Below are 144,179 nucleotides of genomic sequence, written 5' to 3'. Positions count from 1 at the left end.
GGAGCTCGCTGGAGAATAACGGAAATTCCAACCCACTGTAACTATACAGCAGCAAGCGCTGCACTTTTAAAGCTGTACATTTGTGTCGTATGTTTGTTCAGGAAGTTTAATCGTGACTGATGTATTGAAGAGTATATATCCAGTTTCAGCAGTCTGTTGTGTTGTTATTACATAAGAACATAAGAAATAGGATCAGGAGTAGAACATTCAGCCCCTTGGCTGATCTTCTACATCAACTTCACTTTCCTGCTCTATCCCCATATCCCCTGATTCCCTGAATAACCCTAACCCTAAAAATCTATCAATCGCTATCTTGAATATACTCAAAGACTGAGCCTCCATAGCCCGCTGGGGTAGAGAATTCCAAAGATTCACCACCATCTCAGTGAAGAAGTTTCTCATCATCTCAGCCCTAAATGGCAGACCCCTTATTCTGAGACTGTGACCCCTGGTTCTAGACTCCCCAGTCAGGGGAAACATCCTGTCTGCATCTGCCTTGTCAAGCCCTGTAAGAATTTTGTATCTTTCAATGAGATCCCCTTTCATTCTGCTAAACTCTCGAGAATATAGGCTGAGTCTACTCAATCTCTGGTCATAGGACAATCCCCCATCCCAGGAATCAGTCTGTTGTACCTTCGTTGCACTCCCTCTGTGGCAATTCCTTGCCAACCCTGGTGTTGAAAACAGCGAGGAGGATCAGTTTGTTGCCCGCGGGGACGCAGGACAAGGATCTTTCGAGGTTGGAGTAAAAACCTTTTTTGGCCTCATCTGTTGCGTTGAATATTGGGGCGTATGCACTGATGACTGTGGCGCAATGGTTCCGGGATAGGGTGAGTCGAAGAGTCATGAGGCATTCGTTAGCCCCGCAGGGGGAGTCTTTGAGGCGGTCGAACAGCTCCTTTTTGTTGGCGAAGCTCACTCCTTGGAGACGGCATTCTTTCTCTGGTTTCCCTTTCCAAAAGAAGGTGTAACCTCCACCTTGTTCCTTGAGCTGACCTTCCCCTGCCCGCCGGGTCTCGCTTAGGGCGGCGATGTCAATATCAAAGCATCTAAGTTCCCAGGCAACTAAGTTCCTCCACCAGCCTGCCCTCGCCACACAGCACTACCCCACCACCCCACCCCCTCCAGTCATCAAGATCCAGTGCACAGCCCTGGACAACGTGGACCACTTCCCTTATCTCGGGAGCCTCCTATCAACAAGTGCAGGCATTGACGACGCGATCCAACACCGCCTCCAGTGTACCAGTGCAGCCTTCGGCCACCTGAGGAACAGTGTGTTTGAAGACCAGGCCCTCAAAACTGTCATCAAGCTCATGGTCTACAGATCTGTAGAAATACCTGCCCTCCTGTATGGCTCAGAAACATGGACCATATACAGGAGAAATACCACCAACGATGTCGGCGTAAGATCCTACAAATTCCCTGGGAGGACAGACGCACCAACGCGAGCGTCCTCAACCAGGACAACAGCCCCAGCATTGAAGCACTGACCACACTTGAACAGCTCCGCTGGGCAGGTCACATAGTTCGCATGCCAGACACGAGACTCCCAAAGCAAGCGCTCTACTCGGAACTCCTTCAAGGCAAACGAGCCAAAGGTGGGCAGCGGGTACGTTACAAGGACACTCTCAAAGCCTCCCTGATAAAGTGCAACATTCCCACTGACACCTGGGAATCCCTGGCCAAACGCCGCCATAAGTGGAGGAACAACATCCGGGAGAGCGCTGAGCACCTCGAGTCTCATCGCCGAGAGCATGCAGAAATCAAGCGCAGTCAGCGGAAAACCAGTCCCACCCACCCCTTCCCTCGACGACTATCTGTCACATCTGTGACAGAGACTGTGGTTATCGCATTGGACTGTACTGTCACTTAAGTACTCATGTTAAGAGTGGAAGCAAGTATTCCTCGATTCCGAGGGACTGCCTATGATGATGATGGCAAGTATACCCTCCCATAGGTAAGGAGACCAAAACTACACAATACTCCAGGTCAGGTCTCACCGGGACCCTAAGACACCTTTTGAAAACAAGGGTGAGAATTTTAAAATCGATACATTGCTGAACCGGGAATCCACTTGAAATAAAAGCCAACATACCATTTGCTTTAATCACTTGCTGTACCTGCCTGTTAACTTTCAGTGATTGGTGTACAAGGACACCCAGGTCTCTCTGAACACCAACATTTCCCAATCTCTCCATTTAAAAAATATTCAGCTTTTCTATTTTTCCTAGCAAAGTGGATAACATTTCTCCACATTATATTCCATTTGCCAGGAGTGGAGGAGGTTACAGAGATAGAGAGGGGCGAGGCCATGGAGGGATCTGAATACGAGGATGTGAATTTTAAAACCCTTCCTAAAATGTGCTGCCCACTTTATTGATATACTTTGCCCCAAGCTCCCTTTATTTGCACCAGAGGGTTTGTTACCAGGAGCCCTTTGAGGCCAGAGGCCTGGACTAATAATCCAGAGACCGTGAGTTCGAATCCCTCCGTGTCAGTTTGAGAATCTGAATTGAAATTGATATAAAAAGCTGAGGTCAGTAAAAGTGACCATTTACTGTCGGATTGGGATAAAAACCCAACTGGGTCACTAATGTCCTTTCGGGAAGGAAACCTGCCGTCCTTACCCGGTCTGGGCCTACATGTGACTCCAATCCCACACCAACATGGTTGACTATAATTGCCCCCTGAAGCGGCCCAGCGAGGCCCTCAGTTTGTATCAAACTGCACTGTAACGGTTCAAGAAGGCCCACCACCCCTTCTCAGGGCAACTTGGGACGGGCAATAAATGCCGGCCTTGCCAGCGACGCCCACATCCCGAGAATGGATTTTCTTCACAATGCGGAACTCCGGTGTTTTTGGCGAGTAATAGTGCTTAATTTATTCTCTTTCAGATGTGGAACGATCGGCTTGAGTAAGGATAAAAAAACATTCTCATTTGACTGCAAAGGAAGGGTGGGTCAATATGTGAATATCGTCATCCCAGGAGGAGGACAAATCCTGACCCTTTGTGAGGTTGATGTCCGTGGGTCAAAGGAGAGCGGATCTGGTAAAAATGCTTAAATCTGTACTGTTTGGACAAATTGCTTCCCAGTATTAAAACAGAGACTTGCATTTCTATAGCGCCTTTCACAACCTCAGGACCTCCCAAAGTGCTTCACAGCCAATGATGTACTGTCAAAGGGCTGTCTCTGTTGTAAGGTTTTAAAAAAGGAGGGAGACAGAAAGCAGGAAACTATAGACCAGTTGGCCTAACTTCTGTTGTTGGGAAAATGCTGGAGTCCATCATTAAGGAAGCAGTAGCAGGACATTTGGAAAAGCATGATTCAACCAAGCAGAGTCTGCATGGTTTCATGAAAGGGAAATCACTTTTGACAAATTTGCTGGAGTTCTTTGAGGATGTAACGAATAGCGTGGATAAGGGGGAAGCAGTGGATGTGGTGTATTTGGATTGACAGAAGACATTCGATAAGGTGCCACACAAGAGGTTACTGCACAAGTGAAAATTACACAGGGTTGTGGGTAATATATTAGCATGGATAGAGGATTGGCTAACTAACAGAAAACAGAGAGTCGGGGAAAAGGGGTCATTTTCCGGTTGGCAAACAGTAACTCGTGCCGCAGGGATCAGTACTGGATCCCCAACTATTTACAATCTATATTAATTAACTTGGATGAAGGGACCGAGTGTAATGTCGCCAAGTTTGCTGATGATACAAAGATGGGTGGGAAAGCAAATTGTGAGGAGGACACAAAAAATCTGCAAAGAGAAACAGGCAGGCTAAGTGAGTGGGCAAAAATCTGGCAGATGGAAAATAATGTGGGAGAAAATGTAAGATATCCACTTTGGCAGAAATAATAGAAAAGCAAGTTATAATTTAAATGGAGAAAAATTGCAAAGTGCTGCAGTACTGAGGCACCTGGGGGTCCCTGTGCATGGAACACAAAAAATTATCAAATCATCAGGAAGGCAAATGGAATGTTGGCCTTTATTGCAAGGGGGATAGAGTATAAAGCAGAGAAGTCCTGCTACAACTGTACAGGGTATTGGTGAGGCCACACCTGGAGTACTGCATACAGTTTTGCTCTCCGTATTAAAGGAACATACTTGCGTTGGAGGCTGTTCAGAGAAGGTTCACTAAGTTGATTCCGGAGATGAGGGGTTTGACTTATGACGATAGGTTGTCACCCTCAGTACTGCCCCTCCAACAGTGCAACACTCCCTCAGTACTGACCCTCCGACAATGCAGCACTCCCTCAGTACTGACCCCTCGACAGTGAAGCACTCCCTCAGTACTACTCCTCCGACAGTGAAGCACTCCCTCAGTACTGCCCCTCCGACAGTGCAGCAATCCCTCAGTACTGACCCTCCGACAATGCAGCACTCCCTCAGTACTGACCCCTCGACAGTGAAGCACTCCCTCAGTACTACTCCTCCGACAGTGAAGCACTCCCTCAGTAATGCCCCTCCGACAGTGCAGCGCTCCCTCAGTAATGCCCCTCCGACAGTGCAGCGCTCCCACAGTAATGCCCCTCCGACAGTGCAGCGCTCCCTCAGTAATGCCCCTCCGACAGTGCAGCTCTCCCTCAGTAATGCCCCTCCGACAGTGCAGCACTCCCTCAGTAATGCCCCTCTGACAGTGCAGCACTGCCTCAGTACTGAGCCTCCGACAGTGCAGCGCTCCCTCAGTAATGCCCTTCTGACACAGCAGCACTGCCTCAGTACTGACCCTCGGACAGTGCAATGCTCTGTTAACATTACTCCTCCTCCAGTATTGTTCCTCCGACATTTAGAAAGCAGTGACAGGATCGGTCCAAGTCAGCATGGATTTATGAAAGGGAAATCATGCTTGACAAATCTTCTCGAATTTTTTGAGGATGTAACGAGTAGAGTGGACAAGGGAGAACCAGTGGATGTTGTGTATTTGGACTTTCAAATGTCTTTTGAAAAGATCCCACACAAGAGGTTGGTGTGCAAAATTAAAGCACATGGTATTGGGGGTAATGTATTGACGTGGATAGAGAATTGCTTAGCAGACAGGAAGCAGAGAGTCGGGATAAACGGGTCCTTTTCAGAATGGCAGGCAGTGACTAGTGGAGTGCCGCAGGGCTCAGTGCTTGGACCACAGCTATTTACAGTATACATCAATGATTTAAATGAAGCAATTGAGTGTAATATCTCCAAGTTTGCAGATGACACCAAACTGGGTGACGGTGTGAGCTGAGAGGATGACGCTAAGAGGCTGCAGGGTGACTTGGACAGGTTAGGTGAGTGGGCAAATGCATGGCAGATGCAGTATAATGTGGATAAATGTGAGGTTATCCACTTTGGTGGCAAAAACACAAAGGCAGAATATTATCTGAATGGCGGCAGATTAGGAAAAGGGGAGGTGCAACGAGACCTGGGTGTCATGGTACATCAGTCACTGAAGGTTGGCATGCAAGTGCAGGAGGCGGTGAAGAAGGCAAATGGCATGTTCGCCTTCAAAGCTCGGGGATTTGGGTATAGGAGCAGGGTGGTCTTACTGCAGTTGTTCAGGGCCTTGGTGAGGCCTCACCTGGAATATTGTGTTCCGTTTTGGTCTCCTAATCTGAGGAAGGACGTTCTTGCTATTGAGGGAGTGCAGCGAAAGTTCACCAGACTGATTTCCGGGATGGCAGGACTGACATATGAGGAGAGACTGGGTCGACCGGGCCTGTATTCACTGGAGTTTAGAAGGATGAGAGGGGATCTCATAGAAACATCTAAAATTCTGATGGGACTGGCCAGGTTAGATGCAGGAAGAATGTTCCCGATGTTGGGGAAGTCCAGAACCAGGGGTCACAGTCTAAGTATAAGGGGTAACCCAATTAGGACCGAGATGAGGAGAAACTTCTTCACTCAGAAAGTTGTTAACCTGTGGAATTCTCTACCGCAGAGAGTTGTTGATGTCAGTTTGTTGGATGTATTCAAGACGGAGTTATATATGGCCCTTAAGGCTAAAGGGATCAAGGGATGTGAAGAGAAAGCAGGAAAGGGGTACTGAGGTTAATGGCCAGCCATGATTTTATTGAATAGTGGTGCAGGCTCGAAGGGCCGAATGGCCGACTCCTGCACCTATTTTCTATGTTTCTATGTGTCACTCCCTCAGTACTGCCATCCGACACTGCAGACATCCCTCAGTACTGTCCCTCCGACAGTGCGGCCATCCCTCAGGACTGATCCTCTGACAGTGCTGCGCTCCCTCAGCACTGTTCCTCCATCAGTGCAGCACTCCCTCTGTACTGCCCCTCTGACAGTGCGGCACTCCCTCAGTATTGGTCGTCCGACAGTACAGCGCTCCCGCAGTACTGCCCCTCCGACAGTGCAGCACTCCCTCAGTACTGCCCCTCCGACAGTGCAACATAAGAACATAAGAACATAAGAATTAGGAACAGGAGTAGGCCATCTAGCCCCTTGAGCCTGCTCCGCCATTCAGTAAGATCATGGCTGATCTGGCCGTGGACTCAGCTCTACTGACCCGCCCTCTCCCGGTAATCCTTAATTCCCTTATTCGTTAAAAATCTATCTATCTGTGACTTGAATACATTCAATGAGCTAGCCTCAACTGCTTCCTTGGGCAGAGAATTCCACAGATTCACAACTCGGTTTTAAATTGGCTCCCCCGTATTTTGAGGCTGTGCCCCCTAGTTCTTGCCTCCCCTACCAGTGGAAACAACCTCTCTGCCTCTATCTTGTTTATCCCTTTCATGATTTTAAATGTTTCTGTAAGATCACCCGACATCCTTCTGAACTCCAACGAGTAAAGACATAGTCTACTCAATCTATCATCATAAGGTAACCCCCTCATCTCCGGAATCAGCCTCGTGAATCGTCTCTGTATCCCCTCCAAAGCCAATATTTCCTTCCTTAAGTAAGGTGACCAAAACTGCACGCAGTACTCCAGGTGTGGCCTTACCCATACCCTATACAGTTGCAGCAGGACCGCCCTGCTTTTGTACTCCATCCCTCTCGCAATGAAGGCCAACATTCCATTCGCCTTCCTGATTACCTGCTGCACCTGCAAACTAACTTTTTGGGATTCATGCACAAGGACCCCCAGGTCCCTCTGCATCTCAGCATGTTGTAATTTCTCCCCATTCAAATAATATTCCCTTTTACTGTTTTTTTTCCCAAGGTGGATGACCTCACACTTTCCGACATTGTATTCCATCTGCCAAACCTTAGCCCATTCGCTTAACCTATCCAAATCTCTTTGCAGCCTCTTTGTGTCCTCTACGCAACCCGCTTTCCCACTAATCTTAGTGTCATCTGCAAATTTTGTTACACTACACTCTGTCCCCTCTTCCAGGTCATCTATGTATATTATAAACAGTTGTGGTCCCAGCACCGATCCCTGTGGCACACCACTAACCACCGATTTCCAACCCGAAAAGGACCCATTTATCCCGACTCTCTGGTTTCTGTTCGCCAGCCAATTCTCTATCCATGCTAATACATTATCTCTAACTCCACATACCTCTGTCTTCTGCAGATACCTTTTATGTGGCACCTTATCGAATGCCTTTTGGAAATCTAAATACACCACATCCATCGGTACACCTCTATCCACCATGCTCGTTATATCCTCAAAGAATTCTAGTAAATTAGTTAAACATGATTTCCCCTTCATGAATCCATGCTGCGTCTGCTTGATTGCACTATTCCTATCTAGATGTCCCGCTATTTCTTCCTTAATGATAGTTTCAAGCATTTTCCCCACTACAGATGTTCAACTAACCGGCCTTTAGTTACCTGCCTTTTGTCTGCACCCTTTTTTAAACAGAGGCGTTACATTAGCTGCTTTCCAATCCGCTGGTACCTCCCCAGAGTCCAGAGAATTTTGGTATATTATAACGAATGCATCTGCTATAACTTCCGCCATCTCTTTTAATATCCTGGGAAGCATCTCATCAGGACCAGGGGACTTGTCTACCTTAAGTCCCATTAGCCTGTCCAGCACTACCCACCTAGTGATAGTGATTGTCTCAAGGTCCTCCCTTCCCACATTCCCGTGACCAGCAATTTTTGGCATGGTTTTTGTGTCTTCCACTGTGAAGACCGAAGCAAAATAATTGTTTACAGTCTCAGCCATTTCCACATTTCCCATTATTAAAACCCCCTTCTCTTCTTCTAAGGGACCAACATTTACTTTAGTCACTCTTTTCCGTTTTATATATCTGTAAAAGCTTTTACTATCTGTTTTTATGTTTTGCGCAAGTTTACCTTCAAAATCTATCTTTCCTTTCTTTAATGCTTTTTTAATCATTCTTTGCTGTTGTTTAAAATTTTTCCCAATCCTCTAGTTTCTCACTAAACTTGGCCACCTTATACGCATTGGTCTTTGATTTAGAAACATAGAAACATAGAAAATAGGTGCAGGAGCAGGCCATTCAGCCCTTCTAGCCTGCACCGCCATTCAATGAGTTCATGGCTGAACATGAAACTTCAGTACCCCCTTCCTGCTTTCTCGCCATAACCCTTGATCCCCCGAGTAGTAAGGACTTCATCTAACTCCCTTTTGAATATATTTAGTGAATTGGCCTCAACTACTTTCTGTGGTAGAGAATTCCACAGGTTCACCACTCTCCTCATCTCGGTCCTAAATGGCTTACCCCTTATCCTCAGACTGTGACCCCTGGTTCTGGTCTTCCCCAACATTGGGAACATTCTTTCTGCATCTAACCTGTCTAAACCCGTCAGAATTTTAAACGTTTCTATGAGGTCCCCTCTCATTCTTCTGAACTCCAGTGAATACAAGCCCAGTTGATCCAATCTTTCTTGATAGGTCAGTCCCGCCATCCCGGGAATCAGTCTGGTGAACCTTCGCTGCACTCCCTCAATAGCAAGAATGTCCTTCCTCAAGTTAGGAGACCAAAACTGTACACAATACTCCAGGTGTGGCCTCACCAAGGCCCTGTACAACTGTAGCAACACCTCCCTGCCCCTGTATTCAAATCCCCTCGCTATGAAGGCCAACATGCCATTTGCTTTCTTAACCGCCTGCTGTACCTGCATGCCAACCTTCAATGACTGATGTACCATGACACCCAGGTCTCGTTGCACCTTCCCTTTTCCTAATCTGTCACCATTCAGATAATAGTCTGTCTCTCTGTTTTTACCACCAAAGTGGATAACCTCACATTTATCCACATTATACTTCATCTGCCATGCATTTGCCCACTCACCTAACCTATCCTTTATTTCCTTGGTTATCCACAGCTGGTTATCCCTTCTCTTACCGCCCTTCTTTTTCACTGGAATATATTTTTGTTGCGCACTATGAAAGAGCTCCTTAAAAGTCCTTCACTGTTCCTCAATTGTGCCACTGTTTAGTCTGTGTTCCCAATCTACTTTCGCCAACTCTGCCCTCATCCCACTGTAGACCCCTTTGTTTAAGCATAGTATGCTCATTTCTGACACAACTTCCTCACCCTCAATCTGATTACAAATTCAACCATACTCATGATCACTCATTCCGAGAGGATCTTTTACTTGGAGATCGTTTATTTTTCCTGTCTCATTACACAGGACCAGATCTAAGACAGCTTGCTCCCTCATAGGTTCTGTTACATACTGTTCGAAGAAACAATCCCGTATGCATTCTATGAATTCCTCCTCCAGGCTACCCCGTGCGATTTGAGTTGACCAATCGATATGTAGGTTAAAATCCCCCATGACTACTGCCGTTCCTTTTTCACATGCCTCCATTATTCCCTTGATTATTGCCCGCCCCACCGTGAAGCTATTATTTGGTGGCCTATAAACTACGCGCACCAGTGACTTTTTCCCCTTCTATCTCCAATCTCCACCCACAATGATTCAACATTTTGTTCATTAGAGCCAATATCGTCTCTCACAACTGCCCTGATATCATCCTTTATTAACAGAGCTACCCCACCTCCTTTCCCTTCTTGTCTATCTTTCCGAATCGTCAGATACCCCTGTATGTTTAATTCCCAGTCTTGGCCACCCTGCAACCATGTTTCTGTAGTGGCCACCAAATCATACCCATTTGTAATGATTTACGCCGTCAACTCATTTACTTTATTTCGAATGCTGCGTTCATTTAGGTAGAGTGTTTTAATCCTAGTTTTTAAACCATGATTTTTAGTTTTGACCCCTCCTGCAGCCCCTTTTTATTCAGTGGCCCTTTTTGTTTTTTGCCTTGGGTTTCTCTGCCCTCCACTTTTACTCAATCATCGCCTCCTCAGTATTGGCCCTCCGGCAGTGCGGCACTCCCTCAGTACTGACCCTGCGACAGTGCGCCACTCCCTCAGTACTGCCCCTTATGTTATTATGTTTTTCCACAGAGAACAATGTCGCACTGAAGGGGACTGCGACCCAGTGTGCCACAGCTTACTCGGGAGATGCCTCTCGAGCCATTGACGGCAATGCAAACACAAAATGGGGCGGGAATTCGTGCACGCACACCCCCAGACGGAATAACCCGTGGTGGAGAGTGGATTTAAAGGACACGTACCGTGTGTCTACAGTGACCATCACTAACAGAGCCGACTGCTGCTCGGAACGGCTGTCGGGAGCCGAGATTCGCATCGGGAGCTCGCTGGAGAATAACGGAAATTCCAACCCACTGTAACTATACAGCAGCAAGCGCTGCACTTTTAAAGCTGTACATTTGTGTTGTATGTTTGTTCAGGAAGTTTAATCGTGACTGATGTATTGAAGAGTATATATCCAGTTTCAGCAGTCTGTTGTGTTGTTATTACATAAGAACATAAGAAATAGGATCAGGAGTAGAACATTCAGCCCCTTGGCTGATCTTCTACATCAACTTCACTTTCCTGCTCTATCCCCATATCCCTTGATTCCCTGAATATCCAAAAATCTATCAATCGCTATCTTGAATATACTCAAAGACTGAGCCTCCATAGCCCGCTGGGGTAGAGAATTCCAAAGATTCACCACCATCTCAGTGAAGAAGTTTCTCATCATCTCAGCCCTAAATGGCAGACCTCTTATTCTGAGACTGTGACCCCTGGTTCTAGACTCCCCAGTCAGGGGAAACATCCTGTCTGCATCTGCCTTGTCAAGCCCTGTAAGAATTTTGTATCTTTCAATGAGATCCCCTTTCATTCTGCTAAACTCTCGAGAATATAGGCTGAGTCTACTCAATCTCTGGTCATAGGACAATCCCCCATCCCAGGAATCAGTCTGTTGTACCTTCGTTGCACTCCCTCTGTGGCAATTCCTTGCCAACCCTGGTGTTGAAAACAGCGAGGAGGATCAGTTTGTTGCCCGCGGGGACGCAGGACAAGGATCTTTCGAGGTTGGAGTAAAAACCTTTTTTGGCCTCATCTGTTGCGTTGAATATTGGGGCGTATGCACTGATGACTGTGGCGCAATGGTTCCGGGATAGGGTGAGTCGAAGAGTCATGAGGCATTCGTTAGCCCCGCAGGGGGAGTCTTTGAGGCGGTCGAACAGTTCCTTTTTGTTGGCGAAGCTCACTCCTTGGAGGCGGCATTCTTTCTCTGGTTTCCCTTTCCAAAAGAAGGTGTAACCTCCACCTTGTTCCTTGAGCTGACCTTCCCCTGCCCACCGGGTCTCGCTTAGGGCGGCGATGTCAATACCAAAGCATCTAAGTTCCCAGGCAACTAAGTTCCTCCACCAGCCTGCCCTCGCCACACAGCACTACCCCACCACCCCACCCCCTCCAGTCATCAAGATCCAGTGCACAGCCCTGGACAACGTGGACCACTTCCCTTATCTCGGGAGCCTCCTATCAACAAGTGCAGGCATTGACGACGCGATCCAACACCGCCTCCAGTGTACCAGTGCAGCCTTCGGCCACCTGAGGAACAGTGTGTTTGAAGACCAGGCCCTCAAAACTGTCATCAAGCTCATGGTCTACAGATCTGTAGTAATACCCGCCCTCCTGTATGGCTCAGAAACATGGACCATATACAGGAGAAATACCACCAACGATGTCGGCGTAAGATCCTACAAATTCCCTGGGAGGACAGATGCACCAACGCGAGCGTCCTCGACCAGGACAACATCCCCAGCATTGAAGCACTGACCACACTTGAACAGCTCCGCTGGGCAGGTCACATAGTTCGCATGCCAGACACGAGACTCCCAAAGCAAGCGCTCTACTCGGAACTCCTTCAAGGCAAACGAGCCAAAGGTGGGCAGCGGGAACATTACAAGAACACTCTCAAAGCCTCCCTGATAAAGTGCAACATTCCCACTGACACCTGGGAATCCCTGGCCAAACGCCGCCACAAGTGGAGGAACAGCATCCGGGAGGGTGCTGAGCACCTCGAGTCTCATCGCCGAGAGCATGCAGAAATCAAGCGCAGACAGCGGAAAACCAGTCCCACCCACCCCTTCCCTCGACGACTATCTGTCCCATCTGTGACAGAGGCTGTGGTTATCGCATTGGACTGTACTGTCACTTAAGTACTCATGTTAAGAGTGGAAGCAAGTATTCCTCGATTCCGAGGGACTGCCTATAATGATGATGGCAAGTATACCCTCCCATAGGTAAGGAGACCAAAACTACACAATACTCCAGGTCAGGTCTCACCGGGACCCTAAGACACCTTTTGAAAACAAGGGTGAGAATTTTAAAATCGATACATTGCTGAACCGGGAATCCACTTGAAATAAAAGCCAATATACCATTTGCTTTAATCACTTGCTGTACCTGCCTGTTAACGTTCAGTGATTGGTGTACAAGGACACCCAGGTCTCTCTGAACACCAACATTTCCCAATCTCTCCATTTAAAAAATACTCAGCTTTTCTATTTTTCCTAGCAAAGTGGATAACATTTCTCCACATTATATTCCATTTGCCAGGAGTGGAGGAGGTTACAGAGATAGGGAGGGGCGAGGCCATGGAGGGATCTGAATACGAGGATGTGAATTTTAAAATCCTTCCTAAAATGTGCTGCCCACTTTATTGATATCCTTTGCCCCAAGCTCCCTTTATTTGCACCAGAGGGATTGTTACCAGGAGCCCTTTGAGGCCAGAGGCCTGGACTAATAATCCAGAGACCGTGAGTTCGAATCCCTCCGTGTCAGTTTGAGAATCTGAATTGAAATTGATATAAAAAGCTGAGGTCAGTAAAAGTGACCATTTACTGTCGGATTGGGATAAAAACCCAATTGGGTCACTAATGTCCTTTAGGGAAGGAAACCTGCCGTCCTTACCCGGTCTGGGCCTACATGTGACTCCAATCTCACACCAACATGGTTGACTATAATTGCCTCCTGAAGCGGCCCAGCGAGGCCCTCAGTTTGTATCAAACTGCACTGCAACGGTTCAAGAAGGCCCACCACCCCTTCTCAGGGCAACTCGGGACGGGCAATAAATGCCGGCCTTGCCAGCGACGCCCACATCCCGAGAATGTATTTTCTTCACAATGCGGAACTCCGGTGTTTTTGGCGAGTAATAGTGCTTAATTTATTCTCTTTCAGATGTGGAACGATCGGCTTGAGTAAGGATATAGAAACTTTCTCATTTGACTGCAAAGGAAGGGTGGGTCAATATGTGAATATCGTCATCCCAGGAGGAGGACAAATCCTGACCCTTTGTGAGGTTGATGTCCGTGGGTCAAAGGAGAGCGGATCTGGTAAAAATGCTTAAATCTGTACTGTTTGGACAAATTGCTTCCCAGTATTAAAACAGAGACTTGCATTTCTATAGCGCCTTTCACAACCTCAGGACCTCCCAAAGTGCTTCACAGCCAATGATGTACTGTCAAAGGGCTGTCTCTGTTGTAAGGTTTTAAAAAAGGAGGGAGACAGAAAGCAGGAAACTATAGACCAGTTGGCCTAACTTCTGTTGTTGGGAAAATGCTGGAGTCCATGATTAAGGAAGCAGTAGCAGGACATTTGGAAATGCATGATTCAACCAAGCAGAGTCTGCATGGTTTCATGAAAGGGAAATCACTTTTGACAAATTTGCTGGAGTTCTTTGAGGATGTAACGAATAGCGTGGATAAGGGGGAAGCAGTGGATGTGGTGTATTTGGATTGACAGAAGACATTCGATAAGGTGCCACACAAGAGGTTACTGCACAAGTGAAAATTACACAGGGTTGTGGGTAATATATTAGCATGGATAGAGGATTGGCTAACGAACAGAAAACAGAGAGTCGGGAAAAAGGGGTCATTTTCCGGTTGGCAAACAGTAACTCGTGCCGCAGGGATCAGTACTGGATCCCCAACTATTTACAATCTATATTAATTAACTTGGATGAAGGGACCGAGTGTAATGTCGCCAAGTTTGCTGATGATACAAAGATGGGTGGGAAAGCAAATTGTGAGGAGGACACAAAAAATCTGCAAAGAGAAACAGGCAGGCTAAGTGAGTGGGCAAAAATCTGGCAGATGGAAAATAATGTGGGAGAAAATGTAAGATATCCACTTTGGCAGAAATAATAGAAAAGCAAGTTATAATTTAAATGGAGAAAAATTGCAAAGTGCTGCAGTACTGAGGCACCTGGGGGTCCCTGTGCATGGAACACAAAAAATTATCAAATCATCAGGAAGGCAAATGGAATGTTGGCCTTTATTGCAAGGGGGATAGAGTATAAAGCAGAGAAGTCCTGCTACAACTGTACAGGGTATTGGTGAGGCCACACCTGGAGTACTGCATACAGTTTTGCTCTCCGTATTAAAGGAACATACTTGCGTTGGAGGCTGTTCAGAGAAGGTTCACTAAGTTGATTCCGGAGATGAGGGGTTTGACTTATGACGATAGGTTGTCACCCTCAGTACTGCCCCTCCAACAGTGCAACACTCCCTCAGTACTGACCCTCCGACAATGCAGCACTCCCTCAGTACTGACCCCTCGACAGTGAAGCACTCCCTCAGTACTACTCCTCCGACAGTGAAGCACTCCCTCAGTACTGCCCCTCCGACAGTGCAGCAATCCCTCAGTACTGACCCTCCGACAATGCAGCACTCCCTCAGTACTGACCCCTCGACAGTGAAGCACTCCCTCAGTACTACTCCTCCGACAGTGAAGCACTCCCTCAGTAATGCCCCTCCGACAGTGCAGCGCTCCCTCAGTAATGCCCCTCCGACAGTGCAGCGCTCCCACAGTAATGCCCCTCCGACAGTGCAGCGCTCCCTCAGTAATGCCCCTCCGACAGTGCAGCTCTCCCTCAGTAATGCCCCTCCGACAGTGCAGCACTCCCTCAGTAATGCCCCTCTGACAGTGCAGCACTGCCTCAGTACTGAGCCTCCGACAGTGCAGCGCTCCCTCAGTAATGCCCTTCTGACACAGCAGCACTGCCTCAGTACTGACCCTCGGACAGTGCAATGCTCTGTTAACATTACTCCTCCTCCAGTATTGTTCCTCCGACATTTAGAAAGCAGTGACAGGATCGGTCCAAGTCAGCATGGATTTATGAAAGGGAAATCATGCTTGACAAATCTTCTCGAATTTTTTGAGGATGTAACGAGTAGAGTGGACAAGGGAGAACCAGTGGATGTTGTGTATTTGGACTTTCAAATGTCTTTTGAAAAGATCCCACACAAGAGGTTGGTGTGCAAAATTAAAGCACATGGTATTGGGGGTAATGTATTGACGTGGATAGAGAATTGCTTAGCAGACAGGAAGCAGAGAGTCGGGATAAACGGGTCCTTTTCAGAATGGCAGGCAGTGACTAGTGGAGTGCCGCAGGGCTCAGTGCTTGGACCACAGCTATTTACAGTATACATCAATGATTTAAATGAAGCAATTGAGTGTAATATCTCCAAGTTTGCAGATGACACCAAACTGGGTGACGGTGTGAGCTGAGAGGATGACGCTAAGAGGCTGCAGGGTGACTTGGACAGGTTAGGTGAGTGGGCAAATGCATGGCAGATGCAGTATAATGTGGATAAATGTGAGGTTATCCACTTTGGTGGCAAAAACACAAAGGCAGAATATTATCTGAATGGCGGCAGATTAGGAAAAGGGGAGGTGCAACGAGACCTGGGTGTCATGGTACATCAGTCACTGAAGGTTGGCATGCAAGTGCAGGAGGCGGTGAAGAAGGCAAATGGCATGTTCGCCTTCAAAGCTCGGGGATTTGGGTATAGGAGCAGGGTGGTCTTACTGCAGTTGTTCAGGGCCTTGGTGAGGCCTCACCTGGAATATTGTGTTCCGTTTTGGTCTCCTAATCTGAGGAAGGACGTTCTTGCTATTGAGGGAGTGCAGCGAAAGTTCACCAGACTGATTTCCGGGATGGCAGGACTGACATATGAGGAGAGACTGGGTCGACCGGGCCTGTATTCACTGGAGTTTAGAAGGATGAGAGGGGATCTCATAGAAACATCTAAAATTCTGATGGGACTGGCCAGGTTAGATGCAGGAAGAATGTTCCCGATGTTGGGGAAGTCCAGAACCAGGGGTCACAGTCTAAGTATAAGGGGTAACCCAATTAGGACCGAGATGAGGAGAAACTTCTTCACTCAGAAAGTTGTTAACCTGTGGAATTCTCTACCGCAGAGAGTTGTTGATGTCAGTTTGTTGGATGTATTCAAGACGGAGTTATATATGGCCCTTAAGGCTAAAGGGATCAAGGGATGTGAAGAGAAAGCAGGAAAGGGGTACTGAGGTTAATGGCCAGCCATGATTTTATTGAATAGTGGTGCAGGCTCGAAGGGCCGAATGGCCGACTCCTGCACCTATTTTCTATGTTTCTATGTGTCACTCCCTCAGTACTGCCATCCGACACTGCAGACATCCCTCAGTACTGTCCCTCCGACAGTGCGGCCATCCCTCAGGACTGATCCTCTGACAGTGCTGCGCTCCCTCAGCACTGTTCCTCCATCAGTGCAGCACTCCCTCTGTACTGCCCCTCTGACAGTGCGGCACTCCCTCAGTATTGGTCGTCCGACAGTACAGCGCTCCCGCAGTACTGCCCCTCCGACAGTGCAGCACTCCCTCAGTACTGCCCCTCCGACAGTGCAACATAAGAACATAAGAACATAAGAATTAGGAACAGGAGTAGGCCATCTAGCCCCTTGAGCCTGCTCCGCCATTCAGTAAGATCATGGCTGATCTGGCCGTGGACTCAGCTCTACTGACCCGCCCTCTCCCGGTAATCCTTAATTCCCTTATTCGTTAAAAATCTATCTATCTGTGACTTGAATACATTCAATGAGCTAGCCTCAACTGCTTCCTTGGGCAGAGAATTCCACAGATTCACAACTCGGTTTTAAATTGGCTCCCCCGTATTTTGAGGCTGTGCCCCCTAGTTCTTGCCTCCCCTACCAGTGGAAACAACCTCTCTGCCTCTATCTTGTTTATCCCTTTCATGATTTTAAATGTTTCTGTAAGATCACCCGACATCCTTCTGAACTCCAACGAGTAAAGACATAGTCTACTCAATCTATCATCATAAGGTAACCCCCTCATCTCCGGAATCAGCCTCGTGAATCGTCTCTGTATCCCCTCCAAAGCCAATATTTCCTTCCTTAAGTAAGGTGACCAAAACTGCACGCAGTACTCCAGGTGTGGCCTTACCCATACCCTATACAGTTGCAGCAGGACCGCCCTGCTTTTGTACTCCATCCCTCTCGCAATGAAGGCCAACATTCCATTCGCCTTCCTGATTACCTGCTGCACCTGCAAACTAACTTTTTGGGATTCATGCACAAGGACCCCCAGGTCCCTCTGCATCTCAGCATGTTGTAATTTCTCCCCATTCAAATAATATTCCCTTTTACTGTTTTTTTTCCCAAGGTGGATGACCTCACACTTTCCGACATTGTATTCCATCTGCCAAACCTTAGCCCATTCGCTTAACCTATCCAAATCTCTTTGCAGCCTCTTTGTGTCCTCTACGCAACCCGCTTTCCCACTAATCTTAGTGTCATCTGCAAATTTTGTTACACTACACTCTGTCCCCTCTTCCAGGTCATCTATGTATATTATAAACAGTTGTGGTCCCAGCACCGATCCCTGTGGCACACCACTAACCACCGATTTCCAACCCGAAAAGGACCCATTTATCCCGACTCTCTGGTTTCTGTTCGCCAGCCAATTCTCTATCCATGCTAATACATTATCTCTAACTCCACATACCTCTGTCTTCTGCAGATACCTTTTATGTGGCACCTTATCGAATGCCTTTTGGAAATCTAAATACACCACATCCATCGGTACACCTCTATCCACCATGCTCGTTATATCCTCAAAGAATTCTAGTAAATTAGTTAAACATGATTTCCCCTTCATGAATCCATGCTGCGTCTGCTTGATTGCACTATTCCTATCTAGATGTCCCGCTATTTCTTCCTTAATGATAGTTTCAAGCATTTTCCCCACTACAGATGTTCAACTAACCGGCCAATAGTTACCTGCCTTTTGTCTGCACCCTTTTTTAAACAGAGGCGTTACATTAGCTGCTTTCCAATCCGCTGGTACCTCCCCAGAGTCCAGAGAATTTTGGTATATTATAACGAATGCATCTGCTATAACTTCCGCCATCTCTTTTAATATCCTGGGAAGCATCTCATCAGGACCAGGGGACTTGTCTACCTTAAGTCCCATTAGCCTGTCCAGCACTACCCACCTAGTGATAGTGATTGTCTCAAGGTCCTCCCTTCCCACATTCCCGTGACCAGCAATTTTTGGCATGGTTTTTGTGTCTTCCACTGTGAAGACCGAAGCAAAATAATTGTTTACAGTCTCAGCCATTTCCACATTTCCCATTATTAAAACCCCCTTCTCTTCTTCTAAGGGACCAACATTTACTTTAGTCACTCTTTTCCGTTTTATATATCTGTAAAAGCTTTTACTATCTGTTTTTATGTTTTGCGCAAGTTTACCTTCAAAATCTATCTTTCCTTTCTTTAATGCTTTTTTAATCATTCTTTGCTGTTGTTTAAAATTTTTCCCAATCCTCTAGTTTCTCACTAAACTTGGCCACCTTATACGCATTGGTCTTTGATTTAGAAACATAGAAACATAGAAAATAGGTGCAGGAGCAGGCCATTCAGCCCTTCTAGCCTGCACCGCCATTCAATGAGTTCATGGCTGAACATGAAACTTCAGTACCCCCTTCCTGCTTTCTCGCCATAACCCTTGATCCCCCGAGTAGTAAGGACTTCATCTAACTCCCTTTTGAATATATTTAGTGAATTGGCCTCAACTACTTTCTGTGGTAGAGAATTCCACAGGTTCACCACTCTCCTCATCTCGGTCCTAAATGGCTTACCCCTTATCCTCAGACTGTGACCCCTGGTTCTGGTCTTCCCCAACATTGGGAACATTCTTTCTGCATCTAACCTGTCTAAACCCGTCAGAATTTTAAACGTTTCTATGAGGTCCCCTCTCATTCTTCTGAACTCCAGTGAATACAAGCCCAGTTGATCCAATCTTTCTTGATAGGTCAGTCCCGCCATCCCGGGAATCAGTCTGGTCAACCTTCGCTGCACTCCCTCAATAGCAAGAATGTCCTTCCTCAAGTTAGGAGACCAAAACTGTACACAATACTCCAGGTGTGGCCTCACCAAGGCCCTGTACAACTGTAGCAACACCTCCCTGCCCCTGTATTCAAATCCCCTCGCTATGAAGGCCAACATGCCATTTGCTTTCTTAACCGCCTGCTGTACCTGCATGCCAACCTTCAATGACTGATGTACCATGACACCCAGGTCTCGTTGCACCTTCCCTTTTCCTAATCTGTCACCATTCAGATAATAGTCTGTCTCTCTGTTTTTACCACCAAAGTGGATAACCTCACATTTATCCACATTATACTTCATCTGCCATGCATTTGCCCACTCACCTAACCTATCCTTTATTTCCTTGGTTATCCACAGCTGGTTATCCCTTCTCTTACCGCCCTTCTTTTTCACTGGAATATATTTTTGTTGCGCACTATGAAAGAGCTCCTTAAAAGTCCTTCACTGTTCCTCAATTGTGCCACTGTTTAGTCTGTGTTCCCAATCTACTTTCGCCAACTCTGCCCTCATCCCACTGTAGACCCCTTTGTTTAAGCATAGTATGCTCATTTCTGACACAACTTCCTCACCCTCAATCTGATTACAAATTCAACCATACTCATGATCACTCATTCCGAGAGGATCTTTTACTTGGAGATCGTTTATTTTTCCTGTCTCATTACACAGGACCAGATCTAAGACAGCTTGCTCCCTCATAGGTTCTGTTACATACTGTTCGAAGAAACAATCCCGTATGCATTCTATGAATTCCTCCTCCAGGCTACCCCGTGCGATTTGAGTTGACCAATCGATATGTAGGTTAAAATCCCCCATGACTACTGCCGTTCCTTTTTCACATGCCTCCATTATTCCCTTGATTATTGCCCGCCCCACCGTGAAGCTATTATTTGGTGGCCTATAAACTACGCGCACCAGTGACTTTTTCCCCTTCTATCTCCAATCTCCACCCACAATGATTCAACATTTTGTTCATTAGAGCCAATATCGTCTCTCACAACTGCCCTGATATCATCCTTTATTAACAGAGCTACCCCACCTCCTTTCCCTTCTTGTCTATCTTTCCGAATCGTCAGATACCCCTGTATGTTTAATTCCCAGTCTTGGCCACCCTGCAACCATGTTTCTGTAGTGGCCACCAAATCATACCCATTTGTAATGATTTACGCCGTCAACTCATTTACTTTATTTCGAATGCTGCGTTCATTTAGGTAGAGTGTTTTAATCCTAGTTTTTAAACCATGATTTTTAGTTTTGACCCCTCCTGCAGCCCCTTTTTATTCAGTGGCCCTTTTTGTTTTTTGCCTTGGGTTTCTCTGCCCTCCACTTTTACTCAATCATCGCCTCCTCAGTATTGGCCCTCCGGCAGTGCGGCACTCCCTCAGTACTGACCCTGCGACAGTGCGCCACTCCCTCAGTACTGCCCCTTATGTTATTATGTTTTTCCACAGAGAACAATGTCGCACTGAAGGGGACTGCGACCCAGTGTGCCACAGCTTACTCGGGAGATGCCTCTCGAGCCATTGACGGCAATGCAAACACAAAATGGGGCGGGAATTCGTGCACGCACACCCCCAGACGGAATAACCCGTGGTGGAGAGTGGATTTAAAGGACACGTACCGTGTGTCTACAGTGACCATCACTAACAGAGCCGACTGCTGCTCGGAACGGCTGTCGGGAGCCGAGATTCGCATCGGGAGCTCGCTGGAGAATAACGGAAATTCCAACCCACTGTAACTATACAGCAGCAAGCGCTGCACTTTTAAAGCTGTACATTTGTGTTGTATGTTTGTTCAGGAAGTTTAATCGTGACTGATGTATTGAAGAGTATATATCCAGTTTCAGCAGTCTGTTGTGTTGTTATTACATAAGAACATAAGAAATAGGATCAGGAGTAGAACATTCAGCCCCTTGGCTGATCTTCTACATCAACTTCACTTTCCTGCTCTATCCCCATATCCCTTGATTCCCTGAATATCCAAAAATCTATCAATCGCTATCTTGAATATACTCAAAGACTGAGCCTCCATAGCCCGCTGGGGTAGAGAATTCCAAAGATTCACCACCATCTCAGTGAAGAAGTTTCTCATCATCTCAGCCCTAAATGGCAGACCTCTTATTCTGAGACTGTGACCCCTGGTTCTAGACTCCCCAGTCAGGGGAAACATCCTGTCTGCATCTGCCTTGTCAAGCCCTGTAAGAATTTTGTATCTTTCAATGAGATCCCCTTTCATTCTGCTAAACTCTCGAGAATATAGGCTGAGTCTACTCAATCTCTGGTCATAGGACAATCCCCCATCCCAGGAATCAGTCTGTTGTACCTTCGTTGCACTCCCTCTGTGGCAATTCCTTGCCAACCCTGGTGTTGAAAACAGCGAGGAGGATCAGTTTGTTGCCCGCGGGGACGCAGGACAAGGATCTTTCGAGGTTGGAGTAAAAACCTTTTTTGGCCTCATCTGTTGCGTTGAATATTGGGGCGTATGCACTGATGACTGTGGCGCAATGGTTCCGGGATAGGGTGAGTCGAAGAGTCATGAGGCATTCGTTAGCCCCGCAGGGGGAGTCTTTGAGGCGGTCGAACAGTTCCTTTTTGTTGGCGAAGCTCACTCCTTGGAGGCGGCATTCTTTCTCTGGTTTCCCTTTCCAAAAGAAGGTGTAACCTCCACCTTGTTCCTTGAGCTGACCTTCCCCTGCCCACCGGGTCTCGCTTAGGGCGGCGATGTCAATACCAAAGCATCTAAGTTCCCAGGCAACTAAGTTCCTCCACCAGCCTGCCCTCGCCACACAGCACTACCCCACCACCCCACCCCCTCCAGTCATCAAGATCCAGTGCACAGCCCTGGACAACGTGGACCACTTCCCTTATCTCGGGAGCCTCCTATCAACAAGTGCAGGCATTGACGACGCGATCCAACACCGCCTCCAGTGTACCAGTGCAGCCTTCGGCCACCTGAGGAACAGTGTGTTTGAAGACCAGGCCCTCAAAACTGTCATCAAGCTCATGGTCTACAGATCTGTAGTAATACCCGCCCTCCTGTATGGCTCAGAAACATGGACCATATACAGGAGAAATACCACCAACGATGTCGGTGTAAGATCCTACAAATTCCCTGGGAGGACAGACGCACCAACGCGAGCGTCCTCGACCAGGACAACATCCCCAGCATTGAAGCACTGACCACACTTGAACAGCTCCGCTGGGCAGGTCACATAGTTCGCATGCCAGACACGAGACTCCCAAAGCAAGCGCTCTACTCGGAACTCCTTCAAGGCAAACGAGCCAAAGGTGGGCAGCGGGAACATTACAAGGACACTCTCAAAGCCTCCCTGATAAAGTGCAACATTCCCACTGACACCTGGGAATCCCTGGCCAAACGCCGCCACAAGTGGAGGAACAGCATCCGGGAGGGCGCTGAGCACCTCGAGTCTCATCGCCGAGAGCATGCAGAAATCAAGCGCAGACAGCGGAAAACCAGTCCCACCCACCCCTTCCCTCGACGACTATCTGTCCCATCTGTGACAGAGACTGTGGTTATCGCATTGGACTGTACTGTCACTTAAGTACTCATGTTAAGAGTGGAAGCAAGTATTCCTCGATTCCGAGGGACTGCCTATGATGATGATGGCAAGTATACCCTCCCATAGGTAAGGAGACCAAAACTACACAATACTCCAGGTCAGGTCTCACCGGGACCCTAAGACACCTTTTGAAAACAAGGGTGAGAATTTTAATATCGATGCATTGCTGAACCGGGAATCCACTTGAAATAAAAGCCAACATACCATTTGCTTTAATCACTTGCTGTACGTGCCTGTTAACTTTCAGTGATTGGTGTACAAGGACACCCAGGTCTCTCTGAACACCAACATTTCCCAATCTCTCCATTTAAAAAATATTCTGCTTTTCTATTTTTCCTAGCAAAGTGGATAACATTTCTCCACATTATATTCCATTTGCCAGGAGTGGAGGAGGTTACAGAGATAGGGAGGGGCGAGGCCATGGAGGGATCTGAACACGAGGATGTGAATTTTAAAATCCTTCCTAAAATGTGCTGCCCACTTTATTGATATCCTTTGCCCCAAGCTCCCTTTATTTGCACCAGAGGGTTTGTTACCAGGAGCCCTTTGAGGCCAGAGGCCTGGACTAATAATCCAGAGACCGTGAGTTCGAATCCCTCCGTGTCAGTTTGAGAATCTGAATTGAAATTGATATAAAAAGCTGAGATCAGTAAAAGTGACCATTTACTGTCGGATTGGGATAAAAACCCAACTGGGTCACTAATGTCCTTTAGGGAAGGAAACCTGCCGTCCTTACCCGGTCTGGGCCTACATGTGACTCCAATCTCACACCAACATGGTTGACTATAATTGCCCCCTGAAGCGGCCCAGCGAGGCCCTCAGTTTGTATCAAACTGCACTGCAACGGTTCAAGAAGGCCCACCACCCCTTCACAGGGCAACTTGGGACGGGCAATAAATGCCGGCCTTGCCAGCGACGCCCACATCCCGAGAATGTATTTTCTTCACAATGCGGAATTCCGGTGTTTTTGGCGAGTAATAGTGCTTAATTTATTCTCTTTCAGATGTGGAACGATCGGCTTGAGTAAGGATAAAAAAACATTCTCATTTGACTGCAAAGGAAGGGTGGGTCAATATGTGAATATCGTCATCCCAGGAGGAGGAAAAATCCTGACCCTTTGTGAGGTTGATGTCCGTGGGTCAAAGGAGAGCGGATCTGGTAAAAATGCTTAAATCTGTACCGTTTGGACAAATTGCTTCCCAGTATTAAAACAGAGACTTGCATTTCTATAGCGCCTTTCACAACCTCAGGACCCCCCAAAGTGCTTCACAGCCAATGATGTACTGTCAAAGGGCTGTCTCTGTTGTAAGGTTTTAAAAAAGGAGGGAGACAGAAAGCAGGAAACTATAGACCAGTTGGCCTAACTTCTGTTGTTGGGAAAATGCTGGCGTCCATGATTAAGGAAGCAGCAGCAGGACATTTGGAAACGCATGATTCAACCAAGCAGAGTCTGCATGGTTTCATGAAAGGGAAACCACGTTTGACAAATTTTCTGGAGTTCTTTGAGGATGTAACGAGTAACGTGGATAAGGGGGAAGCAGTGGATGTGGTGTATTTGGATTGACAGAAGGCATTCGATAAGGTGCCACACAAGAGGTTACTGCACAAGTTAAAATTTCACAGGGTTGTGGGTAATATATTAGCATGGATAGAGGATTGGCTAACTAACAGAAAACAGAGAGTCGGGAAAAAGGGGTCATTTTCCAGTTGGCAAACAGTAACTCGTGCCGCAGGGATCAGTACTGGATCCCCAACTATTTACAATCTATATTAATTAACTTGGATGAAGGGACCGAGTGTAATGTCACCAGGTTTGCTGATGATACAAAGATGGGTGGGAAAGCAAATTGTGAGGAGGACACAAAAAATCTGCAAAGAGAAACAGGCAGTCTAAGTGAGTGGACAAAAATCTGGCAGATGGAAAATAATGTGGGAGAAAATGTGAGGTATCCACTTTGGCAGAAATAATAGAAAAGCAAGTTATAATTTAAATGGAGAAAAATTGCAAAGTGCTGCAGTACAGAGGCACCTGGGGATCCTTGTGCATGGAACACAAAAAATTATCAAATCATCAGGAAGGCAAATGGAATGTTGGCTTTTATTGCAAGGGGGATAGAGTATAAAAACAGAGAAGTCCCGCAACAACTGTACAGGGTATTGGTGAGGCCACACCTGGAGTACTGCATACAGTTTTGCTCTCCGTATTAAAGGAAGAACATACTTGCGTTGGAGGCTGTTCAGAGAAGGTTCACGAAGTTGATTCCGGAGATGAGGGGTTTGACTTATGAAGATAGGTTGTCACCCTCAGTACTGCCCCTCCAACAGTGCAACACTCCCTCAGTACTGACCCTCCGACAATGCAGCACTCCCTCAGTACTGACCCCCCGACAGTGAAGCACTCCCTCAGTACTACTCCTCCGACAGTGAAGCACTCCCTCAGTACTACCCCTCTGACAGTGCAGCAATCCCTCAGTAATGCCCCTCCGACAGTGCAGCGCTCCCTCAGTAATGCCCCTCCGACAGTGCAGCGTTCCCTCAGTAATGCCCCTCCGACAGTGCAGCGCTCCCTCAGTAATGCCCCTCCGACAGTGCAGCGCTCCTCAGTAATGCCCCTCCGACAGTGCAGCGCTCCCTCAGTACTGCCCCTCCGACAGTGAAGCACTCCCTCAGTAATGCCCCTCCGACAGTGCAGCGCTCCCTCAGTCATGCCCCTCCGACAGTGCAGCACTCCCTCAGTACTGCCCCTCCGACAGTGCAGCGCTCCCTCAGTAATGCCCCTCCGACAGTGCAGCGCTCCCTCAGTAATGCCCCTCCGACAATGCAGCGCTCCCTCAGTAATGCCCCTCCGACAGTGCAGCGCTCCCTCAGTAATGCCCTTCTGACACAGCAGCACTGCCTCAGTACTACCCCTCCGACAGTGCAGCGCTCCCTCAGTAATGCCCCTCCGACAGTGCAGCGCTCCCTCAGTAATGCCCTTCTGACACAGCAGCACTGCCTCAGTACTGACCCTCCGACAGTGCAGCGCTCCCTCAGTAATGCCCCTCCGACAGTGCAGCGCTCCCTCAGTAATGCCCCTCCGACAGTGCAGCGCTCCCTCAGTACTGACCCTCCGACAGTGCAATGCTCCGTTAACATTGCTCCTCCTCCAGTATTGCTCCTCCTACATTTAGAAAGCAGTGACAGGATCGGTCCAAGTCAGCATTTGATTTATGAAAGGGAAATCATGCTTGACAAATCGTCTCGAACTTTTTGAGGATGTAACAAGTAGAGTGGACAAGAGAGAACCAGTGGATGTTGTGTATTTGGACTTTCAAATGTCTTTTGAAAAGATCCCACACAAGAGATTGGTGTGCAAAATTAAAGCACATGGTCTTGGGGGTAATGTATTGACGTGGATAGAGAATTGCTTAGCAGACAGGAAGCAGAGAGTCGGGATAAACGGGTCCTTTTCAGAATGGCAGGCAGTGACTAGTGGGGTGCCGCAGGGCTCAGTGCTTGGACCACAGCTTTTTACAGTATACATCAATGATTTAAATGAAGCAATTGAGTGTAATATCTCCAGGTTTGCAGATGACACTAAACTGGGTGGCGGTGTGAGCTGAGAGGATGACGCTAAGAGGCTGCAGGGTGACTTGGACAGGTTAGGTTAGTGGGCAAATGCATGGCAGATGCAGTATAATGTGGATAAATGTGAGGTTATCCACTTTGGTGGCAAAAACACAAAGGCAGAATATTATCTGAATGGCGGCAGATTAGGAAAAGGGGAGGTGCAACGAGACCTGGGTGTCATGGTACATCAGTCACTGAAGGTTGGCATGCAGGTACAGGAGGCGGTGAAGAAGGCAAATGGCATGTTCGCCTTCAAAGCTAGGGGATTTGGGTATAGGAGCAGGGAGGTCTTACTGCAGTTGTTCAGGGCCTTGGTGAGGCCTCACCTGGAATATTGTGTTCAGTTTTGGTCTCCTAATCTGAGGAAGGACGTTCTTGCTATTGAGGGAGTGCAGCGAAAGTTCACCAGACTGATTTCCGGGATGGCAGGACTGACATATGAGGAGAGACTGGGTCGACCGGACCTGTATTCAATGGAGTTCAGAAGGATGAGAGGGGATCTCATAGAAACATCTAAAATTCTGATGGGACTGGCCAGGTTAGATGCAGGAAGAATGTTCCCGATGTTGGGGAAGTCCAGAACCAGGGGTCACATTCTAAGTATAAGGGGTAAGCCATTTAGGACTGAGATGAGGAGAAACTTCTTCACTCAGAGAGTTGTTAACCTGTGGAATTCTCTACCGCAGAGAGTTGTTGATGTCAGTTTGTTGGATGTATTCAAGACGGAGTTATATATGGCCCTTCTGGCTAAAGGGATCAAGGGATGTGGAGAGAAAGCAGGAAAGGGGTACTGAGGTTAATGGCCAGCCATGATTTTATTGAATAGTGGTGCAGGCTCGAAGGGCCGAATGGCCGACTCCTGCACCTATTTTCTATGTTTCTATGTGTCACTCCCTCAGTACTGCCATCCGACACTGCAGACATCCCTCAGTACTGTCCCTCTGACAGTGCGGCCATCCTTCAGGAATGATCCTCTGACAGTGCAGCGCTCCCTCAGTACTGCTCCTCCATCAGTGCAGCACTCCTTCAGTACTGCCCCTCTGACAGTGCAGCGCTCCCTCAGTACTGCTCCTCCTACAGTGCAGCGTCCCTCAGTATTGGACCTCCGACAGTGCGGCAGTCCCTCAGTACTGCCCCTACTACAGTGCGGCAGTCCCTCAGTACTGCCCCTCCGAGAGTGCAGCACTCCCTCAGTACTGGTCCTCCAATAGTGCAACGCTCCCTCAGTATTGGCCCTCCGACAGTGCGGCACTCCCGCAGTACTGCCCCTTCGACAATTCAGTGCTCCCGCAGTAATGCCCCTCCGACAGTGCAGCACTCCCTCAGTACTGCCCCTACGACAGTGCGGCAATCCGTCAGCACTGCCCTTCTGATAGTGCACAACTCCTTCAGTGCTGCCCCTATGACAGTGTGGCACTCCCTCAGTACTGCTACTCCGACAGTGCAGCACTGCCTCAGTACTGCTCCTCCTACAGTGCAGCATCCCTCATTATTGGATCACTGACAGTGCAGCACTCCCTCAGTACTGCCCCTCCGACAGTGCAACATAAGAACATAAGAACATAAGAATTAGGAACAGGAGTAGGCCATCTAGCCCCTTGAGCCTGCTCCGCCATTCAGTAAGATCATGGCTGATCTGGCCGTGGACTCAGCGCTACTGACCCTCCCTCTCCCGGTAATCCTTAATTCCCTTATTAGTTAAAAATCTATCTATCTGTGACTTGAATACATTCAATGAGCTAGCCTCAACTGCTTCCTTGGGCAGAGAATTCCACAGATTCATAACTCTCTGGGAGAAGAAATTCCTTCTCAACTCGGTTTTAAATTGGCTCCCCCGTATTTTGAGGCTGTGCCCCCTAGTTCTTGCCTCCCCTACCAGTGGAAACAACCTCTCTGCCTCTATCTTGTCTATCCCTTTCATGATTTTAAATGTTTCTGTAAGATCACCCGACATCCTTCTGAACTCCAACGAGTAAAGACATAGTCTACTCAATCTATCATCATAAGGTAACCCCCTCATCTCCGGAATCAGTCTCGTGAATCGTCTCTGTACCCCCTCCAAAGCCAGTATATCCTTCCTTAAGTAAGGTGACCAAAACTGCACGCAGTACTCCAGGTGTGGCCTTACCCATACCCTATACAGTTGCAGCAGGACCGCCCTGCTTTTGTACTCCATCCCTCTCGCAATGAAGGCCAACATTCCATTCGCCTTCCTGATTACCTGCTGTACTTGCAAACTAACTTTTTGGGATTCATGCACAAGGACCCCCAGGTCCCTCTGCACCTCAGCATGTTGTAATTTCTCCCCATTCAAATAATATTCCCTTTTACTGTTTTTTTTCCCAAGGTGGATGACCTCACACTTTCCGACATTGTATTCCATCTGCCAAACCTTAGCCCATTCGCTTAACCTATCCAAATCTCTTTGCAGCCTCTTTGTGTCCTCTACGCAACCCGCTTTCCCACTAATCTTAGTGTCATCTGCAAATTTTGTTATACTACACTCTGTCCCCTCTTCCAGGTCATCTATGTATATTATAAACAGTTGTGGTCCCAGCACCGATCCCTGTGGCACACCACTAACCACCGATTTCCAACCCGAAAAGGACCCATTTATCCCGACTCTCTGGTTTCTGTTCGCCAGCCAATTCTCTATCCATGCTAATATATTTCCTCTAACTCCACATACCTCTGTCTTCTGCAAATACCTTTTATGTGGCACCTTATCGAATGCCTTTTGGAAATCTAAATACACCACATCCATCGCTACACCTCTATCCACCATGCTCGTTATATCCTCAAAGAATTCTAGTAAATTAGTTAAACATGATTTCCCCTTCATGAATCCATGCTGCGTCTGCTTGATTGCACTATTCTTATCTAGATGTCCCGCTATTTCTTCCTTAATGATAGTTTCAAGCATTTTCCCCACTACAGATGTTCAACTAACCGGCCTATAGTTACCTGCCTTTTGTCTGCACCCTTTTTTAAACAGAGGCGTTACATTAGCTGCTTTCCAATCCGCTGGTACCTCCCCAGAGTCCAGAGAATTTTGGTATATTATAACGAATGCATCTGCTATAACTTCCGCCATCTCTTTTAATATCCTGGAAAGCATTTCATCAGGACCAGGGGACTTGTCTACCTTAAGTCCCATTAGCCTGTCCAGCACTACCCACCTAGTGATAGTGATTGTCTCAAGGTCCTCCCTTCCCACATTCCCGTGACCAGCAATTTTTGGCATGGTTTTTGTGTCTTCCACTGTGAAGACCGAAGCAAAATAATTGTTTACAGTCTCAGCCATTTCCACATTTCCCATTATTAAAACCCCCTTCTCTTCTTCTAAGGGACCAACATTTACTTTAGTCACTCTTTTCCGTTTTATATATCTGTAAAAGCTTTTACTATCTGTTTTTATGTTTTGCGCAAGTTTACCTTCGAAATCTATCTTTCCTTTCTTTAATGCTTTTTTAGTCATTCTTTGCTGTTGTTTAAAATTTTCCCAATCCTCTAGTTTCCCACTAAACTTGGCCACCTTATACGCATTGGTCTTTGATTTGATACTCTCCTTTATTTCCTTGGTTATCCACAGCTGGTTATCCCTTCTCTTACCGCCCTTCTTTTTCACTGGAATATATTTTTGTTGCGCACTATGAAAGAGCTCCTTAAAAGTCCTCCACTGTTCCTCAATTGTGCCACTGTTTAGTCTGTGTTCCCAATCTACTTTCGCCAACTCTGCTCTCATCCCACTGTAGTCCCCTTTGTTTAAGCATAGTATGCTCATTTCTGACACAACTTCCTCACCCTCAATCTGATTAAAAATTCAACCAGACTGTGATCACTCATTCCGAGAGGATCTTTTACTTGGAGATCGTTTATTTTTCCTGTCTCATTACACAGGACCAGATCTAAGACAGCTTGCTCCCTCATAGGTTCTGTTACATACTGTTCGAAGAAACAATCCCGTATGCATTCTATGAATTCCTCCTCCAGGCTACCCCGTGCGATTTGAGTTGACCAATCGATATGTAGGTTAAAATCCCCCATGACTACTGCCGTTCCTTTTTCACATGCCTCCATTATTCCCTTGATTATTGCTCGCCCCACCGTGAAGCTATTATTTGGTGGCCTATAAACTACGCGCACCAGTGACTTTTTCCCCATCTATCTCCAATCTCCACCCACAATGATTCAACATTTTGTTCATTAGAGCCAATATCGTCTCTCACAACTGCCCTGATATTATCCTTTATTAACAGAGCTACCCCACCTCCTTTCCCTTCTTGTCTATCTTTCCGAATCGTCAGATACCTCTGTATGTTTAATTCCCAGTCTTGGCCACCCTGCAACCATGTTTCTGTAGTGGCCACCAAATCATACCCATTTGTAATGCTTTATGCCGTCAACTCATTTACTTTATTTCGAATGCTGCGTTCATTTAGGTCGAGTGTTTTAATCCTAGTTTTTAAACCATGATTTTTAGTTTTGACCCCTCCTGCAGCCACTTTTTATTCAGTGACCCTTTTTGTTTTTTGCCTTGGGTTTCTCTGCCCTCCACTTTTACTCAATCATCGCCTCCTCAGTATTGGCCCTCCGACAGTGCGGCACTCCCTCAGTACTGACCCTGCGACAGTGCGCCACTCCCTCAGTACTGCCCCTTATGTTATTATGTTTTTCCACAGAGAACAATGTCGCACTGAAGGGGACTGCGACCCAGTGTGCCACAGCTTACTCGGGAGATGCCTCTCGAGCCATTGACGGCAATGCAAACACAAAATGGGGCGGGAATTCGTGCACGCACACCCCCGCACAGAAAGACCCGTGGTGGAGAGTGGATTTAAAGGACACGTACCGCGTGTCAACAGTGACCATCACTAACAGAGTCGACTGCTGCTCGGAACGGCTGTCGGGAGCCGAGATTCGCATCGGGAGCTCGCTGGAGAATAACGGAAATTCCAACCCACTGTAACTATACAGCAGCAAGCGCTGCACTTTTAAAGCTGTACATTTGTGTCGTATGTTTGTTCAGGAAGTTTAATCGTGACTGATGTATTGAAGAGTATATATCCAGTTTCAGCAGTCTGTTGTGTTGTTATTACATAAGAACATAAGAAATAGGATCAGGAGTAGAACATTCAGCCCCTTGGCTGATCTTCTACATCAACTTCACTTTCCTGCTCTATCCCCATATCCCTTGATTCCCTGAATATCCAAAAATCTATCAATCGCTATCTTGAATATACTCAAAGACTGAGCCTCCATAGCCCGCTGGGGTAGAGAATTCCAAAGATTCACCACCATCTCAGTGAAGAAGTTTCTCATCATCTCAGCCCTAAAAAATGGCAGACCTCTTATTCTGAGACTGTGACCCCTGGTTCTAGACTCCCCAGTCAGGGGAAACATCCTGTCTGCATCTGTCCTGTCAAGCCCTGTAAGAATTTTGTATCTTTCAATGAGATCCCCTTTCATTCTGCTAAACTCTCGAGAATATAGGCTGAGTCTACTCAATCTCTGGTCATAGGACAATCCCCCATCCCAGGAATCAGTCTGTTGTACCTTCGTTGCACTCCCTCTGTGGCAATTCCTTGCCAACCCTGGTGTTGAAAACAGCGAGGAGGATCAGTTTGTTGCCCGCGGGGACGCAGGACAAGGATCTTTCGAGGTTGGAGTAAAAACCTTTTTTGGCCTCATCTGTTGCATTGAATATTGGGGCGTATGCACTGATGACTGTGGCGCAATGGTTCCGGGATAGGGTGAGTCGAAGAGTCATGAGGCATTCGTTAGCCCCGCAGGGGGAGTCTTTGAGGCGGTCGACCAGCTCCTTTTTGTTGGCGAAGCTCACTCCTTGGAGGCGGCATTCTTTCTCTGGTTTCCCTTTCCAAAAGAAGGTGTAACCTCCACCTTGTTCCTTGAGCTGACCTTCCCCTGCCCACCCGGTCTCGCTTAGGGCGGCGATGTCAATACCAAAGCATCTAAGTTCCCAGGCAACTAAGTTCCTCCACCAGCCTGCCCTCGCCACACAGCACTACCCCACCACCCCACCCCCTCCAGTCATCAAGATCCAGTGCACAGCCCTGGACAACGTGGACCACTTCCCTTATCTCGGGAGCCTCCTATCAACAAGTGCAGGCATTGACGACGCGATCCAACACCGCCTCCAGTGTACCAGTGCAGCCTTCGGCCACCTGAGGAACAGTGTGTTTGAAGACCAGGCCCTCAAAACTGTCATCAAGCTCATGGTCTACAGATCTGTAGTAATACCTGCCCTCCTGTATGGCTCAGAAACATGGACCATATACAGGAGAAATACCACCAACGATGTCGGCGTAAGATCCTACAAATTCCCTGGGAGGACAGATGCACCAACGCGAGCATCCTCGACCAGGACAACATCCCCAGCATTGAAGCACTGACCACACTTGAACAGCTCCGCTGGGCAGGTCACATAGTTCGCATGCCAGACACGAGACTCCCAAAGCAAGCGCTCTACTCGGAACTCTTTCAAGGCAAACGAGCCAAAGGTGGGCAGCGGGAACATTACAAGGACACTCTCAAAGCCTCCCTGATAAAGTGCAACATTCCCACTGACACCTGGGAATCCCTGGCCAAACGCCGCCACAAGTGGAGGAACAGCATCCGGGAGGGCGCTGAGCACCTCGAGTCTCATCGCCGAGAGCATGCAGAAATCAAGCGCAGACAGCGGAAAACCAGTCCCACCCACCCCTTCCCTCGACGACTATCTGTCCCATCTGTGACAGAGACTGTGGTTATCGCATTGGACTGTACTGTCACTTAAGTACTCATGTTAAGAGTGGAAGCAAGTATTCCTCGATTCCGAGGGACTGCCTATGATGATGATGGCAAGTATACCCTCCCATAGGTAAGGAGACCAAAACTACACAATACTCCAGGTCAGGTCTCACCGGGACCCTAAGACACCTTTTGAAAACAAGGGTGAGAATTTTAAAATCGATACATTGCTGAACCGGGAATCCACTTGAAATAAAAGCCAACATACCATTTGCTTTCTTAATCACTTGCTGTACCTGCCTGTTAACTTTCAGTGATTGGTGTACAAGGACACCCAGGTCTCTCTGAACACCAACATTTCCCAATCTCTCCATTTAAAAAATACTCTGCTTTTCTATTTTTCCTAGCAAAGTGGATAACATTTCTCCACATTATATTCCATTTGCCAGGAGTGGAGGAGGTTACAGAGATAGGGAGGGGCGAGGCTATGGAGGGATCTGAACACGAGGATGTGAATTTTAAAATCCTTCCTAAAATGTGCTGCCCACTTTATTGATATCCTTTGCCCCAAGCTCCCTTTATTTGCACCAGAGGGTTTGTTACCAGGAGCCCTTTGAGGACTAATAATCCAGAGACCGTGAGTTCGAATCCCTCCATGTCAGTTTGAGAATCTGAATTAAAATTGATATAAAAAGCTGAGGTCAGTAAAAGTGACCATTTACTGTCGGATTGGGATAAAAACCCAACTGGGTCACTAATGTCCTTTAGGGAAGAAAACCTGCCGTCCTTACCTGGTCTGGGCCTACATGTGACTCCAATCTCACACCAACATGGTTGACTATAATTGCCCCCTGAAGCGGCCCAGCGAGGCCCTCAGTTTGTATCAAACTGCACTGCAACGGTTCAAGAAGGCCCACCACCCCTTCTCAGGGCAACTTGGGACGGGCAATAAATGCCGGCCTTGCCAGCGACGCCCACATCCCGAGAATGGATTTTCTTCACAATGCGGAACTCCGGTGTTTTTGGCGAGTAATAATGCTTAATTTATTCTCTTTCAGATGTGGAACGATCGGCTTGAGTAAGGATATAGAAACTTTCTCATTTGACTGCAAAGGAAGGGTGGGTCAATATGTGAATATCGTCATCCCAGGAGGAGGAAAAATCCTGACCCTTTGTGAGGTTGATGTCCGTGGGTCAAAGGAGAGCGGATCTGGTAAAAATGCTTAAATCTGTACTGTTTGGACAAATTGCTTCCCAGTATTAAAACAGAGACTTGCATTTCTATAGCGCCTTTCACAACCTCAGGACCGCCCAAGGTGCTTCACAGCCAATGATGTACTGTCAAAGGGCTGTCTCTGTTGTAAGGTTTTAAAAAAGGAGGGAGACAGAAAGCAGGAAACTATAGACCAGTTGGCCTAACTTCTGTTGTTGGGAAAATGCTGGAGTCCATCATTAAGGAAGCAGTAGCAGGACATTTGGAAAAGCATGATTCAACCAAGCAGAGTCTGCATGGTTTTATGAAAGGGAAATCACTTTTGACAAATTTGCTGGAGTTCTTTGAGGATGTAACGAATAGCGTGGATAAGGGGGAAGCAGTGGATGTGGTGTATTTGGATTGACAGAAGGCATTCGATAAGGTGCCACACAAGAGGTTCCTGCACAAGTTAAAATTACACAGGGTTGTGGGTAATATATTAGCATGGATAGAGGATTGGCTAACTAACAGAAAACAGAGAGTCGGGAAAAAGGGGTCATTTTCCGGTTGGCAAACAGTAACTCGTGCCGCAGGGATCAGTACTGGATCCCCAACTATTTACAATCTATATTAATTAACTTGGATGAAGGGACCGAGTGTAATGTCGCCAAGTTTGCTGATGATACAAAGATGGGTGGGAAAGCAAATTGTGAGGAGGACACAAAAAATCTGCAAAGAGAAACAGGCAGGCTAAGTGAGTGGGCAAAAATCTGGCAGATGGAAAATAATGTGGGAGAAAATGTAAGATATCCACTTTGGCAGAAATAATAGAAAAGCAAGTTATAATTTAAATGGAGAAAAATTGCAAAGTGCTGCAGTACTGAGGCACCTGGGGGTCCTTGTGCATGAAACACAAAAAATTATCAAATCATCAGGAAGGCAAATGGAATGTTGGCCTTTATTGCAAGGGGGATAGAGTATAAAGCAGAGAAGTCCTGCTACAACTGTACAGGGTATTGGTGAGGCCACACCTGGAGTACTGCATACAGTTTTGCTCTCCGTATTAAAGGAAGAACATACTTGCGTTGGAGGCTGTTCAGAGAAGGTTCACTAAGTTGATTCCGGAGATGAGGGGTTTGACTTATGACGATAGGTTGTCACCCTCAGTACTGCCCCTCCAACAGTGCAACACTCCCTCAGTACTGACCCCTCGACAGTGAAGCACTCCCTCAGTACTACTCCTCCGACAGTGAAGCACTCCCTCAGTACTGACCCCTCGAAAGTGAAGCACTCCCTCAGTACTACTCCTCCGACAGTGAAGCACTCCCTCAGTAATGCCCCTCCGACAGTGCAGCGCTCCCACAGTAATGCCCCTCCGACAGTGCAGCGCTCCCTCAGTAATGCCCCTCCGACAGTGCAGCTCTCCCTCAGTAATGCCCCTCCGACAGTGCAGCACTGCCTCAGTACTGAGCCTCCGACAGTGCAGCGCTCCCTCAGTAATGCCCTTCTGACACAGCAGCACTGCCTCAGTACTGACCCTCGGACAGTGCAATGCTCCGTTAACATTACTCCTCCTCCAGTATTGTTCCTCCGACATTTAGAAAGCAGTGACAGGATCGGTCCAAGTCAGCATGGATTTATGAAAGGGAAATCATGCTTGACAAATCTTCTCGAATTTTTTGAGGATGTAACGAGTAGAGTGGACAACGGAGAACAGTGGATGTTGTGTATTTGGACTTTCAAATGTCTTTTGAAAAGATCCCACACAAGAGGTTGTTGAGCAAAATTAAAGCACATGGTATTGGGGGTAATGTATTGACGTGGATAGAGAATTGCTTAGCAGACAGGAAGCAGAGAGTCGGGATAAACGGGTCCTTTTCAGAATGGCAGGCAGTGACTAGTGGAGTGCCGCAGGGCTCAGTGCTTGGACCACAGCTATTTACAGTATACATCAATGATTTAAATGAAGCAATTGAGTGTAATATCTCCAAGTTTGCAGATGACACTAAACTGGGTGGCGGTGTGAGCTGAGAGGATGACGCTAAGAGGCTGCAGGGTGACTTGGACAGGTTAGGTGAGTGGGCAAATGCATGGCAGATGCAGTATAATGTGGATAAATGTGAGGTTATCCACTTTGGTGGCAAAAACACAAAGGCAGAATATTATCTGAATGGCGGCAGATTAGGAAAAGGGGAGGTGCAACGAGACCTGGGTGTCATGGTACATCAGTCACTGAAGGTTGGCATGCAGGTACAGGAGGCGGTGAAGAAGGCAAATGGCATGTTCGCCTTCAAAGCTAGGGGATTTGGGTATAGGAGCAGGGTGGTCTTACTGCAGTTGTTCAGGGCCTTGGTGAGGCCTCACCTGGAATATTGTGTTCAGTTTTGGTCTCCTAATCTGAGGAATGACGTTCTTGCTATTGAGGGAGTGCAGCGAAAGTTCACCAGACTGATTTCCGGGATGGCAGGACTGACATATGAGGAGAGACTGGGTCGACCGGGCCTGTATTCACTGGAGTTTAGAAGGATGAGAGGGGATCTCATAGAAACATCTAAAATTCTGATGGGACTGGCCAGGTTAGATGCAGGAAGAATGTTCCCGATGTTGGGGAAGTCCAGAACCAGGGGTCACAGTCTAAGTATAAGGGGTAACCCAATTAGGACCGAGATGAGGAGAAACTTCTTCACTCAGAAAGTTGTTAACCTGTGGAATTCCCTACCGCAGAGAGTTGTTGATGTCAGTTTGTTGGATGTATTCAAGACGGAGTTATATATGGCCCTTCTGGCTAAAGGGATCAAGGGATGTGGAGAGAAAGCAGGAAAGGGGTACTGAGGTTAATGGCCAGCCATGATTTTATTGAATAGTGGTGCAGGCTCGAAGGGCCGAATGGCCGACTCCTGCACCTATTTTCTATGTTTCTATGTGTCACTCCCTCAGTACTGCCATCCGACACTGCAGACATCCCTCAGTACTGTCCCTCTGACAGTGCGGCCATCCTTCTGGAATGATCCTCCGACAGTGCAGCACTCCCTCAGTACTGCCCCTCCGACAGTGCAACATAAGAACATAAGAACATAAGAATTAGGAACAGGAGTAGGCCATCTAGCCCCTTGAGCCTGCTCCGCCATTCAGTAAGATTATGGCTGATCTGGCCGTGGACTCAGCTCTACTGACCCGCCCTCTCCCGGTAATCCTTAATTCCCTTATTAGTTAAAAATCTATCTATCTGTGACTTGAATACATTCAATGAGCTAGCCTCAACTGCTTCTTGGGCAGAGAATTCCACAGATTCACAACTCGGTTTTAAATTGGCTCCCCCGTATTTTGAGGCTGTGCCCCCTAGTTCTTGCCTCCCCTACCAGTGGAAACAACCACTCTGCCGCTATCTTGTCTGTCCCTTTCATGATTTTAAATGTTTCTGTAAGATCACCCGACATCCTTCTGAACTCCAACGAGTAAAGACATAGTCTACTCAATCTATCATCATAAGGTAACCCCCTCATCTCCGGAATCAGCCTCGTGAATCGTCTCTGTACCCCCTCCAAAGCCAGTATATCCTTCCTTAAGTAAGGTGACCAAAACTGCACGCAGTACTCCAGGTGTGGCCTTACCCATACCCTATACAGTTGCAGCAGGACCTCCCTGCTTTTGTACTCCATCCCTCTCGCAATGAAGGCCAACATTCCATTCGCCTTCCTGATTACCTGCTGCACCTGCAAACTAACTTTTTGGGATTCATGCACAAGGACCCCCAGGTCCCTCTGCATCTCAGCATGTTGTAATTTCTCCCCATTCAAATAATATTCCCTTTTACTGTTTTTTTTCCCAAGGTGGATGACCTCACACTTTCCGACATTGTATTACATCTGCCAAACCTTAGCCCATTCGATTAACCTATCCAAATCTCTTTGCAGCCTCTTTGTGTCCTCTACACAACCCGCTTTCCCACTAATCTTAGTGTCATCTGCAAATTTTGTTATACTACACTCTGTCCCCTCTTCCAGGTCATCTATGTATATTATAAACAGTTGTGGTCCCAGCACCGATCCCTGTGGCACACCACTAACCACTGATTTCCAACCCGAAAAGGACCCATTTATCCCGACTCTCTGGTTTCTGTTCGCCAACCAATTCTCTATCCATGCTAATATATTTCCTCTAACTCCACATACCTCTGTCTTCTGCAGATACCTTTTATGTGGCACCTTATCGAATGCCTTTTGGAAATCTAAATACACCACATCCATCGGTACACCTCTATCCACCATGCTCGTTATATCCTCAAAGAATTCTAGTAAATTAGTTAAACATGATTTCCCCTTCATGAATCCATGCTGCGTCTGCTTGATTGCACTATTCCTATCTAGATGTCCCGCTATTTCTTCCTTAATGATAGTTTCAAGCATTTTCCCCACTACAGATGTTCAACTAACCGGCCAATAGTTACCTGCCTTTTGTCTGCACCCTTTTTTAAACAGAGGCGTTACATTAGCTGCTTTCCAATCCGCTGGTACCTCCCCAGAGTCCAGAGAATTTTGGTATATTATAACGAATGCATCTGCTATAACTTCCGCCATCTCTTTTAATATCCTGGGAAGCATTTCATCAGGACCGGGGGACTTGTCTACCTTAAGTCCCATTAGCCTGTCCAGCACTACCCACCTAGTGATAGTGATTGTCTCAAGGTCCTCCCTTCCCACATTCCCGTGACCAGCAATTTTTGGCATGGTTTTTGTGTCTTCCACTGTGAAGACCGAAGCAAAATAATTGTTTACAGTCTCAGCCATTTCCACATTTCCCATTATTAAAACCCCCTTCTCTTCTTCTAAGGGACCAACATTTACTTTAGTCACTCTTTTCCGTTTTATATATCTGTAAAAGCTTTTACTATCTGTTTTTATGTTTTGCGCAAGTTTACCTTCGAAATCTATCTTTCCTTTCTTTAATGCTTTTTTAATCATTCTTTGCTGTTGTTTAAAATTTTTCCCAATCCTCTAGTTTCCCACTAAACTTGGCCACCTTATACGCATTGGTCTTTGATTTGATACTCTCCTTTATTTCCTTGGTTATCCACAGCTGGTTATCCCTTCTCTTACCGCCCTTCTTTTTCACTGGAATATATTTTTGTTGCGCACTATGAAAGAGCTCCTTAAAAGTCCTCCACTGTTCCTCAATTGTGCCACTGTTTAGTCTGTGTTCCCAATCTACTTTCGCCAACTCTACCCTCATCCCACTGTAGTCCCCTTTGTTTAAGCATAGTATGCTCATTTCTGACACAACTTCCTCACCCTCAATCTGATTACAAATTCAACCATACTGTGATCACTCATTCCGAGAGGATCTTTTACTTGGAGATCGTTTATTTTTCCTGTCTCATTACACAGGACCAGATCTAAGACAGCTTGCTCCCTCATAGGTTCTGTTACATACTGTTCGAAGAAACAATCCCGTATGCATTCTATGAATTCCTCCTCCAGGCTACCCCGTGCGATTTGAGTTGACCAATCGATATGTAGGTTAAAATCCCCCATGACTACTGCCGTTCCTTTTTCACATGCCTCCATTATTCCCTTGATTATTGCTCGCCCCACCGTGAAGCTATTATTTGGTGGCCTATAAACTGCGCGCACCAGTGACTTTTTCCCCATCTATCTCCAATCTCCACCCACAATGATTCAACATTTTGTTCATTAGAGCCAATATCGTCTCTCACAACTGCCCTGATATCATCCTTTATTAACAGAGCTACCCCACCTCTTTCCCTTCTTGTCTATCTTTCCGAATCGTCAGATACCTCTGTATGTTTAATTCCCAGTCTTGGCCACCCTGCAACCATGTTTCTGTAGTGGCCACCAAATCATACCCATTTGTAATGCTTTATGCCGTCAACTCATTTACTTTATTTCGAATGCTGCGTTCATTTAGGTCGAGTGTTTTAATCCTAGTTTTTAAACCATGATTTTTAGTTTAGACCCCTCCTGCAGCCACTTTTTATTCAGTGACCCTTTTTGTTTTTTGCCTTGGGTTTCTCTGCCCTCCACTTTTACTCAATCATCGCCTCCTCAGTATTGGCCCTCCGACAGTGCGGCACTCCCTCAGTACTGACCCTGCGACAGTGCGCCACTCCCTCAGTACTGCCCCTTATGTTATTATGTTTTTCCACAGAGAACAATGTCGCACTGAAGGGGACTGCGACCCAGTGTGCCACAGCTTACTCGGGAGATGCCTCTCGAGCCATTGACGGCAATGCAAACACAAAATGGGGCGGGAATTCGTGCACGCACACCCCCAAACGGAATAACCCGTGGTGGAGAGTGGATTTAAAGGACACGTACCGCGTGTCTACAGTGACCATCACTAACAGAGTCGACTGCTGCTCGGAACGGCTGTCGGGAGCCGAGATTCGCATCGGGAGCTCGCTGGAGAATAACGGAAATTCCAACCCACTGTAACTATACAGCAGCAAGCGCTGCACTTTTAAAGCTGTACATTTGTGTCGTATGTTTGTTCAGGAAGTTTAATCGTGACTGATGTATTGAAGAGTATATATCCAGTTTCAGCAGTCTGTTGTGTTGTTATTACATAAGAACATAAGAAATAGGATCAGGAGTAGAACATTCAGCCCCTTGGCTGATCTTCTACATCAACTTCACTTTCCTGCTCTATCCCCATATCCCTTGATTCCCTGAATATCCAAAAATCTATCAATCGCTATCTTGAATATACTCAAAGACTGAGCCTCCATAGCCCGCTGGGGTAGAGAATTCCAAAGATTCACCACCATCTCAGTGAAGAAGTTTCTCATCATCTCAGCCCTAAATGGCAGACCTCTTATTCTGAGACTGTGACCCCTGGTTCTAGACTCCCCAGTCAGGGGAAACATCCTGTCTGCATCTGTCCTGTCAAGCCCTGTAAGAATTTTGTATCTTTCAATGAGATCACCTTTCATTCTGCTAAACTCTCGAGAATATAGGCTGAGTCTACTCAATCTCTGGTCATAGGACAATCCCCCATCCCAGGAATCAGTCTGTTGTACCTTCGTTGCACTCCCTCTGTGGCAATTCCTTGCCAACCCTGGTGTTGAAAACAGCGAGGAGGATCAGTTTGTTGCCCGCGGGGACGCAGGACAAGGATCTTTCGAGGTTGGAGTAAAAACCTTTTTTGGCCTCATCTGTTGCGTTGAATATTGGGGCGTATGCACTGATGACTGTGGCGCAATGGTTCCGGGATAGGGTGAGTCGAAGAGTCATGAGGCATTCGTTAGCCCCGCAGGGGGAGTCTTTGAGGCGGTCGAACAGTTCCTTTTTGTTGGCGAAGCTCACTCCTTGGAGGCGGCATTCTTTCTCTGGTTTCCCTTTCCAAAAGAAGGTGTAACCTCCACCTTGTTCCTTGAGCTGACCTTCCCCTGCCCACCGGGTCTCGCTTAGGGCGGCGATGTCAATACCAAAGCATCTAAGTTCCCAGGCAACTAAGTTCCTCCACCAGCCTGCCCTCGCCACACAGCACTACCCCACCACCCCACCCCCTCCAGTCATCAAGATCCAGTGCACAGCCCTGGACAACGTGGACCACTTCCCTTATCTCGGGAGCCTCCTATCAACAAGTGCAGGCATTGACGACGCGATCCAACACCGCCTCCAGTGTACCAGTGCAGCCTTCGGCCACCTGAGGAACAGTGTGTTTGAAGACCAGGCCCTCAAAACTGTCATCAAGCTCATGGTCTACAGATCTGTAGTAATACCCGCCCTCCTGTATGGCTCAGAAACATGGACCATATACAGGAGAAATACCACCAACGATGTCGGCGTAAGATCCTACAAATTCCCTGGGAGGACAGATGCACCAACGCGAGCGTCCTCGACCAGGACAACATCCCCAGCATTGAAGCACTGACCACACTTGAACAGCTCCGCTGGGCAGGTCACATAGTTCGCATGCCAGACACGAGACTCCCAAAGCAAGCGCTCTACTCGGAACTCCTTCAAGGCAAACGAGCCAAAGGTGGGCAGCGGGAACATTACAAGGACACTCTCAAAGCCTCCCTGATAAAGTGCAACATTCCCACTGACACCTGGGAATCCCTGGCCAAACGCCGCCACAAGTGGAGGAACAGCATCCGGGAGGGTGCTGAGCACCTCGAGTCTCATCGCCGAGAGCATGCAGAAATCAAGCGCAGACAGCGGAAAACCAGTCCCACCCACCCCTTCCCTCGACGACTATCTGTCCCATCTGTGACAGAGGCTGTGGTTATCGCATTGGACTGTACTGTCACTTAAGTACTCATGTTAAGAGTGGAAGCAAGTATTCCTCGATTCCGAGGGACTGCCTATAATGATGATGGCAAGTATACCCTCCCATAGGTAAGGAGACCAAAACTACACAATACTCCAGGTCAGGTCTCACCGGGACCCTAAGACACCTTTTGAAAACAAGGGTGAGAATTTTAAAATCGATACATTGCTGAACCGGGAATCCACTTGAAATAAAAGCCAATATACCATTTGCTTTAATCACTTGCTGTACCTGCCTGTTAACGTTCAGTGATTGGTGTACAAGGACACCCAGGTCTCTCTGAACACCAACATTTCCCAATCTCTCCATTTAAAAAATACTCAGCTTTTCTATTTTTCCTAGCAAAGTGGATAACATTTCTCCACATTATATTCCATTTGCCAGGAGTGGAGGAGGTTACAGAGATAGGGAGGGGCGAGGCCATGGAGGGATCTGAATACGAGGATGTGAATTTTAAAATCCTTCCTAAAATGTGCTGCCCACTTTATTGATATCCTTTGCCCCAAGCTCCCTTTATTTGCACCAGAGGGATTGTTACCAGGAGCCCTTTGAGGCCAGAGGCCTGGACTAATAATCCAGAGACCGTGAGTTCGAATCCCTCCGTGTCAGTTTGAGAATCTGAATTGAAATTGATATAAAAAGCTGAGGTCAGTAAAAGTGACCATTTACTGTCGGATTGGGATAAAAACCCAATTGGGTCACTAATGTCCTTTAGGGAAGGAAACCTGCCGTCCTTACCCGGTCTGGGCCTACATGTGACTCCAATCTCACACCAACATGGTTGACTATAATTGCCTCCTGAAGCGGCCCAGCGAGGCCCTCAGTTTGTATCAAACTGCACTGCAACGGTTCAAGAAGGCCCACCACCCCTTCTCAGGGCAACTCGGGACGGGCAATAAATGCCGGCCTTGCCAGCGACGCCCACATCCCGAGAATGTATTTTCTTCACAATGCGGAACTCCGGTGTTTTTGGCGAGTAATAGTGCTTAATTTATTCTCTTTCAGATGTGGAACGATCGGCTTGAGTAAGGATATAGAAACTTTCTCATTTGACTGCAAAGGAAGGGTGGGTCAATATGTGAATATCGTCATCCCAGGAGGAGGACAAATCCTGACCCTTTGTGAGGTTGATGTCCGTGGGTCAAAGGAGAGCGGATCTGGTAAAAATGCTTAAATCTGTACTGTTTGGACAAATTGCTTCCCAGTATTAAAACAGAGACTTGCATTTCTATAGCGCCTTTCACAACCTCAGGACCTCCCAAAGTGCTTCACAGCCAATGATGTACTGTCAAAGGGCTGTCTCTGTTGTAAGGTTTTAAAAAAGGAGGGAGACAGAAAGCAGGAAACTATAGACCAGTTGGCCTAACTTCTGTTGTTGGGAAAATGCTGGAGTCCATCATTAAGGAAGCAGTAGCAGGACATTTGGAAAAGCATGATTCAACCAAGCAGAGTCTGCATGGTTTCATGAAAGGGAAATCACTTTTGACAAATTTGCTGGAGTTCTTTGAGGATGTAACGAATAGCGTGGATAAGGGGGAAGCAGTGGATGTGGTGTATTTGGATTGACAGAAGACATTTGATAAGGTGCCACACAAGAGGTTACTGCACAAGTGAAAATTACACAGGGTTGTGGGTAATATATTAGCATGGATAGAGGATTGGCTAACTAACAGAAAACAGAGAGTCGGGGAAAAGGGGTCATTTTCCGGTTGGCAAACAGTAACTCGTGCCGCAGGGATCAGTACTGGATCCCCAACTATTTACAATCTATATTAATTAACTTGGATGAAGGGACCGAGTGTAATGTCACCAGGTTTGCTGATGATACAAAGATGGGTGGGAAAGCAAATTGTGAGGAGGACACAAAAAATCTGCAAAGAGAAACAGGCAGGCTAAGTGAGTGGGCAAAAATCTGGCAGATGGAAAATAATGTGGGAGAAAATGTAAGATATCCACTTTGGCAGAAATAATAGAAAAGCAAGTTATAATTTAAATGGAGAAAAATTGCAAAGTGCTGCAGTACTGAGGCACCTGGGGGTCCCTGTGCATGGAACACAAAAAATTATCAAATCATCAGGAAGGCAAATGGAATGTTGGCCTTTATTGCAAGGGGGATAGAGTATAAAGCAGAGAAGTCCTGCTACAACTGTACAGGGTATTGGTGAGGCCACACCTGGAGTACTGCATACAGTTTTGCTCTCCGTATTAAAGGAACATACTTGCGTTGGAGGCTGTTCAGAGAAGGTTCACTAAGTTGATTCCGGAGATGAGGGGTTTGACTTATGACGATAGGTTGTCACCCTCAGTACTGCCCCTCCAACAGTGCAACACTCCCTCAGTACTGACCCTCCGACAATGCAGCACTCCCTCAGTACTGACCCCTCGACAGTGAAGCACTCCCTCAGTACTACTCCTCCGACAGTGAAGCACTCCCTCAGTACTGCCCCTCCGACAGTGCAGCAATCCCTCAGTACTGACCCTCCGACAATGCAGCACTCCCTCAGTACTGACCCCTCGACAGTGAAGCACTCCCTCAGTACTACTCCTCCGACAGTGAAGCACTCCCTCAGTAATGCCCCTCCGACAGTGCAGCGCTCCCTCAGTAATGCCCCTCCGACAGTGCAGCGCTCCCACAGTAATGCCCCTCCGACAGTGCAGCGCTCCCTCAGTAATGCCCCTCCGACAGTGCAGCTCTCACTCAGTAATGCCCCTCCGACAGTGCAGCACTCCCTCAGTAATGCCCCTCTGACAGTGCAGCACTGCCTCAGTACTGAGCCTCCGACAGTGCAGCGCTCCCTCAGTAATGCCCTTCTGACACAGCAGCACTGCCTCAGTACTGACCCTCGGACAGTGCAATGCTCTGTTAACATTACTCCTCCTCCAGTATTGTTCCTCCGACATTTAGAAAGCAGTGACAGGATCGGTCCAAGTCAGCATGGATTTATGAAAGGGAAATCATGCTTGACAAATCTTCTCGAATTTTTTGAGGATGTAACGAGTAGAGTGGACAAGGGAGAACCAGTGGATGTTGTGTATTTGGACTTTCAAATGTCTTTTGAAAAGATCCCACACAAGAGGTTGGTGTGCAAAATTAAAGCACATGGTATTGGGGGTAATGTATTGACGTGGATAGAGAATTGCTTAGCAGACAGGAAGCAGAGAGTCGGGATAAACGGGTCCTTTTCAGAATGGCAGGCAGTGACTAGTGGAGTGCCGCAGGGCTCAGTGCTTGGACCACAGCTATTTACAGTATACATCAATGATTTAAATGAAGCAATTGAGTGTAATATCTCCAAGTTTGCAGATGACACCAAACTGGGTGACGGTGTGAGCTGAGAGGATGACGCTAAGAGGCTGCAGGGTGACTTGGACAGGTTAGGTGAGTGGGCAAATGCATGGCAGATGCAGTATAATGTGGATAAATGTGAGGTTATCCACTTTGGTGGCAAAAACACAAAGGCAGAATATTATCTGAATGGCGGCAGATTAGGAAAAGGGGAGGTGCAACGAGACCTGGGTGTCATGGTACATCAGTCACTGAAGGTTGGCATGCAAGTGCAGGAGGCGGTGAAGAAGGCAAATGGCATGTTCGCCTTCAAAGCTCGGGGATTTGGGTATAGGAGCAGGGTGGTCTTACTGCAGTTGTTCAGGGCCTTGGTGAGGCCTCACCTGGAATATTGTGTTCCGTTTTGGTCTCCTAATCTGAGGAAGGACGTTCTTGCTATTGAGGGAGTGCAGCGAAAGTTCACCAGACTGATTTCCGGGATGGCAGGACTGACATATGAGGAGAGACTGGGTCGACCGGGCCTGTATTCACTGGAGTTTAGAAGGATGAGAGGGGATCTCATAGAAACATCTAAAATTCTGATGGGACTGGCCAGGTTAGATGCAGGAAGAATGTTCCCGATGTTGGGGAAGTCCAGAACCAGGGGTCACAGTCTAAGTATAAGGGGTAACCCAATTAGGACCGAGATGAGGAGAAACTTCTTCACTCAGAAAGTTGTTAACCTGCAGAGAGTTGTTGATGTCAGTTTGTTGGATGTATTCAAGACGGAGTTATATATGGCCCTTAAGGCTAAAGGGATCAAGGGATGTGAAGAGAAAGCAGGAAAGGGGTACTGAGGTTAATGGCCAGCCATGATTTTATTGAATAGTGGTGCAGGCTCGAAGGGCCGAATGGCCGACTCCTGCACCTATTTTCTATGTTTCTATGTGTCACTCCCTCAGTACTGCCATCCGACACTGCAGACATCCCTCAGTACTGTCCCTCCGACAGTGCGGCCATCCCTCAGGACTGATCCTCTGACAGTGCTGCGCTCCCTCAGCACTGTTCCTCCATCAGTGCAGCACTCCCTCAGTACTGCCCCTCTGACAGTGCGGCACTCCCTCAGTATTGGTCGTCCGACAGTACAGCGCTCCCGCAGTACTGCCCCTCCGACAGTGCAGCACTCCCTCAGTACTGCCCCTCCGACAGTGCAACATAAGAACATAAGAACATAAGAATTAGGAACAGGAGTAGGCCATCTAGCCCCTTGAGCCTGCTCCGCCATTCAGTAAGATCATGGCTGATCTGGCCGTGGACTCAGCTCTACTGACCCGCCCTCTCCCGGTAATCCTTAATTCCCTTATTCGTTAAAAATCTATCTATCTGTGACTTGAATACATTCAATGAGCTAGCCTCAACTGCTTCCTTGGGCAGAGAATTCCACAGATTCACAACTCGGTTTTAAATTGGCTCCCCCGTATTTTGAGGCTGTGCCCCCTAGTTCTTGCCTCCCCTACCAGTGGAAACAACCTCTCTGCCTCTATCTTGTTTATCCCTTTCATGATTTTAAATGTTTCTGTAAGATCACCCGACATCCTTCTGAACTCCAACGAGTAAAGACATAGTCTACTCAATCTATCATCATAAGGTAACCCCCTCATCTCCGGAATCAGCCTCGTGAATCGTCTCTGTATCCCCTCCAAAGCCAATATTTCCTTCCTTAAGTAAGGTGACCAAAACTGCACGCAGTACTCCAGGTGTGGCCTTACCCATACCCTATACAGTTGCAGCAGGACCGCCCTGCTTTTGTACTCCATCCCTCTCGCAATGAAGGCCAACATTCCATTCGCCTTCCTGATTACCTGCTGCACCTGCAAACTAACTTTTTGGGATTCATGCACAAGGACCCCCAGGTCCCTCTGCATCTCAGCATGTTGTAATTTCTCCCCATTCAAATAATATTCCCTTTTACTGTTTTTTTTCCCAAGGTGGATGACCTCACACTTTCCGACATTGTATTCCATCTGCCAAACCTTAGCCCATTCGCTTAACCTATCCAAATCTCTTTGCAGCCTCTTTGTGTCCTCTACGCAACCCGCTTTCCCACTAATCTTAGTGTCATCTGCAAATTTTGTTACACTACACTCTGTCCCCTCTTCCAGGTCATCTATGTATATTATAAACAGTTGTGGTCCCAGCACCGATCCCTGTGGCACACCACTAACCACCGATTTCCAACCCGAAAAGGACCCATTTATCCCGACTCTCTGGTTTCTGTTCGCCAGCCAATTCTCTATCCATGCTAATACATTATCTCTAACTCCACATACCTCTGTCTTCTGCAGATACCTTTTATGTGGCACCTTATCGAATGCCTTTTGGAAATCTAAATACACCACATCCATCGGTACACCTCTATCCACCATGCTCGTTATATCCTCAAAGAATTCTAGTAAATTAGTTAAACATGATTTCCCCTTCATGAATCCATGCTGCGTCTGCTTGATTGCACTATTCCTATCTAGATGTCCCGCTATTTCTTCCTTAATGATAGTTTCAAGCATTTTCCCCACTACAGATGTTCAACTAACCGGCCTTTAGTTACCTGCCTTTTGTCTGCACCCTTTTTTAAACAGAGGCGTTACATTAGCTGCTTTCCAATCCGCTGGTACCTCCCCAGAGTCCAGAGAATTTTGGTATATTATAACGAATGCATCTGCTATAACTTCCGCCATCTCTTTTAATATCCTGGGAAGCATCTCATCAGGACCAGGGGACTTGTCTACCTTAAGTCCCATTAGCCTGTCCAGCACTACCCACCTAGTGATAGTGATTGTCTCAAGGTCCTCCCTTCCCACATTCCCGTGACCAGCAATTTTTGGCATGGTTTTTGTGTCTTCCACTGTGAAGACCGAAGCAAAATAATTGTTTACAGTCTCAGCCATTTCCACATTTCCCATTATTAAAACCCCCTTCTCTTCTTCTAAGGGACCAACATTTACTTTAGTCACTCTTTTCCGTTTTATATATCTGTAAAAGCTTTTACTATCTGTTTTTATGTTTTGCGCAAGTTTACCTTCAAAATCTATCTTTCCTTTCTTTAATGCTTTTTTAATCATTCTTTGCTGTTGTTTAAAATTTTTCCCAATCCTCTAGTTTCTCACTAAACTTGGCCACCTTATACGCATTGGTCTTTGATTTAGAAACATAGAAACATAGAAAATAGGTGCAGGAGCAGGCCATTCAGCCCTTCTAGCCTGCACCGCCATTCAATGAGTTCATGGCTGAACATGAAACTTCAGTACCCCCTTCCTGCTTTCTCGCCATAACCCTTGATCCCCCGAGTAGTAAGGACTTCATCTAACTCCCTTTTGAATATATTTAGTGAATTGGCCTCAACTACTTTCTGTGGTAGAGAATTCCACAGGTTCACCACTCTCCTCATCTCGGTCCTAAATGGCTTACCCCTTATCCTCAGACTGTGACCCCTGGTTCTGGTCTTCCCCAACATTGGGAACATTCTTTCTGCATCTAACCTGTCTAAACCCGTCAGAATTTTAAACGTTTCTATGAGGTCCCCTCTCATTCTTCTGAACTCCAGTGAATACAAGCCCAGTTGATCCAATCTTTCTTGATAGGTCAGTCCCGCCATCCCGGGAATCAGTCTGGTGAACCTTCGCTGCACTCCCTCAATAGCAAGAATGTCCTTCCTCAAGTTAGGAGACCAAAACTGTACACAATACTCCAGGTGTGGCCTCACCAAGGCCCTGTACAACTGTAGCAACACCTCCCTGCCCCTGTATTCAAATCCCCTCGCTATGAAGGCCAACATGCCATTTGCTTTCTTAACCGCCTGCTGTACCTGCATGCCAACCTTCAATGACTGATGTACCATGACACCCAGGTCTCGTTGCACCTTCCCTTTTCCTAATCTGTCACCATTCAGATAATAGTCTGTCTCTCTGTTTTTACCACCAAAGTGGATAACCTCACATTTATCCACATTATACTTCATCTGCCATGCATTTGCCCACTCACCTAACCTATCCTTTATTTCCTTGGTTATCCACAGCTGGTTATCCCTTCTCTTACCGCCCTTCTTTTTCACTGGAATATATTTTTGTTGCGCACTATGAAAGAGCTCCTTAAAAGTCCTTCACTGTTCCTCAATTGTGCCACTGTTTAGTCTGTGTTCCCAATCTACTTTCGCCAACTCTGCCCTCATCCCACTGTAGACCCCTTTGTTTAAGCATAGTATGCTCATTTCTGACACAACTTCCTCACCCTCAATCTGATTACAAATTCAACCATACTCATGATCACTCATTCCGAGAGGATCTTTTACTTGGAGATCGTTTATTTTTCCTGTCTCATTACACAGGACCAGATCTAAGACAGCTTGCTCCCTCATAGGTTCTGTTACATACTGTTCGAAGAAACAATCCCGTATGCATTCTATGAATTCCTCCTCCAGGCTACCCCGTGCGATTTGAGTTGACCAATCGATATGTAGGTTAAAATCCCCCATGACTACTGCCGTTCCTTTTTCACATGCCTCCATTATTCCCTTGATTATTGCCCGCCCCACCGTGAAGCTATTATTTGGTGGCCTATAAACTACGCGCACCAGTGACTTTTTCCCCATCTATCTCCAATCTCCACCCACAATGATTCAACATTTTGTTCATTAGAGCCAATATCGTCTCTCACAACTGCCCTGATATCATCCTTTATTAACAGAGCTACCCCACCTCCTTTCCCTTCTTGTCTATCTTTCCGAATCGTCAGATACCCCTGTATGTTTAATTCCCAGTCTTGGCCACCCTGCAACCATGTTTCTGTAGTGGCCACCAAATCATACCCATTTGTAATGATTTACGCCGTCAACTCATTTACTTTATTTCGAATGCTGCGTTCATTTAGGTAGAGTGTTTTAATCCTAGTTTTTAAACCATGATTTTTAGTTTTGACCCCTCCTGCAGCCCCTTTTTATTCAGTGGCCCTTTTTGTTTTTTGCCTTGGGTTTCTCTGCCCTCCACTTTTACTCAATCATCGCCTCCTCAGTATTGGCCCTCCGACAGTGCGGCACTCCCTCAGTACTGACCCTGCGACAGTGCGCCACTCCCTCAGTACTGCCCCTTATGTTATTATGTTTTTCCACAGAGAACAATGTCGCACTGAAGGGGACTGCGACCCAGTGTGCCACAGCTTACTCGGGAGATGCCTCTCGAGCCATTGACGGCAATGCAAACACAAAATGGGGCGGGAATTCGTGCACGCACACCCCCAGACGGAATAACCCGTGGTGGAGAGTGGATTTAAAGGACACGTACCGCGTGTCTACAGTGACCATCACTAACAGAGCCGACTGCTGTTCGGAACGGCTGTCGGGAGCCGAGATTCGCATCGGGAGCTTGCTGGAGAATAACGGAAATTCCAACCCACTGTAACTATACAGCAGCAAGCGCTGCACTTTTAAAGCTGTACATTTGTGTTGTATGTTTGTTCAGGAAGTTTAATCGTGACTGATGTATTGAAGAGTATATATCCAGTTTCAGCAGTCTGTTGTGTTGTTATTACATAAGAACATAAGAAATAGGATCAGGAGTAGAACATTCAGCCCCTTGGCTGATCTTCTACATCAACTTCACTTTCCTGCTCTATCCCCATATCCCTTGATTCCCTGAATATCCAAAAATCTATCAATCGCTATCTTGAATATACTCAAAGACTGAGCCTCCATAGCCCGCTGGGGTAGAGAATTCCAAAGATTCACCACCATCTCAGTGAAGAAGTTTCTCATCATCTCAGCCCTAAATGGCAGACCTCTTATTCTGAGACTGTGACCCCTGGTTCTAGACTCCCCAGTCAGGGGAAACATCCTGTCTGCATCTGCCTTGTCAAGCCCTGTAAGAATTTTGTATCTTTCAATGAGATCACCTTTCATTCTGCTAAACTCTCGAGAATATAGGCTGAGTCTACTCAATCTCTGGTCATAGGACAATCCCCCATCCCAGGAATCAGTCTGTTGTACCTTCGTTGCACTCCCTCTGTGGCAATTCCTTGCCAACCCTGGTGTTGAAAACAGCGAGGAGGATCAGTTTGTTGCCCGCGGGGACGCAGGACAAGGATCTTTCGAGGTTGGAGTAAAAACCTTTTTTGGCCTCATCTGTTGCATTGAATATTGGGGCGTATGCACTGATGACTGTGGCGCAATGGTTCCGGGATAGGGTGAGTCGAAGAGTCATGAGGCATTCGTTAGCCCCGCAGGGGGAGTCTTTGAGGCGGTCGAACAGCTCCTTTTTGTTGGCGAAGCTCACTCCTTGGAGGCGGCATTCTTTCTCTGGTTTCCCTTTCCAAAAGAAGGTGTAACCTCCACCTTGTTCCTTGAGCTGACCTTCCCCTGCCCACCGGGTCTCGCTTAGGGCGGCGATGTCAATACCAAAGCATCTAAGTTCCCAGGCAACTAAGTTCCTCCACCAGCCTGCCCTCGCCACACAGCACTACCCCACCACCCCACCCCCTCCAGTCATCAAGATCCAGTGCACAGCCCTGGACAACGTGGACCACTTCCCTTATCTCGGGAGCCTCCTATCAACAAGTGCAGGCATTGACGACGCGATCCAACACCGCCTCCAGTGTACCAGTGCAGCCTTCAGCCACCTGAGGAACAGTGTGTTTGAAGACCAGGCCCTCAAAACTGTCATCAAGCTCATGGTCTACAGATCTGTAGTAATACCCGCCCTCCTGTATGGCTCAGAAACATGGACCATATACAGGATAAATACCACCAACGATGTCGGTGTAAGATCCTACAAATTCCCTGGGAGGACAGACGCACCAACGCGAGCGTCCTCGACCAGGACAACATCCCCAGCATTGAAGCACTGACCACACTTGAACAGCTCCGCTGGGCAGGTCACATAGTTCGCATGCCAGACACGAGACTCCCAAAGCAAGCGCTCTACTCGGAACTCCTTCAAGGCAAACGAGCCAAAGGTGGGCAGCGGGAACATTACAAGGACACTCTCAAAGCCTCCCTGATAAAGTGCAACATTCCCACTGACACCTGGGAATCCCTGGCCAAACGCCGCCACAAGTGGAGGAACAGCATCCGGGAGGGCGCTGAGCACCTCGAGTCTCATCGCCGAGAGCATGCAGAAATCAAGCGCAGACAGCGGAAAACCAGTCCCACCCACCCCTTCCCTCGACGACTATCTGTCCCATCTGTGACAGAGACTGTGGTTATCGCATTGGACTGTACTGTCACTTAAGTACTCATGTTAAGAGTGGAAGCAAGTATTCCTCGATTCCGAGGGACTGCCTATGATGATGATGGCAAGTATACCCTCCCATAGGTAAGGAGACCAAAACTACACAATACTCCAGGTCAGGTCTCACCGGGACCCTAAGACACCTTTTGAAAACAAGGGTGAGAATTTTAATATCGATGCATTGCTGAACCGGGAATCCACTTGAAATAAAAGCCAACATACCATTTGCTTTAATCACTTGCTGTACGTGCCTGTTAACTTTCAGTGATTGGTGTACAAGGACACCCAGGTCTCTCTGAACACCAACATTTCCCAATCTCTCCATTTAAAAAATATTCTGCTTTTCTATTTTTCCTAGCAAAGTGGATAACATTTCTCCACATTATATTCCATTTGCCAGGAGTGGAGGAGGTTACAGAGATAGGGAGGGGCGAGGCCATGGAGGGATCTGAACACGAGGATGTGAATTTTAAAATCCTTCCTAAAATGTGCTGCCCACTTTATTGATATCCTTTGCCCCAAGCTCCCTTTATTTGCACCAGAGGGTTTGTTACCAGGAGCCCTTTGAGGCCAGAGGCCTGGACTAATAATCCAGAGACCGTGAGTTCGAATCCCTCCGTGTCAGTTTGAGAATCTGAATTGAAATTGATATAAAAAGCTGAGATCAGTAAAAGTGACCATTTACTGTCGGATTGGGATAAAAACCCAACTGGGTCACTAATGTCCTTTAGGGAAGGAAACCTGCCGTCCTTACCCGGTCTGGGCCTACATGTGACTCCAATCTCACACCAACATGGTTGACTATAATTGCCCCCTGAAGCGGCCCAGCGAGGCCCTCAGTTTGTATCAAACTGCACTGCAACGGTTCAAGAAGGCCCACCACCCCTTCACAGGGCAACTTGGGACGGGCAATAAATGCCGGCCTTGCCAGCGACGCCCACATCCCGAGAATGTATTTTCTTCACAATGCGGAATTCCGGTGTTTTTGGCGAGTAATAGTGCTTAATTTATTCTCTTTCAGATGTGGAACGATCGGCTTGAGTAAGGATAAAAAAACATTCTCATTTGACTGCAAAGGAAGGGTGGGTCAATATGTGAATATCGTCATCCCAGGAGGAGGAAAAATCCTGACCCTTTGTGAGGTTGATATCCGTGGGTCAAAGGAGAGCGGATCTGGTAAAAATGCTTAAATCTGTACTGTTTGGACAAATTGCTTCCCAGTATTAAAACAGAGACTTGCATTTCTATAGCGCCTTTCACAACCTCAGGACCCCCCAAAGTGCTTCACAGCCAATGATGTACTGTCAAAGGGCTGTCTCTGTTGTAAGGTTTTAAAAAAGGAGGGAGACAGAAAGCAGGAAACTATAGACCAGTTGGCCTAACTTCTGTTGTTGGGAAAATGCTGGCGTCCATGATTAAGGAAGCAGCAGCAGGACATTTGGAAACGCATGATTCAACCAAGCAGAGTCTGCATGGTTTCATGAAAGGGAAACCACGTTTGACAAATTTTCTGGAGTTCTTTGAGGATGTAACGAGTAACGTGGATAAGGGGGAAGCAGTGGATGTGGTGTATTTGGATTGACAGAAGGCATTCGATAAGGTGCCACACAAGAGGTTACTGCACAAGTTAAAATTTCACAGGGTTGTGGGTAATATATTAGCATGGATAGAGGATTGGCTAACTAACAGAAAACAGAGAGTCGGGAAAAAGGGGTCATTTTCCGGTTGGCAAACAGTAACTCGTGCCGCAGGGATCAGTACTGGATCCCCAACTATTTACAATCGATATTAATTAACTTGGATGAAGGGACCGAGTGTATTGTCACCAGGTTTGCTGATGATACAAAGATGGGTGGGAAAGCAAATTGTGAGGAGGACACAAAAAATCTGCAAAGAGAAACAGGCAGTCTAAGTGAGTGGACAAAAATCTGGCAGATGGAAAATAATGTGGGAGAAAATGTGAGGTATCCACTTTGGCAGAAATAATAGAAAAGCAAGTTATAATTTAAATGGAGAAAAATTGCAAAGTGCTGCAGTACAGAGGCACCTGGGGATCCTTGTGCATGGAACACAAAAAATTATCAAATTATCAGGAAGGCAAATGGAATGTTGGCTTTTATTGCAAGGGGGATAGAGTATAAAAACAGAGAAGTCCCGCAACAACTGTACAGGGTATTGGTGAGGCCACACCTGGAGTACTGCATACAGTTTTGCTCTCCGTATTAAAGGAAGAACATACTTGCGTTGGAGGCTGTTCAGAGAAGGTTCACGAAGTTGATTCCGGAGATGAGGGGTTTGACTTATGAAGATAGGTTGTCACCCTCAGTACTGCCCCTCCAACAGTGCAACACTCCCTCAGTACTGACCCTCCGACAATGCAGCACTCTCTCAGTACTGACCCCCCGACAGTGAAGCACTCCCTCAGTACTACTCCTCCGACAGTGAAGCACTCCCTCAGTACTACCCCTCTGACAGTGCAGCAATCCCTCAGTAATGCCCCTCCGACAGTGCAGCGCTCCTCAGTAATGCCCCTCCGACAGTGCAGCGCTCCCTCAGTACTGCCCCTCCGACAGTGAAGCACTCCCTCAGTAATGCCCCTCCGACAGTGCAGCGCTCCCTCAGTCATGCCCCTCCGACAGTGCAGCACTCCCTCAGTACTGCCCCTCCGACAGTGCAGCGCTCCCTCAGTAATGCCGCTCCGACAGTGCAGCGCTCCCTCAGTAATGCCCCTCCGACAATGCAGCGCTCCCTCAGTAATGCCCCTCCGACAGTGCAGCGCTCCCTCAGTAATGCCCTTCTGACACAGCAGCACTGCCTCAGTACTACCCCTCCGACAGTGCAGCGCTCCCTCAGTAATGCCCTTCTGACACAGAAGCACTGCCTCAGTACTGACCCTCCGACAGTGCAGCGCTCCCTCAGTAATGCCCCTCCGACAGTGCAGTGCTCCCTCAGTAATGCCCCTCCGACAGTGCAGTGCTCCCTCAGTAATGCCCCTCCGACAGTGCAGTGCTCCCTCAGTAATGCCCCTCCGACAGTGCAGCGCTCCCTCAGTAATGCCCTTCTGACACAGCAGCACTGCCTCAGTACTGACCCTCCGACAGTGCAGCGCTCCCTCAGTAATGCCCCTCCGACAGTGCAGCGCTCCCTCAGTAATGCCCCTCCGACAGTGCAGCGCTCCCTCAGTACTGACCCTCCGACAGTGCAATGCTCCGTTAACATTGCTCCTCCTCCAGTATTGCTCCTCCTACATTTAGAAAGCAGTGACAGGATCGGTCCAAGTCAGCATTTGATTTATGAAAGGGAAATCATGCTTGACAAATCGTCTCGAACTTTTTGAGGATGTAACAAGTAGAGTGGACAAGAGAGAACCAGTGGATGTTGTGTATTTGGACTTTCAAATGTCTTTTGAAAAGATCCCACACAAGAGATTGGTGTGCAAAATTAAAGCACATGGTCTTGGGGGTAATGTATTGACGTGGATAGAGAATTGCTTAGCAGACAGGAAGCAGAGAGTCGGGATAAACGGGTCCTTTTCAGAATGGCAGGCAGTGACTAGTGGGGTGCCGCAGGGCTCAGTGCTTGGACCACAGCTATTTACAGTATACATCAATGATTTAAATGAAGCAATTGAGTGTAATATCTCCAGGTTTGCAGATGACACTAAACTGGGTGGCGGTGTGAGCTGAGAGGATGACGCTAAGAGGCTGCAGGGTGACTTGGACAGGTTAGGTTAGTGGGCAAATGCATGGCAGATGCAGTATAATGTGGATAAATGTGAGGTTATCCACTTTGGTGGCAAAAACACAAAGGCAGAATATTATCTGAATGGCGGCAGATTAGGAAAAGGGGAGGTGCAACGAGACCTGGGTGTCATGGTACATCAGTCACTGAAGGTTGGCATGCAGGTACAGGAGGCGGTGAAGAAGGCAAATGGCATGTTCGCCTTCAAAGCTAGGGGATTTGGGTATAGGAGCAGGGAGGTCTTACTGCAGTTGTTCAGGGCCTTGGTGAGGCCTCACCTGGAATATTGTGTTCAGTTTTGGTCTCCTAATCTGAGGAAGGACGTTCTTGCTATTGAGGGAGTGCAGCGAAAGTTCACCAGACTGATTTCCGGGATGGCAGGACTGACATATGAGGAGAGACTGGGTCGACCGGACCTGTATTCAATGGAGTTCAGAAGGATGAGAGGGGATCTCATAGAAACATCTAAAATTCTGATGGGACTGGCCAGGTTAGATGCAGGAAGAATGTTCCCGATGTTGGGGAAGTCCAGAACCAGGGGTCACATTCTAAGTATAAGGGGTAAGCCATTTAGGACTGAGATGAGGAGAAACTTCTTCACTCAGAGAGTTGTTAACCTGTGGAATTCTCTACCGCAGAGAGTTGTTGATGTCAGTTTGTTGGATGTATTCAAGACGGAGTTATATATGGCCCTTCTGGCTAAAGGGATCAAGGGATGTGGAGAGAAAGCAGGAAAGGGGTACTGAGGTTAATGGCCAGCCATGATTTTATTGAATAGTGGTGCAGGCTCGAAGGGCCGAATGGCCGACTCCTGCACCTATTTTCTATGTTTCTATGTGTCACTCCCTCAGTACTGCCATCCGACACTGCAGACATCCCTCAGTACTGTCCCTCTGACAGTGCGGCCATCCTTCAGGAATGATCCTCTGACAGTGCAGCGCTCCCTCAGTACTGCTCCTCCATCAGTGCAGCACTCCTTCAGTACTGCCCCTCTGACAGTGCAGCGCTCCCTCAGTACTGCTCCTCCTACAGTGCAGCGTCCCTCAGTATTGGACCTCCGACAGTGCGGCAGTCCCTCAGTACTGCCCCTACTACAGTGCGGCAGTCCCTCAGTACTGCCCCTCCGAGAGTGCAGCACACCCTCAGTACTGGTCCTCCAATAGTGCAACGCTCCCTCAGTATTGGCCCTCCGACAGTGCGGCACTCCCGCAGTACTGCCCCTTCGACAATTCAGTGCTCCCGCAGTAATGCCCCTCCGACAGTGCAGCACTCCCTCAGTACTGCCCCTACGACAGTGCGGCAATCCGTCAGCACTGCCCTTCTGATAGTGCACAACTCCTTCAGTGCTGCCCCTATGACAGTGTGGCACTCCCTCAGTACTGCTACTCCGACAGTGCAGCACTGCCTCAGTACTGCTCCTCCTACAGTGCAGCATCCCTCATTATTGGATCACTGACAGTGCAGCACTCCCTCAGTACTGCCCCTCCGACAGTGCAACATAAGAACATAAGAACATAAGAATTAGGAACAGGAGTAGGCCATCTAGCCCCTTGAGCCTGCTCCGCCATTCAGTAAGATCATGGCTGATCTGGCCGTGGACTCAGCGCTACTGACCCTCCCTCTCCCGGTAATCCTTAATTCCCTTATTAGTTAAAAATCTATCTATCTGTGACTTGAATACATTCAATGAGCTAGCCTCAACTGCTTCCTTGGGCAGAGAATTCCACAGATTCATAACTCTCTGGGAGAAGAAATTCCTTCTCAACTCGGTTTTAAATTGGCTCCCCCGTATTTTGAGGCTGTGCCCCCTAGTTCTTGCCTCCCCTACCAGTGGAAACAACCTCTCTGCCTCTATCTTGTCTATCCCTTTCATGATTTTAAATGTTTCTGTAAGATCACCCGACATCCTTCTGAACTCCAACGAGTAAAGACATAGTCTACTCAATCTATCATCATAAGGTAACCCCCTCATCTCCGGAATCAGCCTCGTGAATCGTCTCTGTACCCCCTCCAAAGCCAGTATATCCTTCCTTAAGTAAGGTGACCAAAACTGCACGCAGTACTCCAGGTGTGGCCTTACCCATACCCTATACAGTTGCAGCAGGACCGCCCTGCTTTTGTACTCCATCCCTCTCGCAATGAAGGCCAACATTCCATTCGCCTTCCTGATTACCTGCTGTACTTGCAAACTAACTTTTTGGGATTCATGCACAAGGACCCCCAGGTCCCTCTGCACCTCAGCATGTTGTAATTTCTCCCCATTCAAATAATATTCCCTTTTACTGTTTTTTTTCCCAAGGTGGATGACCTCACACTTTCCGACATTGTATTCCATCTGCCAAACCTTAGCCCATTCGCTTAACCTATCCAAATCTCTTTGCAGCCTCTTTGTGTCCTCTACGCAACCCGCTTTCCCACTAATCTTAGTGTCATCTGCAAATTTTGTTATACTACACTCTGTCCCCTCTTCCAGGTCATCTATGTATATTATAAACAGTTGTGGTCCCAGCACCGATCCCTGTGGCACACCACTAACCACCGATTTCCAACCCGAAAAGGACCCATTTATCCCGACTCTCTGGTTTCTGTTCGCCAGCCAATTCTCTATCCATGCTAATATATTTCCTCTAACTCCACATACCTCTGTCTTCTGCAAATACCTTTTATGTGGCACCTTATCGAATGCCTTTTGGAAATCTAAATACACCACATCCATCGCTACACCTCTATCCACCATGCTCGTTATATCCTCAAAGAATTCTAGTAAATTAGTTAAACATGATTTCCCCTTCATGAATCCATGCTGCGTCTGCTTGATTGCACTATTCTTATCTAGATGTCCCGCTATTTCTTCCTTAATGATAGTTTCAAGCATTTTCCCCACTACAGATGTTCAACTAACCGGCCTATAGTTACCTGCCTTTTGTCTGCACCCTTTTTTAAACAGAGGCGTTACATTAGCTGCTTTCCAATCCGCTGGTACCTCCCCAGAGTCCAGAGAATTTTGCTATATTATAACGAATGCATCTGCTATAACTTCCGCCATCTCTTTTAATATCCTGGGAAGCATTTCATCAGGACCAGGGGACTTGTCTACCTTAAGTCCCATTAGCCTGTCCAGCACTACCCACCTAGTGATAGTGATTGTCTCAAGGTCCTCCCTTCCCACATTCCCGTGACCAGCAATTTTTGGCATGGTTTTTGTGTCTTCCACTGTGAAGACCGAAGCAAAATAATTGTTTACAGTCTCAGCCATTTCCACATTTCCCATTATTAAAACCCCCTTCTCTTCTTCTAAGGGACCAACATTTACTTTAGTCACTCTTTTCCGTTTTATATATCTGTAAAAGCTTTTACGATCTGTTTTTATGTTTTGCGCAAGTTTACCTTCGAAATCTATCTTTCCTTTCTTTAATGCTTTTTTAGTCATTCTTTGCTGTTGTTTAAAATTTTCCCAATCCTCTAGTTTCCCACTAAACTTGGCCACCTTATACGCATTGGTCTTTGATTTGATACTCTCCTTTATTTCCTTGGTTATCCACAGCTGGTTATCCCTTCTCTTACCGCCCTTCTTTTTCACTGGAATATATTTTTGTTGCGCACTATGAAAGAGCTCCTTAAAAGTCCTCCACTGTTCCTCAATTGTGCCACTGTTTAGTCTGTGTTCCCAATCTACTTTCGCCAACTCTGCTCTCATCCCACTGTAGTCCCCTTTGTTTAAGCATAGTATGCTCATTTCTGACACAACTTCCTCACCCTCAATCTGATTAAAAATTCAACCAGACTGTGATCACTCATTCCGAGAGGATCTTTTACTTGGAGATCGTTTATTTTTCCTGTCTCATTACACAGGACCAGATCTAAGACAGCTTGCTCCCTCATAGGTTCTGTTACATACTGTTCGAAGAAACAATCCCGTATGCATTCTATGAATTCCTCCTCCAGGCTACCCCGTGCGATTTGAGTTGACCAATCGATATGTAGGTTAAAATCCCCCATGACTACTGCCGTTCCTTTTTCACATGCCTCCATTATTCCCTTGATTATTGCTCGCCCCACCGTGAAGCTATTATTTGGTGGCCTATAAACTACGCGCACCAGTGACTTTTTCCCCATCTATCTCCAATCTCCACCCACAATGATTCAACATTTTGTTCATTAGAGCCAATATCGTCTCTCACAACTGCCCTGATATTATCCTTTATTAACAGAGCTACCCCACCTCCTTTCCCTTCTTGTCTATCTTTCCGAATCGTCAGATACCTTTGTATGTTTAATTCCCAGTCTTGGCCACCCTGCAACCATGTTTCTGTAGTGGCCACCAAATCATACCCATTTGTAATGCTTTATGCCGTCAACTCATTTACTTTATTTCGAATGCTGCGTTCATTTAGGTCGAGTGTTTTAATCCTAGTTTTTAAACCATGATTTTTAGTTTTGACCCCTCCTGCAGCCACTTTTTATTCAGTGACCCTTTTTGTTTTTTGCCTTGGGTTTCTCTGCCCTCCACTTTTACTCAATCATCGCCTCCTCAGTATTGGCCCTCCGACAGTGCGGCACTCCCTCAGTACTGACCCTGCGACAGTGCGCCACTCCCTCAGTACTGCCCCTTATGTTATTATGTTTTTCCACAGAGAACAATGTCGCACTGAAGGGGACTGCGACCCAGTGTGCCACAGCTTACTCGGGAGATGCCTCTCGAGCCATTGACGGCAATGCAAACACAAAATGGGGCGGGAATTCGTGCACGCACACCCCCGCACAGAAAGACCCGTGGTGGAGAGTGGATTTAAAGGACACGTACCGCGTGTCTACAGTGACCATCACTAACAGAGTCGACTGCTGCTCGGAACGGCTGTCGGGAGCCGAGATTCGCATCGGGAGCTCGCTGGAGAATAACGGAAATTCCAACCCACTGTAACTATACAGCAGCAAGCGCTGCACTTTTAAAGCTGTACATTTGTGTCGTATGTTTGTTCAGGAAGTTTAATCGTGACTGATGTATTGAAGAGTATATATCCAGTTTCAGCAGTCTGTTGTGTTGTTATTACATAAGAACATAAGAAATAGGATCAGGAGTAGAACATTCAGCCCCTTGGCTGATCTTCTACATCAACTTCACTTTCCTGCTCTATCCCCATATCCCTTGATTCCCTGAATATCCAAAAATCTATCAATCGCTATCTTGAATATACTCAAAGACTGAGCCTCCATAGCCCGCTGGGGTAGAGAATTCCAAAGATTCACCACCATCTCAGTGAAGAAGTTTCTCATCATCTCAGCCCTAAAAAATGGCAGACCTCTTATTCTGAGACTGTGACCCCTGGTTCTAGACTCCCCAGTCAGGGGAAACATCCTGTCTGCATCTGTCCTGTCAAGCCCTGTAAGAATTTTGTATCTTTCAATGAGATCCCCTTTCATTCTGCTAAACTCTCGAGAATATAGGCTGAGTCTACTCAATCTCTGGTCATAGGACAATCCCCCATCCCAGGAATCAGTCTGTTGTACCTTCGTTGCACTCCCTCTGTGGCAATTCCTTGCCAACCCTGGTGTTGAAAACAGCGAGGAGGATCAGTTTGTTGCCCGCGGGGACGCAGGACAAGGATCTTTCGAGGTTGGAGTAAAAACCTTTTTTGGCCTCATCTGTTGCATTGAATATTGGGGCGTATGCACTGATGACTGTGGCGCAATGGTTCCGGGATAGGGTGAGTCGAAGAGTCATGAGGCATTCGTTAGCCCCGCAGGGGGAGTCTTTGAGGCGGTCGACCAGCTCCTTTTTGTTGGCGAAGCTCACTCCTTGGAGGCGGCATTCTTTCTCTGGTTTCCCTTTCCAAAAGAAGGTGTAACCTCCACCTTGTTCCTTGAGCTGACCTTCCCCTGCCCGCCGGGTCTCGCTTAGGGCGGCGATGTCAATACCAAAGCATCTAAGTTCCCAGGCAACTAAGTTCCTCCACCAGCCTGCCCTCGCCACACAGCACTACCCCACCACCCCACCCCCTCCAGTCATCAAGATCCAGTGCACAGCCCTGGACAACGTGGACCACTTCCCTTATCTCGGGAGCCTCCTATCAACAAGCGCAGGCATTGACGACGCGATCCAACACCGCCTCCAGTGTACCAGTGCAGCCTTCGGCCACCTGAGGAACAGTGTGTTTGAAGACCAGGCCCTCAAAACTGTCATCAAGCTCATGGTCTACAGATCTGTAGTAATACCCGCCCTCCTGTATGGCTCAGAAACATGGACCATATACAGGAGAAATACCACCAACGATGTCGGCGTAAGATCCTACAAATTCCCTGGGAGGACAGATGCACCAACGCGAGCGTCCTCGAGCAGGACAACATCCCCAGCATTGAAGCACTGACCACACTTGAACAGCTCCGCTGGGCAGGTCACATAGTTCGCATGCCAGATACGAGACTCCCAACGCAAGCGCTCTATTCGGAACTCCTTCAAGGCAAACGAGCAAAAGGTGGGCAGCGGGAACATTACAAGGACACTCTCAAAGTCTCCCTGATAAAGTGCAACATTCCCACTGACACCTGGGAATCCCTGGCCAAACGCCGCCATAAGTGGAGGAACAACATCCGGGAGAGCGCTGAGCACCTCGAGTCTCATCGTCGAGAGCATGCAGAAATCAAGCGCAGTCAGCGGAAAACTAGTCCCACCCACCCCTTCCCTCGACGACTATCTGTCCCATCTGTGACAGAGACTGTGGTTATCGCATTGGACTGTACTGTCACTTAAGTACTCATGTTAAGAGTGGAAGCAAGTATTCCTCGATTCCGAGGGACTGCCGATGATGATGATGGCAAGTATAACGTACCATAGATAAGGAGACCTAAACTACACAATACTCCAGGTCAGGTCTCACCGGGGCCCTGAGACATCTTTTGAAAACAAGGGTGAGAATTTTAAAATCGATACATTGCTTAACCGGGAATCCACTTGAAATAAAAGCCAACATACCATTTGCTTTAATCACTTGCTGTACCTGCCTGTTAACTTTCAGTGATTGGTGTACAAGGACACCCAGGTCTCTCTGAACACCAACATTTCCCAATCTCTCCATTTAAAAAATACTCTGCTTTTCTATTTTTCCTAGCAAAGTGGATAACATTTCTCCACATTATATTCCATTTGCCAGGAGTGGAGGAGGTTACAGAGATAGGGAGGGGCGAGGCCATGGAGGGATCTGAACACGAGGATGTGAATTTTAAAATCCTTCCTAAAATGTGCTGCCCACTTTATTGATATCCCTTGCCCCAAGCTCCCTTTATTTGCACCAGAGGGTTTGTTACCAGGAGCCCTTTGAGGCCAGAGGCCTGGACTAATAATCCAGAGACCGTGAGTTCGAATCCCTCCGTGTCAGTTTGAGAATCTGAATTGAAATTGATATAAAAAGCTGAGATCAGTAAAAGTGACCATTTACTGTCGGATTGGGATAAAAACCCAACTGGGTCACTAATGTCCTTTCGGGAAGGAAACCTGCCGTCCTTACCCGGTCTGGGCCTACATGTGACTCCAATCTCACACCAACATGGTTGACTATAATTGCCCCCTGAAGCAGCCCAGTGAGGCCCTCAGTTTGTATCAAACTGCACTGTAACTGTTCAAGAAGGCCCACCACCCCTTCTCAGGGCAACTTGGGACGGGCAATAAATGCCGGCCTTGCCAGCGACGCCCACATCCCGAGAATGTATTTTCTTCACAATGCGGAACTCCGGTGTTTTTGGCGAGTAATAGTGCTTAATTTATTCTCTTTCAGATGTGGAACGATCGGCTTGAGTAAGGATAAAAAAACATTCTCATTTGACTGCAAAGGAAGGGTGGGTCAATATGTGAATATCGTCATCCCAGGAGGAGGAAAAATCCTGACCCTTTGTGAGGTTGATATCCGTGGGTCAAAGGAGAGCGGATCTGGTAAAAATGCTTAAATCTGTACTGTTTGGACAAATTGCTTCCCAGTATTAAAACAGAGACTTGCATTTCTATAGCGCCTTTCACAACCTCAGGACCCCCCAAAGTGCTTCACAGCCAATGATGTACTGTCAAAGGGCTGTCTCTGTTGTAAGGTTTTAAAAAAGGAGGGAGACAGAAAGCAGGAAACTATAGACCAGTTGGCCTAACTTCTGTTGTTGGGAAAATGCTGGAGTCCATCATTAAGGAAGCAGTAGCAGGACATTTGGAAACGCATGATTCAACCAAGCAGAGTCTGCATGGTTTCATGAAAGGGAAACCACGTTTGACAAATTTTCTGGAGTTCTTTGAGGATGTAACGAGTAGCGTGGATAAGGGGGAAGCAGTGGATGTGGTGTATTTGGATTGACAGAAGGCATTCGATAAGGTGCCACACAAGAGGTTCCTGCACAAGTTAAAATTTCACAGGGTTGTGGGTAATATATTAGCATGGATAGAGGATTGGCTAACTAACAGAAAACAGAGAGTCGGGAAAAAGGGGTCATTTTCCGGTTGGCAAACAGTAACTAGTGCCGCAGGGATCAGTACTGGATCCCCAACTATTTACAATCTATATTAATTAACTTGGATGAAGGGACCGAGTGTATTGTCGCCAAGTTTGCTGATGATACAAAGATGGGTGGGAAAGCAAATTGTGAGGAGGACACAAAAAATCTGCAAAGAGAAACAGGCAGGCTAAGTGAGTGGACAAAAATCTGGCAGATGGAAAATAATGTGGGAGAAAATGTGAGGTATCCACTTTGGCAGAAATAATAGAAAAGCAAGTTATAATTTAAATGGAGAAAAATTGCAAAGTGCTGCAGTACAGAGGCACCTGGGGATCCCTGTGCATGGAACACAAAAAATTATCAAATCATCAGGAAGGCAAATGGAATGTTGGCCTTTATTGCAAGGGGGATAGAGTATAAAAACAGAGAAGTCCCGCAACAACTGTACAGGGTATTGGTGAGTCCACACCTGGAGTACTGCATACAGTTTTGCTCTCCGTATTAAAGGAAGAACATACTTGCGTTGGAGGCTGTTCAGAGAAGGTTCACGAAGTTGATTCCGGAGATGAGGGGTTTGAGTTATGAAGATAGGTTGTCACCCTCAGTACTGCCCCTCCAACAGTGCAACACTTCCTCAGTACTGACCCTCCGACAATGCAGCACTCCCTCAGTACTGACCCCCCGACAGTGAAGCACTCCCTCAGTACTACTCCTCCGATAGTGAAGCAATCCCTCAGTACTACCCCTCTGACAGTGCAGCAATCCCTCAGTAATGGCCCTCTGACAGTGCAGCGCTCCCTCAGTAATGCCCCTCCGACAGTGCAGCGTTCCCTCAGTAATGCCCCTCCGACAGTGCAGCGCTCCCTCAGTAATGCCCCTCCGACAGTGCAGCGCTCCTCAGTAATGCCCCTCCGACAGTGCAGCGCTCCCTCAGTCATGCCCTTCCGACAATGCAGCGCTCCCTCAGTAATGCCCCTCCGACAGTGCAGCGCTCCCTCAGTAATGCCCTTCTGACACAGCAGCACTGCCTCAGTACTACCCCTCCGACAGTGCAGCGCTCCCTCAGTAATGCCCTTCTGACACAGCTGCACTGCCTCAGTACTGACCCTCCGACAGTGCAGCGCTCCCTCAGTAATGCCCCTCCGACAGTGCAGTGCTCCCTCAGTAATGCCCCTCCGACAGTGCAGTGCTCCCTCAGTAATGCCCCTCCGACAGTGCAGTGCTCCCTCAGTAATGCCCCTCCGACAGTGCAGCGCTCCCTCAGTAATGCCCTTCTGACACAGCAGCACTGCCTCAGTACTGACCCTCTGACAGTGCAGCGCTCCCTCAGTAATGCCCCTCCGACAGTGCAGCGCTCCCTCAGTAATGCCCCTCAGAAAGTGCAGCGCTCCCTCAGTAATGCCCTTCTGACACAGCAGCACTGCCTCAGTACTGACCCTCCGACAGTGCAATGCTCGGTTAACATTACTCCTCCTCCAGTATTGCTCCTCCTACATTTAGAAAGCAGTGACAGGATCGGTCCAAGTCAGCATTTGATTTATGAAAGGGAAATCATGCTTGACAAATCTTCTCGAACTTTTTGAGGATGTAACAAGTAGAGTGGACAAGAGAGAACCAGTGGATGTTGTGTATTTGGACTTTCAAATGTCTTTTGAAAAGATCCCACACAAGAGATTGGTGTGCAAAATTAAAGCACATGGTATTGGGGGTAATGTATTGACGTGGATAGAGAATTACTTGGCAGACAGGAAGCAGAGAGTCGGGATAAACGGGTCCTTTTCAGAATGGCAGGCAGTGACTAGTGGGGTGCCGCAGGGCTCAGTGCTTGGACCACAGCTATTTACAGTATACATCAATGATTTAAATGAAGCAATTGAGTGTAATATCTCCAAGTTTGCAGATGACATCAAACTGGGTGACGGTGTGAGCTGAGAGGATGACGCTAAGAGGCTGCAGGGTGACTTGGACAGGTTAGGTTAGTGGGCAAATGCATGGCAGATGCAGTATAATGTGGATAAATGTGAGGTTATCCACTTTGGTGGCAAAAACACAAAGGCAGAATATTATCTGAATGGCGGCAGATTAGGAAAAGGGGAGGTGCAACGAGACCTGGGTGTCATGGTACATCAGTCACTGAAGGTTGGCATGCAGGTACAGGAGGCGGTGAAGAAGGCAAATGGCATGTTCGCCTTCAAAGCTAGGGGATTTGGGTATAGGAGCAGGGTGGTCTTACTGCAGTTGTTCAGGGCCTTGGTGAGGCCTCACCTGGAATATTGTGTTCAGTTTTGGTCTCCTAATCTGAGGAAGGACGTTCTTGCTATTGAGGGAGTGCAGCGAAAGTTCACCAGACTGATTTCCGGGATGGCAGGACTGACATATGAGGAGAGACTGGGTCGACCGGACCTGTATTCAATGGAGTTCAGAAGGATGAGAGGGGATCTCATAGAAACATCTAAAATTCTGATGCGACTGGCCAGGTTAGATGCAGGAAGAATGTTCCCGATGTTGGGGAAGTCCAGAACCAGGGGTCACATTCTAAGTATAAGGGGTAAGCCATTTAGGACTGAGATGAGGAGAAACTTCTTCACTCAGAGAGTTGTTAACCTGTGGAATTCTCTACCGCAGAGAGTTGTTGATGTCAGTTTGTTGGATGTATTCAAGACGGAGTTATATATGGCCCTTCTGACTAAAGGGATCAAGGGATGTGGAGAGAAAGCACGAAAGGGGTACTGAGGTTAATGGCCAGCCATGATTTTATTGAATAGTGGTGCAGGCTCGAAGGGCCGAATGGCCGACTCCTGCACCTATTTTCTATGTTTCTATGTGTCACTCCCTCAGTACTGCCATCCGACACTGCAGACATCCCTCAGTACTGTCCCTCCGACAGTGCGGCCATCCTTCAGGAATGATCCTCTGACAGTGCAGCGCTCCCTCAGTACTGCTCCTCCATCAGTGCAGCACTCCCTCAGTACTGCTCCTCCTACAGTGCAGCGTCCCTCAGTATTGGACCTCCGACAGTGCGGCAGTCCCTCAGTACTGCCCCTACTACAGTGCGGCGGTCCCTCAGTACTGCCCCTCCGAGAGTGCAGCACTCCCTCAGTACTGGTCCTCCAATAGTGCAACGCTCCCTCAGTATTGGCCCTCACGACAGTGCAACATAAGAACATAAGAACATAAGAATTAGGAACAGGAGTAGGCCATCTAGCCCCTTGAGCCTGCTCCGCCATTCAGTAAGATCATGGCTGATCTGGCCGTGGACTCAGCGCTACTGACCCGCCCTCTCCCGGTAATCCTTAATTCCCTTATTAGTTAAAAATCTATCTATCTGTGACTTGAATACATTCAATGAGCTAGCCTCAACTGCTTCCTTGGGCAGAGAATTCCACAGATTTTTAACTCTCTGGGAGAAGAAATTCCTTCTCAACTCGGTTTTAAATTGGCTCCCCCGTATTTTGAGGCTGTGCCCCCTAATTCTTGCCTCCCCTACCAGTGGAAACAACCTCTCTGCCTCTATCTTGTCTATCCCTTTCATGATTTTAAATGTTTCTGTAAGATCACCCGACATCCTTCTGAACTCCAACGAGTAAAGACATAGTCTACTCAATCTATCATCATAAGGTAACCCCCTCATCTCTGGAATCAGCCTCGTGAATCGTCTCTGTACCCCCTCCAAAGCCAGTATATCCTTCCTTAAGTAAGGTGACCAAAACTGCACGCAGTACTCCAGGTGTGGCCTTACCCATACCCTATACAGTTGCAGCAGGACCGCCCTGCTTTTGTACTCCATCCCTCTCGCAATGAAGGCCAACATTCCATTCGCCTTCCTGATTACCTGCTGCACCTGCAAACTAACTCATGCACAAGGACCCCCAGGTCCCTCTGCATCTCAGCATGTTGTAATTTCTCCCCATTCAAATAATATTCCCTTTTACTGTTTTTTTTCCCAAGGTGGATGACCTCACACTTTCCGACATTGTATTCCATCTGCCAAACCTTAGCCCATTCGCTTAACCTATCCAAATCTCTTTGCAGCCTCTTTGTGTCCTCTACGCAACCCGCTTTCCCACTAATCTTAGTGTCATCTGCAAATTTTGTTACACTACACTCTGTCCCCTCTTCCAGGTCATCTATGTATATTATAAACAGTTGTGATCCCAGCACCGATCCCTGTGGCACACCACTAACCACCGATTTCCAACCCGAAAAGGACCCATTTATCCCGACTCTCTGGTTTCTGTTCGCCAGCCAATTCTCTATCCATGCTAATATATTTCCTCTAACTCCACATACCTCTGTCTTCTGCAAATACCTTTTATGTGGCACCTTATCGAATGCCTTTTGGAAATCTAAATACACCACATCCATCGCTACACCTCTATCCACCATGCTCGTTATATCCTCAAAGAATTCTAGTAAATTAGTTAAACATGATTTCCCCTTCATGAATCCATGCTGCGTCTGCTTGATTGCACTATTCTTATCTAGATGTCCCGCTATTTCTTCCTTAATGATAGTTTCAAGCATTTTCCCCACTACAGATGTTCAACTAACCGGCCTATAGTTACCTGCCTTTTGTCTGCACCCTTTTTTAAACAGAGGCGTTACATTAGCTGCTTTCCAATCCGCTGGTACCTCCCCAGAGTCCAGAGAATTTTGGTATATTATAACGAATGCATCTGCTATAACTTCCGCCATCTATTTTAATATCCTGGGAAGCATTTCATCAGGACCAGGGGACTTGTCTACCTTAAGTCCCATTAGCCTGTCCAGCACTACCCACCTAGTGATAGTGATTGTCTCAAGGTCCTCCCTTCCCACATTCCCGTGACCAGCAATTTTTGGCATGGTTTTTGTGTCTTCCACTGTGAAGACCGAAGCAAAATAATTGTTTACAGTCTCAGCCATTTCCACATTTCCCATTATTAAAACCCCCTTCTCTTCTTCTAAGGGACCAACATTTACTTTAGTCACTCTTTTCCGTTTTATATATCTGTAAAAGCTTTTACTATCTGTTTTTATGTTTTGCGCAAGTTTACCTTCGAAATTTATCTTTCCTTTCTTTAATGCTTTTTTAGTCATTCTTTGCTGTTGTTTAAAATTTTCCCAATCCTCTAGTTTCCCACTAAACTTGGCCACCTTATACGCATTGGTCTTTGATTTGATACTCTCCTTTATTTCCTTGGTTATCCACAGCTGGTTAACCCTTCTCTTACCGCCCTTCTTTTTCACTGGAATATATTTTTGTTGCGCACTATGAAAGAGCTCCTTAAAAGTCCTCCACTGTTCCTCAATTGTGCCACTGTTTAGTCTGTGTTCCCAATCTACTTTCGCCAACTCTGCTCTCATCCCACTGTAGTCCCCTTTGTTTAAGCATAGTATGCTCATTTCTGACACAACTTCCTCACCCTCAATCTGATTACAAATTCAACCAGACTGTGATCACTCATTCCGAGAGGATCTTTTACTTGGAGATCGTTTATTTTTCCTGTCTCATTACACAGGACCAGATCTAAGACAGCTTGCTCCCTCATAGGTTCTGTTACATACTGTTCGAAGAAACAATCCCGTATGCATTCTATGAATTCCTCCTCCAGGCTACCCCGTGCGATTTGAGTTGACCAATCGATATGTAGGTTAAAATCCCCCATGACTACTGCCGTTCCTTTTTCACATGCCTCCATTATTCCCTTGATTATTGCCCGCCCCACCGTGAAGCTATTATTTGGTGGCCTATAAACTACGCGCACCAGTGACTTTTTCCCCATCTATCTCCAATCTCCACCCACAATGATTCAACATTTTGTTCATTAGAGCCAATATCGTCTCTCACAACTGCCCTGATATCATCCTTTATTAACAGAGCTACCCCACCTCCTTTCCCTTCTTGTCTATCTTTCCGAATCGTCAGATACCCCTGTATGTTTAATTCCCAGTCTTGGCCACCCTGCAACCATGTTTCTGTAGTGGCCACCAAATCATACCCATTTGTAATGATTTACGCCGTCAACTCATTTACTTTATTTCGAATGCTGCGTTCATTTAGGTCGAGTGTTTTAATCCTAGTTTTTAAACCATGATTTTTAGTTTTGACCCCTCCTGCAGCCCCTTTTTATTCAGTGGCCCTTTTTGTTTTTTGCCTTGGGTTTCTCTGCCCTCCACATTTACTCAATCATCGCCTCCTCAGTATTGGCCCTCCGACAGTGCGGCACTCCCTCAGTACTGACCCTGCGACTGTGCGCCACTCCCTCAGTACTGCCCCTTATGTTATTATGTTTTTCCACAGAGAACAATGTCGCACTGAAGGGGACTGCGACCCAGTGTGCCACAGCTTACTCGGGAGATGCTTCTCGAGCCATTGACGGCAATGCAAACACAAAATGGGGCGGGAATTCGTGCACGCACACCCCCGCACAGAAAGACCCGTGGTGGAGAGTGGATTTAAAGGACACGTACCGCGTGTCTACAGTGACCATCACTAACAGAGCCGACTGCTGCTCGGAACGGCTGTCGGGAGCCGAGATTCGCATCGGGAGCTCGCTGGAGAATAACGGAAATTCCAACCCACTGTAACTATACAGCAGCAAGCGCTGCACTTTTAAAGCTGTACATTTGTGTCGTATGTTTGTTCAGGAAGTTTAATCGTGACTGATGTATTGAAGAGTATATATCCAGTTTCAGCAGTCTGTTGTGTTGTTATTACATAAGAACATAAGAAATAGGATCAGGAGTAGAACATTCAGCCCCTTGGCTGATCTTCTACATCAACTTCACTTTCCTACTCTATCCCCATATCCCTTGATTCCCTGAATATCCAAAAATCTATCAATCGCTATCTTGAATATACTCAAAGACTGAGCCTCCATAGCCCGCTGGGGTAGAGAATTCCAAAGATTCACCACCATCTCAGTGAAGAAGTTTCTCATCATCTCAGCCCTAAATGGCAGACCTCTTATTCTGAGACTGTGACCCCTGGTTCTAGACTCCCCAGTCAGGGGAAACATCCTGTCTGCATCTGCCCTGTCAAGCCCTGTAAGAATTTTGTATCTTTCAATGAGATCCCCTTTCATTCTGCTAAACTCTCGAGAATATAGGCTGAGTCTACTCAATCTCTGGTCATAGGACAATCCCCCATCCCAGGAATCAGTCTGTTGTACCTTCGTTGCACTCCCTCTGTGGCAATTCCTTGCCAACCCTGGTGTTGAAAACAGCGAGGAGGATCAGTTTGTTGCCCGCGGGGACGCAGGACAAGGATCTTTCGAGGTTGGAGTAAAAACCTTTTTTGGCCTCATCTGTTGCGTTGAATATTGGGGCGTATGCACTGATGACTGTGGCGCAATGGTTCCGGGATAGGGTGAGTCGAAGAGTCATGAGGCATTCGTTAGCCCCGCAGGGGGAGTCTTTGAGGCGGTCGAACAGTTCCTTTTTGTTGGCGAAGCTCACTCCTTGGAGGCGGCATTCTTTCTCTGGTTTCCCTTTCCAAAAGAAGGTGTAACCTCCACCTTGTTCCTTGAGCTGACCTTCCCCTGCCCACCCGGTCTCGCTTAGGGCGACGATGTCAATACCAAAGCATCTAAGTTCCCAGGCAACTAAGTTCCTCCACCAGCCTGCCCTCGCCACACAGCACTACCCCACCACCCCACCCCCTCCAGTCATCAAGATCCAGTGCACAGCCCTGGACAACGTGGACCACTTCCCTTATCTCGGGAGCCTCCTATCAACAAGTGCAGGCATTGACGACGCGATCCAACACCGCCTCCAGTGTACCAGTGCAGCCTTCGGCCACCTGAGGAACAGTGTGTTTGAAGACCAGGCCCTCAAAACTGTCATCAAGCTCATGGTCTACAGATCTGTAGTAATACCCACCCTCCTGTATGGCTCAGAAACATGGACCATATACAGGAGAAATACCACCAACGATGTCGGCGTAAGATCCTACAAATTCCCTGGGAGGACAGACGCACCAACGCGAGCGTCCTCGACCAGGACAACATCCCCAGCATTGAAGCACTGACCACACTTGAACAGCTCCGCTGGGCAGGTCACATACTTCGCATGCCAGACACGAGACTCCCAAAGCAAGCGCTCTACTCGGAACTCCTTCAAGGCAAACGAGCCAAAGGTGGGCAGCGGGAACATTACAAGGACACTCTCAAAGCCTCCCTGAAAAAGTGCAACATTCCCACTGACACCTGGGAATCCCTGGTCAAACGCTGCCACAAGTGGAGGAACAGCATCCGGGAGGGCGCTGAGCACCTCGAGTCTCATCGCCGAGAGCATGCAGAAATCAAGTGCAGACAGCGGAAAACCAGTCCCACCCACCCCTTCCCTCGACGACTATCTGTCCCATCTGTGACAGAGACTGTGGTTATCGCATTGGATTGTACTGTCACTTAAGTGCTCATGTTAAGAGTGGAAGCAAGTATTCCTCAATTCCGAGGGACTGCCTATGATGATGATGGCAAGTATACCCTCCCATAGGTAAGGAGACCAAAACTACACTATACTCCAGGTCAGGTCTCACCGGGACCCTAAGACACCTTTTGAAAACAAGGGTGAGAATTTTAAAATCGATGCATTGCTGAACCGGGAATCCTCCTGCAACAAAGGCCAACATACCATTTGCTTTAATTACTTGCTGTACCTGCCTGTTAACTTTCAGTGATTGGTGTACAAGGACACCCAGGTCTCTCTGAACACCAACATTTCCCAATCTCTCCATTTAAAAAATACTCAGCTTTTCTATTTTTCCTAGCAAAGTGGATAACATTTCTCCACATTATATTCCATTTGCCAGGAGTGGAGGAGGTTACAGAGATAGGGAGGGGTGAGGCCATGGAGGGATCTGAACACGAGGATGTGAATTTTAAAATCCTTCCTAAAATGTGCTGTCCACTTTATTGATATCCTTTGCCCCAAGCTCCCTTTATTTGCACCAGAGGGTTTGTTACCAGGAGCCCTTTGAGGCCAGAGGCCTGGACTAATAATCCAGAGACCGTGAGTTCAAATCCCTCCGTGTCAGTTTGAGAATCTGAATTGAAATTGATATAAAAAGCTGAGGTCAGTAAAAGTGACCATTTACTGTCGGATTGGGATAAAAACCCAACTGGGTCACTAATGTCCTTTAGGGAAGGAAACCTGCCGTCCTTACCCGGTCTGGGCCTACATGTGACTCCAATCTCACACCAACATGGTTGACTATAATTGCCCCCTGAAGCGGCCCAGCGAGGCCCTCAGTTTGTATCAAACTGCACTGCAACGGTTCAAGAAGGCCCACCACCCCTTCTCAGAGCAACTCGGGACGGGCAATAAATGCCGGCCTTGCCAGCGACGCCCACATCCCGAGAATGGATTTTCTTCACAATGCGGAACTCCGGTGTTTTTGGCGAGTAATAGTGCTTAATTTATTCTCTTTCAGATGTGGAACGATCGGCTTGAGTAAGGATATAGAAACTTTCTCATTTGACTGCAGAGGAAGGGTGGGTCAATATGTGAATATCGTCATCCCAGGAGGAGGAAAAATCCTGACCCTTTGTGAGGTTGATGTCCGTGGGTCAAAGGAGAGCGGATCTGGTAAAAATGCTTAAATCTGTACTGTTTGGACAAATTGCTTCCCAGTATTAAAACAGAGACTTGCATTTCTATAGCGCCTTTCACAACCTCAGGACCTCCCAAAGTGCTTCACAGCCAATGATGTACTGTCAAAGGGCTGTCTCTGTTGTAAGGTTTTAAAAAAGGAGGGAGACAGAAAGCAGGAAACTATAAACCAGTTGGCCTAACTTCTGTTGTTGGGAAAATGCTGGAGTCCATCATTAAGGAAGCAGTAGCAGGACATTTGGAAAAGCATGATTCAACCAAGCAGAGTCTGCATGGTTTCATGAAAGGGAAATCACTTTTGACAAATTTGCTGGAGTTCTTTGAGGATGTAACGAATAGCGTGGATAAGGGGGAAGCAGCGGATGTGGTGTATTTGGATTGACAGAAGGCATTCGATAAGGTGCCACACAAGAGGTTACTGCACAAGTTAAAATTACACAGGGTTGTGGGTAATATATTAGCATGGATAGAGGATTGGCTAACTAACAGAAAACAGAGAGTCGGGAAAAAGGGCTCATTTTCCGGTTGGCAAACAGTAACTCGTGCCGCAGGGGTCATTGCTGGGTCCCCAACTATTTACAATCGATATTAATTAACTTGGATGAAGGGACCGAGTGTAATGTCGCCAAGTTTGCTGATGATACAAAGATGGGTGGGAAAGCAAATTGTGAGGAGGACACAAAAAATCTGCAAAGAGAAACAGGCAGGCTAAGTGAGTGGACAAAAATCTGGCAGATGGAAAATAATGTGGGAGAAAATGTAAGATATCCACTTTGGCAGAAATAATAGAAAAGCAAGTTATAATTTAAATGGAGAAAAATTGCAAAGTGCTGCAGTACTGAGGCACCTGGGGGTCCTTGTGCATGAAACACAAAAAATTATCAAATCATCAGGAAGGCAAATGGAATGTTGGCCTTTATTGCAAGGGGGATAGAGTATAAAGCAGAGAAGTCCTGCTACAACTGTACAGGGTATTGGTGAGGCCACACCTAGAGTACTGCATACAGTTTTGCTCTCCGTATTAAAGGAAGAACATACTTGCGTTGGAGGCTGTTCAGAGAAGGTTCACTAAGTTGATTCCGGAGATGAGGGGTTTGACTTATGACGATAGGTTGTCACCCTTAGTACTGCCCTTCCAACAGTGCAACACTCCGTCAGTACTGCCCCTCCGACAATGCAGCACTCCCTCAGTACTGACCCTCGAACAGTGCAGCGCTCCCTCAGTACTGCCCTAACGATAGTGCAGCGCTCCCTCAGTAATGCCCCTCCGACAGTGCAGCACTCCCTCAGTAATGCCCCTCCGACAGTGCAGCGCTCCCTCAGTAATGCCCGTCCGACAGTGCAGTGCTCCCTCAGTAATGCCCCTCCGACAGTGCAGCTCTCCCTCAGTAATGCCCCTCCGACAGTGCAGCGCTCCCTCAGTAATGCCCGTCCGACAGTGCAGTGCTCCCTCAGTAATGCCCCTCCGACAGTGAAGCACTCCCTCAGTAATGCCCTTCTGACACAGCAGCACTGCCTCAGTACTGACCCTCCGACAATGCAGCGCTCCCTCAGTCATGCCCTTCTGACACAGCAGCACTGCCTCAGTACTGACCCTCGGACAGTGCAATGCTCCGTTAACATTACTCCTCCTCCAGTATTGCTCCTCCGACATTTAGAAAGCAGTGACAGGATCGGTCCAAGTCAGCATGGATTTATGAAAGGGAAATCATGCTTGACAAATCTTCTCGAATTTTTTGAGGATGTAACGAGTAGAGTGGATAAGGGAGAACCAGTGGATGTGGTGTATTTGGACTTTCAAATGTCTTTTGAAAAGATCCCACACAAGAGATTAGTGTGCAAAATTAAAGCACATGGTATTGGGGGTAATGTATTGACGTGGATAGAGAATTGCTTAGCAGACTGGAAGCAGAGAGTCGGGATAAACGGGTCCTTTTCAGAATGGCAGTGACTAGTGGAGTGTCGCAGGGCTCAGTGCTTGGACCACAGCTATTTACAGTATACATCAATGATTTAAATGAAGCAATTGAGTGTAATATCTCCAAGTTTGCAGATGACACCAAACTGGGTGACGGTGTGAGCTGAGAGGATGACGCTAAGAGGCTGCAGGGTGACTTGGACAGGTTAGGTTAGTGGGCAAATGCATGGCAGATGCAGTATAATGTGGATAAATGTGAGGTTATCCACTTTGGTGGCAAAAACACGAAGGCAGAATATTATCTGAATGGCGGCAGATTAGGAAAAGGGGAGGTGCAACGAGACCTGGGTGTCATGGTACATCAGTCACTGAAGGTTGGCATGCAGGTACAGCAGGCGGTGAAGAAGGCAAATGGCATGTTGGCCTTCATAGCTAGGCGATTTGAGTATAGGAGCAGGGAGGTCTTACTGCAGTTGTACAGTGCCTTGGTGAGGCTTCACCTGGAATATTGTGTTCAGTTTTGGTCTCGTAATCTGAGGAAGGACGTTCTTGCTAATGAGGGAGTGCAGCGAAGGTTCATCAGACTGATTCCCGGGATGGCAGGACTGACATATAAGGAGAGACTGGGTCGACCGGGCCTGTATTCACTGGAGTTTAGAAGGATGAAAGGGGATCTCATAGAAACATCTAAAATTCTGACGGGCCTGGACAGGTTAGATGGAGAACGAATGTTCCCGATGTTGGGGAAGTCCAGAACCAGGGGTCACAGTCTAAGAATAAGCAGTCAGCCATTTAGGACTGAGATGAGGAGAAACTTCTTCACTCAGAGAGTTGTTAACCTGTGAAATTCTCTACCGCAGAGAGTTGATGCCAGTTCGTTGGATGTATTCAAGACGGAGTTATATATGGCCGTTATGGCTAAAGGGATCAAGGGGTTTGGAGAGAAAGAAAGAAAGGGGTACTGAGGTTAATGGCCAGCCATGATCTTATTGAATGGTGGTGCAGGCTCGAAGGGCCGAATGGCCGACTCCTGCAACTATTTTTTATGTCTCTATGTTTCTAGATGTCACTCCCTCAGTACTGCCCCTCTAACAGTACAGCGCTCCCTTAGTACTGCCCCTCCAACAGTGCGGCATTCCCTCAGTACTGCCACCCGACAGTGTGGACATCCCTCAGTCCCTCCGACAGTGCAATCATCCCTCAGGACTGATCCTCTGACAGTGCAGCACTCCCTCATTACAGCCTATCTGACAGTGCGGCACTCCCTCAGTATTGGCCGTCCGACAGTGCAGCGCTCCCACAGTACTGGCTCTCCGACAATTCAGTGCTCCCTCAGTAATGCACCTCCGATAGTGCTGCACTCTCTCAGTAATGCACCTCCGACAGTGCGGCACACCCTCAATACTGCCCCTCCGACAGTGCATCACTACCTCAGTACTGCCCCTATGAGAGTGTGGCACTCCCTCAGTACTGCCACTCCAACAGTGCAGCACTGCCTCATAGAAACATAGAAACACAGAAAAGACGTGCAGGAGTAGGCCATTCGGCCATTCGAGCCTGCACCGCCATTCAATAAGATCATGGCTTATCATTCCCTCGGTACCCCTTTCCTGCTTTCTCTCCATACCCTTGATCCCATTAGCCGTAAGGGCCATATCTAACTCCCTCTTGAATATATCCAATGAACTGACATCAACAACTCTCTGCGGCAGGGAATTCCATAGGTTAACAACTCTCTGAGTGAAGAAGTTTCTCCTCATCTCAGTCCTAAATGGCCTACCCCTTATCCTAAGTCTATGTCCCCTGGTTCTGGACTTCCCCAACATCGGGAACATTCTAATCGCATCCAACCTGTCCAGTCCCGTCAGAATCTTATACGTTTCTGAGATCCCCTCTCATCCTTCTAAACTCCAGTGAATAAAGGCCCAGTTGATCCAGTCTCTCCTCATCTGACAATCCAGCAATCCTTGGAATCAGTCTGGTGAACCTTCGCTGCACTCCCTAAATAGCAAGAACATCCTTCCTCAGATTAGGAGACCAAAACAGAACACAATATTCTAGGTGAGGCCTCACTAAGGCCCTGTACAACTGCAGTCAGACCTCCCTGCTCCTATATTCAAATCCCCTAGCTATGAAGGCCAACATACTATTTGCCTTCTTCACCGCCTGCTGTACCTGCATGCCAACTTTCAATGAGTGATGTACCATAACACCCAGGTCTCGTTGCACCTCCCCTTTTCCTAATCTGCCGCCATTCAGATAATATTCTGCCTTCATGTTTTTGCCACCAAAATGGATAACCTCACATTTATGCACATTATACTGCATCTGCCATGCATTTGCCCACTCACCTAACCTGTCCAAGTCACCCTGCAGCCTCTTAGCATCCTCCTCACAGCTCACACCGCCACCCAGTTTCGTATCATCTGCAAACTTGGAGATATTACACTCAATTCCCTCATCCAAATCATTGATGTATATTGTAAATAGCTGGGGTCCCAGCACTGAGCCCTGCGGCACTCCACTCGTCACTGCCTGCCATTCTGAAAAGGACCCATTTATCCCGACTTTCTGCTTCCTGTCTGCCAAGCAATTCTCTATCCCCATTAATACATTACCCCCAATACCATGTGCTTTAATTTTGCACACCAATCTCTTCTGTGGGACCTTGTCAAAAGACTTTTGAAAGTCCAAATACACCACATCCACTGGTTCTCCCTTGTCCACTCTACCAGTTACATCCTCAAAAAATTTTAGAAGATTTGTCAGCAGGATTTCCATTTCATAAATCCATGCTGAATTTGACCGATCCCGTCACTGCTTTCCAAATGTGCTGCTATTTCATCTTTAATAATTGATTCCAACATTTTCCCCACTACTGATGATAGCCAAACCGGTCTATAATACCCGTTTTCTCTCTCCCTCCTTTCTTAAAAAGTGGTGTTACAGCAAGTAACCAGGAAGGCAAATGGAATGTTGGTCTTTATTGCAAGAGGGACAGAGTTTAAAAGCAGAAAAGTCCTGCTACAACTGTACAGGGTATTGGGAAGGTCACATCTTACAGTTTTGGTCTCCGTATTAAAGGGAGGATATACTTGCATTGGAGGCTGTTCAGAGAAGGTTCACTAGGTTGATTCCGGAGATGAGGGCATTGACTTATGAAGATAGGTTGAGTAGGTTGGACCTCTTTATATTGGAGTTCAGAAGAATGAGAGGTGATCTTATTGAAACATGTAAGATAATGAGGAGGCTCGACAAGTTGGATGCAGGAAGGATATATCCACTCATCGGGGAAACATCGAAACATAGAAAATAGGTGCAGGAGTAGGCCATTTGGCCCTTTGAGCCTGCACCACCATTCAATATGATCATGGCTGATCATTCACCTCAGTACCCCTTTCCTGCTTTCTCTCCATACCCCTTCAACCCTTTAGCCATAAGGGCCATATCTAACTCCCTCTTGAATATATCCAATGAACTGGCATCAACAATTCTCTGCGGTAGGGAATTCCACAGGTTAACAACCCTCTAAGTGAAGATGTTTCTCCTCATCTCAGTCCTAAATGGCCTACCCCTTATCCTTAGTCTATGTCCCGCCTAATAAGGATTTCCTTCAGTTCCTCCTTCTCACTAGACCCTCGGTCCCTTAGTTTTTCCGGAAGGTTATTTGTGTCTTCCTTCGTGAATACAAAACCAAAGTATTTGTTTAACTGCTCCGCCATTTCTTTGTTCCCCATTATAAATTCACCTGAATGTGACTGCAAGGGACCTACGTCTGTCTTCACTAATCTTTTTCTCTTCACATGTCTATTGAAGCTTTTGCAGTCAGTTTTTATGTTCCCAGCAAACTTCGTCTCATACTCTATTTTCCCGCTCCTAATTAAACCCTCTGTCCTACTCTGCTGCATTATAAAATTTTCCCAGTCCTCAGGTTTGCTGCTTTTTCTGGCCAATTTATATGCCTCTTCCTTGGATTTAACACTATCCTTAATTTCCCTTGTTAGCCACGGTTGAGCCACCTTCCCCGATTTATTTTTACTCCAGACAGGGATGTACAATTGTTAAAGTTCATCCATGTGATCTTTAAATGTTTGCCATTGCTTATCCACCGTCAACCCTTTAAGTATCACTCGCCAGTCTATTCTAGCCAATTCACGTTTCTACCATCGAAGTTACCTTTCCTTCAGTTCAGGACCTTAGTCTCTGAATTAACTGTGTCACTCTCCATCTTCATGAAGAATTCTACCATATTATGGTCACTGTTCTGCAAGGGGCCTCACACAACAAGATTGCTAATTAGTCCTTTCTCATTACACATCACCCAGTCTAGGATGGCCAGCCCTCTAGTTGGCTCCTCAACATATTGGTCTAGAAAATCATCCCTAATACACTCCAGGAAATCCTCCTCCACCGCATTGCTACCAGTTTGGTTCGCCCAATCAATATGTAGATTTACGTCGCCCATGATAACTGCTGTACCTTTATTGCATGCATCCCTAATTTCTTGTTTGATTCTGTCCCCAACCTCACTACTACTGTTTGGTGGTCTGTAGACAATGCCCACTAGCGTTTTCAGCCCTTTGGTATTCCGTAGCTCCACCCATACCGATTCCACATCATCCAGGCTAATGTCCTTCCTTATTATTGCATTAATTTCCTCTTTAACCAGCAACGCCACCCCACCTCCTTTTCCTTTCTGTCTATCCTTCCTAAATGTTGAATACCCCTGGATGTTGAGTTCCCAGCCTTGGTCATCCTGGAGCCATATCTCCGTGATGGCAATTACATCATACCCGTTAACTGCTATCTGCGCAGTAAATTCATCCACCTTATTCCGAATACTCCTCGCATTGAGGCACAGATCCTTTCAGGCTTGTATTTTTAACACACTTTGCCCCTTTAGAATTGTGCTGTAATGTGGCCCTTTACTAAAACAAGGGGATATAGTCTCAGAATAAAACTAAGATGAGGAGGAATTTCTTCTCTCAGAAGGTTGTAAATCTATGCAATTCGCTGCCCCAGAGAGCTGTGGAGGCTGGGTCATTGAATATATTGAAGGCGGAGATAGACAGATTTTTGAGCGATAAGGAAGTAACGGGTTATGGGGAGCCGTCAGGGAAGTGGAGTTGTGTCCATGATCAGATCAGCTATGATTTATTAAATGGCGGAGCAGGCTCAAGGGACCAAATGGCAGACTCCTGCTCCTATTTCTCATGTTCTTATGTTTTATGTAGAAATATGACGGCCCATTTGCACGCGGCAAGATCTCACAAAAAGCAACGTTTCCCCTATGAGCGGAAATATACTCTCTTATATCCACCTGACAGAGCAGGTGCTCAGTACTCAATACTCAGTACTGTCCATCCGACAAAGCTGCACTCCCTCAGTACTGACCCTCCAACATTGCGGCATTCCCTCAGTACTGACCCTCCAACATTGCGGCATTCCCTCAGTACTGCCCCTTATGTTATTATGTTTTTCCACAGAGAACAATGTCGCACTGAAGGGGACTGCGACCCAGTGTGCCACAGCTTACTCGGGAGATGCCTCTCGAGCCATTGACGGCAATGCAAACACAAAATGGGGCGGGAATTCGTGCACGCACACCTTCAGACAGAATAACCCGTGGTGGAGAGTGGATTTAAAGGACACGTACCGCGTGTCTACAGTGACCATCACTAACAGAGCCGACTGCTGCTCAGAACGGCTGTCGGGAGCCGAGATTCGCATCGGGAGCTCGCTGGAGAATAACGGAAATTCCAACCCACTGTAACTATACAGCAGCAAGCGCTGCACTTTTAAAGCTGTACATTTGTGTTGTATGTTTGTTCAGGAAGTTTAATCCTGACTGATGTATTAGAAACATAGAAAATAGGTGCAGGAGTAGGCCATTCAGCCCTTCTAGCCTGCACTGCCATTCAATGAGTTCATGGCTGAACATGAAACTTCAGTACCCCCTTCCTGCTTTCTCGCCATAACCCTTGATCCCCCGAGTAGTAAGGACTTCATCTAACTCCCTTTTGAATATATTTAGTGAATTGGCCTCAACTACTTTCTGTGGTAGAGAATTCCACAGGTTCACCACTCTCTGGGTGAAGAAGTTTCACCTCATCTCGGTCCTAAATGGCTTACCCCTTATCCTCAGACTGTGACCCCTGGTTCTGGACTTCCCCAACATTGGGAACATTCTTCCTGCATCTAACCTGTCTAAACCCGTCAGAATTTTAAACGTTTCCATGAGGTCCCCTCTCATTCTTCTGAACTCCAGTGAATACAAGCCCAGTTGATCCAGTCTTTCTTGATAGGTCAGTCCCGCCATCCCGGGAATCAGTCTGGTGAATCTTCGCTGCACTCCCTCAATAGCAAGAATGTCCTTCCTCAAGTTAGGAGACCAAAACTGTACACAATACTCCAGGTGTGGCCTCACCAAGGCCCTGTACAATTGTAGCAACACCTCCCTGCCCTGTATTCAAATCCCCTCACTATGAAGGCCAACATTCCATTTGCTTTCTTAGCCGCCTGCTGTACCTGCATGCCAACCTTCAATGACTGATGTACCATGACACCCAGGTCTCGTTGCACCTTCCCTTTTCCTAATCTGTCACCATTCAGATAATAGTCTGTCTCTCTGTTTTTACCACCAAAGTGGATAACCTCACATTTATCCACATTATACTTCATCTGCCATGCATTTGCCCACTCACCTAACCTATCCAAGTCACTCTGCAGCCTAATAGCATCCTCCTCGCAGCTCACACTGCCACCCAACTTAGTGTCATCCGCAAATTTGGAGATACTGCATTTAATCCCCTCGTCTAAATCATTAATGTACAATGTAAACAGCTGGGGCCCCAGCACAGAACCTTGCGGCACCCCACTAGTCACTGCCTGCCATTCTAAAAAGTACCCATTTACTCCTACTCTTTGCTTCCTGTCTGACAACCAGTTCTCAATCCACGTCAGCACACTACCCCCAATCCCATGTGCTTTAACTTTGCACATTAATCTCTAATGTGGGACCTTGTCGAAAGCCTTCTGAAAGTCCAAATATACCACATCAACTGGTTCTTCTTTGTCCACTTTACTGGAAACATCCTCAAAAAATTCCAGAAGATTTGTCAAGCATGATTTCCCTTTCACAAATCCATGCTGACTTGGACCTATCATGTCACCATTTTCCAGATGCACTGCTATGACATCCTTAATAATTGATTCCATCATTTTACCCACTACTGAGGTCAGGCTGACCGGTCTATAATTCCCTGTTTTCTCTCTCCCTCCTTTTTTAAAAAGTGGGGTTACATTGGCTGCCCTCCACTCCATAGGAACTGATCCAGAGTCAATGGAATGTTGGAAAATGACTGTCAATGCATCCGCTATTTCCAAGGCCACCTCCTTAAGTACTCTGGGATACAGTCCATCAGGCCCTGGGGATTTATCGGCCTTCAATTCCATCAATTTCCCCAACACAATTTCCTGACTAATAAAGATTTCCCTCAGTTCCCCCTCCTTACTAGACCCTCTGACCCCTTTTATATCCGGAAGGTTGTTTGTGTCCTCCTTAGTGAATACCGAACCAAAGTACTTGTTCAATTGGTCTGCCATTTCTTTGTTCCCCGTTATGACTTCCCCTGATTCTGACTGCAGGGGACCTACGTTTGTCTTTACTAACCTTTTTCTCTTCACATACCTATAGAAACTTTTGCAATCCGCCTTAATGTTCCCTGCAAGCTTCTTCTCATACTCCATTTTCCCTGCCCTAATCAAACCCTTTGTCCTCCTCTGCTGAGTTCTAAATTTCTCCCAGTCCCCCGACCGAGCTCTCCTGCCATGACTGAACCCTTAGATACACTTAAATTGGCAACAACACTGTTAAAAGTTACTGACTAATATAAGAAGAAAAAGAAAAACTACTCACCAATCAGCAGCCAATCACTTACCCCCTAGGCTGTGACGTCACCTTTGTTTCTTTCTTTGCCTTCTCCCTGTAGCTGCACCGGCACGCCTCTCCAGATCCCGGACTCGCGCTGCTCCGAGCTCCCGCCTCCTCGACTGACTGAAGAGTATATATCCAGTTTCAGCAGCCTGTTGTGTTGTTATTATGTAAAAACATAAGAAATAGGATCAGGAGTAGACCATTCAGCCCCTTGGCTGATCTTCTACATCAACTTCACTTTCCTGCACTATCCCCATATCCCTTGATTCCCTTAATATCCAAAAATCTATCAATCACTATCTTGAATATACTCAAGGACTGAGCCTCCATAGCCCGCTGGGGTAGAGAATTCCAAAGATTCACCACCCTCTCAGTGAAGAAGTTTCTCATCATCTCAGCCCTAAATGGCAGACCTCTTATTCTGAGACTGTGACCCCTGGTTCTAGACTCCCCAGTCAGGGGAAACATCCTGTCTGCATCTGCCCTGTCAAGCCCTGTAAAATTTTGTATCTTTCAATGAGATCACCTAAACTCTCGAGAATATAGGCCGAGTCGACTCAATGTCTCCTCAAAGGACAATCCCCCCATCCCAGGAATCAGTCTGGTGAACCTTCGTTGCACTCCCTCTATAGCAAGTAAATGTTTCCTTCGGTAAGTAGACCAAAACTGTGCACAATGCTCCAGGTGTGGTCTCACCAGGGCCCTATATAATTGCATAAGACATCTTTACTCTTATACTCAAATCCTCCTGAAATAAAAACCAACATACCATTTTCTTTCTTAATTGCCTCCTGTACCTGCATGTTAACTTTCAGTGATTCGTGTAAAAGGGCACCCAGGATCCTCTGAACACCAACATTTCCCAATCTCTCCATTTAAAAAATACTCTGCTTTTCAATTTTTCTTAACAATGTGGATAACTTCACATTTCTCCACATTATATTCCATTCTCCATGATCTTGCCCACTCACTGAATCTGTCTATATCCCCTTGAAGCCTCTTTGCATCCTCCTCACAACTTACATTCCCACCTAGCTTTGTAACATCAGCAAACTTGGATATATTACATTCGGTCCCCTCATCCAAATCATTGATATAGATTGTGAATAGCTGGGGCCCCAGTACTGATCCTTGCGGTACCCCACTAGTTACAGTCTGCCAACCTGAAAATGACCCGTTTATTTCTACTCATAGAATCATAAAATCATGGAAGTTTACAGAACGGAAGGAGGCGTTTCGGCCCATTGTGTCCGTGCTGGCCAGCAAGCGGCTATCCAGTCTAATTCCACTTTCCAGCTCTAGGTCCGTAGCCCTGCAGGTTACAGCACTTCAGGTGCACATCCAAGTACTTTTTAAATGTGGTGAGGGTTCCTGCCTCGACCACCCTTTCAGGCAGTGAGTTCCAGACCCCCACCACCCGCGACGTGAAGAAACTTCCCTCAAATCCCTTCTAAACCTTCTACCAATTACTTTAAATTGATGCCCCCTGGTTGTTGATTCCTCTGCTAAGAGAAATAGGCCCTTTCTAACCACTATATCTAGGCCCCTCATAATTTTATACGCCTCAATGAGGTCTCCCCTCAGCCTCCTCTGTTCCAAGGAAAACAAACCCAGCCTATCCAATCTGCCCTCATAGCTAAGATTCTCCACTCCTGGCAACATCCTCGTAAATCTCCTCTGTACCCTCTCCAGTGCAATCACGTCCTTCCTGTAATGCGGTGACCAGAACTGCCGCAGTACTCCAGCTGTGGCCTAACCAGTGTTTTATACAGTTCAAGAATAACCCCCCGCTACTCTTGTATTCTATGCCTTGGCTAATAAAGGCAAGCATTCCGTAAACCTTCTTAACCACCTGATCCACCTGGCCTGTTACCTTCAGGGATCTGTGGACATGCACTCCCAGTTCGCTTTGTTCCTCTACACTTCTCAGTGTCCAACCATTTAATGTGTATTCCCTTTCCCTATTAGCCCTCCCCAAATGCATTACCTCACACTTCTCTGGATTGAATTCCATTTGTCACCTTTCTGCCCACCTGACCAGTTGATTGATATCTTCCTGCAGTCTGCAGCTTTCTTCTTCAATGTCAACCACACAACCGATTATCGTATCATCTGAAAACTTCTTAATCATACTCCCTATATTCAAATCTATATCATTAATGTATACCACAAAAAGCAAGGGACCTAGTACTGAGCCCTGTGGAACTCCAATTGATACAGCCTTCCAGTCGCAAAAATTACCCTTTGCTTCCTGCCTCCGAGCCAATTTTGGATTCAACTTGCCACTTTGCCCTTGGATCCCATGGGCTTTTACTTTTGTGACCAGTCTGCCATGTGGGACCTTGTCAAGAGCTTTGCTAAAATCTGTCATGTTTGTAACCACAATGTAACACCACTGTATTACTGTATACACTCAACCTTGATGCACACCTTGAATACAAGGGGTGAACTTGTGGGAGACAGTCCTTACCAGATCACTCAGGTACATAAAGGGAAATCCCACGCAGGGGCATCACTTCTGGAGTCCTGGAATAAAGAGTAATGTCACAGAGTGACCCTGTCCCCAGAATGTGCCTCATGTGGTTTCATGCCATAGAGTAAGGACTTTATATTGGCGACGAGAAACTGGAATTCACAACCCACGAGAATGGCCACCGGTAGCACAGAGGAACGGTTCTGTGTTGGGGAGGATTTTGTCGAGAGGCTTCAGCAAAGCTTCGTTACCAAAGAATGGCTGGGAGATGCAGCGGCCGACAAGCGAAGGGGTCATCTTTTGACCAGCTGCGGGCGAAAGACTTACACGCTCATGAAGGACTTACTAGCACCCGAAAAGCCATCGGGCAAAACCTTTGAAGAACTTAGCAAATTGATCGGGGAGCACCTCAAACCGGTGAGCAGCATACACATGGCCTGACACAGATTCTACACCCACCGACGTCGTGAAGGACAGAGCATACCGGACTTTGTAGAGGACCTCCGGCGTTTGGCCAGCCTCTGTAAGTTCACAGACGCCTGCAACGGGGAGATGCTAAGGGACTTCTTTATCGAGGGCATCGGTCATGCAGGAATTTTCCGCAAATTAATTGAGACCAAGGATTTGACCTTGGCGTTGTTAGATCAAACTTCCATGGCGGGGGAGGAAGAGACGAAAATAATATACGCGCGCAATTCTGCCTCTAACGCGGTGATGGATCAGGAAGTCAACATCATCAATGCAACTCAGAGCCCCGCAGGCAGGCAGGGGCAGTTCGACATTCCCCAGGCAGCAATAGACCCCAGAGTAGGACCTCAACAGAGACAATGGCAGGCTGAACAGACATTCGGGCCATCGCAGTGGACAATGCGGCCCGGGATGGGGCCATTGACACCCACTAATAGGGTACTTAAGAGCAGTCAAAGGGACAGTCAGCGCGGAAATCCTGGCCATAGTCCCTTTATTCCCAACAATGAAAACTTTAACTCATGCTGGAGGTGTGGGGGAAAACACTCAGCCAGATCTTGCAGATTCCAACAGTTTGTCTGCAGAAACTGCAATCTCAGTGGCCATTTAGCTCGAATGTGCAGAAAGCCTGCAACCAGACTGATAGATGAGGCAGATGGACCAGAAGAGAGTTCTTTGAGGCAGGATGACTTTTGGGGCAAACAGATGGGCGCCGAGGTTCAGTGGGTCCATGTGGTGAATATTCACAGTTCATACACCAAAACGCCACCAATGATGATGAGGGTTTTATTAAACGGTATCCCAGCACGCATGGAGCTGGACACTGGGGCCAGCCAGTCACTCATGGGCGTTCAGCAATTTGAAAAGCTGTGGCCACTCAAAGCTAGTAGACCCAAATTAGCACGTATTGAGACACAATTACGGACTTACACCAAAGAAATCATTCGGTGCTAGGCAGTGCAATGTTGGCTGTCACACACAATGGGTTAATGAATTGGCTGCCGCTCTGGATTGTCCCGGGCAATGATCCCGCACTGTTGGGGAGGAGCTGGTTAGCCGAGATGAACTGGAAATGGGGGAATGTTCATGCAATGTCATCGGTGGAGCGAAGATCGTGCTCACAAGTCCTACAACAATTCGAGTCACTATTTCAACCTGGCGTCGGGACTTTCAAAGGCACTAAAGTAGTGATACACATCACCCTGGACGCCAGGCCAGTGCACCACAAAGCCAGAGCGGTGCCGTATGTGATGCGGGAAAAAATCGAGAGCGAATTGGACCGGCTGTTGAGAGAGGGCATCATCTTGCCTGTTGAATTCAGCGACTCAGCGAGCCCCATCGTTCCCGTTCTAAAAGCGGATGGCTGTGTCAGGATCTGTGGCGACTACAAGGCCACCATCAATCGGGTATCCCTACAAGACCAATACCTGCTCCCAAGAGCGGAGGACCTCTTCGCCACGCTGGCAGGCGGGAAGCTGTTCACCAAGTTGGACCTCACTTCAGCCTATATCACCAATGAACTGACCGACGAATCCAAACTACTGACCACCATCACCACACACGAGGGACTGTTCGCTTATAACAGGTGCCCGTTTGGCATTCGATCAGCGGCCGCAATTTTTCAACGTAACATGGAAAGCTTGCTTAAATCCATTCCTGGAACGATCGTATTCCAGGACGACATCCTCAGCAAGGGTTGAGACACCGAGGAACACCTCCGCAACCTGGAGGAGGTGTTTCGCCGACTGGACCGGGTAGGCCTGCGACTCAAGAAGTTCAAATGTGTGTTTTTAGCTCCTGAGGTTGAGTTTCTGGGCAGGAGAGTTGCTGCAGATGAAATTCGGCCCACCGAATCCAAAACAGAGCACCCAGGCCCTGCAACACATCGGAGTTTCGTTCATTCCTGAGACTGTTGAACTATTTCGAGAACTTTCTGCCGAACTTCAGCACGTTGTTGGAGCCGCTACATGTGCTCCTGCGTAAGGGTTGCGATTGGTTTTGGGGGGACTGTCAGGAACGGGCATTTGATCGGGCGCGAAACCTACTTTGTTCAAACAAGTTGTTGACCCTGTACAACCCCTGTAAAAAATTGGTTCTGACATGTGATGCATCGTCCTATGGGGTTGGGTGCGTGTTGCAGCAGGGCAATGCTGAGGGTCAACTACAACCTGTGGCTTATGCCTCCAGGTCGCTCTCTCAAGCAGAACGGGGATATGGGATGGTCGAGAAGGAAGCGCTCGCATGTGTCTATGGTGTAAAAAAAATACATCGGTACCTCTTTGGTAGGAAGTTTGAATTAGAGATGGACCACAAGCCATTAACATCCCTGTTGTCAGACAGCAAGGCTGTCAATGCCAACGCATCAGCTCACATACAGCGATGGGCTCTCACACTGGCTGCTTATGACTACTCCATCCGGCACCGGCCCGGCACTGAAACTGCACTGACGCGCTCAGCAGGCTCCCACTGGCCACCACTGAGGGGGCAGCTGAGCAAAGCGTTGAGATGGTCATGGCTGTCGATGCCTTTGACAGTGCAGGCTCCCCCATCACAGCCCGCCAGATCAAAATCTGGACAAACAGAGATCCCCTCCTGATTAAGAAATGTGTCCTGACTGGGGATTGGGTGCCCGCACACGGAGCATGCCCTGAGGAGGTCAGACCATTCCACAGACGGATGGATGAGCTCTCCATCCAGGCTAACTGCCTACTATGGGGCAGCCGGGTAGTTATGCCCCAGAAGAGCAGTGAGGCAGTCATCAGGGAACTCCACAGCGAGCACCCAGGCATTGTGCTGATGAAGGCCATTGCGCAGTCACACGTTTGATGGCCTGGAACTGATGCAGACCTGGAACACTGTGTTCGCAGGTGCACAACGTGTGCCCAGCTGGGTAATGCCCTTAGGGAGGCTCTGCTCAGCCCGTGGCCCTGGCCCATCAAGCCATGGTCACGCATTCATGTTGACTTTGCGGGCCCGTTCATGGGAAAGATGTTCCTTACTGTAGTAGATGCGTACAGATATATAAAACGGAAAAGAGTGACGAAAGTAAATGTTAGTCCCTTGGAAGATGAGAAGGGGGATTTAATAATGGGAAATGTGGAAATGGCTGAGACCGTAAACAATTATTTTGCTTCGGTCTTCACAGTGGAAGACACAAAAACCATGCCAAAAATTGCTGGTCACAGGAATGTGGGAAGGGAGGAACTTGAGACAATCACTATCACTAGGCGGGGTAGTGCTGGACAGGCTAATGGGACTCAAGGTAGACAAGTCCCCTGGTCCTGATGAAATGCTTCCCAGGATATTAAAAGAGATGGCGGAAGTTATAGCAGATGCATTCGTTATAATCTACCAAAATTCTCTGGACTCTGGGGAGGTACCAGCGGATTGGAAAGCAGCTAATGTAACGCCTCTGTTTAAAAAAGGGGGCAGACAAAAGGCAGGTAACTATAGGCCGGTTAGTTGAACATCTGTAGTGGGAAAATGCTTGAAACTATCATGAAGGAAGAAATAGCGGGACATCTAGATAGGAATAGTGCAATCAAGCAGACACAACATGGATTCATGAAGGGGAAATCATGTTTAACTAATTTACTGGAATTCTTTGAGGATGTAACGAGCATGGTGGATAGAGGTGTACCGATGGATGTGATGTATTTAGATTTCCAAAAGGCATTCGATAAGGTGCCACACAAAAGGTTACTGCAGAAGATAAAGGTACGCGGAGTCAGAGGAAATGTATTACCATGGATAGAAAATTGGCTGGCTCACAGAAAGCAGAGAGTCGGGATAAATGGGTCCTTTTCGGGTTGGAAATCGGTGGTTAGTGGTGTGCCACAGGGATCGGTGCTGGGACCACAACTGTTTACAATATACATAGATGACCTGGAAGAGGGGACAGAGTGTAATGTAACAAAATTTGCAGATGACACTAAGATTAGTGGGAAAGCGGGATGTGTAGAGGACACAAAGAGGCTGCAAAGAGATTTGGATAGGTTAAGCGAATGGGCTAAGGTTTGGCAGATGGAATACAATGTCGGAAAGTGTGAGGTCATCCACCTTGGGAAAAAAAACAATAAAAGGGAATATTATTTGAATGGGGAGAAATTACAACATGTTGAGGTGCAGAGGGACCTGGGGGTCCTTGTGCATGAATCCCAAAAAGTTAGTTTGCAGGTGCAGCAGGTAATCAGGAAGGCGAATGGAATGTTGGCCTTCATTGCGAGAGGGATGGAGTACAAAAGCAGGGAGGTCCTGCTGCAACTGTACAGGGTATTGGTGAGGTTGCACCTGGAGTACTGCGTGCAGTTTTGGTCACCTTACTTAAGGAAGGATATACTGGCTTTGGAGGGGGTACAGAGACGATTCACTAGGCTGATTCCGGAGATGAGGGGGTTACCTTATGATGATAGATTGAGTAGACTGGGTCTTTACTCGTTGGAGTTCAGAAGGATGAGGGGTGATCTTATAGAAACATTTAAAATCATGAAAGGGATAGACAAGATAGAGGCAGAGAGGTTGTTTCCACTGGTCGGGGAGACTAGAACTAGGGGGCACAGCCTCAAAATACGGGGGAGCCAATTTAAAACCGAGTTGAGAAGGAATTTCTTCTCCCAGAGGGTTGTGAATCTGTGGAATTCTCTGTCCAAGGAAGCAGTTGAGGCTAGCTCATTGAATGTATTCAAGTCACAGATAGATAGATTTTTAACCAATAAGGGAATTAAGGGTTATGGGGAGAGGGCGGGTAACTGGAGCTGAGTCCACGGCCAGATCAGCCATGATCTTATTGAATGGCGGAGCAGGGTCGAGAGCTAGATGGCCTACTCCTGTTCCTAATTCTTATGTTCTTATGTTCTTACGTACTCGAAATGGATCGAGTGCATCATCCTGAATTGATGCACGACATCCACCACCGTAGAAAGCCTACATGCGATCTTTGCAACCCATGGCTTGCTGGACATCCTGGTTAGTGATAATGGCCCATGTTTCACAAGCTATGAATTCTGGGAGTTTATGTTGGGCAATGGCATCAACCACGTCAGGACTGCGCCATTCAAGCCAGCCTCCAATGGCCAGGCGGAACGTGCGGTCCAAATCATTAAGCAAGGTATGCTCAGGATTCAGGGACCTTCCCTACAATGCCGCCTATTGTGCCTCCTGCTGGCCTATAGATCCCGACCGCACTCGCTTACGGGGGTCCCGTCCGCAGAGCTACTAATGAAACGGACACTCAAAACTCGGTTGTCCCTCATTCACCCAGTCCTGACCGACATAGTTGAGGGCAAGCGCAAGTCATATAATGAGTACCATGACTGAAATTTGAGGGGGAGATATATAGAAATAAATGATCCTGTATTCGTCCTCAATCACGCCATGGGGCCCAAATGGCTTGAGGGTACTGTAATTGACAAAGAGGGGAATCGGGTCATTGTGGGAAAACTCAACAATGGCCAGATATGCTGCAAGCATCTGGACCAAGTAAAAAAAAAGGTTCAGCATAGACACGGAGGAACCTGAAGAAGACCATGAGATGGAGCTCACACCACCGCCAGTGAACGAGCAACAAGAGTAATCAGAAGAATGCACAGTCCCTGCAGTCAGCCCGGACAGGCCGGATTCACCACAGATGACAGACACTTACGTCAGTGTCCAACAACCAGAGCCCCAACTGTGGCGCTGCACGAGGGAGCGTAGACCACCTGAAAGACTAAACCTATGATCCTAATAAGACTTTGGGGAGAAAGGTGATGTCATGTTTGTGACCACAATGTAACACCACTGTATTACTGTATACACTCAACCTTGATGCACACCTTGACCACAAGGGGTGAACTTGTGAGAGACACTCCTTACCTGATCACTCAGGTACATAAAGGGAGGTCCCATGCAGGGTCATCACATCTGGAGTCCTGGAATAAAGAGTAAGGTCACAGAGTGACCCTGTCCCCAGAATGTGCCTCGTGTGGTTTCATGCTGTAGAGTAAGGACTTTACAAAATCCATATAAACTACATCATATGCACTGCCCTCATCGACCCTCCTGCTTACCTCCTCAAGATATTCAATCAAGTTAGTTAGACACGATCTTCCCTTAACAAATCCATGCTGATTGTCCTTGATTGATCCATGTCTTTCTAAATGTAGTTTTATCCTGTCCTTCAGGAATTTTTCCAATACTTTTTCCACTACTGAGGTTATGCTGAACGGCCTGTGATTACTCGGTCTATCCCTTTCTCCCTTCTTAAGTAAAGGTACCACATTAGCAGTCGTCCAGTCTTCTGGCATGACGCCTGAAGCCAGAGAGGATTGGAAAATGATGGTCAAAGCCTCTGCTACTTACTCTTTTGCTTCACTTCACAGCCTGTGATACATTTCTTCTGGGACTGGGGACTTATCCACTTTTAAAGCTGCTAAACCCCTTAATACTACCTCTCTCACTATGTTTATTTCTGTTTCTAATCTCTGTTTTCTGTCTGTTAATCAATCCTCAATCCATGCTAGTATATTACCCCAATCCCCTGAGCCCTAATTTTGTGTAATAACCTCTTGTGTGGTACCTTATCAAATGCCTTCTGTAAATCTAAATAAAAACATCCACTGGTTCCCCCTTATCTATTCTGCTAGCTTAAAGCTCAAAAAACAAACAGATTTATCAAACATGTTTTCTATTAACAGAGTGCACACTGCCTATGGTGGAGGTTTATATTTGGGGGATGCTCAAGAGGCCAGAATTGGAGGAGTGCAGAGATCTCAGAGGGTTGTAGGAGTGGAGGAGGTTACAGAGATAGGGAGGGGCGAGGCCATGGAGGAATCTGAACACAAGGATGTGAATTTTAAAAACCTTCCTAAAATGTGCTGCCCACTTTATTGATATACTTTGCCCCAAGCTCCCTTTATTTGCACCAGAGGGTTTGTTACCAGGAGTCCTTTGAGGCCAGAGGCCTGGACTAATAATCCAGAGACCGTGAGTTCGAATCCCTCCGTGTCAGTTTGAGAATCTGAATTGAAATTGATATAAAAGGCTGAGGTCAGTAAAAGTGACCATTTACTGTCGGATTGGGATAAAAACCCAACTGGGTCATTAATGTCCTTTAGGGAAGGAAACCTGCCGTCCTTACCCGGTCTGGGCCTACATGTGACTCCAGTCCCACAACAACATGGTTGACTATAATTGCCCCCTGAAGCGGCCCAGCGAGGCCCTCAGTTTGTATCAAACTGCACTGTAACGGTTCAAGAAGGCCCACCACCCCTTCTCAGGGCAACTCGGGACGGGCAATAAATGCCGGCCTTGCCAGCGACGCCCACATCCCGAGAATGGATTCTCTTCACAATGCGGAACTCCAGTGTTTTCGGCGAGTAATAATGCTTAATTTATTCTCTTTCAGATGTGGAACGATTGGCTTGAGTAAGGATATAAAAACATTCTCTTTTGACTGCACAGGAATGGTGGGTCAATATGTGAATATCGTCATCCCAGGAGGAGGAAAAATCCTGACCCTTTGTGAGGTTGATATCCGTGGGTCAAAGGAGAGCGGATCTGGTAAAAATGCTTAAATCTGTACCGTTTGGACAAATTGCTTCCCAGTATTAAAACAGAGACTTGCATTTCTATAGCGCCTTTCACAACCTCAGGACCTCCCAAAGTGCTTCACAGCCAATGATGTACTGTCAAAGGGCTGTCTCTGATGTAAGGTTTTAAAAAAGGAGGGAGACAGAAAGCAGGAAACTATCGATCAGTTGACCTAACATCTGTCGTTGGGAAAATGCTGGAGTCCATTATTAAGGAAGCAGTAGCAGGACATTTGGAAAAGCATGATTCAACCAAGCAGAGTCAGCATGGTTTCATGAAAGGGAAATCACGTTTGACAAATTTGCTGGAGTTCTTTGAGGATGTAACGAGTAGCGTGGATAAGGGGGAAGCAGTGGATGTGGTGTATTTGGATTGACAGAAGGCATTCGATAAGGTGCCACATAAGCGATAATGTGCCACGTAAAAGGTTACTGCACAAGATAAAAGTTCACGGGGTTGGGGGTAACATGTTAGCATGAATAGAGGATTGGCTAACTAACAGAAAATGGAGAGTCGGCATAAAGGGGTCATTTTCCAGTTGGTAAACAGTGACTCGTGGGGTGCCGCAGGGATCGATGCTGGGTCCTCAACTATTTACAATCTATATTAATGACTTGGATGAAGGGACCGAGTGTAATGTCGCCAAGTTTGCTGATGATACAAAGCAAATTGTGAGGAGGACACAAAAAATCGGCGAAGTGAGTGGGCAAACATTTGTCTGATGGAGTATAATGTGGGAAAATGTGAAGTATCCACTTTGGCAGAAATAATACAAAAGGAAATTAGAATTTAAATGGAGAAAAATTGCAAAGTGCTGCAATACAGAGGGACCTGGGGCTCCTTGTGCATGAAACACAAAAAGTTAGCTGCAGGTACAGCAAGTAATAAGAACATAAGAACATAAGAATTAGGAACAGGAGGAGGCCATCTAGCCCCTCGAGCCTGATCCGCCATTCAATAAGATCATGGCTGATCTGGCCGTTGACTCAGCTCCACTTACCTGCCCGCTCCCCATAACCCTTAATTCCCTTATTGGTTAAAAATCTATCTATCTGTGATTTGAATACATTCAATGAGCTAGCCTCAACTGCTTCCTTAGACAGAGAATTCCACAGATTCACAACCCTCTGGGAGAAGAAATTCCTTCTCAACTCGGTTTTAAATTGGCTCCCCCGTATTTTGAGGCTGTGCCCCCTAGTTCTAGTCTCCCCGACCAGTGGAAACAACCTCTCTGCCTCTATCTTGTCTATTCCTTTCATGATTTTAAATGTTTCTATAAGATCACCCCTCATCCTTCTGAACTCCAATGAGTAAAGACCCAGTCTATTCAATCTATCATCATAAGGTAACCGCCTCATCTCCGGAATCAGCCTAGTGAATCGTCTCTGTACCCCCTCTAAGGCTAGTATATCCTTCCTTAAGTACGGTGACCAAAACTGCACGCAGTACTCCAGGTGTGGCCTCACCAATACCCTGTACAGTTGCAGCAGGACCTCCCTGCTTTTGTACTCCATCCCTCTTGCAATGAAGGCCAACATTCCATTCGCCTTCCTGATTACCTGCTGCACCTGCAAACTAACTTTTTGGGAGTTTCATGCACAAGGAACCCCAGGTCCCTCTGCACGGCAGCATGTTGTAATTTCTCCCCATTCAAATAATATTCCCTTTTATTGTTTTTTTTCCCCAAGGTGGATGACCTCACACTTTCTGACATTGTATTCCATCTGCCAAACCTTAGCCCATTCGCTTAACCTATCCAAATCTCTTTGCAGCCTCTCTGTGTCCTCTACACATCCCGCTTTCCCACTAATCTTAGTGTCATCTGCAAATTTTGTTACACTACACTCTGTCCCATCTTCCAGGTCAACTATGTATATTGTAAACAGTTGTGGTCCCAGCACCGATCCCTGTGGCACACCACTAACCACCGATTTCCAACCCGAAAAGGACCCATTTATCCCGACTCTCTGCTTTCTGTGAGCCAGCCAATTCTCTATCCATGCTAATACATTTCCTCTGACTCCGCGTACCTCTGGCTTCTGCAGTAACCTTTTGTGTGGCACCTTATCGAATGCCTTTTGGAAATCTAAATACACCACATCCATCGGTACACCTCTATCCACCGTGCTCGTTATATCCTCAAAGAATACCAGTAAATTAGTTAAACATGATTTCCCCTTCATGAATCCATGTTGCGTCTACTTGATTGCACTATTCCTATCTAGATGTCCCGCTATTTCTTCCTTAATGATAGCTTCAAGCATTTTCCCCACTACAGATGTTCAACTAACCGGCCTATAGTTATCTGCCTTTTGTCTGCCCCCTTTTTTAAACAGAGGCGTTACATTAGCTGCTTTCCAATCCGCTGGTACCTCCCCAGAGTCCAGAGAATTTTGGTAGATTATAACAAATGCATCTGCTATAACTTCCGCCATCTCTTTTAATACCCTGGGATGCATTTCATCAGGACCAGGGGACTTGTCTACCTTGAGTCCCATTAGCCTGTCCAGCACTATCCCCCTCGTGATAGTGATTGTCTCAAGGTCCTCCCTTCCCACATTCCTGTGACCAGCAATTTTTGGCATGGTTTTTGTTAAGCCATGTGTGCTTTTGTGTCTTCCACTGTGAAGACCGAAGCAAAATAATTGTTTAAGGTCTCAGCCATTTCCAAATTTCCCATTATTAAATCCCTCTTCTCATCTTCTAAGGGACCAACATTTACTTCAGTCACTCTCTTCCATTTTATATATCTGTAAAAGCTTTTACTATCTGTTTTTATGTTTTGCGCAAGTTTACTTTCGTAATCTATCTTTCCTTTCTTTATTGCTTTCTTAGTCATTCTTTGCTGTCATTTAAAATTTTCCCAATCTTCTAGTTTCCCACTAACCTTGGCCACCTTGGTTTTTAATTTGATACTCTCCTTTATTTCCTTGGTTATCCACGGCTGGTTATCCCTTCTCTTACCGCCCTTCTTTTTCACTGGAATATATTTTTGTTGAGCACTATGAAAGAGCTCCTTCAAAGTCCTCCACTGTTCCTCAATTGTGCCACTGTTTAGTCTCTGTTCCCAGTCTACTTTAGCTAACTCTGCCCTCATCCCACTGTCGTCCCCTTTGTTTAAGCATAGTACGCTCGTTTGAGACACTACTTCCTCACCCTCAATCTGTATTACAAGTTCAACAATACTGTGATCACTCATTCCGAGAGGATCCTATACTAGGAGATCGTTTATTATTGCTGTCTCATTACACAGGACCAGATCTAAGATAGCTTGCTCCCTTGTAAGTTCTGTAACATACTGTTCTAAGAAACAATCCCATATGCATTCTATGAATTCCTCCTCCAGACTACCCCGTGCGATTTGATTTGACCAATCGATATGTAGGTTAAAATCCCCCATGATTACTGCCGTTCCTTTTTCACATGTCTCTATTATTCCCTTGATTATTGTCCGCCCCACCGTGAAGTTATTATTTGGGGGCCTATAAACTACACTCACCAGTGTCTTTTTCCCCTTACTGTCTCTAATCTCTACCCACAATGATTCAACATTTTGTTCATTAGAGCCAATACCGTCTCTCACAACTGCCCTGATATCTTCCTTTATTAACAGAGCTGCCCCACCTTCTTTCCCTTCTTGTCTATCCTTCCGAATTGTCAGATACCCCTGTATGTTTAATTCCCAGTCTTGGCCACCCTGCAACCACGTTTCTGTAATGGCCACCAAATCATACCCATTTGTAATGATTTGTGCCGTCAACTCATTTACTTTATTTCAAATGCTGCATGTGTTTAGGTAGTGTTTTAATACTAGCTTTTAAACCATGATTTGTATTTTTGACCCCTCCTGCAGCCCCTTTATATTCATACATATTGTCCCTTCCTATCACCTTGTGGTTTACACTTACCCCAGTGCTACTCTGCTCTGTTGCATCCTGCCTTTTGCATTCTTTCTTGGGGTCCTGTTCATCTGCGCTCTCACCCACTCTAACGAGCTCAGAGCTGTCTCTTGGGTTCCGAATACTCCTCGCATTGTGGCACCGAGCTTTCAGGCTTGCCTTTTTATTACACTTTGACTCTTTAGAATTTTGCTGTACATTAGCCCTTTTTGTTTTTTGCCTTGGGTTTCTCTGCCCTCCACTTTGACTCATTTCCTTTCTGTCTTTTGCTTCTGTCTCCATTTTGTTTCCCTCTGTCTCCCTGCATTGGTTCCCATCCCCCTGCCATATTAGTTTAACTCCTCCCCAACAGTACTAGCAAACACTCCCCCGAGGACATTGGTTCCGGTCCTGCCCAGGTGCAGACCGTCCGTTTTGTACTGGTCCCACCTCCCCCAGAACCAGTTCCAATGTCCCAGGAATTTGAATCCCTCCCTGCTGCACCACTGCTCAAGCCACGTATTCATCTGCGCTATCCTGCGATTCATAGAAACATAGAAAATAGGTGCAGGAGCAGGCCATTCAGCCCTTCTAGCCTGCACCGCCATTCAATGAGTTCATGGCTGAACATGAAACTTCAGTACCCGCTTCCTGCTTTCTCGCCATACCCCTTGATCCCCCGAGTAGTAAAGACTTCATCTAACTCCCTTTTGAATATATTTAGTGAATTGGCCTCAACAACTTTCTGTGGTAGAGAATTCCACAGGTTCACCACTCTCTGGGTGAAGAAGTTTCTCCTCATCTCGGTCCTAAATGGCTTACCCCTTATCCTTAGACTGTGACCCCTGGTTCTGGACTTCCCCAACATTGGGAACATTCTTCCTGCATCTAACCTGTCTAAACCCGTCAGAATTTTAAACGTTTCCATGAGGTCCCCTCTCATTCTTCTGAACTACAGTGAATACAAGCCCAGTTGATCCAGTCTTTCTTGATAGGTCAGTCCCGCCATCCCGGGAATCAGTCTGGTGAATCTTCGCTGCACTCCCTCAATAGCAAGAATGTCCTTCCTCAAGTTAGGAGACCAAAACTGTACACAATACTCACCTCCCTGCCCCTGTACTCAAATCCCCTCGCTATGAAGGCCAACATGCCATTTGCTTTCTTAACCGCCTGCTGTACTTGCATGCCAACCTTCAATGACTGATGTACCATAACACCCAGGTCTCGTTGCACCTTCCCTTTTCCTAATCTGTCACCATTCAGATAATAGTCTGTCTCTCTGTTTTTACCACCAAAGTGGATAACCTCACATTTATCCACATTATACTTCATCTGCCATGCATTTGCCCACTCACCTAACCTATCCAAGTCACTCTGCAGCCTCATGGCATCCTCCTCGCAGCTCACACTGCCACCCAACTTAGTGTCATCCGCAAATTTGGAGATACTACATTTAATCCCCTCGTCTAAATCATTAATGTACAATGTAAACAGCTGGGGCCCCAGCACAGAACCTTGCGGTACCCCACTAGTCACTGCCTGCCATTCTGAAAAGTACCCATTTACTCCTACTCTTTGCTTCCTGTCTGACAACCAGTTCTCAATCCACGTCAGCACACTACCCCCAATCCCATGTGCTTTAACTTTGCACATTAATCTCTTGTGTGGGACCTTGTCGAAAGCCTTCTGAAAGTCCAAATATACCACATCAACTGGTTCTCCTTTGTCCACTTTACTGGAAACATCCTCAAAAAATTCCAGAAGATTTGTCAAGCATGATTTCCCTTTCACAAATCCATGCTGACTTGGACCTATCATGTCACCATTTTTCAAATGCGCTGCTATGACATCCTTAATAATTGATTCCATCATTTTACCCACTACTGAGGTCAGGCTGACCGGTCTATAATTCCCTGTTTTCTCTCTCCCTCCTTTTTTAAAAAGTGGGGTTACATTGGCTACCCTCCACTCCACAGGAACTGATCCAGAGTCAATGGAATGTTGGTAAATGACTATCAATGCATCCGCTATTTCCAAGGCCACCTCCTTAAGTACTCTGGGATGCAGTCCATCAGGCCCTGGGGATTTATCGGCCTTCAATCCCATCAATTTCCCCAACACAATTTCCCGACTAATAAAGATTTCCCTCAGTTCCTCCTCCTTACTAGACCCTCTGACCTCTTTTATATCCGGAAGGTTGTTTGTATCCTCCTTAGTGAATACTGAACAAAGTACTTGTTCAATTGGTCTGCCATTTCTTTGTCCCCCGTTATGACTTCCCCTGATTCTGACTGCAGTGGACCTACGTTTGTCTTTACTAACCTTTTTCTCTTTACATACCTATAGAAACTTTTGCAATCCGCCTTAATGTTCCCTCAAGCTTTTTCTCGTACTCCATTTTCCCTGCCCTAATCAAACCCTTTGTCCTCCTCTGCTGAGTTCTAAATTTCTCCCAGTCCCCGGGTTCGCTGCTATTTCTGGCCAATTTGTATGCCACTTCCTTGGCTTTAATACTATCCCTGTTTTCCCTTGATAGCCACGGTTGAGCCACCTTCCCTTTTTTATTTTTACGCCAGATCCGGAATGTACAATTGTTGTTATTCATCCATGCGCTCTCTAAATGTCTGCCATTGCCCATCCGCAGTCAACCCCTTCAGTATCATTCGCCAATCTATCCTAGCCAATTCACGCCTCATACCTTCAAAGTTACCCTTCTTTAAGTTCTGGACCATGGTCTCTGAATTAACTGTTTCATTCTCCATCCTAATGCAGAATTCCACCATATTATGGTCACTCTTCCCCAAGGGGCCTCGCACAATGAGATTGCTAATTAATCCTCTCTCATTACACAACACCCAGTCTAAGATGGCCTCCCCCCTAGTTGGTTCCTCGACATATTGGTCTAGAAAACCATCCCTTATGCACTCCAGGAAATCCTCCTCCACCGTATTGCTTCCAGTTTGGCAAGCCCAATCTATGTGCATATTAAAGTCACCCATTATAACTGCTGCACCTTTATTGCATGCACCCCTAATTTCCTGTTTGATGCCCTCCCCAACATCACTACTACTGTTTGGAGGTCTGTACACAACTCCTACTAACGTTTTTTGCCCTTTGGTGTTCTGCAGCTCTACCCATATAGATTCCACATCATCCAAGCTAATGTCTTTCCTAACTATTGCATTAATCTCCTCTTTAACCAGCAATGCTACCCCACCTCCTTTTCCTTTTATTCTATCCTTCCTGAATGTTGAATACCCCTGGATGTTGAGTTCCCAGCCCTGATCATCCTGGAGCCACGTCTCCGTAATCCCAATCACATCATATTTGTTAACATCTATTTGCACAGTTAATTCATCCACCTTGTTGCGGATACTCCTTGCATTAAGACACAAAGCCTTCAGGCTTGTTTTTTTAACACCCTTTGTCCTTTTAGAATTTTGCTGTACAATGGCCCTTTTTGTTCTTTGCCTTGGGTTTCTCTGCCCTCCACTTTTCCTCATCTCCTTTCTGTCTTTTGCTTTTGCCTCCTTTTTGTCTCCCTCTGTCTCCCTGCATTGGTTCCCATCCCCCTGCCATATTAGTTTAACTCCTCCCCAACAGCACTAGCAAACACTCCCCCTAGGACATTGGTTCCGGTCCTGCCCAGGTGCAGACTGTCCGGTTTGTACTGGTCCCACCTCCCCCAGAACCGGTTCCAATGCCCCAGGAATTTGAATCCCTCCCTGCTGCACCACTGCTCTAGCCACGTATTCATCTGCGCTATCCTGCGATTCCTACTCTGACTAGCACGTGGAATTGGTAGCAATCCCAACTTTTGAGGTCCTACTTTTTAATTTAGCTCCTAGCTCCTTAAATTCGTTTCGTAGGACCTCATCCCTTTTTTTACCTATGTCGTTGGTACCAATGTGCACCACGACAACTGGCTGTTCACCCTCCCATTTCAGAATGTCCTGCACCCGCTCCGAGACATCCTTGACCCTTGCACCAGGGAGGCAACATACCATCCTGGAGTCTCGGTTGCGGCCGCAGAAATGCCTATCTATTCCCCTCACCATTGAATCCCCTATCACTATCGCGCCCCCACTCTTTTTCCTGCCCTCCTGTGCAGCAGAGCCAGCCACGGTGCCATGAACTTGGCTGCTGCTGCCCTCCCCTGATGAGTCATCCCCCCCCAACAGTACTCAAAGCGGTGTATCTGTTTTGCAGGGGGATGACCACAGGGGACCCCTGCACTACCTTCCTTGCACTACTCTTCCTGCTGGTCTTCCATTCCCTATCTGGCTGTGGACCCTTCTCCTTCGGTAAGACCAACTCACTACACGTGATACTCACGTCATTCTCAGCATCGTGGATGCTCCAGAGTGAATCCACCCTCAGCTCCAATTCCGCAACGCGGACCGTCAGGAGCTCGAGGCGGATACACTTCCCGCACACGTAGACATCAGGGACACCGGAAGTGTCCCTGAGTTCCCACATGGTACAGGAGGAGCATAACATCCGACCGAGCTCTCCTGCCATGACTTAATCCTTAGATACACTTAAATTGGCAACAACAATGTTAAAAGTTACTGACTAATATAAAAAAGAAAAAGAAAAACTACTCACCAATCACCAGCCAATCACTTACCCCTTTGGCTGTGACGTCACCTTTCTGTTTCTTTCTCCTTCTTTTTTGCCTTCTCCCTGTAGCTGCACAAGTCACGCCTTTTATAGGCCTCTGCTGATCCCCAGACTCACGCCTCAGCGACCACGAACTCCCGACGCCTCCTGCGGCCTTTTATAGGCCTCTGCTGATCCCCGGACTCACGCCTCACCAACGAACTCCCGACGCCTCTCGCGGCCTTTTGTAGGCCTCTCGCCGACCCCGGACTCACGCCTCAGCGACCACGACTGACTAGCACGTGGCACTGGTAGCAATCCCGAGATTACTATTTTTGAGGTCCTACTTTTTAATTTAGCTCCTTGCTCTTTAAATTCGTCTTGTAGGACCACATCCCTTTTTTTACCTATGTCGTTGGTACCAATGTGCACCACGACAACTGGCTGTTCTCCCTCCCTTTTCAGAATGTCCTGCACCCGCTCCGAGACATCCTTGACCCTTGCACCAGGGAGGCAACATACCATCCTGGAGTGTCGGTTGTGGCCGCAGAAACACCTATCTGTTCCCCTTACAATTGAATCCCCGATCACTATCGCTCTCCCACTATTTTTCCTGCCCTCCTGTGCAGCAGAGCCAGCCACGGTGCCATGAACTTGGCTGCTGCTGCCCTCCCCTGATGAGTCATCTCCCTCAACAGTACCCAAAGCAGTGTATCTGTTTTGCAGGGGGATGACCGCAGGGGACCCCTGCACTACCTTCCTTGCATTGCTCTTCCTGCTGGTCTTCCATTCCCTATCTGGCTGTGTACCCTTTACCTGCGGTAAGACCAACTCGCTACATGTGCTACACACGTCATTCCCAGCATCGTGGATGCTCCAGAGTGAATCCACCCTCAGCTCAAAATCCGCAACGCTGTCCGTCAGGAGCTGGAGGCGGATACACTTCCCGCACACGTCGTCGTCAGGGACACCGGAAGTGTCCCTGAGTTCCCACATGGTACAGGAGGAGCATAACACGTGACCGAGCTCTCCTGCCATGATTAACCGTTAGATACGCTTAATTTGGCGACAACAATGTTAACAGGTTACTTACTGATACAAAAAAGAAAAAGACGACAATGTTAACGGCTTACTTACTGATATAAAAAAGAAAAAGAAAAGCTACTCACCAATCGCCAGCCAATCACTTACCCCTTTGGTTGTGACGTCACCTTTTGATTCCTTTCTACTTCTTTTTTGCTTTTTCTCCCAGCTGGAGCTGTATAAACTGGGCCTTTATAGGCCTCACCACGCACCCCGGACTCGCGCTGCTCGAACTGCCACTCCTCTTCCGACGTTGGGCCTTTTTAGGCCTCACCACGCACCCCGGACTCGCGCAGCTCAAACTGCCGCTCCTCTTCCGACGTTGGGCCTTCATAGGCCTCACCACGCACCCCGGACTCGCGCTGCTCGAACTGCCGCTCCTCTTCCGACGTTGGGCCTTTATAGGCCTCACCACGCACCCCGGACTCGCGCTGCTCGAACTGCCGCTCCTCTTCCGACGTTGGGCCTTTATAGGCCTCACCACGCGCTGCTCGAACTCAGGAAGGCAAATGAAATGTTGGCCTTTATTGCAAGGGGGATAGAGTATAAAAGCAGAGAAGTCCTGCTACAACTGTACAGCATATTGGTAAGGCCACACCTGGAGTACTGCATACAGTTTTGGTCTCCGTATTAAAGGTAGGATCTACTTGCATTGGAGGCTGTTCCGAGAAGATTCACTCGGTTGATTCAGGAGATGAGGGGGTTGACTTATGAAGGTAGGTTGAGTAGGTTGGGCCTATACTCATTGGAGTTCAGAAGAATGAGAGGTGATTTTATTGAAACATGTAAGATAATGAGGGGGCTCGACAAGGTGGATTCAGAGAGGATATTTCCACTCATAGGGGACATAATCTCAGAATAAAACTAAAATGAGGAGGAATTTCTTCTCTCAGACGGTTGTAAATCTATGGAATTCTCTGCCCAAGAGAGCTGTGGAGGCTGGGTCATTGAATATATTGAAAGCGGTGATAGATGGATTTTTGAGCAATAAGGGAATAAAGGGTTATGGGGAGCGGGCAGGAAAGAACAGCTGAGTCCATGATCGGATCAGCTATGATCTTATTAAATGGCTCGAGGGGCCAAATAGACATAGAAAACATAGAAAATAGGTGCAGGAGTATGCCATTCGGCCATTCGAGCCTGCACCACCATTCGATAAGATCATGGCAGTTCATTCCCTCAGTACCCCTTTCCTGCTTTCTCTCCATACCCCTTGATCCCCTTAGCCGTAAGGGCCATATCAAACTCCCTCTTGAACATATCCAATGAACTGGCATCAACAACTCTCTACGGCAGGTAATTCCACAGGTTAATAACTCTCTGAGAGAAGAAGTTTCTCCTCATCTCAGTCCTAAATGGCCTACCCCTTATCCTCAGAATGTGTCCCCTCGTCTGGACTTCCCCAACATCGGGAACAATCTACCCGCATCTAACCTGTCCAGTCCCATCAGAATCTTGTATGTTTCTATGAGATCCCCTCTCATCCTTCTAAACTCCAATGTATAAAGGCCCTGTCGATCCAGTCTCACCTCATACGTCAGTCTAGCCATCCTGGAGATCAGTCTGGTGAACCTTCGCTGCACTCCCTCAATAGCAAGATCGTCCTTCCTAGAACATAAGAACATAAGAACATAAGAACATAAGAATTAGGAACAGGAGTAGGCCATCTAGCCCCTCGAGCCTGCTCCGCCATTCAACAAGATCATGGCTGATCTGGCCATGGACTCAACTCCACTTACCCGCCCGCTCCCCATAACCCTTAATTCCCTTATTGGTTAAAAATCTATCTATCTGTGATTTGAATACATTCAATGAGCTAGCCTCAACTGCTTCCTTGGGCAGAGAATTCCACAGATTCACAACCCTCTGGGAGAAGAAATTCCTTCTCAACTCGGTTTTAAATTGGATCCCCCGTATTTTGAGACTGTGCCCCCTAGTTCTAATCTCCCCGACCAGTGGAAACAACCTCTCTGCCTCTATCTTGTCTATCCCTTTCATTATTTTAAATGTTTCGAAAAGTTCACCCCTCATCCTTCTGAACTCCAATGAGTAAAGACCCAGTCTACTCAATCTATCATCATAAGGTAACCCCCTCATCTCTGGAATCAGCCCAGTGAATCGTCTCTGTACCCACTCCAAAGCTAGTATATCCTTCCTTAAGTAAGGTGACCAAAACTGCACGCAGTACTCCAGGTGCGGCCTTACCCATACCCTGTACAGTTGCAGCAGGACCTCCCTGCTTTTGTGCTCCATCCCTCTCGCAATGAAGGCCAACAATCCATTTGCCTTTCTGATTACCTGCTGCACCTGCAAACTAACTTTTTGGGATTCATACACAAGGACCCCCAGGTCCCTCTGCACCGCAGAGTGTTGTAATTACTCCCCATTCAAATAATATTCCCTTTTACTGTTTTTTTTCCCCAAGGTGGATGACCTCACATTTTCCGACATTGTATTCCATCTGCCAAACCTTAGCCCATTCGCTTAACCTATCTAAATCTCTTTGCAGCCTCTCTGTGTTCTCATCACAACCCACTTTCCCACTAATCTTTGTGTCATCTGCAAATTTTGTTACACTACACTCTGTCCCCTCTTCCAGGTCATCTATGTATATTGTAAACAGTTGTAGCCCCAGCACCGATCCCTGTGGCACACCACTAACCACCGATTTCCAACCCGAAAAGGACCCATTTATCCCGACACTCTGCTTTCTGTTTGCCAGCCAATTTTCTATCGATGCTAATACATTTCCTCTGACTCCGCGTACCTTTACCTTCAGCAGTAACCTTTTGTGTGATACCTTATCGAATGCCTTTTGGAAATCTAAATACACCACATCCATCGGTACACCTCTAACCACTATGCTCGTTATATCCTCAAAGAATTCCAGTAAATTAGTTAAACATGATTTCCCCTTCATGAATCCATGTTGTGTCTGCTTGATTGCACAATTCCTATCTAGATGTCCCGCTATTTTTTCCTTAATGATAGCTTCAAGCATTTCCCCCACGACAGATGTTAAACTAACCGGCCTATAGTTACCTGCCTTTTGTCTGCCCCCTTTTTTAAACAGAGGTGTTACATTAGCTGCTTTCCAATCCGCTGGTACCTCCACAGAGTCCAGAGAATTTTGGTAGATTATAACAAATGCATCTGCTATAACTTCCGCCATCTCTTTTAATACCCTGGGATGCATTTCATCAGGACCAGTGGACTTGTCTACCTTGAGTCCCATTAGCCTGTCCAGCACTACCACCCTAGTGATAGTGATTGTCTCAAGGTCCTCCCTTCCCACATTCCCGTGACCAGCAATCTTTGGCATGGTTTTTGTGTCTTCCACTGTGAAGACCGAAGCAAAATAATTGTTTAAGGTCTCAGCCATTTTTACATTTCCCATTATTAAATCCCCCTTCTCATCTTCTAAGGGACCAACATTTACTTTAGTCACTCTTTTCCGTTTTCTATATCGGTAAAAGCTTTTACTATCTGTTTTTATGTTTTGCGCAAGTTTACTTTCGTAATCTAGCTTTCCTTTCTTTATTGCTTTTTTAGTCATTCTTTGCTGTCATTTAAAATTTTCCCAATCTTCTAGTTTCCCACTAACCTTGGCCACCTTGGTTTTTAATTTGATACTCTCCTTTATTTCCTTGGTTATCCACGGCTGGTTATCCCTTCTCTTACCGCCCTTCTTATTCACTGGAATATATTTTTGTTGAGCACTATGAAAGAACTCCTTAAAAGTCCTCCACTGTTCCTCAATTGTGCCACTGTTTAGTCTGTGTTCCCAGTCTACTTCAGCTAACTCTGCCCTCATTCCATTGTAGTCCCTTTGTTTAAGCATAGTACGCTCGTTTGAGATACTACTTCCTCACCCTCAATCTGTATTACAAATTCAACCATACTGTGATCACTCATTCCGAGAGGATATTTTACTACTCCTGTCTCATTATACAGGATCAGATCTAAGATAGCTTGCTCCCTTGTAGGTTCTGTAACATACTGTTCTAAGAAACAATCCCGTATGCATTCTATGAATTCCTCCTCAAGGCTACCCCGTGCTATTTGATTTGACCAATCGATATGTAGGTTAAAATCCCCCATGATTACTGTCGTTCCTTTTTCACATGTCTCTATTATTCCCTTGATTATTGTCCGCCCCACCGTGAAGTTATTATTTGGGGGCCTATAAACTACGCCGACCAGTGACTTTTTCCCCTTACTATCTCGAATCTCCACCCACAATGATTCAACATTTTGTTCATTAGAGCCAATCTCATCTCTCACAAATGTCTTGATATCATCCTCAGATTAGGAGACCAAAACTGAACACAATATTCCAGGTGAGGCCTCACTAAGGCCCTGTACAACTGCAGTAAGACCTCCCTGCTCCTATACTCAAATCCCCTAGCTATGAAGGCCAACGTACCATTTGCCTTCTTTACCGCCTGCTATACCTGCATGCCAACTTTCAATGACTGATGTACCATGACACCCAGGTCTCGTTGCACCTCCCCTTTTCCTAATCTGTCACCATTCAGGTAATATTCTGTCTTCGTGTTTTTGCCACCAAAGTGGATAACCTCACATTTATCCACATTATTCTGCATCTGCCATGCATTTGCCCACTCACCTAACCTGTCCAAGTCACCCTGCAGCCTCTTAGCGTCCCCCTCACAGCTCACACCACCACCCAGTTTAGTGTCATCTGCAAACTTGGAGATATTACACTCAATTCCTTCATCCAAATAATTGATGTATATTGTAAAAGGTGACGTCACAGCCAATGGGATAAGTGATTGGCTGGTGATTGGTGAGTAGCTTTTCTTTTTATTTTTATATCAGTAAGTAAACTGTAACATTGTTATTACCAATTTAAGGGTATCTAAGGGTTAAGGCATGGCAGGAGAGATCGGTCACGTGATATGATCCTCCTGTGCCATGTGCGAACTCAGGGATGCTTCCGGTGTCCCTGACGACTACGTGTGTAAGAAGTGTATCCGCCTCCATCCCCTGATGGACCACGTTGCGGAATTGGAGCTGAGGGTGGATTCACTCTGGAGCATCCACGATGCTGAGAATGACATAAGTAGCACGTGTAGTGAGTTGGTCTTACCGCATGAGAAGGATCCACAGCCAGCTATGGAATGGAAGACCAGCAGGAAGAGTAGTACAAAGAAGGTAGTGCAGGGGTCCCATCTGGTCATTCCCCTGCAAAACAGATACACTGCTTTGAGTGCTGTTGAGGGAGATGACTCATTAGGGGAGAGCAACAGCAGCCAAGTTCATGGCACCGTGGCTGGCTCTGTTGTACAGGAGGGCATAAAAAAGAGTGGAAGAGTGATAGTGATAGGGGATTCAATCATAAGGGGAATAGATAGGCGTTTCTGCGGCCGCAATCGAGACTCCAGGATGGTATGTTGCCTCCCTGGTGCAAGGATCAAGGATGTCTCCAAGCGAGTGCAGGACATTCTGAAATGGGAGGGAGAACAGCCAGTTGTCGTGGTGCACATTGGTACCAACGACATAGGTAAAAAAAGGGATGAGGTCCTACGAGACGAATTTAAGGAGCTAGGAGCTAAATTAAAAAGTAGGACCTCAAAAGTAGTAATCTCGGGATTGCTACCAGTGCCACGTGCTAGTCAGAGTAGGAATCGTAGGATAGCACAGATGAATACGTGGCTTGAGCAGTGGTGCAGCAGGGAGGGATTCAAATTCGTGCAGCATTGGAACAGGTTCTGGGGGAGGTGGGACCAGTACAAACCGGGCAGGAACGGAACCAATGTCCTAGGGGGAGTGTTTTTTGGTGCTGTTGGTGAGGAGTTAAACTAATATGGCAGGGGGATGGGAACCAATACAGGGAGACAGAGGGAAACAAAAAGGAGACAAAAACAAAAGACAGAAAAGAGATGAGTAAAAGTGGAGGGCAAAGAAACCAAAGGCAAGAAACAAAAAGGGCCACCGAATATAAAAGGGCTGCAGGAGGGGTAAAAACTAAAAATCATGGTTTAAAAAGTAGGATGAAAACACTTTACCTAAATGCACGCAGCATTAGAAATAAAGTAAATGAGTTGACGGCACAAATCATTACAAATGGGTAATGATTTGGTGGCCATTACAGAGACATGGTTGCAAGGTGGCCAGGACTGGGAATTAAACGTACAGGGGTATCTGACGTTTCGGAAAGATAGGCAGGAAGGGAAGGGAGGTGGGGTAGCTCTGTTAATGAGGGATGATATCAGGGCAGTTGTGAGAGACGATATTGGCTCCAATGAACAAAATGTTGAATCATTGTGGGTGGAGATTAGAGATAGATGGGGAAAAAGTCACTGGTCGGCGTAGTTTATAGGCCCCCAAATAATAACTTCATGGTGGGGCAGGCAATAATCAAGGGAATAATGGAGGCATGTGAAAAAGGAACGGCAGTAGTTATGGGGGATTTTAACCTACATATCGATTGGTCAAATCAAATCGCACGGGGTAGCCTGGAGGAGGAATTCATAGAATGCATACGGGATTGTTTCTTAGAACAGTATGTAACAGAGCCTACAAGGGAGCAAGCCATTCTGGATCTGGTCCTGTGTAATGAGACAGGAAAAATAAACGATCTCCTCGTAAAAGATCCTCTCGGAATGAGTGATCACAATATGATTGAATTTGTAATACAGATTGAGGATGAGGAAGTTGTGTCAGAAACGAGCGTACTATGCTTAAACAAAGGGGACTACAGTGGGATGAGGGCAGAGTTGGCTGAAGTAGATTGGAAACAAGGACTAAATGGTGGCACAATTGAGGAATAGTGGAGTACTTTTAAGGAGCTCTTTCAAAATGCGCAACAAAAATATATTCCAGTGAAAAAGAAGGACGGTAAGAGAAGGGATAACCAGCCGTGGATAACCAAGGAAATGAAGGAAAGTATCAAATCAAAGACCAATGCGTATAAGGTGGCCAAGGTTAGTGGGAAACTAGAGGATTGGGAAGATTTTAAGCAACAGCAAAGAATGACTAAAAAAGCAATAAAGAAAGGGAAGATAGATTACGAAGGTAAACTTGCGCAAAACATAAAAACAGATAATAAAAGCTTTTACAGATATATAAAACGGAAAAGAGTGACTAAAGTAAATGTTGGTCCCTTAGAAGATGAAAAGGGGGATTTAATAATGGGAAATGTGGAAATGGCTGAGACCTTAGACAATTGTTTTGCTTCCGTCTTCACAGTGGAAGACACGGGGACCATGCCAAAAATTGCTGGTCATAGGAATGTGGGAAGGGAGGTCCTTGAGTTGATCACTATCACTGGGGGGCTAGTGCTGGACAGACTAATGGGATTGAAGGTAGACAAGTCCCCTGGTTCTGATGAAATGCATCCCAGGGTATTAAAAGAGATAGCGGAAGTTATAGCAGATGCATTTGTTATAATCTACCAAAGTTCTCTGGACTCTGGGGAGGTACCGGCAGATTGGAGAGCGGCTAATGTAACGCCTCTGTTTAAAGAAGGGGGCGGGCAGGGGGCAGGTAACTATGGGCCGGTTGGTTTGACATCTGTAGTGGGGAAAATGCTTGAGACTATCATTGAGGAGGAAATGGCGGGACATCTGGATAGGAATAGTGCAATCGGGCAGACGCAGCATGGATTCATGAAGGGGAAATCATGTTTAACTAACTTACTGGTGTTCTTTGGGGATGTGGCGAGCGTGGTGGATGGAGGTGTACCGATGGATGTGGTGTATTTGGATTTCCAAAGGGCATTCGATGAGGTGCCACGCAGAGGGTTGCTGCAGAAGATAAAGGTGCGCGGAGTCAGAGGAAATGTGTTGGCATGGATGGAGAGTTGGCTGGCGAGCAGGGAGCGGAGGGTCGGGATAAATGGGTCCTTTTCCGGTTGGAGGTCAGTGGTTGGTGGTGTGCCACGGGGATCGGTGCTGGGACCACAACTGTTTACAATATACATGGATGACCTGGAGGAGGGGACGGAGTGTGGTGCGACAAAGTTTGCGGATGACACTAAGATTGGTGGGAGGGCGGGTTGTGTGGAGGACTCAGAGAGGCTGCAGGGAGATTTGGATAGGTTGGGTGAATGGGCTGGGGTTTGGCAGATGGACTACAGTGTCGGGGAGTGTGAGGTCATCCACCTTGGGAAAAGAAACAGTAAAAGGGAATATTATTTGAATGGGGAGAGATTGCAGCATGCCGTGGTGCAGAGGGACCTGGGGGTCCTTGCGCATGAATCCCAAAAGGTTGGTTTGCAGGTGCAGCAGGTAATCAGGAAGGCGAATGGAATGTTGGCCTTCATTGTGAGAGGGATGGAGTACAAAAGCAGGGAGGTGTTGCTGCAACTGTATAAGGTATTGGTGAGGCCGCACCTGGAGTACTGCGTGCAGTTTTGGTCACCTTACTTAAGGAAGGATATGCTAGCTTTGGAGGGGGTACAGAGACGATTCACTCGGCTGATTCGAGAAATGAGGGGGTTGCCTTGTGATGATAGATTGAGTAGACTGGGTCTTTACTCGTTGGAGTTCAGAAGGATGAGGGGTGATCTTATAGAAACATTTAAAATCATGAAAGGGATAGACAAGATAGAGGCAGAGAGGTTGTTTCCATTGGTGGGGGAGACTAGAACTAGGGGGCACAGCCTCAAAATACGGAGAAGCCAATTTAAAACCGAGTTGAGAAAGAATTTCTTCTCCCAGAGGGTTGTGAATCTGTGGAATTCTCTGCCCAAGGAAGCAGTTGAGGCTGGCTCATTGAATGTTTTCAAGTCAAAGATAGATAGATTTTAAGCAATAAGGGAATTAAGGGTTACGGGGAGAGGGGGGGAAAGTGGAGCTGAGTCCACGGCCAGATCAGCCATGATCTTATTGAATGGCGGAGCATGCTCGAGGGGCTAGATGGCCTACTCCTGTTCCTAATTCCTATGTTCCTATGTAAAGAGCTGGAGTCCCTGCCATTCTGAAAAGGACCCGTTTATCCCGACTCTCTGCTTCCTGTCTGCCAACCAATTCTCTATCCACGTCAGTGTATTACTCCCCATACCATGTGCTTTGATTTTGCACACCAATCTCTTGCCTGCGACCTTGTCAAAAGCCTTTTGAAAGTCCAAATACACCACATCCACTGGTTCTCCCTTGTCCACTCTACTAGTTACATCCTCAAAAAATTCCAGAAGATTTGTCGAGCATGACTTCCCCTTCATAAATCCATGCTGACTTGGACCGATCCTGTCACTGCTTTCCAAATGCGCTGCTATTTCATCCTTAATGATTGATTGCAACATTTTCCCCACCACTGATGTCAGGCTAACCGGTCTATAATTACCCGCTTTCTCTCTCCCTCCCTTTTTAAAAAGTGGTGTTACATTAGCTACCCTCCAGTCCATAGGAATTGATCCTGAGTCGATAGACTGTTGGAAAATGATCACCAATGCATCCATAATTTCTAGGGCCACTTCCTTAAGTACTCTGGGATGCAGACCATCAGGCCCCGGGGATTTATTGGCCTTCAATCCATCAATTTCCCTAGCACAATTTCCCGCCTAATAAGGATATCCTTCAGTTACCCCTTCTCACTGGACCCTCGGTCCCCTAGTACCTTCGGAAGGTTATTTGTGTCTTCCTTCGTGAAAACAGAAGCAAAGTATTTTTTTAACTGGTCCGCCATTTCTTTGTTCCCCATTGTAAATTCACGTGAATCTGACTACAAGGGACGTATGTTTGTTTTTACTAATCTTTTTCTCTTCACATATCTGCAGAAGCTTTTGCAGTCAGTTTTTATGTTCCCAGTAAGCTTCCTCTCATACTCTATTTTCCCCCTCCTAATTAAACCCTTTGTCCGCCTCTGCTGAGTTACAAAATTTTCCCAGTCCTTGGGTTTGCTGCTTTTTCTGGCCAATTTGTATGCTTCTTCCTTGGATTTAACACTATCCTTAATTTCCCTTGTTAGCCACGGTTGAGCCACCTTCCTCGATTTATGTTTACTCCAGACAAGGATGTACAATTGTTGAAGTTCATCCATGTGATCTTTAAATGTTTGCCATTGCCTATCCTTTAAGTATCACTCGCCAGTCTATTGTAGCCAAATCACATTTCATACCATCGAAGTTACCTTGCCCCAAGTTCAGGACCCTAGTCTCTCTGTCACTCTCCATCTTCATAAAGAATTCTACCATATTATGGTCACTCTTCTCCAAGGGACATCGCACAACAAGATTGTTAATTAGTCCTTTCTCATTACACATCACCCAGTCTAGGATGGCTAGCCCCCTAGTTGGTTCCTTGACATATTAGTCAGAAAACCATCCCTAATACACTCCAGGAAATCCTCCTCCACTGCATTGCTACCAGTTCGGTTAGCCCAGTCAATATGTAGATTAAAATCACCCATGATAACTGCTGTACCTTTATTGCACGCATGCCTAATTTCTTGTTTGATGCCATCCCCATCTTCATTACTACTGTTTGGTGGTCTGTACACAAGTCCCACTAGCGTTTTCTGCTCTTTGGTATTCCGTAGCTCCACCCATACAGATTCCACATCATCCAAGCTAATGTCCTTCCTTACTATTGCATTAATTTCCTCTTTAACCAGCAACGCCACCCCACCTCCTTTCCTTTCTGTCTATCCTTCCGAAATGTTGAATACTCCTGGAAATATCCTCTCTTACATCCACCTGACAGAGCAAGTACTCAGTACACAGTACTGCCTCTCCGACAGTGCAGCACTCCCTTAGTACTGACCCTCAAACAGTGCAGCACTCCCTCAGTACTACCCCTCTGACAGTGCTGCACTCCCTCAGTGGTGCTCTCCACTCTCTGTCCTGTGACAGTTGGTGTCGCGGGGGCGTGGTTCCAGGGTGGCCGGGGCTGGGGGCTCAACATCTGGGGGTGTTCAGCATTTGGGAAGGATTCTGACGGGACGGGGCGGGTTGGGTGCGGGGGGAATGTTCCCGGTGTTGGGTGGGTCCGGAGCCAGGGGGGTGGCACGCTCTTGAGATGGGGGGTGGGCTGTTTGGGGCTGGGATTGGGAGAGACGACTTCACTCGGGGAGTTGTTGGCCTGTGGGGTTCCCTGCCACGGAGAGTTGTTGATGCCAGTTCATTGGATGTGTTCAGGAGGGAGTTGGATGTGGTCCTTGTGGCTGGGGGGGGTCGGGGGGTGTGGCGGGGGCGTGGCGGGGAGGTGCTGGGGTGGGTGATCAGCCATGATCTTGTTGAATGGCGGTGCAGGCTCGAAGAGCCGAATGGCCTACTCCTGCACCTATTTTCTATGTTTCTACCCCCTGGTCTCCTTATCAGTGATAGGACATATAAGCCTTAGAGGCGGTGCAACAGAGGTTCACCAAATTGATCTCTGCGATGAGAGAGTTGTCCTATAAGGAGTGATTTAGTAGTTCGGGCCTATACTCACTGGCGTTTAGAAGAATGAGAGGTGATCTCATTGAAGCATACAAGATTGTGAGGGGGTTTGACAGGGTAGATGCTGAGAGTTTGTTACGCCATCCTGGAGAGTCCAGAACTAGGGGGCATTTTCTCAGGATAAGGGGTTGGTCATTTCAGACTGAGATGGGAAGGAATTTCTTCACTCAGAGAGTTGTGCATCTTTGGAATTCTCTGCCCCGAAGGACTGTGGATGCTTATTCGTTGAATAGAGTCAAGTCTGAGATAGGTAGATGTTTGGACTCTAGGGGAATCAAGGGATATGGGGATAGTGCGGGTTGGTGGTGTTGAGTCAGAAGATCAGCCATGATTGAAAATAATGGCATACAAAGTTGCTAACATTAATGGGAGGCCAGAGGATTGGGAAATTTTTAAAAACCAGCAAAGGACGACTAAAAAAATGATAAAGAGAGAGAAGATAGATGATAAAAGTAAACTAGCAAGAAATATAAAAACAGATAGTAAGAACTTCTACAAGTATATTAAAAGGTAGAGAGTAGCTAAAGTAAACATTGGTCCCTTAGAGGATCAGACTGGGGAACTAATAATGGAGAACAGGGAAATAGCAAAGACTTTGAACAAATACTTTGTATCAGTCTTCATATTAGAAGACACTAAAAACATCCCAATAATAGATAATCAAGGAGCCATTGTGGTGGGGGTCGCGGAGGAGGGGAGGGGGCGGAACTTAATACAAAACTATCACGAAAGTAAAAGTACTCGGTAAAATAATGGGACTAATGGTGGAGAGGTACCCTGGACCTGATGCTCTGCATCCTCTGGTCTTAGAAGAAGTGGCTGCAGGGATAGTGGATGCATTGGTTGTAATCCAACAAAATTCCCTTGATTCTGGAAAGGTCCAAGCAGATTGGAAAACCGCAAATGTAACGCTGCTATTTAAAAAAGGGAGACAGCAAGCAGGGAACTATAGACCAGCTAGCCTAACATCTGTCGTTGGCAAAATGCTGCAGTCCATTATTATGGAAGCAGTAGCAGGACATTTGGAAAAGCATAATGTAGTCAAGCAGAGTCAGCATGGAATTATAAAAAGGAAATCATGTTTGATCAATTTGCTGGAGTTCTTTGAGGATGTAACAAGCAGGGTGGATAAGGGGGAACCAGTGGATGTTGTGTATCTAGATTTCGAGAAGGTATTCAATAAGGTACCACATAAAAAGTTACTGCACAAGATAAAATCTCATGGGGTTGTGGTTATTATATTAGCATGGATAGAGGATTGGCTAATTAACAGAAAACAAAGAGTCTGGATAAATGGGTCATTTTTCGGTTTGCAAACGGTGCCACAGGGATCGGTGCTGGGGCTTCAACTATTTACAATCCATATTAATGACTTGGATGAAGGGACCGAGTGTAATGTCGCCAAGTTTGCTGATGATACAAAGATAGGTGGGAAAGTAAGTTGTGAGGAGGACACAAAAAATCTGCAAAGTGATGTAAACAGGTTCAGTGAGTGGGCAAAAATTTGGCAGATGGAGTATAACGTGGGAAAATGTGAGGAAAAATAAAAAAGCAAATTATTATTTAAATGGAGCGAGATTACAAAATGCTACAGTACAGAGGGACCTAGGGATCCTTGTACATGAAACACATAAAGATAGCATGCAGATACAGTAAGTAATCAGGAAGGCAAATGGCATTTATTGCAAGGGAGATAGAGTATAAAAGCAGAGAAATTCTGCTACAACTGTACAGGGTATTGGTGAGGCCACACCTGGAGTACTGCATGCAGTTTTGGTCTTTGTATTTAAGGAAGGATATACTTGCATTGGAGGCAGTTAAGAGAAGGTTCACTGGGTTGATTCCGGAGAAGAAAGGTTGAGTAGGTTGGGCCTGTACACATTGGAGATTGGAAGAGTGAGAGGTGATCTTTTTGAAACGTATATGATACTGAGGGAGCTTAACAGGGTAGATGCAGAGAGGATGTTTCCTCCTGTGGGGGAATCTAGAATTAGGGAGCATAGTTTAAGAATAAGGGGTCGCCCATTTAGAACTGAGATGAGGAGAAATTAGTTGTCTCAGAGGGTTGTAAATCTGTGGAATTCTCTGCCTTAAATAATAATTTGCTTTTTTAGTTTTCCTGCCAAAGTAGATAACCTCACATTTACCCACATTATATTTTTACCCACTCGCTTAACCTGATACTTCACTTTGCAGATTTTTTGTGTCCTCCTCACAACTTGCTTCCCCACCTATCTTTGTATCATCTGCAAACTTGGCGATATTACACTCGGTCCCTTCATCCAAGTCATAAATATAAATTATAAATAGTTAAGGTCCCAGCACCGATCCCTGTGGCAGCCCACTAGTTACCATTTGCCAAGCGGAAAATGACTCATTTATCCCGACTCCCTGTTTTCTGTTCGTTAGCCTACAAAATGCTGCAGTACAGAGGGACCTGGGGGTCTTGTGCATGAAACATATAAAGCGAGCATGCAGGTACAGTAATTAATCAGGTTGGCAAATGGAATGTTGGCCTTTATTGCAAGGGGGATAGAGTATAAAAACAGAGAAGTTCTGCTCCAACTGTACAGGGTATTGGTGAGGCCACACTTGGAGTACTGCGTACAATTTTGGTCTCCGTATTTATGGACGATATACTTGTATTGCAGGCTGTTCAGAGAAGGTTCACTCAGTTGATTCCATAGAAGAAAGGTTGAGTAGGTTTGGCATGTACTCATTGGAATTTAGAAGAATGAGAGGTGATCTTATTGGAACATACAAGATACTGAGAGGTCTCAACAAGTTAGATGCACAGAGTATATTTCCTCTCGTGGGGGAATGTAGAACTAGGGGGCATAGTTTAAGAATAAGGGGTCGCCATTTCGAACTGAGATGAGGAGAAATTTCTTCTCTCAGAGGGTTGCAACTCTGTGGAATTCTCAGCCCCAGAGAGCTGTGGAGGCTGGGTCATTGAATATATTTAAGGTGGAGACAGACAGATTTTTGAACAATAAGAGAGTAAAGGGTTATGGGGAGCGGGCAGGAAAGTGGAGCTGAGTCCATGATCAGATCAGCCATGAGCTTATTAAATGGCAGAGCAGGTTCGAGGGGCCAAATGGCCTACTCGTGCTCCTAATTCTTATGTTATTATGTTTTTCCACAGAGAACAATGTCGCACTGAAGGGGACTGCGACCCAATCTGCCACAGCTTACTCGGGAGATGCCTCTCGAGCCATTGACGGCAATGCAAACACGAAGTGGGGCGGGAATTCGTGCACGCACACCCCCAAACAGAATAACCCGTGGTGGAGAATGGATTTAAAGGACAAGTACCTACGTGTGTCTACAGTGACCATCACTAACAGAGCTGACTGCTGCTCGGAACGGCTCACAGGAGCGGAGATTCGCATCGGGAGCTCGCTGGAGAATAACGGAAATTCCAACCCACTGTAACTATACAGCAGCAAGCGCTGCACTTTTAAAGCTGTCCATTTGTGTTGTATGTTTGTTCAGGAAGTTTAATCGTGACTGATGTATTGAAGAGTATATATCCAGTTTCAGCAGCCTGTTTTGTTGTTATTACATAAGAACATAAGAAATAGGATCAGGAGTAGAACATTCAGCCCCTTGGCTGATCTTCTACATCAACTTCACTTTCCTGCTCTATCCCCATATCCCCTGATTCCCTGAATATCCAAAAATCTATCTTGAATATACTCAAGGACTGAGCCTCCATAGCCCGCTGGGGTAGAGAATTCCAAAGATTCACCACCCTCTCAGTGAAGAAGTTTCTCATCATCTCAGCCCTAAATGGCAGACCCCTTATTCTGAGACTGTGACCCCTGGTTCTAGACTCCCCAGCCAGGGGAAACATCCTGTCTGCATCTACCCTGTCAAGCCCTGTAAGAATTTTGTATGCTTCAATGAGATCACCTCTCAATCTTCTCAACCCAAGAGAATATAGGCCTAGTCTACTCAATCTCTCCTCATAGGACAATCCCAGGAATCAGTCTCGTGAATCTTCGTTGCACCGTTCAATGGCAAGTATATCCTTCCTTAGGTAAGGAGAATAACACAATACTCCAGGTCTGGTCTCACCTGGGCCCTATATAATTTGTAGAGCGACGTGATCGGGGCCCAGGAAAGGCGTGAGTTTGTGGCCCAGGAAAGGCGAGGGCCCAGGGGCAGCACAGGCCAGCCCACACTGCGATATGTGAGCAGACTGGATCCATGCAGCAGAGCAGGTCTCCAGTTGTCCTGGTTAATCCTTGCTACTGGACCAAGATCGAGCTCTGTCAAGCCCGTGTGGTGGCTGGTGTGCAGCGGCCACCACACGTTAAAAAAATCCACGCACAGGCATCTTCCACCCTTCAAGATTTAGTTCGGGACCTGGAATGTTGCATCCTTCAATGAAATACCTGTGAACTTCTTGACGTGGAAGCAAGTCATCCTCGATTCGAGGGACAACCTATGATAATATAATTGCAGGAAGACATCTTTACTCTTATACTCAAATCCTCTTGCAATAAAAGCCAACATACCATGCTTTCTTAATTGTTTGCTGTACCTGCAAGTTAACTTTCAGTGATTCTTGTACAAGGACAAAAAGGTCCCACTGAACACCAACATTTCCAAATCTCTCCATTTAAATAATACTCTGCTTTTCTATTTTTCATACCAACACAATTACAATCACTAAGGAGGTGGTATTCAGTCAGACAATGAGACTAAAGGCAGATAAATCCCCTGGACCTGATGGCTTGCATCCTAGAGTCTTAAGCGAAGTAGTGGCAGGGATTGTGGATGCATTGGTTGTAATTTACCAAAATTCCATGGATTCTGGGGAGATCCCAGCAGATTGGAAAATTGCAAATGTAACGCCCCTATTTAAAAAAGAAGGCAGATAAAAAGCGGGAATCTATAGACCAGTTAGCCCATCTGTGCTTGGGAAAATGTTGGAATCCATTATTAAAGAAGCAGCAGCAGGACATTTGGAAAAGCAAACTTGGGTCAGGCAGAGTCAGCATCGATTTATGAAGGAGAAGTCATGTTTGACAAATTTGCTGGAATTCTTTGAGGATGTAACGAACAGGGTGGATAAAGGGGAACCAGTGGATGTGGTGTATTTGGATGCGGTGTATCATTCCTTCAGTACCCCTTTCCTGCTTTCTCTCCATACCCCTTGATCCCCTTAACTGTAAGGGCCATATCTAACTCCCTCTTGAACATATCCAGTGAACTGGCATCAACAGCTCTTTGCGGCAGGGAATTCCACAGGTTAACAACTCTCTGCGTGAAGAAGTTTCTCCTCATCTCAGTCCTAAATGGCCTACCCATTATACTAAGACTATGTCCCCTGGTTCTGCACTTCCCCAACATCGGGAACATTCTTCCCACATCTATCTTGTCCAGCCCCGTCAGAATTTTATATGTTTCTATGAGATCCCCTCTCATCCTTCTAAACTCCAGTGAATAAGCTGCCACATAAAAGGTTACTGCACAAGTTGCCACATAAAAGGTTACTGCACAAGATAAAAGTTCTCGGGGTTGGGGTAATATATTAGCATGGTGAGAGGATTGGTTAACCAACAGAAAACAGAGAGTCAGGATAAATGGTTCATTCTTGGGTTGACAATCAGTAACTAGTGGGGTGCCGCAGGGATCGGTGCTGGGACCCCAACTATTTACAATCTATATTAACGACTTGGAAGAAGGGACCGAGTGTAACGTAGCCAAGTTTGCTGACGATACAAAGATGGGAGGAAAAGCAATTTGTGAGGACACAAAAAATCTGCAAAAGGACATAGACAGGCTAAGTGAGTGGGCAAAAATTTGGCAGATGGAGTATTATGTTGGAAAGTGTGAGGTCATGCAATTTGGCAGAAAAAAATCAAAGAGCAAGTTATAATTTAAATGGAGAAAGATTATAAAATGCTACAGTACAGCAGGACCTGGGGGTACTTATGCATGAAACACAAAAGGATAGTATGCAGGTACAGCAAGTGATCAGGAAGACCAATGGAATCTTGGCCTTTATTGCAAAGGGATGGAGTATAAAAGCAGGGAAGTCTTGCTACAGTTATACAAGATATTGGTGAGGCCACACCTGGAATACTGCATGCAGTTTGGGTTCCATATTTACGAAAGGATATACTTGCTTTGGAGGCAGTTCAGTGAAGGTTCACTAGGTTGATTCCGGAGATGAGGAGGTTGACTTTTGAGAAAAGGTTGAGGAGGTTGGGCCTCTACTCATTGGAATTCAGAAGAATGAGAGATGATTTTATCGAAACGTATGAGATTATGAAGGGGCTTGACAAGGTGGATGCAGAGGGAATGTTTCCACTGATGGGGGAGACTAGAACCAGAGGACATAATCTTAGAATAAGGGGCCGCCCATTTAAAACTGAGATGAGGAGACATTTCTTCTCTCAGAGGGTTGTAAATCTGTGGAATTCGCTGTCTCAGAGGGCTGTAGAAGCTGGGACATTGAATAAATTTAAGACAGAAATAGACAGTTTCTTAAATGATAAGGGAATAAGGGGTTATGGGGAGCGGGCAGGAAAGTGGACCTGAGTCCATGATCAGATCAGCCATGATTGTATTAAATGGCAGAGCAGGCTGCTCCTGCTCCTATTTCTTATGTTCTTATGTTCTAAAGTGGATAAATTCACATTTCTCCACATTATATTCCATTTGCCATGCTCTTGCCCACTCACTGTCTATATTCCCTTGCAGCCTCTTTGCATCCTTCTCACAACTTACATTCCCACCTCGCTTTGTAACATTAGCAAACTTGGAGAGATTACATTCGGTCCCCTCATCCAAATCATTGTTATAGATTGTGATTAGCTGGGGCCACTAGCAGTACCCCACTAGTTATAGCCTGACATCCTGAAAATGAGCCATTTATTTCTACTCATAAAATCATAGAAGTTTACAGCATGGAAGGAGGCCATTTCGGCCCATCATGTCCGTGCCTGCCAGCAAGAGGCTATCCAGCCTAATCCAACTTTCCAGCTCTAGGTTCATAGCCCTGTAGGTTACGGCACTTCAGGTGCACATCCAGGTACTTTGTAAATGTGGTGAGGGTTCCTGCCTCTACCACCCTTTCAGGCAGTGAATCTCAGACCCCCACAACCCGCGACGTGAAGTAATTTCCCCTCAAATCCTCTCTAAACCTTGGACCAATTACTTTATATTTATGCCCCCTGGCTGTTGACCACTCTGCTAAGGGAAATAGGACATTTCTAACCATTAAATCTAGGCCCCTCATAATTTTATACACCTCAATGAGGTCTCCCTTCAGCTGCCTCTGTTCCAAGAACAAACCCAGCCTATCCAATCTGTCCTCATAGCTAAGATTCTCCACTCCCGGCAACATCCTCGTAAATCTCATCTGTACCCTCTCCAGGGCAATCACATCCTTCCTTTAATGCAATGACCAAAACTGCCGCAGTACTCCAGCTGTGGCCTAACCAGTGTTTTATATAATTCAAGCACAACCTACCGCTGCTCTTGTATTCTATGCCTCAGCTAATAAAGGCAAGCATTCCGTATGCCTTCTTAACCACCTTATGAACAAATACTTTGGTTCTGTCTTCACTAAGGAAGTCACAAATAACCTTCCGGAAATACTAGGGGACTGAGGGTCTAGCAAGAAGGAGGAACTGCAGGAAATTCTTATTAGTCAGGAAATTGTGTTAGGGAAATTGATCGGATTGAAGGCCGATAAATCCCCAGGGCCTGATATTCTGCATCCCAGAGAACTTAAGGAAGTGGGCCTAGAAATAGTGGATGCATTGGTGATCATTTTCCAACATCCTAAAGACTCTGGATCAGTTCCTATGATTGGAGGGTAGCTAATGTAACCCCAATTTTTAAAAAAGAGAGAAAACAGGGAATTATGGATCGATTAGCCTGACATTGGTGGTGGGGAAAATGTTGGAACCAATTGTTAAAGATATAATAGCAGTGCATTTGGAAAGCAGTGACAGGATCGGTCCAAGTCAGCATGGATTTATGGCTTGACAAATCTTCTAGAATTTTTTGAGGATGCAACTAGTAGAGTGGACAAGGGAGATCTAGTGGATGTGGTGTATTTGGAGTTTCAAAATGCTTTTGACAAGGTCCCACACAAGAGATTAGTGTGTAAAATTAAAGCACATGGTATTGGGGGTAATGTATTGACGTGCATAGAGAACTGGTTGGCAGACAAGAAGCAAAGAGTAGGAATAAATGGGTCCTTTTCAGAATGGCAGGCAGTGACTAGTGGGGTACCGCAAGGTTCAGTGATGGGACCCCAGCTATTTACAATATACATTGATGATTTAGACGAAGGAATTGAATGTAATATCTCCAAGTTTGCAGGTGACATTATGCTGGGTGGCAGTGTGAGCTGTGAGGAGGATGCTCAGAGGCTGCAGGGTGACTTGGACAGGTTAGGTGAGTGGGCAAATTGCATGGCAGATGCTGTATAATACAGATGAATGTGAGGTTATCCACTTTGGTGGCAGAATATTATCTGAATGGTGACAGATTAGGAAAAGGGAAGGTTTAACGAAACCTGGGTGTCATGGTACTTTAGTCATTGAAAGTTGGCATGCAGGTATAGCAGGCGGTGAAGAAGGCAAATGGCATGTTGGCCTTCATAGCGAGAGGATTTGAGTGTAAGAGCAGGGAGGTCTTACTGCAGTTGTACAGGGCCTTGATGAGGCCATACCTTGAATATTGTGTACAGTTTTGGTCTCCTAATCTGAGGAGGGACATTCTTGCTATTGAGGGAGTGCAGCGAAGGTTCACCAGACTGATACCTGGGATGGCAGGACTGACATATGAAGAAAGACTGGCTTGTATTCACTGGAATTTTGACGAATCAGTGGGGATCTCATAGAAACATATAAAATTCTGACAGATTAGATGCAGGAAGAATGTTCCCGATGTTGGGGAAATCTAGAACAAGGGGTCATAGTCTAAGGATAAGGGGTAAGCCATTTAGTTACGAGATGAGGAGAAATATCTTCACTCAGAGAATTATGAACCTGTGGAATTCTCCACCGCAGAAAGTTGTTGAGGCCAGTTCGTTAGATATATTCAAAAGGGAGTTTGTGGCCCTTACGGTAAAGGAATCAAGGGGTCAGGAGAGAAAGCAGGAATGGGGTACTAAAGTTGCATGATCAGTCATGATCATATTGAATGGTGGTGCAGGCTTGAAGGGCTGAATGGCCTACTCCTGAACCTATTTTCTATGTTTCTATATTATCTACCTGGCCTGCTACCTTCAGGGATCTGTGGACCTGCACTCCTAGGTCGCTTTGTTCCTCTACACTTCTCAGTGTCCTACCATTTAATGTGTATTCCCTTTCCCTGTTAGCCCTCCCCAAATGCATTACCTTACACTTCTCTGGATTACATTCCCTTTGCCACTGTTCTGCCCAACTGACCAGTTGATTGATATCTTCCTGCAGTCTGCAGCTTTCATCTTCATTATCAACCACGCAGTTTATTATCGTATCATCGGCAAGCTTCTTAATCATTCCCACTATATTCAAGTCTAGATCATTGATGTATACCACAAAAAGCAAGGGACCCAGGACTGAGCCCTGCCGAACTCCAATGGATACAGCCCTCCAGTCACAAAAACCCCATCAACCATTACCCTTTGCTTCCTGCCTCTGAGCCAATTTTGGATCCAACTTGCCACTTTGCCCTTCGATCCCATGGGCTTTTACTTTCGTGACCAGTCTGCCATGTGGGACCTTATCAAAAGCTTTGCTAAAATCCATATACACTACATCATACGCACTGCCCCCATCGACCCTCTTGGTTACCTCCTCGAGAAATTCAATCAAATTAGTTACACACAACCTTCCCTTAACAAATCCATGGTGACTGTCCTTGATTAATCCATGTCTTTCTAAATGTAAATTTATCCTGTCCTTCAGGAATGTTCCCAATAATTTTCCCACTGCTGAGATTAGGCTGACTGGCCTGTAATTACTCGGTCTATCCCTTTCTCCCTTCTTAAACAAAGGTACCACATTATCAGTTGTCCAGTCCTCTGGCACCACACCTGAAGCTAGAGAGGATTGGAAAATGATGGTCAAAGCCTCTGCTACTTACTCTTTTGCTTCGCAGCCTGGGATACATTTCTTCCGGGACTGAAACATAGAAACATAGGTGCAGGAGCACGGCATTCAGCCCTTCGAGCCTGTACCGCCATTCAATAAGATCATGGCTGATCATTCAACCTCAGTACCCCTTTCCTGCTTTCTCTCCATACCCCTTGATCCCTTTGGCCGTAAGGACATATCTAACTCCCTTTTGAATATATCAAACGAACTGGCCTCAACAACTTGCTGTGGTAGAGAATTCCACATGTTAATAACTCTCTGAGTGAAGAAGTTTCTCCTCATCTCGGTCCTAAATGGCTTACCCCCTTATTCTTAGACTGTGACCCCTGGTTCTGGAACTCCCAGTCAACGGGAACGTTCTTCCTGCCTCTAACCTGTCCAATCCCATCAGAATTTTATATATATCTATGTGATCCCCTCTCATTCTTCTAAACTCCAGTGGATACAAGCCCAGTTGTTCCAGTCTCTCCACATATGTTAGTCTTGCCATCCCGGGAATCATTCTGGTGAACCTTCGCTGCACTCCCTCAATAGCAAGAACGTCCTTCCTCAGATTAGGAGACCAAAACTGAACACAATATTCCAGGTGTGGCCTCACCAAGGCGCTATACAACTGCAGTAAGACCTCCCTGCTCCTATACTCAAATCCTCTAGCTATGAAGGCCAACATGCCATTTGCCTTCTTCACCGCCTACTGTACCTGCATGCCAACCTGCAATGACTGATGTACCATGACACCCAGGTCTCGTTGCACCTCCCCTTTTCCTAATCTGTCACCATTCAGATAATATTCTGTTTTCCTGTTTTTGCCACCAAAGTGGATAACCTCACATTTATCCACATTATATTGCATCTGCCATGCATTTGCCCATTCACCTAATCTGTCCAAGTCACCCTGCAGCTGCTTACCATGTTCCTCACAGTTCACACCGCCACCCAGCTTAGTGTCATCTGCAAACTTGGAGATATTACATTCAATTCCTTCATCTAAATCATTGGTGTTTATTGTAAATAACTGGGGTCCCAGCACTGAACCCTGTGGCACCCCACTGGTCACTGCCTGCCATTCTGAAAAGGACCAATTTATTCCGACTCTCTGCTTCCTGCCTGCCAACCAGTTTTCTATCCACGTCAATACATTACCCCCAATGCCATTTGCTTTAATTTTGCACACTAATTTCTTGTGTGGGACCTTGTCAAAAGCCTTTTGAAAGTCCAACTACACCACATCCACTGGTTCTCCCTTGTCCACTCCACTAGTTACATCCTCAAAAAATTCCAGAAGATTTGTCAAGCATGATTTCCCTTTCACAAATCCGTGCTGACTTGGACCGATCCTGTCATTGCTTTCCAAATGCGCTGCTATTTCATCTTTAATAATTGATTCCAACATTTTCCCCACCACTGATGTCAGACTAAACGGTCTATAATTCCCTGTTTTCTCTCTCCCTCCTTTTTTAAAAAGTGGTGTTACATTAGCTACCCTCCAGTCCATAGGAACTGATCCAGAGTCAATAGAATGTTGGAAAATGATGACCAATGTATCCACTATTTTTAGGGCCACTTCCTTAAGCACTCTGGGATGTAGCCTATCAGGCCCCGGGGAGTTATCGGCCTTCAATCCGATCAATTTCCCTAACACAATTTCCTGACTAATAAGGATTTCCTTCAGTTCCTCCTTTTCGCTAAACCCTCAAACCCCTAGTATTTCCGGAAGGTTATTTGTGTCTGCCTTAGTGAAGACAGATCCAAAGTATTTGTTCAATTGGTCTGCCATTTCTTTGTTCCCCATTATAAATTCATCTGATTCTGACTGCAAAGGACCTACGTTGGTCTTCACTAATCTTTTTCTCTTCACATATCTATAGAAGCTTTTGCAGTCAGTTTGTTTGTTCCCTGCAAGCTTCCTCTCATACTCTATTATCCCCCTCCTAATTAGACCCTATGTCATCCTCTGCTGAATTCTAAATTTCTCCCAGTCCTCAGGTTTGCTGCTTTTTCTGGCCAATTTATATGCCTCTTCCTTGGATTTAACACAAGCCCTAATTTCCCTTGTTAGCCATGGTTGAGCTACCTTCCCCGTTTTATTTTTACTCCAGACAGGGATGTACAATTGTTGAAGTTCATCCATGTGATCTATAAATATCTGCCATTGCCTATCCACTGTCAACCCTTTAAGTATCATTTGCCAGTCTATCCTAGCCAATTCATGTCTCATACCATCAAAGTAACCTTTCCTTAAGTTCAGGACCCTAGTCTCTGAATTAACACTGTCACTCTCCATCTTAATGAAAAATTGTACCATATTATGGTCACTCTTCCCAAGGGGCCTCGCAAGGCAAAATTGCTAATTAATCCTCTCTCATTATACAACACTCAATCTAGGATGGCCAGCTCTCTAATTGGTTCCTCAACATATTGGTCTAGAAAGCCATTCCTAATACATTCCAGGACATCCTCCTCCACTGCATTGCTACCAGTTTGGTTAGCCCAATCTATATGTAGATTAAAGTCGCCCATGATAACTGTTGTACCTTTATTGCATGCATCCCTAATTTCTTGTTTGATGCCATCCCCAACCTCACTACTACTGTTTGGTGGTCTGTACACAACTCCCACTAGCGTTTTCTGCCCGTTGGTATTCCGCAGCTATACCCATACAGATTCCACATCATCCAAGCTAATGTCCTTTCGTACTATTGCGTTAATTTCCTCTTTAACCAGCAACGCTACCCCACCTCCTTTTCCTTTCTGTCTATCTTTCCTGAATTTTGAATAACCCTGGATGTTGAGTTTCCAGCCTTGGTCAGCCTGGAGCCATGTCTCCATAATCCCAATTATATCATAATCGTTAATAGCTGCCTGCGCATCCACCTCATTACAAATACTCCTCGCATTGAGGCACAGAGCCTTCAGACTTGTCTTTTTAACACTCTTTGTCCTTTAGAATGGGGACATCCACATTCAAAGTTGCTAAACCCCTTAATACTTCCTCTCTCACTATGTTTATTTCTGTTTCTACTCTCTGTTTTCTGTCCGTGAACCAATCCTCAATCCATGCTAATATATTACCCCAATCCCATGAGCCCTAATTCTGTGTAATATCATCATCATCATAGGCAGTCCCTCGAGTCAAGGATGACTTGCTTCCATGCCAAAAAGTGCACAGGTGTTTCAATGAAGGACCTTATATTCCAGGTCCCGAACTACATGTTGAAGGGTGGAAGATGCCTGTGCGTGGATTTTTTAACGTGTGGTGACTGTTGTACACCAGCCACCACACGGGCTTGACAGAGCTAGGTCTTGGTCCAGTGGCAAGGGTTACCCAAGACGACTGGAGACCAGCTCTGCTGCACGGATCAGATGAATCTGCTTAGCATTAAAAGAGGGAAGATGGAAGAGCTTTGTAACAGCTGACACTTCTGGAGTAATAGCTTTCACTTTTTTTATAAATACTACCCATAGCGGAAACCATTTTACAGCAACAATTAAGGACATTTGACTGCTTATTTAGTATGGTCAAAAATAAAAATTCAGAAGAAAATTGGGCTGAGGCTGAAAGCAGGATTAACAGCTTGACAGAGTAAGATTGGAGTAAAAATTATTGTGGTTAAATTAAATACATTATTCTGAGAGTGTGATTTATTTTATTTTAACCTCTTGTGTGGTACCTTATCAAATGCCTGCTGTAAATCCAAATAAACTACATCTGCTGGTTCCCCCTTATCTATTGTGCTAGCTACAACCTCAAAAAACAAAGAGATTTTTCAAACATGTTTTCTCTTTCATAAATCAGTATTGACTCTGTCCAATCCGATTATTAATTTCTAAATGCCCTGTTGCCATGTCCATAATAATAGATTCTAGCATTTTCTACTTCTGATGTCAGGCTAACTGGTCTGTAGTTTCCTGTTTTCTCTCTCCCTGCTTTATTACAGAGATCGATCCATGAAACTCAAAGAGTGAGTCACAACATTCAGTTGCAATCTGTATTGTAAACTCCCATCAGACCCTGGCTCTGGCAAAATGCATTTTAAAACCACGACAACAACAACCTGAATTTGTATAGCACCTTTAACATAGTAACAAGTCCCAAAGCGCTTCACAGGAGCGATTATCAAACAAAATTTGACACCGAGCCACATTAGGAGATAATAGGACAGGTGGAAGGTTTCAAGGAACATTTAACGGAGAAGAGGTCGAGAGATGGAGAGGTTTAAGGAGGGAGTCCCAGAATTTAGAGCCCAGGCAGCTGAGCGCACACTGCCTATGGTGGAGGGATTAAATTCGGGGGATGCTCAAGAGGACAGAATTGAAGGAGTGCAGAAATCTCAGAGGGTTGTAGGAGTGGAGGAGGTTACAGAGATAGAGACAGGAGAGGCCATGGAGGGATCTGAATACGAGGATGTGATTTTTAAAATCCTTCCTAAAATGTGCTGCCCACTTTATTGATATACTTTGCCCCAAGCTCCCTTTATTTGCACCAGAGGGTTTGTTACCAGGAGCCCTTTGAGGCCAGAGGCCTGGACTAATAATCCAGAGAACGTGAGTTCAAATCCCTCCGTGTCAGTTTGAGAATCTGAATTGAAATTGATATAAAAAGCTGAGGTCAGTAAAATTGACCATTTACTGTCGGATTGGTCACTAATGTCCTTTAGAGAAGGAAACCTGCCGTCCTTACCCGGTCTGGGCCTACATGTGACTCCAGTCCCACACCAACATGGTTGACTATAACTGCCCCCTGAAGCGGCCCAGCGAGGCCCTCAGTTTGTATCAAACTGCACTGCAGCGGTTCAAGATGGCCCACCACCCCTTCTCAGGGCAACTCTGGACGGGCAATAAATGCCGGCCTTGCCAGCGACGCCCACATCCCGAGAATGGATTTTCTTCACAATGCGGAACTCCGGTGTTTTTGGCGAGTAATAGTGCTTAATTTATTCTCTTTCAGATGTGGAACGATCGACTCGAGTAAGGATATAAAAACGTTCTCTTTTGACTGCAAAGGAATGGTGGGTCAATATGTGAATATCGTCATCCCAGGAGGAGGAAAAATCCTGACCCTTTGTGAGGTTGACGTCCGTGAATATGGTAAAAATGCTTTAAAATCTGTAAGATTTGGACAAATTACATCCCAGTAATAGAAGACAGATTTGCATTTCTATAGTGCCTTTCACAACCTCAGGACCTCCCAAAGTGCTTCACAGCCAATTAAGTACTTTCAAACGGTAGTCTCTGTTGTAAGGTAGAAAATACGGTGGCCCATTTGCGCACTGCAAGGTCCCACAAACAGCAACGTGATGATGACAGGATTATGTGTCTCACTGAGGTTGGTTGGGAGATAAATTATGGCCAGGACACCAGTGAGAACTCTCCTGCTCCTCTTCGAATAGTAACCTTGGGATCCTTTACATCCACCTGAGAGATCAGGTATTCAGTACTCAGTACTGCCGCTCCGACAGTGCAGCACTCCCTCAGTACTGCCGCTCCGACAGTGCAGCACTCCCTCAGTACTGCCCCTCCGACAGTGCAGCTCTTCCTCAGTACTGCCGCTCCGACAGTGCAGCACTCCCTCAGTACTGCCCCTCCGACAGTGCAGCTCTTCCTCAGTACTGACCCTCCGACAGTGCAGCGTTCCCTCAGTACTGCCCCTCCGACAATGCAGCGCTCCCTCAGTTCTGCCCCTCCGACAGTGCAGCACTCCTTCAGTACTGTCCCTCCGACAGTGCAGCACTCCTTCAGTACTGCCCCTCCGACAGTGCGGTGCTCCCCTAGAAAATGGAAAAATCCGTTTCCCTTTGTGAGGTTGCACTGTCAGGGGGACAGTACTGAGGGAGTGCTGCATTGTCGGAGGGGCAGTACTGAGGGAGTGCTGCACTGTAGGAGGGGCAGTACTGAGGGAGTGCTGCACTGTCGAAGGGACAGTACTGAGGGAGCACTGCACTGTCGAAGGGTCAGTACTGAGGGAGTGCTGCACTGTCAGAGGGGCAGTACTGAGGGAGTGCTGCACTTTGGAAATGCAGTACTGAGGGAGTGCTGCACTGTCGGAGGGGCAGTACTGAGGGTGTGCTGCACTGTCAGAGGGGCAGTACTGAGGGAGTACTGCACTATCGGAGGGGCAGTACTGAGGGAGTGCTGCACTGTCAGAGGGGCTGTACTGAGGGAGTGCTGCACTGTCGGTGGGTCAGTACTGAGTGAATGCTGCACTGTCTGAGGGGCAGTATTGAGGGAGTGCTGCACTGTCGGAGGGGCAATATTGAGGGAGTGCTGCACTGTCAGAGGGGCAGTACTGAGGGAGCACTGCACTGTCGGAGGGTCTGTACTGAGGGAGTGCTGCACTGTCGGAGGGGCAGTGCTGAGGGAGTGCTGCACTGTCGGAGGGGCAGTACTGAGGGAGTGCTGCACTGTCGGAGGGTCTGTACCGAGGGAGCGCTGCACTGACGGAGGGGCAGTACTGAGTGGGTGCTGCACTGTCGGAGGGTCAGTACTGAGGGAGCGCTGCACTGACGGAGGGGCAGTACTGAGGGAGCGCTGCATTGTTGAAGGTGCCATCTCTCTGACTGCCAGATTTAACTGCGCAAGTGTCAGTACTTCAGTAGTGAGCAAGGGGCTGCAATGTTGTGCCGTGCTGGGGAAGTCCTGTATCACTGCAAGTCTGTTCCTATTTCTCGAACCGAAGCAGCAAATTCTAATGCTCTCCATTTGTTGTTTTTCAGGACTCTGGGAGCGATTTCTCACAGGCTGATGATTGGCTTGTGTTGGAAAGACCTTTAACAGCAGCTGCACTCACTGATGTGTCTTAATGATTTAGTGTAACACTGACTGTAACTCTATAAACTCTTCGAAAATAAACTTCTTTCATTAGCAACAGAATGTGCTGTGTGCAGAACCATCCTGTCCACAATAGTTTCATCATTTAGGGGTCGAAGTTTGGGATGGCCATGTTTGAGGTGGTGTCAGCGCCCGAAGGTTGAATGTAGCACCGAGTGTTAGCTGCAGCCTCAAACTGCCAAATTGACATTTTAGGCCCAAAGGTGAGGGAGCAGTGCTAAAAGTGAGGTTATCCACTTTGGTGGTAAAAACAGAGAGACAGACTATTATCTGAATGGTGACAGATTAGGAAAAGGGAAGGTGCAACGAGACCTGGGTGTCATGGTACATCAGTCATTGAAGGTTAGCATGCAGGTACAGCAGGCGGTTAAGAAAGCAAATGGCATGTTGGCCTTCATAGTGAGGGGATTTGAGAACAGGGGCAGGGAGGTGTTACTACAGTAGTACAGGGCCTTGGTGAGGCCACACCTGGAGTATTGTGTACAGTTTTGGTCTCCTAACTTGAGGAAGGACATTCTTGCTATTGAGGGAGTGCAGCGAAGGTTCACCAGACTGATTCCCGGGATGGTGGGACCGACATATCAAGAAAGATTGGATCAGCTGGGCTTGTATTCACTGGAGTTCAGAAGAATGAGAGGGGACCTCATAGAAACGTTTAAAATTCTGACGGGTTTAGACAGGTTAGATGCAGGAAGAATGTTCCCAATGTTGGGGAAGTCCAGAACCAGGGGTCACAGTCGAAGGATAAGGGGTAAGCCATTTAGGACCGAGATGAGGAGAAACTTCTTCACCCAGAGAGTGGTGAACCTGTGGAATTCTCTACCACAGAAAGTAGTTGAGGCCAATTCACTAAATATATTCAAAAGGGAGTTAGATGAAGTCCTTACTACTCGGGGGATCAAGGGGTATGGCGAGAAAGCAGGAAGTGGGTACTGAAGTTTCATGTTCAGCCATGAACTCATTGAATGGCGGTGCAGGCTCGAAGGGCTGAATGGCCTACTCCTGCACCTATTTTCTATGTTTCCATGTTTCTATGCACACGCATCCTCAGCGCCAACGGAGCTCGACAGACCGACTCAATCTCGCAATGGGAGGCTGCGGCATGCTGGGTGGAAAAGTGGGGAGAAAATTTAACTCGAGCTTCTTCGACCCACACACACAACTCCCCACTGGTACAACTAATGAAAAGAAGATGAAATAAACAAAGACATAAACTTGCCCTGATGTCTGGGCGCTCTGAGCACCGCAATCTTCCCTCCACGTTTCCCAGGCAGCACGGACGCCAGGCCACCGTGCCAACCAAACATGGCGGACGCGGTGCCACGGGGGGGCGTTGCACGCTGGATGACGTCACTACGTGGATGGCGTTAGTGGGTGCAGCGTTACCTCTTGCCGCCCCAACCGCAGAGCCGACTGAATTTCTCGTGCGACGCCGACACCGCTTATCGATGGCGGTCAGCCTTTGCCACCCGTCGCCAATGGTAACCGGCGGCGTTGTCAGGGGGATTTCCACCCCAAAGTCTATAAGGGTGGCAAAAAGGGTAAAGAAAGGAACACATTTCCCTGGTGTGCTTCCACAGAGGACCGAGCAGCCCAATGGTCAGCCCAGGCTCAGTGTGTAACACTCTCACCTCTGGGTCCGTAGGTCAGGGGTTCAAGTCCCACTCCAGAGACTTGACCACACTTCAAAAATAAAAATACTTCGTTGGCCTAAAATCAGTTTGGGACATTGCGAAAGGTACGACAGAAATGCACATCTGGTCCGTTCCTTCCAGGGCCCCGATACTTGGATAGAGAGGGACATATTAGGGACACCCAACATGGTTTCATTAAAAAGTCATGTCCAATTTGATATTTTTTGAAGAAGTCAACACTGTCGAAAGGGCAGTACTGAGGGAGTGCTGCACTGTCGGAGGGGCAGTACTGAGGGAGTACCACATTGTTGGAGGGGCAGTACTGAGGGAGTGCTGCACTGTCGGAGGGGCAGTACTGAGGGTGTACCACATTGTTGGAGGGGCAGTACAGAGGGAGTGCTGCACTGTCGGAGGGGTAGTACTGCGAGCGCGCTGCACTGTCGGAGGGCAGTACTGAGGGAGCGCTGCACTGTCGGACGGGCAGTACTGAGGGAGTGCTGCACTGTCGGAGGGGTAGTACTGCGAGCGCGCTGCACTGTCGGAGGGGCAGTACTGAGGGAGTGCTGCACTGTCGGAGGGGCAGTACTGAGGGAGCGCTGCACTGTCGGACGGGCAGTACTGAGGGAGTGCTGCACTGTCGGAGGAGTAGTATGTTATGATTTCAGTATGACGTCACAAACACACAGAACTTTAAGATGGCTGATAACTTTAGGAAGCCAGTCATGTGACCAAAGGGCAGAAAGCGCGAGTGAGAGTTGTTTACAGGCCACCAAACAGTGGTAGTGAGGTTAGGGATGGCATCAAACAGGAAATTAGGGATGCGTGCAAGAAGGGTACAGCAGTTATCATGGGTGACTTTAGTCTACATATAGATTGGGCTAAGCAAACTGGTAGCAACACGGTGTAGGAGTATTTCCTAGAGTGTATAAGGGATGGTTTTTTAGACGAATATGTTGAGGAACCAACTAGAGAGGAGGCCATCCTAGACTGAGTATTGTGTAATGAGAGAGGATTAATTAGCAATTTTGTTGTGCGAGGCCCCTTGGGGAAGAGTGACCATAATATGGTACAATTTTTCATTAAGATGGAGAGTGACAGTGTTAATTCAGAGACTAGGGTCCTGAACTTAAGGAAAGGTTACTTTGATAGTATGAGACATGAATTGGCTAGGATAGACTGGCAAATGATACTTAAAGGGTTGACAGTGGATAGGCAATGGCAGATATTTATAGATCACATGGATGAACTTCAACAATTGTACATCCCTGTCTGGAGTAAAAATAAAACGGGGAAGGGCTCAACCATGGCTCAAACAAGGGAAATTAGGGCTTGTATTAAATCCAAGGAAGAGGCATATAAATTGGCCAGAAAAAGCAGCAAACCTGAGGACTGGGAGAAATTTAGAATTCAGCAGAGGATGACAAAGGGTCTAATTAGGAAGGGGATAATAGAGTATGAGAGGAAGCTTGCAGGGAACATACAAACTGACTACAAAAGCTTCTATAGATATGTGAAGAGAAAAAGATTAGTGAAGACCAACGTCGGTCCTTTGCAGTCAGAATCAGGTGAATTTATAATGGGGAACAAAGAAATGGCAGAGCAATTGAACAAATACTATGGATCTGTCTTCACTAAGGCAGACACAAATAATCTTCCGGAAATACTAGGGGTTCGAGTGTCTAGCGAAAAGGAGGAACTGAAGGAAATCCTTATTAGTCAGGAAATTGTGTTAGGGAAATTGATCGGATTGAAGGCTGATAAATCCCTGGGGCCTGATAGGCTGCATCCCAGAGTACTTAAGGAAGTGGCCCTATAAATAGCGGATGCATTGGTCATCATTTTCCAACATTCTATTGACTCTGGATCAGTTCCTATGGACTGGAGGGTAGCTAATGTAACACCACTTTTTAAAAAAGGAGGGAGAGAGAAAACAGGGAATTATGGACTGTTAAGTCTGACATCAGTTGTGGGGAAAATGTTGGAATCAATTATTAAAGATGAAATAGCAGCGCATTTGGAAAGCAGTGACAGGATCGGTCCAAGTCAGCATGGATTTGTGAAAGGGAAATCATGCTTGACAAATCTTCTGGAATTTTTTGAGGATGTAACTAGTGGAGTGGACAAGGGAGAACCAGTGGATGTGGTGTATTTGGACTTTCAAAAGGCTTTTGACAAGGTCTCACACAATAGATTAGTGTGCAAAATTAAAGCAAATGGTATTGGGGGTAATGTATTGACGTGGAAAGAGAACTGGTTGGCAGACAGGAAGCAGTGAGTCGGGATAAACGGGTCCTTTTCAGAATGGCAGGCAGTGATTAGTGGGGTACTGCAAGGTTCAGTGCTGGGACCCCAGCTATTTACAATATACATTAATGATTTGGATGAAAGAATTGAGATTAATATCTCCAAATTTGCAGATGACACTAAGCTGGGTGGCAGTGTGAGTTGTGAGGAGGATGCTCAGAGGCTGCAGTGTGACTTGGACAGGTTAGGTGAGTGGGCAAATGCATGGCAAATGCAGTATAATGTGGATAAATGTGAGGTTATCCACTTTGGTGGCAAAAACAGGGAGACAGACTATTATCTGAATGGTGACAGATTAGGAAAAGGGGAGGTGCAACGAGACCTGGGTGTCATGGTACATCAGTCATTGAAAGTTGGCATGCAGGTACATCAGGTAGTGATGAAGGCAAATGGCATGTTGGCCTTCATAGCTAGAGGATTTGAGTATAGGAGCAGGGAGGTCTTACTACAGTTGTACAGGGCCTTGGTGAGGCCACACATTGAATATTGAGTACAGTTTTGGTCTCCTAATCTGAGGAAGGACATTCTTGCTATTGAGGGAGTGCAGCGAAGGTTCACCAGACTGATTTTCGGGATGGCAGGACTGACATATGAAGAAAGACTGGATTGACTAGGCTTATTTTCACTGGAATTTAGAAGAATGAAAGGGGATCTCATAGAAACATACAAAATTCTGATAGGATTAGACAGGTTAGATGCAGGAAGAATGTTCCCAATGTTGGGGAAGTCCAGAACCAGGGGTCACAGTCTTAGGATAAGGGGTAAGCTATTTAGGACCGAGATGAGGAGAAACTTCTTCACTCAGAGCGTTGTGAACCTGTGGAATTCTCTACCACAGAAAATTATTGAGGCCAGTTCGTTCGATATATTCAAAAGGGAGTTAGATGTGCCCCTCACGGCAAAAGGAATCAAGGGGGATGGAGAGAAAGTAGGAACGGGGTACTGAAGTTGCATGATCAGCCATGATCATACTGAATGGTGGTGCTGGCTCGAACGGCCGAATGGCTACTCCTGCACCTATTTTCTATGTTTCTATGTTCCCTCTTTATTGTTGTAAACACCAATGGCTGCAGTGTCACAGTAGTCCACTGAGTGGAGCTATATATATTACACTTCTCCCTCCTCAATGAAGAAGTAATTATAACAAACAATCATCATATATAACTTGCATGGTTATACATAACAAAGGATATGGACTTATTTTGCCATATTTACAAATCAAGCCTAGCCACTTGTTTTCTGTTTCGAACAGGATACCTTCACTCGCGAACAGAACCTTCCAAACATGGTATTGACCTTACACTCATTTGAGGCTGATTCCTCCAAGGGATACCCTTGATTTCCATTTGAACTCTCTATGACTTCAGACTGTTTGTCTGCCTGACTCGTCTCAAACTTAAATTCTGACTTTCTCTTGCACTTGTTTCGAGTACATTTGATGTGGGATATGCTACTGGTGTATCAAAACTATCTTATGAGTCAGAAATAATCGAATTATTCCAACCTCCAACTCCTTCCATGTCTGTAGGTAAAATATGATCAATGTGAACACACCTAACCTGTCCATGATCAAACATTGTGACCAAATATGTGCGAGGACCACATATCTTCACCACTCTTTGCTGGTAACCTGGCAGCACAAAATATAAAAGCAGATAGTAAGAGTTTCTATAGGTATATAAAAAGAAAAAGAGTGGCTAAATTAAATGTTGGTCCCTTCGAGGACAAGACCGGGGAATTAGTAATGGGGAACATGGAGATGGCAGAAACTCTAAACAAGTATTTTGTATCAGTTTTTATGGTAGAGGGCACGAACAATATTCCAACAGTGGATAGTCAAGGGGCTATGGGGGGGAGGAACTTAACACAATCACAATCACTAAGGAGGTGTGCTCAGTAAGATAATGGGACTAAAGGCAGATAAATTCCATGGACCTGATGGCTTGCATCCTAGGACCTTAAGAGAGGTAGTGGCAGGGATTGTGGATTCATTGGTTGTAATTTACCAAAATTCCCTGGTTTCTGGTGTGGTCCCAGCAGATTGGAAAACTGCAAATGTAACGCCCCTATTCAAAAAAGAAGGCAGACAAAAAGCAGGAAACTATAGACCAGTTAGCCTAACATCTGTGGTTGGGAAAATGTTGGAGTCCATTATTAAAGAAGCAGTAGCAGGACATTTGGAAAAACATCATTCAGTCAGGCAGTCAGCAGAGATTTATGAAGAGGAAGTCATGTTTGCTAAATTTGCTGGAATTCTTTGAGGATGTAACAAACAGGGTGGATAAAGGGGAACCAGTGGATGTGGTGTATTTGGACTTCCAGAAGGCATTTGACAAGGTGCCGCACAAAAAGTTACTGCACAAGATAAAAGTTCACGGGTTTAGGGGTAATATATTAGCATGGTTAGAGGATTGGCTAACTAACGGAAAACAGAGAGTCGGGATAAATGGTTCATTCTCTGGTTGGCAACCAGTAACTAGTGGGGTGCCGCAGGGAGCAGTGCTGGAACCCCAACTATTTACAATCTATATTAACGACTTGGAAGCGGGGACTGAGTGTAACGTAGCCACGTTTGCTAACAGTACAAAGATGGGAGGAAGGGTAACGTGTGAGGAGGACATTGAAACATAGAAAATCGATGCAGGAGTAGGCCATTCGGCCCTTCGAGCCTGCACCATTCAATAGGATCATGGTTGATCATTCCCTCAGCACCCTTTTCCTGCTTTCTCTCCATACCCCTTGATCTCTTTAGCCGTAAGGGCCATATCTAACTCCCTCTTAAATATATCCAATGAACTGGCATCAACAACTCTCTGCGGCAGGGAATTCCACAGGTTAACAACTCTCTGAGTGAAGAAGTTTCTCCTCATATCAGTGCGAAATGGCGTACCCCTTATCCTAAGACTATGTCCCCTGGTTCTGGACTTCCCCAACATCGGGAACATTCTTCCGGCATCTAACCTGTCCAGTCCTGTCAGAATCTTATACGTTTCTATGAGATCCCCTCTCATCCTTCTAAACTCCAGTGAATAAAGGCCCAGTTGATCCAGTCTCTCCACATATGTCAGTCCAGCCATCCCTGGAATCAGTCTGGTTAACCTTCGTTGCACTCCCTTCCTCAGATTAGGAGACCAAAGCTAAACACAATACTCCAGGTGAGGCCTCACTAAGGCCCTGTACAACTGCAGTAAGACCTCCCTGCTCCTATACTCAAATCCCCTAGTGATGAAGGCCAACATACCATTTGCCTTCTTCACCGCCTGCTGTACCTGTATGCCAACTTTCAATGACTGATGAACCATGAAGCCAGGTCTCATTGCACCTCCCCTTTTCCTAATCTGCTGCCATTCAGATAATATTCTGCCTTCGTGGTTTTGCCCCCAAAATGGATAATCTCACATTTATCCACATTATACTGCATCGGCCATGCATTTGCCCACTCACCTAACCTGTCCAAGTCACCCTGCAGCCTCTTAGCGTCCTCCGCAAACCTCACACCGCCACCAAGTTTAATATCATCTGCAAACTTGGAGATATTATACTCAATTCCTTCATCCAAATCATTGATGTATATTGTAAAGAGCTGGGGTCCCAGCACTGAGCCCTGCTGCATTCCACTAGTCACTGCCTACCATTCTGAAAAGGAATCATTTATCCCGACTCTCTGCTTCCTGTCTGCCAAACAGTTCTCTATCCACGTAAGTATATTATCCCCAATACCATGTGCTTTGATTTTACATACCAATCTCTTGTGCGGGACCTTGTCAAAAGCCTTTTGAAAGTCTAAATACACCACATCCACTCGTTCTCCCTTCTCCACTCTGCTAGTTACATCCTCAAAAAATCCCAGAAGATTCGTCAAGCATGATTTCCCTTTCATAAATCCATGCTACTTGGACCGATCCTGTCACCGCTTTCCAAATGCGCTGCTATTTCATCCTTAATGATTGATTCCAACATTTTCCCCACCACCGATGTCAGGCTAACCGGTCTATAATTACCCGTTTTCTCTCTCCCTCCTTTTTTAAAAAGTGGTGTTACATTAGCTACCCTCCAGTCCATAGGAACTGATCCAGGGTTGATAGACTGTTGGAAAATGATCACCAATGCATCCACTATTTCTAGGGCCACTTCCTTAAGTACTCTGGGATGCAGACTATCAGGCCCCGGGGATTTATCAGCCTTCAATCCCATCAATTTCCCTAACACAATTTCCCGCTTAATAAGGATATCCTTCAGTTCTTCCTTCTCACTCGACCCACTGTCCCCTAGTACATTCGGAAGATTATTTGTGTCTTCCTTCGTGAAGATAGCACCAAAGTATTTGTTCAATTCGTCTGCCATTTCTTTGTTCCCTATTATAAATTCACCTGAATCTGACTGCAAGGGACCTATGTTTGTCTTCACTAATCTTTTTCTCTTCACATATTTATTGAAGGTTTTGCAGTCAGTTTTTATGTTCCCGGCAAGTTTCTTCTCGTACTCCATTTTCCTCCTCTTAATTAAAACCTTAGTCCTCCTCTGCTGAATTCTACATTTCTCCCAGTCCTCAGGTTTGTTGCTTTTTCTGGCCAATTTATATGCCTCTTCCTTGGTTTTAACACTATCCTTAATTTCCCTTGTTAGCCACGGTTGAGCCACCTTCCCCGTTTTATTTTTACTCCAGACAGGGATGAACAATTGTTGAAGTTCATCCATGTGATCTTTAAATATTTGCCATTGTTTATCCACCATCAACCGCTTAAGTATCCCTTGCCAGTCTATTCTAGCCAATTCACGCCTCATACCGTCGAAGTTACCGTTGCTTAAGTTCAGGACCCTAGTTTCCGAATTAACTGTGTCACTCTCCATCTTCATAAAGAATTTTACCATATTATGGTCACTCTTCCCCAAGGTGCCTCGCACAACAAGAATGCTAATTAGTCCCTTCTCATTACACATCACCCAGTCTACGATGGCCAATTCTCCCGTTGGTTCCTAGACATATTGGTCGAGAAAACCATCCCTAATACACTCCAGGAAATCCTCCTCCACCGCATTGCTACCAGTTTGGTTAGCCCAGTCAATATGTAGATTAAAGTCGCCCATGATAACTGCTGTACCTTTATTGCACGCATCCCTAATTTCTTGTTTGATGCTGTCCCCAACCTCACTACTACTGTTTGGTGGTCTGTACACAACTCCTACTAGCGTTTTCTGCCCTTTGGTATTCCGCAGCTCCACCCATACCGATTCCACATCATCCAGGCTGATGTCCCTCCTTACTATTGCATTAATTTCCTCTTTAACCAGCAATGCCACCCCGCCTCCTTTTCCTCTCTGTCTATCCTTCCTAAATGTTGAATACCCCTGCATGTTGAGAGGCTGCACGATTATGAGGGGGCTTGACAGGGTGGATGCAGAGAGGATATTTCTACTATGGGGGGAGACTAGAACTAGAGGGCATGATCTTAGAATTAGGGGCCGCCCATTTAGAACTGGATGTTAAAGAAGCTACAGGAGGACAGAGACAGGCTAAGTAAGTGGGCAAGAATTTGGATTATGGAGTATAATGTTGGAAAGTGTGAGATCATGCGCTTTGGCAGAAAAAAATCAAAGAGCAAGTTATTATTTAAATGGAGAAAGATTGCAAAGTGCTGCAGTACAGCGGGACCTGGGGGTACTTGTGCATGAAACACAAAAGGATAGTATGCAGGTATAGCAAGTGATCAGGAAGGCCAATGGAATCTTGGCCTTTATTGCAAAGGGGATGGAGTATAAAAGCAGGGAAGTATTTTTACAGCTGTATAGGGTATTGGTGAGGCCACACCTGCAATACTGCATGCAGTTTTGGTTTTCATATTTACGAAAAGATATACTTGCTGTGGAGGCAGTTCAGAGAAGGTTCACTCGGTTGATCCCGGGGATGAGTGGGTTGACTTATAAGGAAAGGTTGAGTAGGTTGGGCCTCTACTCATTGGAATTCAAAAGAATGAGAGGTGATCTTTTAGAAATGTATAAGGTTATGAGGGGGCTTGACAGGGTGGATGCAGAGAGGATGTTTCTACTGTGGGGGGAGACTAGAACTAGAGGGCATGATCTTAAAATAAGGGGCCGCCTATTTAGAACTGAGATGAGGAGAAATTTCTTCTCTCAGAGGGCTGTGGATCTGTGGAATTCGCTGCATCAGAGAGCTGTGGCAGCTGGGACATTGAATAAATTTAAGACAGAAATCGACAGTTTCTTAAACGATAAGGGGATAAGGGGTTATGGGGAGCGGGCAGGGAAGTGGAGCTGAGTCCATGATCAGATCAGCCATGATCTTACTGAATGGTGGAGCAGGCTCGAGGGGCCGTATGGCCAACTCCTGCTCTTATTTCTTATGTTCTTATGTTATGTTCTTAACCATTTATGGTGATGGTTTTTCCCTCTCACCTTCTGATTTAATTTCACACTTCTCTCTTTTACTCTTCCTCTATCATGATTCTCTCTCTGTCTTAATTGTTTCTTCTCTACGGACTCTGCCAAGTTTGGTTTTAACAATGAGAATCTGGTTCGTGGCTGCCTCCTTTATTTTTAAACGCCCCTATTTAAAAAAGGGTGCAGACAAAAAACAGGAAACTATAGATCAGTTAACCTAACATCTGTGGTTGGGGAAATGTTGGAGTCCATTATTACAGAAGCAGTAGCAGGATATTTGGAAAAGCATAATTCAGTCAGGCAGAGTCAGCATGGATTTATGAAGGGGAAGTCATGTTTGACAAATTT

General features: G+C 46.6%; 2 protein-coding genes across 2 annotated transcripts; both read left to right on the top strand.

Annotated features, from left to right (window-relative positions):
* The first annotated feature begins 63,427 nt into the window (after positions 1-63,427).
* LOC139264182 (fucolectin-like) lies at positions 63,428-72,196 on the top strand. The gene is made up of 3 exons (XM_070880268.1): positions 63,428-63,435; positions 64,927-65,081; positions 71,910-72,196. Exons 1-3 carry the CDS (start codon positions 63,428-63,430, stop codon positions 72,194-72,196), a joined length of 450 nt encoding a protein of 149 aa, XP_070736369.1.
* Positions 72,197-74,075: 1,879 nt separating this feature from the next.
* LOC139264181 (uncharacterized) lies at positions 74,076-133,466 on the top strand. Its single transcript, XM_070880266.1, has 8 exons — positions 74,076-74,104; positions 75,042-75,196; positions 82,625-82,907; positions 95,400-95,530; positions 103,879-103,899; positions 119,700-119,985; positions 131,615-131,774; positions 133,380-133,466. The coding sequence occupies exons 1-8, from the start codon at positions 74,076-74,078 to the stop codon at positions 133,464-133,466; spliced, it is 1,152 nt and encodes a 383-aa protein (XP_070736367.1).
* The last annotated feature ends 10,713 nt before the right edge of the window (positions 133,467-144,179 follow it).

This window comes from Pristiophorus japonicus, chromosome 5 (assembly GCF_044704955.1).
Source record: "Pristiophorus japonicus isolate sPriJap1 chromosome 5, sPriJap1.hap1, whole genome shotgun sequence".
Lineage (NCBI taxonomy): Eukaryota > Metazoa > Chordata > Chondrichthyes > Pristiophoridae > Pristiophorus > Pristiophorus japonicus.
Note: the sequence above shows the minus strand (reverse complement) of the source record. Positions and strands in the feature narration are given on the sequence as shown.

Coding starts and splice junctions, on each gene's coding strand:
- LOC139264182 (XM_070880268.1), top strand. Junction 65,082..71,909: donor GTCAAAGGAGAGCGGATCTG/GTAAAAATGCTT, acceptor GTTTTTCCACAG/AGAACAATGTCGCACTGAAG.
- LOC139264181 (XM_070880266.1), top strand. CDS start 74,076: ATGATGATGGCAAGTATACCCTCCCATAG. Junction 82,908..95,399: donor AACGGAAATTCCAACCCACT/GTAACTATACAG, acceptor ATTCTCTTTCAG/ATGTGGAACGATTGGCTTGA. Junction 103,900..119,699: donor CGGATACACTTCCCGCACAC/GTAGACATCAGG, acceptor GTTTTTCCACAG/AGAACAATGTCGCACTGAAG.